The sequence below is a fragment of the Semicossyphus pulcher genome, unplaced genomic scaffold, assembly GCF_022749685.1.
Source record: "Semicossyphus pulcher isolate SPU_LCO1_2020_fin unplaced genomic scaffold, fSemPul1.0.p SCAF_10, whole genome shotgun sequence".
In the NCBI taxonomy this organism is placed as follows: domain Eukaryota; kingdom Metazoa; phylum Chordata; class Actinopteri; order Labriformes; family Labridae; genus Semicossyphus; species Semicossyphus pulcher.
Window position 1 is genome coordinate 14,231,484 of NW_027211604.1, and position 121,896 is coordinate 14,353,379.

The 121,896-nt window shown below is 41.9% G+C and overlaps 2 protein-coding genes across 3 annotated transcripts; one reads left to right on the forward strand and one right to left on the reverse strand.

The window, feature by feature from the left end:
• The first annotated feature begins 35,551 nt into the window (after positions 1-35,551).
• On the forward strand, positions 35,552-44,724 carry LOC138604705 (serine-rich and transmembrane domain-containing protein 1). The gene is made up of 2 exons (XM_069676680.1): positions 35,552-35,637; positions 43,776-44,724. Exon 2 carries the CDS (start codon positions 43,781-43,783, stop codon positions 44,120-44,122), a length of 342 nt encoding a protein of 113 aa, XP_069532781.1. The 5' UTR covers positions 35,552-35,637; positions 43,776-43,780; the 3' UTR covers positions 44,123-44,724.
• A 2,449-nt stretch (positions 44,725-47,173) lies between these two features.
• Positions 47,174-121,667, reverse strand: nbeaa (neurobeachin a). 2 transcript variants are annotated; one of them, XM_069676347.1, is made up of 60 exons: positions 121,463-121,667; positions 117,310-117,410; positions 114,232-114,327; positions 113,272-113,393; positions 110,737-110,863; positions 108,852-108,971; positions 107,569-107,715; positions 101,603-101,800; positions 100,114-100,247; positions 99,414-99,522; positions 96,947-97,099; positions 94,066-94,234; positions 87,665-87,744; positions 87,284-87,346; positions 86,793-86,890; positions 84,776-84,868; positions 82,543-82,651; positions 82,355-82,436; positions 81,983-82,106; positions 81,684-81,876; positions 78,372-79,058; positions 77,789-78,238; positions 76,399-76,616; positions 76,089-76,242; positions 75,545-75,568; positions 75,009-75,092; positions 74,118-74,298; positions 73,026-73,150; positions 72,821-72,889; positions 72,522-72,690; positions 71,821-72,203; positions 70,433-70,569; positions 69,274-69,428; positions 67,555-67,681; positions 66,412-66,531; positions 65,383-65,516; positions 64,679-64,740; positions 62,403-62,467; positions 61,837-61,945; positions 61,493-61,659; positions 60,639-60,763; positions 60,397-60,546; positions 59,823-59,959; positions 59,594-59,711; positions 58,224-58,326; positions 57,997-58,112; positions 56,942-57,054; positions 55,881-56,021; positions 55,647-55,766; positions 55,341-55,493; positions 55,091-55,255; positions 54,651-54,740; positions 53,091-53,283; positions 50,831-50,902; positions 50,339-50,494; positions 49,898-50,068; positions 49,684-49,785; positions 49,121-49,317; positions 48,859-49,010; positions 47,174-48,623 (listed from the first exon to the last, which is right to left on the reverse strand). In XM_069676347.1, the coding sequence occupies exons 1-60, from the start codon at positions 121,665-121,667 to the stop codon at positions 48,533-48,535; spliced, it is 8,808 nt and encodes a 2,935-aa protein (XP_069532448.1). In that variant the 3' UTR covers positions 47,174-48,532. The 2 variants fall into 2 exon arrangements, with proteins under 2 accessions (XP_069532448.1, XP_069532440.1); XM_069676339.1 differs by lacking the exons at positions 66,412-66,531; positions 75,545-75,568; positions 76,089-76,242; ... (21 more) ...; positions 117,310-117,410; positions 121,463-121,667 and having other exon boundaries at positions 75,009-75,069.
• Between the last annotated feature and the right edge of the window lie 229 nt (positions 121,668-121,896).

Below are 121,896 nucleotides of genomic sequence, written 5' to 3' on the forward strand. Positions count from 1 at the left end.
ATAGAGCTCAGTCTGTTACGAGCGAGTTCATGTCGTCTGTCAAAGCAGTCAAGATGATCCTGGAGGAACAGACGAGTAATATTGCTCGCTTTGACGGTGAAGAATTCGACCTGCTTCAGTCCAGATCCTCTCAGGACACAGAACGGACATCGCTTGAGATTGTTGAGATCGTAACAAAGGGCGAGCAAGAGATGGTTGGCACTGCTGATCAGGAAATCAAATCACAGCCTAAACCAATCAAACAATCAATCAGGGAAAGGGTGGCAAGAAAAATCAAGGCCCTCTATTTGCGCAAATTTGCCCGGGAGTCAATCCTGAGCATAATGACAAAATTAAGGAGCAAGCTTCACGGCGACCAACCCTGTAAAGACAAAAAAATAACGAAGGTGTTAATAGAGAGGGTAGACGGCCTGGTGGAAGACATGATTGTGCAGGCAGAAGATCAGGATGTAACAATGTGTACAGATGAGAACTGCCTGTACAAGATAATTGCCGGAGACATTTCCAGCGGCCAGAAAGAAGATTTTGCTCAGCATCTGAGTACTGTACTACTCCGTCACCTGAAACCTAGAAAAGACAAAAAGGTCAAAGTTCGTGTTGAGATTCACACTGAAGTGGACCATTTCATGAAGCTGATGTGGGAATGGCTAAATCAGCAGGCACAACAGCACCAGAGAAGGAGGGACCCTGTGAGCATGGCTCTGGGGCAGATTGAACAAGCTATTGTCCCTCTGCCAGCAGCTTCAAGTCCCCTGGAGTCTGAATTTAAAATCATGTTGTCTGAGCCAGCTGACGAAGCTATTCATGACATTATAGCCCCCCCAGCCCAACAGTTGGATGACATCTTCTGTGAAATGATGGTGTCGGAGCTTGTAGGGCAGGTTATGAAAGATCTGCCGACTGTTCAGTCCCTTGATGCTTACAAAACCACCATAATGACATTGAAGGAGATGCTCTTGAAAGAGATAAGGGGCTCTGACATTGATTTTTATTTAGCTCCCCAAAAAATAAAGAAGATCTGCAAGGCGGTGCGCAAGGACCTGCGCAAGAAGATTGCTGAAGGGGAGCTTTGTTTGGGCATGCTGGCAAAGGATGAGTCAGTGAACAACTGCGTCATCGAGACTCTGAAAGAGCACCTTTCACCAAAGAAGAGCAGCGCCATCAAGAGGTTCTTCAAGTCCCTCTTCAAGCCTCTGACTGCCTGCTTCAAACGTGGCTAAAGGACAAGTCATCGGTGGTCTACGGGTGGTTGGGCGGGACAGGCCCTTTTCACAGCTGTCATGTTGTCTGGTAGTGTGCCTACTGGCTCCTGCTATGACAACACCTCAGCTGTGGAAAAGGTCGTCTGGGGCCTGAAGTCCTTTCTCACATCCTGATCAGAGTCTCTGCGCGACTAGCCAAAGTGAGGCTGGTCGCGCAGAGACTCTGATCTGGATGTGAGGAAGGACTTCAGGTCCCTTCAGGGCCACACAGGTGTACATGTGAGCCCGCGTGTGCTCCTGTGTGGTGTGGGTTTACTCCGAGCGCTTCGGTTTCCTCCCACAGTAAAATAAATTAAAAATAAAAATAAAAAAAGAATTCTATGTCTGAAAAAATCATTTCTGTTTGAATATATGTTCATGTCTTTTCTAAAATGTGCTGCACAGGTTCAAAGATGTAAATCTCACACTTAAGCTCTGCTCTGACACTGTCAAAGGTTCTGATTTATGGTTTCAATCACTGTCGTTAATTTCCCTATCTTTATAAACTGAATATATTTGGGTTTTGGTCTGTAGGTTACAAACACCTTTCACTCTGAGAACTTTCGTCATTAAACAACATTTTCACTCAATAAATTGTATTTTTCTATAAACTGATCGAGTCTTTGGACAAAAAGTTTTTCTAAGATTTTTGAGAACTGTGGAAGGAGAGAAATTGGTCTGTAGTATGAGAAAGAGTGCTTATCTCCAATGTTATAGATAGGAATGACCTTGGCTGTTTTCATTTGGTTGGGAAATATGTTTGTAGTGACTGGTTGAAAATATGGGTCAGCGGTTTCGCTATGCCATCTCTAATATTTTTAACTAATGTCATGTCAATATCATTACAATCAGTAGATTTCTTATTCTTAAACTTGATAACAACATCAACTAACTCCATTTCATCAATTTCTTCAAAAAAGTGGTATTTGGATTTATTTTAATGGAGGTCTTCATTTACATCCTCAGTTATTATGGGTCCACAAATTCTTTTACTAAATTATAGCCAACATTCACAAAATAATCATTGATTTCATGAGCAGCCTCCTTTGTTTGTGTTATAACTGATTGGTTATTTTTATTAAAGTGATCTGGATAGTCCAATTTCCCTGTGGCCTTTTTGATCATGCTGTTAAGCACCTTCCATGTACCCTGTGTATCATTTCTGTGCTGTTGTAATTGTTTGTTGAAATAATCTTTTTTATTTAGTCTCATTATACAAGTCAACTTATTTTTATATTTCTTATATTTATGTTCCGCTTCCTTTGTTCTAGATTTTAAGAACTGCTTGCACAGTGAATTTTTCTTTTTACAAGCATTTTCTAGTCGCCTAGTAATCCAGGGTTTGTCTTCATATTTGTTCTTCCTTAGTGTTCGTATAGGACAGTGTTTGTCGTATAGGGTGGTAAAAGTAGACAGGAAGTCATTATAGGCTATGTTTGGATCATTTGTTGAACAAACCTCTGTCCATCTTTGCTGCCCTAACTCCCCTTTAAGAGCCTCATCAATTTATTTAATATCATAAACGTATCAAATGAAATAATATTACTGCATTATTTGAATTGATTCGTTAATGTGTCTATCACTTAGTAGCAGCTGTTGGAGGTGGAGGTCTGTAGGAGGTCTGTAGCCTGTGAATTCCCCCACAGGGATCAATAGATTCTTATCTCAATGAAATATCATTATGTATTTGCTATCATATTTTTTTCTCTTCTTCTTTTTTCTTCTTCCTTTTCTTCTCATTCCATCTGTGTGCATAGTTGTGGTTACAGTCACATGCACTGTGGCTTTTGGTGGTTTGGGATTTTTCTGTCTGGAACAGTTTGTTTGGAAAATAACGCCAAAATCAAGACTTGTCGTCATACTTCAAAAATAGTCCCAAAATACAAGTTGTGCTTACCATAACAGGCCTTAAGCTGGACGACCTCCCTGGCCATTGTAGTAATGTTGAAACATGTTGCCACAGTGTGCATATATCATACTATACATTTTATGTGCAGATTAACAATTTGATATGCTACAAGTTCTGAAATGTTGTGGCCAACGTCCTGTCTGACCTGGGCATCTGTCGGATGTTTAAACAATGTTTATTTTCCAACATTAAGCTGATAAACACAAATCAATAAATCAATCAACAACACTTTCATCATTTTAAAGTGTATACATCTTAATTACACTGTTTAGACGTCCTGCTGTGACTCCAAGGTCCACTTTAAAATCAGCCTCAAATGATCTGGGTCATTTTCCTAGTCTGAATTTGATGTTTTTACCAAACTGAAACCATAAAATGATTTTATCTGTCTAATAAAAAACTACAACGTCGATAATGACTTAGTTTTGCTTGCTTGCCAACATCCACTTCATCTATAAGAAGTACAAAATGTGAATAAATTAGCATGTATTATTGTCAATCAAACATGTTTTATGAAATACTTTGCACAAATTTGACAATTGTCAATGTCAAAAAAAAAAATGCTTGGATAAATTTTTTGGCTCTTAAGAACACCAAATGATTCAAATGGTGAGATACAAATCTTGAAGATGTACCAAAATAGAATATTTTATTGACATTTTAGAAATAGGCATGGAGTAATAGCACTATTTGTAGCTGGATTGGATGTCCCATGGCCATCTGAACACAACTAACTGTGGTTTCATGATAAAAAATAAACCAAGACGTGCATTTTCTTTCTCATAGCAATATTTTGGTCATTTATTCTTCCTTTATGGGAAAAGGTTGGACTCGAACATTAAAGGATGTAGAAACACCACCATCTAGCCGTTTGCCTCACGTCTGTGGTGTGGTTTTTAGCGTCCAAATGGGACAATTTTTTTTTAACTGTGCAGACATTACACTGCATGAACTCTATTTGAAAGTGTGTATTTTAAGTGTCTACAAGTAAATGAAATACATTTTAACATGACAATAAATCCATGGTAATGTTAATTCATTTACTGTGATGTCACAGTCACCAAATGACCGTGATGTCACGTGATGTCACAGTCACCAAATGACCGTGATGTCATAGTCATATGGTCTCAGGTTCCACAAGCAGGTCTTCAATGTTCTGTGATGTCATGATGACATCATCAGATGAAAGCCATGATCAAAGCCAGACATCCGAGCAAGGTTATAAATAGGACCCAAAAATTTGAATCGTATTTCTGAACAGGACTGAGTTTACAAAGACAAACACAGCGACAACAAACAACCGGAACAATGAATACCACAGGAACAATGAAGAACATGGATCAAGGCTATACACTAGCCACAAGGGAGAGAATTCGTCCAATTGTCCGCATGTTTTTGGACCAACTGACAGCGGTACAATGGGACAATCTGGAGGGAGGGTTTGTGGACGAACAAACCAAAACTATTTTACTGGACATGTGCTTACAGTTAATTGATGTTATGTCTAAATATCTCATGTGTGAGATATTCAAAAGAGACTTAACAGATGAGATTGACGTGCCATCCAAAGCATCCAAAATCTCTTCTGGATCCAAAGGATCACAGAAGAGCTTGGATCTGTCAGAAAAGCAGGTCCAAGAGTGTGTGGGTGACATGGGTGACACCATTGCACAGACCATGGCTGAGGTGGTTGGTGTAGAAGGTAACATCTGCTCCCTCGTGTCAGAGGAGGTGACAGGACTAATGGTCACAGAAATAATGGAGAAAGTTAACAAGGAGCTCTCCCAAAGTGGTGGAAACATCACAAAGAAGAACGAGGGAGGCAAGCCCTTCTCCATTAGACTCTGGAAATTAGTTATACATGTCGGGAAAATCCTTAAAAGCTGTGTGTTAAAGATTTCAGGTTGCTGGGTTCAAAACAAAGCTCAGCAACATGAATCTACCTCGACATCAGGACAGTGCACTGAGCAGGAGAGGGAGGAAGCTGAAAAATGTCAGACCCCCGTCACTCCTCTGCAAGAAGAGGAACCATATAGAGCTCAGTCTGTTACGAGCGAGTTCATGTCGTCTGTCAAAGCAGTCAAGATGATCCTGGAGGAACAGACGAGTAATATTGCTCGCTTTGACGGTGAAGAATTCGACCTGCTTCAGTCCAGATCCTCTCAGGACACAGAACGGACATCGCTTGAGATTGTTGAGATCGTAACAAAGGGCGAGCAAGAGATGGTTGGCACTGCTGATCAGGAAATCAAATCACAGCCTAAACCAATCAAACAATCAATCAGGGAAAGGGTGGCAAGAAAAATCAAGGCCCTCTATTTGCGCAAATTTGCCCGGGAGTCAATCCTGAGCATAATGACAAAATTAAGGAGCAAGCTTCACGGCGACCAACCCTGTAAAGACAAAAAAATAACGAAGGTGTTAATAGAGAGGGTAGACGGCCTGGTGGAAGACATGATTGTGCAGGCAGAAGATCAGGATGTAACAATGTGTACAGATGAGAACTGCCTGTACAAGATAATTGCCGGAGACATTTCCAGCGGCCAGAAAGAAGATTTTGCTCAGCATCTGAGTACTGTACTACTCCATCACCTGAAACCTAGAAAAGACAAAAAGGTCAAAGTTCGTGTTGAGATTCACACTGAAGTGGACCATTTCATGAAGCTGATGTGGGAATGGCTAAATCAGCAGGCACAACAGCACCAGAGAAGGAGGGACCCTGTGAGCATGGCTCTGGGGCAGATTGAACAAGCTATTGTCCCTCTGCCAGCAGCTTCAAGTCCCCTGGAGTCTGAATTTAAAATCCCGTTGTCTGAGCCAGCTGACGAAGCTATTCATGACGTTATAGCCCCCCCAGCCCAACAGTTGGATGACATCTTCTGTGAAATGATGGTGTCGGAGCTTGTAGGGCGGGTTATGAAAGATCTGCCGACTTTTCAGTCCCTTGATGCTTACAAAACCACCATAATGACATTGAAGGAGATGCTCTTGAAAGAGATAAGGGGCTCTGACATTGATTTTTATTTAGCTCCCAAAAAAATAAAGAAGATCTGCAAGGCGGTGCGCAAGGACCTGCGCAAGAAGATTGCTGAAGGGGAGCTTTTTGGGGGCATGCTGGCAAAGGATGAGTCAGTGAACAACTGCGTCATCGAGACTCTGAAGAAGCACCTTTCACCAAAGAAGAGCAGCGCCATCAAGAGGTTCTTCAAGTCCCTCTTCAAGCCTCTGACTGCCTGCTTCAAGCGTGGCTAAAGGACAAGTCATCGGTGGTCTACGGGTGGTTGGGCGGGACAGGCCCTTTTCACAGCTGTCATGTTGTCTGGTAGTGTGCCTACTGGCTCCTGCTATGACAACACCTCAGCTGTGGAAAAGGTCGTCTGGGGCCTGAAGTCCTTTCTCATCCTGATCAGAGTCTCTGCGCGACTAGCCAAAGTGAGGCTGGTCGCGCAGAGACTCTGATCTGGATGTGAGGAAGGACTTCAGGTCCCTTCAGGGCCACACAGGTGTACATGTGAGCCCGCGTGTGCTCCTGTGTGGTGTGGGTTTACTCCGAGCGCTTCGGTTTCCTCCCACAGTAAAATAAATTAAAAATAAAAATAAAAAAAGAATTCTATGTCTGAAAAAATCATTTCTGTTTGAATATATGTTCATGTCTTTTCTAAAATGTGCTGCACAGGTTCAAAGATGTAAATCTCACACTTAAGCTCTGCTCTGACACTGTCAAAGGTTCTGATTTATGGTTTCAATCACTGTCGTTAATTTCCCTATCTTTATAAACTGAATATATTTGGGTTTTGGTCTGTAGGTTACAAACACCTTTCACTCTGAGAACTTTCGTCATTAAACAACATTTTCACTCAATAAATTGTATTTTTCTATAAACTGATCAAGTCTTTGGACAAAAAGTTTTTCTAAGATTTTTGAGAACTGTGGAAGGAGAGAAATTGGTCTGTAGTATGAGAAAGAGTGCTTATCTCCAATGTTATAGATAGGAATGACCTTGGCTGTTTTCATTTGGTTGGGAAATATGTTTGTAGTGACTGGTTGAAAATATGGGTCAGCGGTTTCGCTATGCCATCTCTAATATTTTTAACTAATGTCATGTCAATATCATTACAATCAGTAGATTTCTTATTCTTAAACTTGATAACAACATCAACTAACTCCATTTCATCAATTTCTTCAAAAAAGTGGTATTTGGATTTATTTTAATGGAGGTCTTCATTTACATCCTCAGTTATTATGGGTCCACAAATTCTTTTACTAAATTATAGCCAACATTCACAAAATAATCATTGATTTCATGAGCAGCCTCCTTTGTTTGTGTTATAACTGATTGGTTATTTTTATTAAAGTGATCTGGATAGTCCAATTTCCCTGTGGCCTTTTTGATCATGCTGTTAAGCACCTTCCATGTACCCTGTGTATCATTTCTGTGCTGTTGTAATCGTTTGTTGAAATAATCTTTTTTATTTAGTCTCATTATACAAGTCAACTTATTTTTATATTTCTTATATTTATGTTCCGCTTCCTTTGTTCTAGATTTTAAGAACTGCTTGCACAGTGAATTTTTCTTTTTACAAGCATTTTCTAGTCCCCTAGTAATCCAGGGTTTGTCTTCATATTTGTTCTTCCTTAGTGTTTGTATAGGACAGTGTTTGTCGTATAGGGTGGTAAAAGTAGACAGGAAGTCATTATAGGCTATGTTTGGATCATTTGTTGAACAAACCTCTGTCCATCTTTGCTGCCCTAACTCCCCTTTAAGAGCCTCATCAATTTATTTAATATCATAAACGTATCAAATGAAATAATATTACTGCATTATTTGAATTGATTCGTTAATGTGTCTATCACTTAGTAGCAGCTGTTGGAGGTGGAGGTCTGTAGGAGGTCTGTAGCCTGTGAATTCCCCCACAGGGATCAATAGATTCTTATCTCAATGAAATATCATTATGTATTTGCTATCATATTTTTTTCTCTTCTTCTTTTTTCTTCTTCCTTTTCTTCTCATTCCATCTGTGTGCATAGTTGTGGTTACAGTCACATGCACTGTGGCTTTTGGTGGTTTGGGATTTTTCTGTCTGGAACAGTTTGTTTGGAAAATAACGCCAAAATCAAGACTTGTCGTCATACTTCAAAAATAGTCCCAAAATACAAGTTGTGCTTACCATAACAGGCCTTAAGCTGGACGACCTCCCTGGCCATTGTAGTAATGTTGAAACATGTTGCCACAGTGTGCATATATCATACTATACATTTTATGTGCAGATTAACAATTTGATATGCTACAAGTTCTGAAATGTTGTGGCCAACGTCCTGTCTGACCTGGGCATCTGTCGGATGTTTAAACAATGTTTATTTTCCAACATTAAGCTGATAAACACAAATCAATAAATCAATCAACAACACTTTCATCATTTTAAAGTGTATACATCTTAATTACACTGTTTAGACGTCCTGCTGTGACTCCAAGGTCCACTTTAAAATCAGCCTCAAATGATCTGGGTCATTTTCCTAGTCTGAATTTGATGTTTTTACCAAACTGAAACCATAAAATGATTTTATCTGTCTAATAAAAAACTACAACGTCGATAATGACTTAGTTTTGCTTGCTTGCCAACATCCACTTCATCTATAAGAAGTACAAAATGTGAATAAATTAGCATGTATTATTGTCAATCAAACATGTTTTATGAAATACTTTGCACAAATTTGACAATTGTCAATGTCAAAAAAAAAAATGCTTGGATACATTTTTTGGCTCTTAAGAACACCAAATGATTCAAATGGTGAGATACAAATCTTGAAGATGTACCAAAATAGAATATTTTATTGACATTTTAGAAATAGGCATGGAGTAATAGCACTATTTGTAGCTGGATTGGATGTCCCATGGCCATCTGAACACAACTAACTGTGGTTTCATGATAAAAAATAAACCAAGACGTGCATTTTCTTTCTCATAGCAATATTTTGGTCATTTATTCTTCCTTTATGGGAAAAGGTTGGACTCGAACATTAAAGGATGTAGAAACACCACCATCTAGCCGTTTGCCTCACGTCTGTGGTGTGGTTTTTAGCGTCCAAATGGGACAATTTTTTTTTAACTGTGCAGACATTACACTGCATGAACTCTATTTGAAAGTGTGTATTTTAAGTGTCTACAAGTAAATGAAATACATTTTAACATGACAATAAATCCATGGTAATGTTAATTCATTTACTGTGATGTCACAGTCACCAAATGACCGTGATGTCACGTGATGTCACAGTCACCAAATGACCGTGATGTCATAGTCATATGGTCTCAGGTTCCACAAGCAGGTCTTCAATGTTCTGTGATGTCATGATGACATCATCAGACGAAAGCCATGATCAAAGCCAGACATCCGAGCAAGGTTATAAATAGGACCCAAAAATTTGAATCGTATTTCTGAACAGGACTGAGTTTACAAAGACAAACACAGCGACAACAAACAACCGGAACAATGAATACCACAGGAACAATGAAGAACATGGATCAAGGCTATACACTAGCCACAAGGGAGAGAATTCGTCCAATTGTCCGCATGTTTTTGGACCAACTGACAGCGGTACAATGGGACAATCTGGAGGGAGGGTTTGTGGACGAACAAACCAAAACTATCTTACTGGACATGTGCTTAGAGTTAATTGATGTTATGTCTAAATATCTCATGTGTGAGATATTCAAAAGAGACTTAACAGATGAGATTGACGTGCCATCCAAAGCATCCAAAATCTCTTCTGGATCCAAAGGATCACAGAAGAGCTTGGTTCTGTCAGAAAAGCAGGTCCAAGAGTGTGTGGGTGACATGGGTGACACCATTGCACAGACCATGGCTGAGGTGGTTGGTGTAGAAGGTAACATCTGCTCCCTCGTGTCAGAGGAGGTGACAGGACTAATGGTCACAGAAATAATGGAGAAAGTTAACAAGGAGCTCTCCCAAAGTGGTGGAAACATCACAAAGAAGAACAAGGGAGGCAAGCCCTTCTCCATTAGACTCTGGAAATTAGTTACACATGTCGGGAAAATCCTTAAAAGCTGTGTGTTAAAGATTTCAGGTTGCTGGGTTCAAAACAAAGCTCAGCAACATGAATCTACCTCGACATCAGGACAGTGCACTGAGCAGGAGAGGGAGGAAGCTGAAAAATGTCAGACCCCCGTCACTCCTCTGCAAGAAGAGGAACCATATAGAGCTCAGTCTGTTACGAGCGAGTTCATGTCGTCTGTCAAAGCAGTCAAGATGATCCTGGAGGAACAGACGAGTAATATTGCTCGCTTTGACGGTGAAGAATTCGACCTGCTTCAGTCCAGATCCTCTCAGGACACAGAACGGACATCGCTTGAGATTGTTGAGATCGTAACAAAGGGCGAGCAAGAGATGGTTGGCACTGCTGATCAGGAAATCAAATCACAGCCTAAACCAATCAAACAATCAATCAGGGAAAGGGTGGCAAGAAAAATCAAGGCCCTCTATTTGCGCAAATTTGCCCGGGAGTCAATCCTGAGCATAATGACAAAATTAAGGAGCAAGCTTCACGGCGACCAACCCTGTAAAGACAAAAAAATAACGAAGGTGTTAATAGAGAGGGTAGACGGCCTGGTGGAAGACATGATTGTGCAGGCAGAAGATCAGGATGTAACAATGTGTACAGATGAGAACTGCCTGTACAAGATAATTGCCGGAGACATTTCCAGCGGCCAGAAAGAAGATTTTGCTCAGCATCTGAGTACTGTACTACTCCGTCACCTGAAACCTAGAAAAGACAAAAAGGTCAAAGTTCGTGTTGAGATTCACACTGAAGTGGACCATTTCATGAAGCTGATGTGGGAATGGCTAAATCAGCAGGCACAACAGCACCAGAGAAGGAGGGACCCTGTGAGCATGGCTCTGGGGCAGATTGAACAAGCTATTGTCCCTCTGCCAGCAGCTTCAAGTCCCCTGGAGTCTGAATTTAAAATCATGTTGTCTGAGCCAGCTGACGAAGCTATTCATGACATTATAGCCCCCCCAGCCCAACAGTTGGATGACATCTTCTGTGAAATGATGGTGTCGGAGCTTGTAGGGCAGGTTATGAAAGATCTGCCGACTGTTCAGTCCCTTGATGCTTACAAAACCACCATAATGACATTGAAGGAGATGCTCTTGAAAGAGATAAGGGGCTCTGACATTGATTTTTATTTAGCTCCCCAAAAAATAAAGAAGATCTGCAAGGCGGTGCGCAAGGACCTGCGCAAGAAGATTGCTGAAGGGGAGCTTTGTTTGGGCATGCTGGCAAAGGATGAGTCAGTGAACAACTGCGTCATCGAGACTCTGAAAGAGCACCTTTCACCAAAGAAGAGCAGCGCCATCAAGAGGTTCTTCAAGTCCCTCTTCAAGCCTCTGACTGCCTGCTTCAAACGTGGCTAAAGGACAAGTCATCGGTGGTCTACGGGTGGTTGGGCGGGACAGGCCCTTTTCACAGCTGTCATGTTGTCTGGTAGTGTGCCTACTGGCTCCTGCTATGACAACACCTCAGCTGTGGAAAAGGTCGTCTGGGGCCTGAAGTCCTTTCTCACATCCTGATCAGAGTCTCTGCGCGACTAGCCAAAGTGAGGCTGGTCGCGCAGAGACTCTGATCTGGATGTGAGGAAGGACTTCAGGTCCCTTCAGGGCCACACAGGTGTACATGTGAGCCCGCGTGTGCTCCTGTGTGGTGTGGGTTTACTCCGAGCGCTTCGGTTTCCTCCCACAGTAAAATAAATTAAAAATAAAAATAAAAAAAGAATTCTATGTCTGAAAAAATCATTTCTGTTTGAATATATGTTCATGTCTTTTCTAAAATGTGCTGCACAGGTTCAAAGATGTAAATCTCACACTTAAGCTCTGCTCTGACACTGTCAAAGGTTCTGATTTATGGTTTCAATCACTGTCGTTAATTTCCCTATCTTTATAAACTGAATATATTTGGGTTTTGGTCTGTAGGTTACAAACACCTTTCACTCTGAGAACTTTCGTCATTAAACAACATTTTCACTCAATAAATTGTATTTTTCTATAAACTGATCGAGTCTTTGGACAAAAAGTTTTTCTAAGATTTTTGAGAACTGTGGAAGGAGAGAAATTGGTCTGTAGTATGAGAAAGAGTGCTTATCTCCAATGTTATAGATAGGAATGACCTTGGCTGTTTTCATTTGGTTGGGAAATATGTTTGTAGTGACTGGTTGAAAATATGGGTCAGCGGTTTCGCTATGCCATCTCTAATATTTTTAACTAATGTCATGTCAATATCATTACAATCAGTAGATTTCTTATTCTTAAACTTGATAACAACATCAACTAACTCCATTTCATCAATTTCTTCAAAAAAGTGGTATTTGGATTTATTTTAATGGAGGTCTTCATTTACATCCTCAGTTATTATGGGTCCACAAATTCTTTTACTAAATTATAGCCAACATTCACAAAATAATCATTGATTTCATGAGCAGCCTCCTTTGTTTGTGTTATAACTGATTGGTTATTTTTATTAAAGTGATCTGGATAGTCCAATTTCCCTGTGGCCTTTTTGATCATGCTGTTAAGCACCTTCCATGTACCCTGTGTATCATTTCTGTGCTGTTGTAATCGTTTGTTGAAATAATCTTTTTTATTTAGTCTCATTATACAAGTCAACTTATTTTTATATTTCTTATATTTATGTTCCGCTTCCTTTGTTCTAGATTTTAAGAACTGCTTGCACAGTGAATTTTTCTTTTTACAAGCATTTTCTAGTCCCCTAGTAATCCAGGGTTTGTCTTCATATTTGTTCTTCCTTAGTGTTTGTATAGGACAGTGTTTGTCGTATAGGGTGGTAAAAGTAGACAGGAAGTCATTATAGGCTATGTTTGGATCATTTGTTGAACAAACCTCTGTCCATCTTTGCTGCCCTAACTCCCCTTTAAGAGCCTCATCAATTTATTTAATATCATAAACGTATCAAATGAAATAATATTACTGCATTATTTGAATTGATTCGTTAATGTGTCTATCACTTAGTAGCAGCTGTTGGAGGTGGAGGTCTGTAGGAGGTCTGTAGCCTGTGAATTCCCCCACAGGGATCAATAGATTCTTATCTCAATGAAATATCATTATGTATTTGCTATCATATTTTTTTCTCTTCTTCTTTTTTCTTCTTCCTTTTCTTCTCATTCCATCTGTGTGCATAGTTGTGGTTACAGTCACATGCACTGTGGCTTTTGGTGGTTTGGGATTTTTCTGTCTGGAACAGTTTGTTTGGAAAATAACGCCAAAATCAAGACTTGTCGTCATACTTCAAAAATAGTCCCAAAATACAAGTTGTGCTTACCATAACAGGCCTTAAGCTGGACGACCTCCCTGGCCATTGTAGTAATGTTGAAACATGTTGCCACAGTGTGCATATATCATACTATACATTTTATGTGCAGATTAACAATTTGATATGCTACAAGTTCTGAAATGTTGTGGCCAACGTCCTGTCTGACCTGGGCATCTGTCGGATGTTTAAACAATGTTTATTTTCCAACATTAAGCTGATAAACACAAATCAATAAATCAATCAACAACACTTTCATCATTTTAAAGTGTATACATCTTAATTACACTGTTTAGACGTCCTGCTGTGACTCCAAGGTCCACTTTAAAATCAGCCTCAAATGATCTGGGTCATTTTCCTAGTCTGAATTTGATGTTTTTACCAAACTGAAACCATAAAATGATTTTATCTGTCTAATAAAAAACTACAACGTCGATAATGACTTAGTTTTGCTTGCTTGCCAACATCCACTTCATCTATAAGAAGTACAAAATGTGAATAAATTAGCATGTATTATTGTCAATCAAACATGTTTTATGAAATACTTTGCACAAATTTGACAATTGTCAATGTCAAAAAAAAAAATGCTTGGATAAATTTTTTGGCTCTTAAGAACACCAAATGATTCAAATGGTGAGATACAAATCTTGAAGATGTACCAAAATAGAATATTTTATTGACATTTTAGAAATAGGCATGGAGTAATAGCACTATTTGTAGCTGGATTGGATGTCCCATGGCCATCTGAACACAACTAACTGTGGTTTCATGATAAAAAATAAACCAAGACGTGCATTTTCTTTCTCATAGCAATATTTTGGTCATTTATTCTTCCTTTATGGGAAAAGGTTGGACTCGAACATTAAAGGATGTAGAAACACCACCATCTAGCCGTTTGCCTCACGTCTGTGGTGTGGTTTTTAGCGTCCAAATGGGACAATTTTTTTTTAACTGTGCAGACATTACACTGCATGAACTCTATTTGAAAGTGTGTATTTTAAGTGTCTACAAGTAAATGAAATACATTTTAACATGACAATAAATCCATGGTAATGTTAATTCATTTACTGTGATGTCACAGTCACCAAATGACCGTGATGTCACGTGATGTCACAGTCACCAAATGACCGTGATGTCATAGTCATATGGTCTCAGGTTCCACAAGCAGGTCTTCAATGTTCTGTGATGTCATGATGACATCATCAGATGAAAGCCATGATCAAAGCCAGACATCCGAGCAAGGTTATAAATAGGACCCAAAAATTTGAATCGTATTTCTGAACAGGACTGAGTTTACAAAGACAAACACAGCGACAACAAACAACCGGAACAATGAATACCACAGGAACAATGAAGAACATGGATCAAGGCTATACACTAGCCACAAGGGAGAGAATTCGTCCAATTGTCCGCATGTTTTTGGACCAACTGACAGCGGTACAATGGGACAATCTGGAGGGAGGGTTTGTGGACGAACAAACCAAAACTATTTTACTGGACATGTGCTTACAGTTAATTGATGTTATGTCTAAATATCTCATGTGTGAGATATTCAAAAGAGACTTAACAGATGAGATTGACGTGCCATCCAAAGCATCCAAAATCTCTTCTGGATCCAAAGGATCACAGAAGAGCTTGGATCTGTCAGAAAAGCAGGTCCAAGAGTGTGTGGGTGACATGGGTGACACCATTGCACAGACCATGGCTGAGGTGGTTGGTGTAGAAGGTAACATCTGCTCCCTCGTGTCAGAGGAGGTGACAGGACTAATGGTCACAGAAATAATGGAGAAAGTTAACAAGGAGCTCTCCCAAAGTGGTGGAAACATCACAAAGAAGAACGAGGGAGGCAAGCCCTTCTCCATTAGACTCTGGAAATTAGTTATACATGTCGGGAAAATCCTTAAAAGCTGTGTGTTAAAGATTTCAGGTTGCTGGGTTCAAAACAAAGCTCAGCAACATGAATCTACCTCGACATCAGGACAGTGCACTGAGCAGGAGAGGGAGGAAGCTGAAAAATGTCAGACCCCCGTCACTCCTCTGCAAGAAGAGGAACCATATAGAGCTCAGTCTGTTACGAGCGAGTTCATGTCGTCTGTCAAAGCAGTCAAGATGATCCTGGAGGAACAGACGAGTAATATTGCTCGCTTTGACGGTGAAGAATTCGACCTGCTTCAGTCCAGATCCTCTCAGGACACAGAACGGACATCGCTTGAGATTGTTGAGATCGTAACAAAGGGCGAGCAAGAGATGGTTGGCACTGCTGATCAGGAAATCAAATCACAGCCTAAACCAATCAAACAATCAATCAGGGAAAGGGTGGCAAGCAAAATCAAGGCCCTCTATTTGCGCAAATTTGCCCGGGAGTCAATCCTGAGCATAATGACAAAATTAAGGAGCAAGCTTCACGGCGACCAACCCTGTAAAGACAAAAAAATAACGAAGGTGTTAATAGAGAGGGTAGACGGCCTGGTGGAAGACATGATTGTGCAGGCAGAAGATCAGGATGTAACAATGTGTACAGATGAGAACTGCCTGTACAAGATAATTGCCGGAGACATTTCCAGCGGCCAGAAAGAAGATTTTGCTCAGCATCTGAGTACTGTACTACTCCATCACCTGAAACCTAGAAAAGACAAAAAGGTCAAAGTTCGTGTTGAGATTCACACTGAAGTGGACCATTTCATGAAGCTGATGTGGGAATGGCTAAATCAGCAGGCACAACAGCACCAGAGAAGGAGGGACCCTGTGAGCATGGCTCTGGGGCAGATTGAACAAGCTATTGTCCCTCTGCCAGCAGCTTCAAGTCCCCTGGAGTCTGAATTTAAAATCCCGTTGTCTGAGCCAGCTGACGAAGCTATTCATGACGTTATAGCCCCCCCAGCCCAACAGTTGGATGACATCTTCTGTGAAATGATGGTGTCGGAGCTTGTAGGGCAGGTTATGAAAGATCTGCCGACTTTTCAGTCCCTTGATGCTTACAAAACCACCATAATGACATTGAAGGAGATGCTCTTGAAAGAGATAAGGGGCTCTGACATTGATTTTTATTTAGCTCCCAAAAAAATAAAGAAGATCTGCAAGGCGGTGCGCAAGGACCTGCGCAAGAAGATTGCTGAAGGGGAGCTTTGTTTGGGCATGCTGGCAAAGGATGAGTCAGTGAACAACTGCGTCATCGAGACTCTGAAAGAGCACCTTTCACCAAAGAAGAGCAGCGCCATCAAGAGGTTCTTCAAGTCCCTCTTCAAGCCTCTGACTGCCCGCTTCAAACGTGGCTAAAGGACAAGTCATCGGTGGTCTACGGGTGGTTGGGCGGGACAGGCCCTTTTCACAGCTGTCATGTTGTCTGGTAGTGTGCCTACTGGCTCCTGCTATGACAACACCTCAGCTGTGGAAAAGGTCGTCTGGGGCCTGAAGTCCTTTCTCACATCCTGATCAGAGTCTCTGCGCGACTAGCCAAAGTGAGGCTGGTCGCGCAGAGACTCTGATCTGGATGTGAGGAAGGACTTCAGGTCCCTTCAGGGCCACACAGGTGTACATGTGAGCCCGCGTGTGCTCCTGTGTGGTGTGGGTTTACTCCGAGCGCTTCGGTTTCCTCCCACAGTAAAATAAATTAAAAATAAAAATAAAAAAAGAATTCTATGTCTGAAAAAATCATTTCTGTTTGAATATATGTTCATGTCTTTTCTAAAATGTGCTGCACAGGTTCAAAGATGTAAATCTCACACTTAAGCTCTGCTCTGACACTGTCAAAGGTTCTGATTTATGGTTTCAATCACTGTCGTTAATTTCCCTATCTTTATAAACTGAATATATTTGGGTTTTGGTCTGTAGGTTACAAACACCTTTCACTCTGAGAACTTTCGTCATTAAACAACATTTTCACTCAATAAATTGTATTTTTCTATAAACTGATCGAGTCTTTGGACAAAAAGTTTTTCTAAGATTTTTGAGAACTGTGGAAGGAGAGAAATTGGTCTGTAGTATGAGAAAGAGTGCTTATCTCCAATGTTATAGATAGGAATGACCTTGGCTGTTTTCATTTGGTTGGGAAATATGTTTTTAGTGGCTGGTTGAAAATATGGGTCAGCGGTTTCGCTATGCCATCTCTAATATTTTTAACTAATGTCATGTCAATATCATTACAATCAGTAGATTTCTTATTCTTAAACTTGATAACAACATCAACTAACTCCATTTCATCAATTTCTTCAAAAAAGTGGTATTTGGATTTATTTTAATGGAGGTCTTCATTTACATCCTCAGTTATTATGGGTCCACAAATTCTTTTACTAAATTATAGCCAACATTCACAAAATAATCATTGATTTCATGAGCAGCCTCCTTTGTTTGTGTTATAACTGATTGGTTATTTTTATTAAAGTGATCTGGATAGTCCAATTTCCCTGTGGCCTTTTTGATCATGCTGTTAAGCACCTTCCATGTACCCTGTGTATCATTTCTGTGCTGTTGTAATCGTTTGTTGAAATAATCTTTTTTATTTAGTCTCATTATACAAGTCAACTTATTTTTATATTTCTTATATTTATGTTCCGCTTCCTTTGTTCTAGATTTTAAGAACTGCTTGCACAGTGAATTTTTCTTTTTACAAGCATTTTCTAGTCCCCTAGTAATCCAGGGTTTGTCTTCATATTTGTTCTTCCTTAGTGTTTGTATAGGACAGTGTTTGTCGTATAGGGTGGTAAAAGTAGACAGGAAGTCATTATAGGCTATGTTTGGATCATTTGTTGAACAAACCTCTGTCCATCTTTGCTGCCCTAACTCCCCTTTAAGAGCCTCATCAATTTATTTAATATCATAAACGTATCAAATGAAATAATATTACTGCATTATTTGAATTGATTCGTTAATGTGTCTATCACTTAGTAGCAGCTGTTGGAGGTGGAGGTCTGTAGGAGGTCTGTAGCCTGTGAATTCCCCCACAGGGATCAATAGATTCTTATCTCAATGAAATATCATTATGTATTTGCTATCATATTTTTTTCTCTTCTTCTTTTTTCTTCTTCCTTTTCTTCTCATTCCATCTGTGTGCATAGTTGTGGTTACAGTCACATGCACTGTGGCTTTTGGTGGTTTGGGATTTTTCTGTCTGGAACAGTTTGTTTGGAAAATAACGCCAAAATCAAGACTTGTCGTCATACTTCAAAAATAGTCCCAAAATACAAGTTGTGCTTACCATAACAGGCCTTAAGCTGGACGACCTCCCTGGCCATTGTAGTAATGTTGAAACATGTTGCCACAGTGTGCATATATCATACTATACATTTTATGTGCAGATTAACAATTTGATATGCTACAAGTTCTGAAATGTTGTGGCCAACGTCCTGTCTGACCTGGGCATCTGTCGGATGTTTAAACAATGTTTATTTTCCAACATTAAGCTGATAAACACAAATCAATAAATCAATCAACAACACTTTCATCATTTTAAAGTGTATACATCTTAATTACACTGTTTAGACGTCCTGCTGTGACTCCAAGGTCCACTTTAAAATCAGCCTCAAATGATCTGGGTCATTTTCCTAGTCTGAATTTGATGTTTTTACCAAACTGAAACCATAAAATGATTTTATCTGTCTAATAAAAAACTACAACGTCGATAATGACTTAGTTTTGCTTGCTTGCCAACATCCACTTCATCTATAAGAAGTACAAAATGTGAATAAATTAGCATGTATTATTGTCAATCAAACATGTTTTATGAAATACTTTGCACAAATTTGACAATTGTCAATGTCAAAAAAAAAAATGCTTGGATAAATTTTTTGGCTCTTAAGAACACCAAATGATTCAAATGGTGAGATACAAATCTTGAAGATGTACCAAAATAGAATATTTTATTGACATTTTAGAAATAGGCATGGAGTAATAGCACTATTTGTAGCTGGATTGGATGTCCCATGGCCATCTGAACACAACTAACTGTGGTTTCATGATAAAAAATAAACCAAGACGTGCATTTTCTTTCTCATAGCAATATTTTGTTCATTTATTCTTCCTTTATGGGAAAAGGTTGGACTCGAACATTAAAGGATGTAGAAACACCACCATCTAGCCGTTTGCCTCACGTCTGTGGTGTGGTTTTTAGCGTCCAAATGGGACAATTTTTTTTAAACTGTGCAGACATTACACTGCATGAACTCTATTTGAAAGTGTGTATTTTAAGTGTCTATAAGTAAATGAAATACATTTTAACATGACAATAAATCCATGGTAATGTTAATTCATTTACTGTGATGTCACAGTCACCAAATGACCGTGATGTCACAGTCACCAAATGACCGTGATGTCATAGTCATATGGTCTCAGGTTCCACAAGCAGGTCTTCAATGTTCTGTGATGTCATGATGACATCATCAGATGAAAGCCATGATCAAAGCCAGACATCCGAGCAAGGTTATAAATAGGACCCAAAAATTTGAATCGTATTTCTGAACAGGACTGAGTTTACAAAGACAAACACAGCGACAACAAACAACCGGAACAATGAATACCACAGGAACAATGAAGAACATGGATCAAGGCTATACACTAGCCACAAGGGAGAGAATTCGTCCAATTGTCCGCATGTTTTTGGACCAACTGACAGCGGTACAATGGGACAATCTGGAGGGAGGGTTTGTGGACGAACAAACCAAAACTATCTTACTGGACATGTGCTTAGAGTTAATTGATGTTATGTCTAAATATCTCATGTGTGAGATATTCAAAAGAGACTTAACAGATGAGATTGACGTGCCATCCAAAGCATCCAAAATCTCTTCTGGATCCAAAGGATCACAGAAGAGCTTGGATCTGTCAGAAAAGCAGGTCCAAGAGTGTGTGGGTGACATGGGTGACACCATTGCACAGACCATGGCTGAGGTGGTTGGTGTAGAAGGTAACATCTGCTCCCTCGTGTCAGAGGAGGTGACAGGACTAATGGTCACAGAAATAATGGAGAAAGTTAACAAGGAGCTCTCCCAAAGTGGTGGAAACATCACAAAGAAGAACGAGGGAGGCAAGCCCTTCTCCATTAGACTCTGGAAATTAGTTATACATGTCGGGAAAATCCTTAAAAGCTGTGTGTTAAAGATTTCAGGTTGCTGGGTTCAAAACAAAGCTCAGCAACATGAATCTACCTCGACATCAGGACAGTGCACTGAGCAGGAGAGGGAGGAAGCTGAAAAATGTCAGACCCCCGTCACTCCTCTGCAAGAAGAGGAACCATATAGAGCTCAGTCTGTTACGAGCGAGTTCATGTCGTCTGTCAAAGCAGTCAAGATGATCCTGGAGGAACAGACGAGTAATATTGCTCGCTTTGACGGTGAAGAATTCGACCTGCTTCAGTCCAGATCCTCTCAGGACACAGAACGGACATCGCTTGAGATTGTTGAGATCGTAACAAAGGGCGAGCAAGAGATGGTTGGCACTGCTGATCAGGAAATCAAATCACAGCCTAAACCAATCAAACAATCAATCAGGGAAAGGGTGGCAAGCAAAATCAAGGCCCTCTATTTGCGCAAATTTGCCCGGGAGTCAATCCTGAGCATAATGACAAAATTAAGGAGCAAGCTTCACGGCGACCAACCCTGTAAAGACAAAAAAATAACGAAGGTGTTAATAGAGAGGGTAGACGGCCTGGTGGAAGACATGATTGTGCAGGCAGAAGATCAGGATGTAACAATGTGTACAGATGAGAACTGCCTGTACAAGATAATTGCCGGAGACATTTCCAGCGGCCAGAAAGAAGATTTTGCTCAGCATCTGAGTACTGTACTACTCCATCACCTGAAACCTAGAAAAGACAAAAAGGTCAAAGTTCGTGTTGAGATTCACACTGAAGTGGACCATTTCATGAAGCTGATGTGGGAATGGCTAAATCAGCAGGCACAACAGCACCAGAGAAGGAGGGACCCTGTGAGCATGGCTCTGGGGCAGATTGAACAAGCTATTGTCCCTCTGCCAGCAGCTTCAAGTCCCCTGGAGTCTGAATTTAAAATCCCGTTGTCTGAGCCAGCTGACGAAGCTATTCATGACGTTATAGCCCCCCCAGCCCAACAGTTGGATGACATCTTCTGTGAAATGATGGTGTCGGAGCTTGTAGGGCAGGTTATGAAAGATCTGCCGACTTTTCAGTCCCTTGATGCTTACAAAACCACCATAATGACATTGAAGGAGATGCTCTTGAAAGAGATAAGGGGCTCTGACATTGATTTTTATTTAGCTCCCAAAAAAATAAAGAAGATCTGCAAGGCGGTGCGCAAGGACCTGCGCAAGAAGATTGCTGAAGGGGAGCTTTGTTTGGGCATGCTGGCAAAGGATGAGTCAGTGAACAACTGCGTCATCGAGACTCTGAAAGAGCACCTTTCACCAAAGAAGAGCAGCGCCATCAAGAGGTTCTTCAAGTCCCTCTTCAAGCCTCTGACTGCCCGCTTCAAACGTGGCTAAAGGACAAGTCATCGGTGGTCTACGGGTGGTTGGGCGGGACAGGCCCTTTTCACAGCTGTCATGTTGTCTGGTAGTGTGCCTACTGGCTCCTGCTATGACAACACCTCAGCTGTGGAAAAGGTCGTCTGGGGCCTGAAGTCCTTTCTCACATCCTGATCAGAGTCTCTGCGCGACTAGCCAAAGTGAGGCTGGTCGCGCAGAGACTCTGATCTGGATGTGAGGAAGGACTTCAGGTCCCTTCAGGGCCACACAGGTGTACATGTGAGCCCGCGTGTGCTCCTGTGTGGTGTGGGTTTACTCCGAGCGCTTCGGTTTCCTCCCACAGTAAAATAAATTTAAAATAAAAATAAAAAAAGAATTCTATGTCTGAAAAAATCATTTCTGTTTGAATATATGTTCATGTCTTTTCTAAAATGTGCTGCACAGGTTCAAAGATGTAAATCTCACACTTAAGCTCTGCTCTGACACTGTCAAAGGTTCTGATTTATGGTTTCAATCACTGTCGTTAATTTCCCTATCTTTATAAACTGAATATATTTGGGTTTTGGTCTGTAGGTTACAAACACCTTTCACTCTGAGAACTTTCGTCATTAAACAACATTTTCACTCAATAAATTGTATTTTTCTATAAACTGATCGAGTCTTTGGACAAAAAGTTTTTCTAAGATTTTTGAGAACTGTGGAAGGAGAGAAATTGGTCTGTAGTATGAGAAAGAGTGCTTATCTCCAATGTTATAGATAGGAATGACCTTGGCTGTTTTCATTTGGTTGGGAAATATGTTTTTAGTGGCTGGTTGAAAATATGGGTCAGCGGTTTCGCTATGCCATCTCTAATATTTTTAACTAATGTCATGTCAATATCATTACAATCAGTAGATTTCTTATTCTTAAACTTGATAACAACATCAACTAACTCCATTTCATCAATTTCTTCAAAAAAGTGGTATTTGGATTTATTTTAATGGAGGTCTTCATTTACATCCTCAGTTATTATGGGTCCACAAATTCTTTTACTAAATTATAGCCAACATTCACAAAATAATCATTGATTTCATGAGCAGCCTCCTTTGTTTGTGTTATAACTGATTGGTTATTTTTATTAAAGTGATCTGGATAGTCCAATTTCCCTGTGGCCTTTTTGATCATGCTGTTAAGCACCTTCCATGTACCCTGTGTATCATTTCTGTGCTGTTGTAATCGTTTGTTGAAATAATCTTTTTTATTTAGTCTCATTATACAAGTCAACTTATTTTTATATTTCTTATATTTATGTTCCGCTTCCTTTGTTCTAGATTTTAAGAACTGCTTGCACAGTGAATTTTTCTTTTTACAAGCATTTTCTAGTCCCCTAGTAATCCAGGGTTTGTCTTCATATTTGTTCTTCCTTAGTGTTTGTATAGGACAGTGTTTGTCGTATAGGGTGGTAAAAGTAGACAGGAAGTCATTATAGGCTATGTTTGGATCATTTGTTGAACAAACCTCTGTCCATCTTTGCTGCCCTAACTCCCCTTTAAGAGCCTCATCAATTTATTTAATATCATAAACGTATCAAATGAAATAATATTACTGCATTATTTGAATTGATTCGTTAATGTGTCTATCACTTAGTAGCAGCTGTTGGAGGTGGAGGTCTGTAGGAGGTCTGTAGCCTGTGAATTCCCCCACAGGGATCAATAGATTCTTATCTCAATGAAATATCATTATGTATTTGCTATCATATTTTTTTCTCTTCTTCTTTTTTCTTCTTCCTTTTCTTCTCATTCCATCTGTGTGCATAGTTGTGGTTACAGTCACATGCACTGTGGCTTTTGGTGGTTTGGGATTTTTCTGTCTGGAACAGTTTGTTTGGAAAATAACGCCAAAATCAAGACTTGTCGTCATACTTCAAAAATAGTCCCAAAATACAAGTTGTGCTTACCATAACAGGCCTTAAGCTGGACGACCTCCCTGGCCATTGTAGTAATGTTGAAACATGTTGCCACAGTGTGCATATATCATACTATACATTTTATGTGCAGATTAACAATTTGATATGCTACAAGTTCTGAAATGTTGTGGCCAACGTCCTGTCTGACCTGGGCATCTGTCGGATGTTTAAACAATGTTTATTTTCCAACATTAAGCTGATAAACACAAATCAATAAATCAATCAACAACACTTTCATCATTTTAAAGTGTATACATCTTAATTACACTGTTTAGACGTCCTGCTGTGACTCCAAGGTCCACTTTAAAATCAGCCTCAAATGATCTGGGTCATTTTCCTAGTCTGAATTTGATGTTTTTACCAAACTGAAACCATAAAATGATTTTATCTGTCTAATAAAAAACTACAACGTCGATAATGACTTAGTTTTGCTTGCTTGCCAACATCCACTTCATCTATAAGAAGTACAAAATGTGAATAAATTAGCATGTATTATTGTCAATCAAACATGTTTTATGAAATACTTTGCACAAATTTGACAATTGTCAATGTCAAAAAAAAAAATGCTTGGATAAATTTTTTGGCTCTTAAGAACACCAAATGATTCAAATGGTGAGATACAAATCTTGAAGATGTACCAAAATAGAATATTTTATTGACATTTTAGAAATAGGCATGGAGTAATAGCACTATTTGTAGCTGGATTGGATGTCCCATGGCCATCTGAACACAACTAACTGTGGTTTCATGATAAAAAATAAACCAAGACGTGCATTTTCTTTCTCATAGCAATATTTTGTTCATTTATTCTTCCTTTATGGGAAAAGGTTGGACTCGAACATTAAAGGATGTAGAAACACCACCATCTAGCCGTTTGCCTCACGTCTGTGGTGTGGTTTTTAGCGTCCAAATGGGACAATTTTTTTTAAACTGTGCAGACATTACACTGCATGAACTCTATTTGAAAGTGTGTATTTTAAGTGTCTATAAGTAAATGAAATACATTTTAACATGACAATAAATCCATGGTAATGTTAATTCATTTACTGTGATGTCACAGTCACCAAATGACCGTGATGTCACAGTCACCAAATGACCGTGATGTCACAGTCACCAAATGACCGTGATGTCACAGTCACCAAATGACCGTGATGTCACAGTCACCAAATGACCGTGATGTCACAGTCACCAAATGACCGTGATGTCATAGTCATATGGTCTCAGGTTCCACAAGCAGGTCTTCAATGTTCTGTGATGTCATGATGACATCATCAGATGAAAGCCATGATCAAAGCCAGACATCCGAGCAAGGTTATAAATAGGACCCAAAAATTTGAATCGTATTTCTGAACAGGACTGAGTTTACAAAGACAAACACAGCGACAACAAACAACCGGAACAATGAATACCACAGGAACAATGAAGAACATGGATCAAGGCTATACACTAGCCACAAGGGAGAGAATTCGTCCAATTGTCCGCATGTTTTTGGACCAACTGACAGCGGTACAATGGGACAATCTGGAGGGAGGGTTTGTGGACGAACAAACCAAAACTATCTTACTGGACATGTGCTTACAGTTAATTGATGTTATGTCTAAATATCTCATGTGTGAGATATTCAAAAGAGACTTAACAGATGAGATTGACGTGCCATCCAAAGCATCCAAAATCTCTTCTGGATCCAAAGGATCACAGAAGAGCTTGGTTCTGTCAGAAAAGCAGGTCCAAGAGTGTGTGGGTGACATGGGTGACACCATTGCACAGACCATGGCTGAGGTGGTTGGTGTTGAAGGTAACATCTGCTCCCTCGTGTCAGAGGAGGTGACAGGACTAATGGTCACAGAAATAATGGAGAAAGTTAACAAGGAGCTCTCCCAAAGTGGTGGAAACATCACAAAGAAGAACGAGGGAGGCAAGCCCTTCTCCATTAGACTCTGGAAATTAGTTACACATGTCGGGAAAATCCTTAAAAGCTGTGTGTTAAAGATTTCAGGTTGCTGGGTTCAAAACAAAGCTCAGCAACATGAATCTACCTCGACATCAGGACAGTGCACTGAGCAGGAGAGGGAGGAAGCTGAAAAATGTCAGACCCCCGTCACTCCTCTGCAAGAAGAGGAACCATATAGAGCTCAGTCTGTTACGAGCGAGTTCATGTCGTCTGTCAAAGCAGTCAAGATGATCCTGGAGGAACAGACGAGTAATATTGCTCGCTTTGACGGTGAAGAATTCGACCTGCTTCAGTCCAGATCCTCTCAGGACACAGAACGGACATCGCTTGAGATTGTTGAGATCGTAACAAAGGGCGAGCAAGAGATGGTTGGCACTGCTGATCAGGAAATCAAATCACAGCCTAAACCAATCAAACAATCAATCAGGGAAAGGGTGGCAAGAAAAATCAAGGCCCTCTATTTGCGCAAATTTGCCCGGGAGTCAATCCTGAGCATAATGACAAAATTAAGGAGCAAGCTTCACGGCGACCAACCCTGTAAAGACAAAAAAATAACGAAGGTGTTAATAGATGGGGTAGACGGCCTGGTGGAAGACATGATTGTGCAGGCAGAAGATCAGGATGTAACAATGTGTACAGATGAGAACTGCCTGTACAAGATAATTGCCGGAGACATTTCCAGCGGCCAGAAAGAAGATTTTGCTCAGCATCTGAGTACTGTACTACTCCTTCACCTGAAACCTAGAAAAGACAAAAAGGTCAAAGTTCGTGTTGAGATTCGCACTGAAGTGGACCATTTCATGAAGCTGATGTGGGAATGGCTAAATCAGCAGGCACAACAGCACCAGAGAAGGAGGGACCCTGTGAGCATGGCTCTGGGGCAGATTGAACAAGCTATTGTCCCTCTGCCAGCAGCTTCAAGTCCCCTGGAGTCTGAATTTAAAATCCCGTTGTCTGAGCCAGCTGACGAAGCTATTCATGACGTTATAGCCCCCCCAGCCCAACAGTTGGATGACATCTTCTGTGAAATGATGGTGTCGGAGCTTGTAGGGCAGGTTATGAAAGATCTGCCGACTGTTCAGTCCCTTGATGCTTACAAAACCACCATAATGACATTGAAGGAGATGCTCTTGAAAGAGATAAGGGGCTCTGACATTGATTTTTATTTAGCTCCCAAAAAAATAAAGAAGATCTGCAAGGCGGTGCGCAAGGACCTGCGCAAGAAGATTGCTGAAGGGGAGCTTTGTTTGGGCATGCTGGCAAAGGATGAGTCAGTGAACAACTGCGTCATCGAGACTCTGAAGAAGCACCTTTCACCAAAGAAGAGCAGCGCCATCAAGAGGTTCTTCAAGTCCCTCTTCAAGCCTCTGACTGCCTGCTTCAAACGTGGCTAAAGGACAAGTCATCGGTGGTCTACGGGTGGTTGGGCGGGACAGGCCCTTTTCACAGCTGTCATGTTGTCTGGTAGTGTGCCTACTGGCTCCTGCTATGACAACACCTCAGCTGTGGAAAAGGTCGTCTGGGGCCTGAAGTCCTTTCTCATCCTGATCAGAGTCTCTGCGCGACTAGCCAAAGTGAGGCTGGTCGCGCAGAGACTCTGATCTGGATGTGAGGAAGGACTTCAGGTCCCTTCAGGGCCACACAGGTGTACATGTGAGCCCGCGTGTGCTCCTGTGTGGTGTGGGTTTACTCCGAGCGCTTCGGTTTCCTCCCACAGTAAAATAAATTAAAAATAAAAATAAAAAAAGAATTCTATGTCTGAAAAAATCATTTCTGTTTGAATATATGTTCATGTCTTTTCTAAAATGTGCTGCACAGGTTCAAAGATGTAAATCTCACACTTAAGCTCTGCTCTGACACTGTCAAAGGTTCTGATTTATGGTTTCAATCACTGTCGTTAATTTCCCTATCTTTATAAACTGAATATATTTGGGTTTTGGTCTGTAGGTTACAAACACCTTTCACTCTGAGAACTTTCGTCATTAAACAACATTTTCACTCAATAAATTGTATTTTTCTATAAACTGATCGAGTCTTTGGACAAAAAGTTTTTCTAAGATTTTTGAGAACTGTGGAAGGAGAGAAATTGGTCTGTAGTATGAGAAAGAGTGCTTATCTCCAATGTTATAGATAGGAATGACCTTGGCTGTTTTCATTTGGTTGGGAAATATGTTTGTAGTGACTGGTTGAAAATATGGGTCAGCGGTTTCGCTATGCCATCTCTAATATTTTTAACTAATGTCATGTCAATATCATTACAATCAGTAGATTTCTTATTCTTAAACTTGATAACAACATCAACTAACTCCATTTCATCAATTTCTTCAAAAAAGTGGTATTTGGATTTATTTTAATGGAGGTCTTCATTTACATCCTCAGTTATTATGGGTCCACAAATTCTTTTGCTAAATTATAGCCAACATTCACAAAATAACCATTGATTTCATGAGCAGCCTCCTTTGTTTGTGTTATAACTGATTGGTTATTTTTATTAAAGTGATCTGGATAGTCCAATTTCCCTGTGGCCTTTTTGATCATGCTGTTAAGCACCTTCCATGTACCCTGTGTATCATTTCTGTGCTGTTGTAATTGTTTGTTGAAATAATCTTTTTTATTTAGTCTCATTATACAAGTCAACTTATTTTTATATTTCTTATATTTATGTTCCGCTTCCTTTGTTCTAGATTTTAAGAACTGCTTGTACAGTGAATTTTTCTTTTTATAAGCATTTTCTAGTCCCCTAGTAATCCAGGGTTTGTCTTCATATTTGTTCTTCCTTAGTGTTCGTATAGGACAGTGTCGTGGATGAATGGCACAACAATGGGCCTCAGGATCTCGTCACGGTATCTCTGTGCATTAAAAATGCCATCAATAAAATGCACCAGTGTTCGTTGTCCATAACATACGCTTGCCCATACCATAACCCCACCGCCTTTTACTGCGGCCAGCCTAAGGCACACCTGTGCAATAATCATCCTGTCTAATCAGCATCTTGATATGCCACACCTGTGAGGTGGATGGATTATCTCGGCAAAGGAGAAGTGCTCACTAACACAGATTTAGACAAATTTGTGAACAATATTTGAGAGAAATAGGCCTTTTGCGTACATAGAAAAAGTCTGAGATCTTTGAGTTCAGCTCATGAAAAATGGGAGCAAAAACAAAAGTGTTTATATTTTTGTTCAGTGTATTACACACACAGCCTTACTGTACAGTCGTGCTGTTATTTTCATTTACCAATAACACTCTCCGCTGATCCGCTCCGATCCGCGCTCACTCTCCACTACCCACACTCACACACTCAGCTTTTCCCAAACAGAGCTACGCATCCAGGGGTCCGTTTCAGAAAGGTGTTTCAACAAACCCTCAGACTAACCCCGGACTGTTTAAAAAAAAACAAAAAAAAAACGTATATGGAAGCATTTAAAAACTAAATACCAGAACATCATTCAAAGGTAAGGCTCAGGCAGAACAGGCTCATGGCTGAACCTCACTTCAATCATATTTTAAATATTAAACTAATGAAATATCATTCAGTGGCTGTTTTAATGTGCATTAGCTTTATCCCCAACATGATGCTGATTTCACATACAGTATGTTCTCTCACCTAAATCCTGTTTAGTTGATTAAACTGAATTGTGTTAATTATTGGAAATATTTAATTTTTTTTAAACTAAGGACTGCTTTTGTATTCGTAGGAAATGAAGAGGACCAAATAAATGACTAATTTGTCTTATTTGAGTGCTCTCGCTAGTGGTGGTGGAAAATCTACAAATGATGACTTTGACACAGATTTGTCTTTTGATTATTTTATCATAATTATAAAAGACTTTTGCAAAGGGGTCGGGGCACCACAGAGACGCAACGTTTCTTCTTTTCATTCGGTAACCGCTCAAACATACGCGTGAGACGGGCTGAATGAATGAGGAAGTCGAATGAGGGTTTTATATTCCAGAGGGCGGAGACAGAGCGAAACTCTGAGTTTCCTAAAGAAAACCTGCTCCCAAAACAAAACAATACTGGCTGCAGCATTGTTGTCGGAGAAGCCAATATTTCAATTTAGAATGTTTTCTTAATCTCTGATGACATATAATTGTCCATTTTATGATCATTTCCAGTAAATATATTACATATTGATCCTTTATAAAGTTACAAACATTATTACTATTTTGTTAACAGATCCCAATTTCTAACTATAGTCACAACAAACCCCAAACATATGACTATAACCAATTCTATCACCAGAACCAGAACTTAAAGTGATGATACACGTATCAACTGATACAACATCAACAGACAACATCAATGTTCAATGTTGACTGTACACTTTCATATTGAAAAAGGTCAACATCCTCTGATTTGGAAATGTCAGATCAGCAGCGACCTCTTGTGGTCAACTTACAGAATTACACCACAAATGCTCAGCCCAGCCCAAGTGAATGTGTGGAGAACATCTGTCAGGTAAAAATTATTGAACATTTACTAAAAACACTTTTGAGATGGTTTATTGCCGTGAACTTTGTCAGTGATCAGATTAGTATTAGATAGTTTGAGCTAGCTTAAATCGCGGTCGTACTCGGAGTTGCTACACCGTAGTTGTGACTGGAACAGAGGAGTACAGAGTGCCTTGTTGCCCATAGACCTGTTGCCCTGTGTCTCATCATGTTTGTTGATGTTTACGTTGTCTGTTGATGTAAAAGTTGATCGGTGTATCTCCACCTTAAAGCTTTCCTTCAATCTAAACAACTGAAAGATGTGTCAATGAGCAATTCAGAGATGATGGACCCCGTTCTCAAAAAAAGGGAGGATCATTTTTCGTAAACTGACTTTCATGGCAACTAAGGACAATTAAACTTTAAGCTGTTCCCCTGAGGACTGAATTGTACATGTATCTCTTTCGGCCCCTCTCCCTCCATCTGTTCTGTACTGTATGCGTGTGTAGGCTACACAAAGTAATGCTAGCACCCTGTGGAATGCCAGCAGCCAATTTGCAGCTTTTACTGGCTCTATGTGAGCGTTGGGAATCAGTACTTTGAAATCATAAGTTCATAAAGCAACATGAGACGAAAGAACCAACACAATCAAATAAGTGGAGTAGCGATCATACATCATCAAATATTCTTGCACTGTCTGCTGTCTGTAGGTCAAACTGTTCACACAGTCTTAGCACTATCATAACGCTTCATTTTATCATCCTCATGAGGATCGAAGGACCTTTTGTTGAGGAATATGAAGAGAAAATTTGATGGCAATCTCCTCCATTAAAACGCCCGTCGCTGTAATGAGCCGGGGGCATGAAAGGAAAATGAGCTGTGAGAGAGGAGGGGAGCGTTATGTCAAGACTGAGACAATCTATTTTCCGTTTCTTATGGTGTGGAATAATTAAGCTGCTAAAACCAGGATACCACTACACACGCAGGGAGAGATTGCTTAACCAATCTTAAACCAGCAGGGAACCACTTTAGAGAATATCACAGGATGTGGCAATAACCATAATGATGCAACAAAGCTTTGATGAAAGTTTAATTTGTTGCTTTTTGGCTACTGCTGCTGCACTTTTTTTTTGTCCATTAGCAATTAAGAGAATCAGAGAGGAGGGCGTTTAACGAGAGAGAGGGTAAAGGGATATTAACTGACATAAAAAGACGATAATGCTTCTGCACTTTTATACTATATACATGCTATATGGCCAGTTTGTGCATCAAATACCTCCCTGTCTTTGCATGCCTGAGCCATGGAACGTATGAATTATGAATGTCTGAAAAGTAGGGGATTTTCTTTATGCAATTTAGGCCCCCCAAATCTTTCGGTGCATTAAATTATTCATATATTCAAATGAAACTGACTTTGAGAATGCTTTTCCCTTTCTTCTCCCCTTTCATGAATTTAGAGTGTACCCTTCAGAGGCATCAGGGAAAAAATTGCCAAGGCTATTAGTGGCTGAGATTTTAGTAACACGGGAATTTCAAAAGGTTCCTTTGGTCAGACTCTGTCTGCGCAGGTGTTGTTGTTTTTGCCCGCACTCGTGGCGGATGTTTTTCAGACAGCGCCAGTATCGTCTTCCCATCTGTCTCATTGTTATTCTGGACATGTAGTCGCCTGTCAGGCTGCTGTCCTGAGTGTGTGTGTGTGTGGTGTGTCACTGTTATGCCTCAGTATGTTTCCTCTGCTCCCTGCCCTCAGATCTGTGCAGCTTTTTTGGATTGGCATGACATTGCCATGAGACGAAAAAAGCCGGAGTGTAGTCAGCGCATCATATCATATCAGCTCGTGTGATCTTTAAAATCTTCGAAAACCAAACTAAACATAGAATCTTTCAGGGATTGACAAATTAAATTGTATTGCAACTGTTTTTCTAATTAATCTGGAGGAAATGAAACTGCCTCCTGCAATAAGGGAGGAAATAACTCAGCTTTCATGATTGAATGTTGCCTTTTTTAGCCTCTCTCTCTCTCAGTAGGGAGCTTTGCAAATTGGTTATGATTAGCAGACAGATGTAAAGTATATCTGGTAGTGCATCTGAGATAAACTGCAACTAAAATCTTTCCTTTCTGTTATCTGAAAGTTTTCTTGGGAGTTTGGCAGAACGAGCTTGTCAAATCCCCCCAAACACACACACACACACACACACATTTCTGCCTGAATGCAGTTGCACCCCCCTCGTGGCTGCATGTCTCCGCTTCATTAACATGCAGTGCAGATACTACTGTCCTCACAAGGGCAGTGCGAGGATGGCACGGAGTCAGAAACAGGCTGGGATATCAGGGAATGACATGGAATTGGCGGCCACGCCTTCCGGGATTAGTGACAAAAGCACGCTGAGGCCAAAGCTCTTATCTCCATCCTTCAGTCCTCTCTCTCTCTCTCTCTCACACACGCAGGCAACAAAAGCGCACAAGAATACTTGAGTTTATACTAAACAAGCACACAGACATAATTAGCTTCGCCAAACAAATTCCCTCTTAAAAAATGAGTAGTTGTGAGTGTGATGATTCCCTATGACAGGTTTAGTAAAGGCCTTGCAGAGTGTGATTAGCAGAGTGGAGGTCAGAGGGAATAATAATTAATGGATTCATTAAATGATGTGCGATGTTCCTTTCCTCTCTCCTTGATTTCAGCACGGTCAACTCCAGAGAAACTGCCTAAAGCGTCTCATTCAAAAAATGTTTTTCTTCTTCTGGGGACTCAGATAACAAATATTTGCTCATCAGAGGAATCCAAGACCTCTTCACATAGCTGTCAAATATTTGTCTGAAGTACACATCAACACCAGCCATGTGATGTTTGTGAAAGTTGGACTTGGATGTGAAATCAAGTCATCGCTAACCTCTCTGTTCTCCGACACTGCTCTTCCCCTCTGATGTCGGTGTCAGCGGGCAGATGGAGGCAGGCAGACGCATCTGTGAGAGAGGAGGCGCCTGTTCCCCTTCACAGAGCAGGGACAGGTGTCATCTGCAACACAATTAACATCTCCATGAATAACATTAAGGTGCTAACAAGCTAGTGCTAATAAGCTATCTCTGTATATTCTCAAGAGTAATACAAGCACTGTTTCTTGAAGGAGATCTTACTGTAGAATTTTTAGCAGCATGGTGGTCAAAGTTCGTCGGTCTGTCGCTCAGTCTGCCAATTGTTGGGTCAACTACAGTGCTTTAGTCCACCAATATACCTCTAAAAATATGGGATGGATTGTAATGAAAGTCTATGGAAAAATCCATGGTCCCAAAGGATGCACTCAATATCTGTGGTGGTGATCCTTAAGCTTCCTCTGGTTCCACGAGCAGGTTGGCTTTTGTGGTCTAGAAGGAAGTATCTCAATCAATTATTGGATATTCAAGGTCCCTAAAGGGTACATTCAATTGAATTTGGCGATGCTCTGACTTTCCTCTACTACCAGCAGGTACATGTTTCTCTTTTTCAGTGCAATATCTCAACACCTACTTGATGCGCTGGCAGATTTTTATAGACATTCAAGGTCCCCAGAACCCGATATATAACTTTAGTGATCCTGAACTCTTCACCCAGCATCATCCCCAGCTTTTTTTCCTCAACTATGGTCAAGTCAATTTTTTAATTATGAATCAGAAATTGCCCTCAAAGGTTTTTCCATCTTTAAAGCATACGATACCCTCTACCCTTAGTCCTGTGTAACTGATTTTAATAAAGCATGTTAGCATGATGCCACTGGTGTTAAGATTTAGCTCAAGGCACCGCTGTGCGTACCTAGACAACATAGACTGTATAAAAAGATGGAAGACCTGACAGCACCCTTAAAGTGAAGCCAAAACATCTCTAGCGCCCCCTGCTGACTGGCTGCAGTATAGGTCATAAAGCCCGCCTCTTCCATGTTAACAGATGGGACATGAGTCAAACTATAAAATCAAAATACACGCCAAATAAATGTTTCTCAAACATGGTTTCTGTCATAATAGTTAGTTCTTATCATGCTGATTGATGTCCATGTGTTCATGTTTCTGATTAGTTTAGTTTTTAATTAGTTATTTGATGCTGTCAAAAGGATGATTGACAGCTCTATTGACAAATACGGCTCCTGTAAGTGCTCAGTAAGTGTGTGTTTTGGTCAGCGGAAGAGGCTCGATCTCTACTGCGCAGCTCTGGCTCAAAAAAACGTCACCAGCTCAAGATGGCAGCTCCCGCCTCGGGGGGGAATTTTGGCTTAAATTTTGTACAATGAGAGCAGATGGAGATGCGTCGTCCATCTTTATATACAGACCTTGGTACAGAATCACAGAATGGCAGGTTTAAAAATCCTATAGGGTACGCTGGACAAACCACATATAAATTCAACCTTCACTGTTTTGGGTTAGGGGAGGAGACTGCAGAGGCAAATGTCAAAACCAAAATGACCAGATATGCCTAGCAGCCGTTAACTAACAAACTGTGTAGAGTTGGGATCAGAGAGAGAGAAAGAGAGGGAATTAACAGAACAGACTTCGAGATGAGGACGAGAGAGGGGAGCTGCCAGAGATATTGAGAGGTGTTAAAGGATGTTTCTTCTTCTTCGTCTGTTCTCACTCCTCTGCCGCTTATGGGACTCATCTGAGCAGTTCAGTCAGCCTGTTATTGCTCACCGCTGGATACCGTCTACTGACGCACTTTGCAGAGCGGAGAGCACGGCCACACAAACACCAGACAGATGAGAAGCAAAGCAGAGCGTTGATGGGGTACAGAGCGCGAGGAAGGGTGTGCATGTATTGACAAATATTGATTTATTAGTCAATTACGTAAGCATTTATTTAATTGGATGCAGATTGATCTGGCTATTCGTCTGCCCGGGTTATTGAACAACTATTGAACAGCCTGTTAACTGTGAGGAATGTTTCCTCTATGACAATGAGAGGAATAGATTTAGCTGTTGACTGATGGGGTCGTGATTGAAAAGTGATGAGCAGCAGAGAGAGAAGAGGGAGGGTGAAGACGACAAAGAGAGAGAGGGGTGGGACTACTCCCTCTTTTCTTTCCTCTTCATCACTTTTTAAGTAAAAAAAAATATCACAATCATTCATGAGTTACATCCTCTCAGCTACTGACCTCATATATGCATGCGTTCCCTTTTGAATGCAAGCCCATTCATACAGAGGATCCACGTCTGACAGTGTCTACTCCAGCTGTAGTGCCTCTGTGTGTGTCACTGAATGACAGAGAGAGAGAGAAGGGGGAGAGAGAGTGTGCGGACAGGCTCACGGGGAAGATCTCAGGGGCAACAGATCTGGCTTGCTCAGCTGAAAGACCGAACACAACGGGATGGATTTCCGTGAGATGTAAACTCGAGCAAGGAGCAGCTGCCTCGCACGTTCAAAAGGTCTGTAACTATCCCTTTTATTGGTCAGTAATTTAGTGTCTGCTAAAGTTGCTTCAGGCTGCGTTTGATGACATGTTTCTACATAATTTTTAAAAGGGAGACAAAAAGGGGCAAGTGTTAATGCGATCTGGGAGAGGGGATTCCTGCTCACTGCAAAGAGACATTATTTACCTTAAATTTCAGTTGTCAGCAACTTTTATTCGTGCGTTATAACTACCTGCAGAGCTGTCGTGAGACATAAAACTGTGACATAAATGAAAGCAGAGAAAGATGAATGCTACATGAGACACACAGGAAAGAATAAAGGTAGAGGGTGAAAAAGGAAGTGTGGCTTCATTCACAAACTTGGGAAAAGAGCGGGCGTCCTCAGTGGCGGTTGAGAAAAGGAGGGAAGGAACGTTTGAGCCAGACTGAGGGGGAAAAGCAGGAGGACGTACAAGTGTCCATTCAGGGCAAAGAAAACAAGAGGAGGGTTTTTTGTGTTTGGAATGATGTAGGACTTACCCAGTTCTTCATTACGTGAACGTGAGCTGAAAGAAAGACAAAAGGGAAGAAGGTTTATTGGCATCACACTCAGAAGTGTCAGGAGTAATAACTGAGATGCACACACACACACACACACACATTCAGACATCAAAGCAAAAGAGCTCATTATCTGCACTGGCTGCTGACCAAAATCCAATACGTCCTATTCATAATGATCACTGTTTCACAGGTTTTAACTCGTGTTGCATTTCTGTCAGTTATAGCATCCTCTTTGAAACAGCTCTGACTTAAGAAATCCTCACTTTCATGCCCTGATATCAGACAGAATCAGAGAACAGAGGAACAGCGGTGCTCGACCCCTGCTGGAGCTTCGAGTGCATTCAGGTGCTCCATGAGATTTTGTCATTCAAATGTAAAGGCCATGAATAAAAACATCAGGGTATTGTTTTGTAGAATCAGACAAATCTCCAAATTTAAATGTAATTTATGGGCAAATGTTACGTGTACTAATATCTGTATTAAGTCTCCTAAGGGACATGGATTTAGAGTTAAAACTAAAACAATCCAAAGGGAAAAAAGATTTTGTGGGGTTGAGACGTTGTGGCGCATTTTGTGAAACCACTTTCTCCACACTTTCATCATTCCTGCATATCTCTGACCCTGGGTTATCTGTGGTATTTGGGGCTGCAGAGGCAATTTGGAATTCATGTGCTCGAGCCTCAGGTCTTGTTTTTTTCAGCAGATCCGGCTCAGACTATAAGATATTTAACATGTTTGAAATTCAGGCTACATTCATCCCCCGGCAGTCTGTTGAGTGAATTGACACTGAATGTGTGCTCACGGAACGTGTGAAAATCTTTTTACATTTCACATACGTGCATGCATGTTAAGTGAAAATCCCTGGTGTTACTGCTATTGGCTCAGCTTGTCTTTGTGCAAACATTTGCTATGAATACAGAAGGTATGCACATACACACACCAACACACACACACAAAAGAATACGGCTCAAATGCCATGACATTTTGCCTCACATGGATCTTGTCCATTATTCATGACGTGAAGAGCTAATACCAGAACTGAACAGACGACGTGTCTCTCTGGGAAGTTAAGGTTTTAGTACATATTTGCATTTGCTGCATGCACGGACTGTTACAATGTACAGGCTATCTCCTGTCACTGAAAGAGATCTAAGACTCCAACGCAGCATGTGCTTGGCCCTGAATGGATGAGCCGAACTGAATATAAAAAAGCTTGATGCAAAAATTATACATCTTATAGATTAAAACAAAAAGCAGGCTGATCAATCCTTAAAATAAACACATTATTTAGGTTAAAGCTCTACTAAATAATCCAAATATAATTGCTTAAGACAACAAACTTTTAACACCTTCAGAGCATTGAACAGCAAATGCACATACGGCAGATATAACCAGTTGAACCGACCAAATGTCAAGTAGTTTTAAATCCCACTTCCCACATAATGAACCTTAAAACAGCCTTTAAACTTATATATTAGACAACAGCTGAAAAATATACTTAGGACAGAGAGTGAGAAAGATTACAGGAAGATGACGAGGAAATGATGGGGGTGAGGAACAGATTGAGAAAGTAGAGCAGAGGAAGCTTCACGGTGCAGGGTCTCAGGAGGAGCTTTACCGAACGTGCTCCACCAGCAGAGGATGAGATTGTTTGAGGAGTGCTTTGCAGAGATTGTGCAGCTCAGGAAGGCGTTTGATCAGGACAAAAAGGAGCTTTGGGGGTCATGACTCACTATCTTTAGCTACAGCCTGATGGTGGACAAAACATGTGCTCAAGCCAGAGGTGAAGCAGACAGAGGGAGAGAGAGAGAGACCAAAGCTATGGAGCTGAAATTTGCTCAAGGCTTCCCTGGTCTGAAGGCTGGACAGAATATTAGAAAAGCTCTTGACGTAACCGAGAGGGCAATGCTGACACTGACGAAGCTGAAATACACGATCATAAAAAAGTCATAACTGAGAGTGAAAAGGAGGAGCAGCTCTGCAAGCAGCCATTGGTGAGCTGCAGGCTGGCAGACTCAGGAGGAAAGAGGAGAAGAAGGAGGCTGACAGGCAGAACGGTATAAAAATGTCTGAACTCCACACGGCCCTGCAGGTCTGAAAAACTTTAAAGACGGACAGAAATGTAAGTAAAGTTAAGCAAGTCAAAGTACCTCAGGCTTAGGTGAGGCCCTGTCCTGAGGAATGGAAACAGCTGCTGAACAACCCATTCATCTCAGAGGAGCAGCTTCCAGCAGCTTCCATCATCCTGTGCAGTCCAACAGAGGAGACATATGTGCTTTCAAAAGGCTGTATCTGCACACTGTTAAGTGTAGGAGGAGAGCAACATTCACACAGCATCTGAGCCCTCATAGGACTTTAATGGCAGAGCTGAACACTTCTGTAGATATTAGTGATCCTTTTTCATTGTATGGGACTTTTATTGTATCGGGATGAACAAAACAAAGTTATATATATATATATATATATGAAAGCTGAGTCTCATTTGACCAAAGAACTGGCCAACAACAGACAAGGCATGACTGCAGAAAACGTAACCTTGAAAAAAAAACAATTCACATTCATTATTATCAGCTTTTTAAAACATGTTTTGTGCTGAAGCTGTCTTGTGCAGCTCACAGTGCCAAACACTTCTCACACTCAGCTGGGTGCATCTGTTAAGATGCAGGAATAAATTAGTCACACTGCTGCTGTCAGTTGTCTCAGACTTTTTCCCAAACTTTACAGCGAAGGTTTGTTCGAGGTCAGAGGCTGCAGAATCAAACCATGTCTAAGCGACTGAAGAGACTTTCTTTGGAACAAACTACTTACTGTTTTATGAGCTCTAGTTCAGGTCGCTGCATTAAAATTCTACCAGTGTACAGAGGCACAGGCAGGGTCAAAAGTGGACATAGCCATTGTGACGGCCCCCGCTGGTTTGTGAACTGCTGTAACCTAGAGTTTGGCATAATGGCCATCAGAATGTCATTTTTTAGAGCCATAATTAGATGAAAGGGTGGAGATTGGGAGTAGTTAATCTCTATTTACAGATTCTGCATAAAAATGCAGGAATGCCTCCCAGAGGATAAATCGTAGTCCCGATGGGTTCTGAGATTAGAGAGTAGCAAGGGGTTAGCCAATGCTAAGTTATCAAAGTTGTACAGTCTATGCTTGTGGCTAATTCATTAGCTGGTGAATGAGGCCATTGGGTTTCCCACAGATGAGATTCTGCTTGTGGTGGTAGCTTAAAGGAATTGTTTATCAGACTAAAGAAGCTAAGAGAGCTTGTTGAACTGAGCAAACTTGCCAGTTGCTCGCAAGTTTTCTTTGGGAGAGAAAACTTTGGGTGACGGCATGAAACTTTATGGGACTGGTCTTCCTATCACCACGTCCAAACGTCTCCCCTGACCCCAACACCACAATCACGGCAAGAGCTGAGGTGACACCCAAACAGACTAGGAATGGAATCCCTTTTTGAGTGTGCCTCACGTGGCCATTCAGGGAACTGCAGTTTTTGGCCCATTGGGTTAACTACACTTAAAGTCGAGCTGAAACGGCATTTCGAGAGTATCTAGCTTCCATATCGTGACGTATTTTACGAGTGAAACAGGACGTGCAGGCGGGACATATCATGAGAGGGATTTGATTTGATCGTGGAGAAGTGGGCGTAGACAGACGTTCTCCACAGCGCAGTAGCTAGCTAACTGACCGAGCGTTTTTGGTGCTCTGCGGCTAAATGTTGGAGATTGATTGGTTGAAATTGTGCGGTGCTAACTTACGTAAGCACACATGAAATTTAGTTTTACCGGAAGAAAAAATGATGACGGATTTTGATATAAGAATACAGAGAAATGGATTTTCTGTATTTTTTGGGCCTATATTGTCAAATAGATGCACAATATTACTGGGGATGTGATCTAAAAGGATTAAAATGACATTTTTCATTTCACCTCGACTTAAAACAAAGAGGTTGCTGCTTGGGCTAAAGGTGCAGCAAAGATATCTTCTAACCACTTCCATGCCACCAACACAGGGGAAAAGAAGGAAGCAGAAGATCACAGACTATTTAGAGACGAACACACAATCAGATTCAACATCTCTTACTACCTTAACACTGTAAAAAGCCAAGATATAATCAATATTTAAACAATTTTCCTCAATAAAGACATATAATTTTCCCAATAAGCCCTTAGTGTTCTCTGTATCATGCTTCTAGCTGTTCTAAGGGAAAATTACTACTGGTATTTATTGTGTGTAGGCGGGTGTTTATGTGTGTGTGTGTGTGTGTGTGTGTGTGTGTGTGTGTGTGTGTGTGTGTGTGTGTCTGACCTCTTCAGCCTCAGTGGGACTGCATGGCCTGCCCTCTTAAAGTAGATTAGCTTGAAAAAGAACTGAACGTACCTTGTTGCCTGGATACAAAAAGCATCATTAAGCCCAATTATCAGCCACTTCGCTCACAATGAACGAGCTTCATCACAGATTTGAAAACAACATATCATTAACGACAGCAACCTATACAGAGCAGGAGAGAGTGGGAGGGAACGACAGGAGGAGAACAGGCGATAAGATGAAGAAGAAAAGAAGAAAAAGGTGGCAGACAAGATGAAATTAGAGCTAAGAGATGCAGAATGAGCAGGCGGGGGTGTAGTGTAATGCTCATGTACATTTCTGATGACTGACACATTTTAAGCTGAAATTATAAAACTTGAGGGGAATTTGGGGTTACCAAATCAACAGTTATTACAATTTTAAATGATAATGCTGAATCCAGATTGTCAAATAATCTCAAGAATGTTACAAATTAAGAAAGTCTACTAAAAAGAGACTGAGAATATAACTAGTAAGAAGACATTGGAGGGAAGGGAAACACGCACAGGGAATATCAATACTTTCAATTTGAGAAGTTGCAGAGGAGAAAGACACAACATAAGTCAACAAAAGGGGCAAGACATTGTTTCATTGGGCTGGGAAGACCACTGGGAGTATTTGATAAAGAAAACAGAGTTGGGGGCAAGAGAGCATGCAATCATAAAGAGAGGGAGAGAGCGGCCTAGCTCATCCCTCGCTCGTTATGCTGTGCATCTCCCTGAAGGTACAGTGGGCTGTAAATTAAAGGGAGCTGACAACTGGAGAGACGGGGGAAGAGAATGAAAGGGGCTGAATGAGTGGAAAATAAAAGACTTAGGGCTCAGAGTGGCTTGCTTGAACTTCAAAAGCGACATAAGTCAACAGAGGATTAAGAAAAGTTTGGTTCCAACATTGACATTTGTAGCTCAAGGGCTCAGAATGAAACTCTGGGACCGACTGGAGCAACACATTAAATTGTAAGTTAGTGTGGAGGGCCCTGGGCAAAACATATTTATGACAATAGCAACATTTTTCCTAACGTCTGGAGTCAACTCAGTCTGCACTAGCTCTGATATCGCTCCTGACTGTGTATGGGGCAGTTATAGCAACTCTTTACTATAAACTGTAAACACTATTCAATGACAGCCAACATATAAGCTACCGCATTGTCTTAAAATGGACAGTTATCTTAAATACATGCTCACCCCATGTATTGAATTCTACAATATTAGTGTCAATAAAAAATATTGGATTCTACCATAAAAGTTCATGATATTTTGTTTAAAAAACGTGTTTGTTCTACCAAATAAAACTATTTTTATCACTTAACAGTCTGTGTGTAGCCCTTTCTTAATTACTAGTTCCCTACAAACGTACAAAAACCTTATTAAGCATGTATGCGTCAATTATTTCAGATCTGCATATGCTAAACTGTACGCTTTACATGGTTCTCCTGTCATCTGTTTTACACGCTAAAAAACAAGAAGGCCAACAGCCTCTGTCATGGGGCTACGTTCGCCTTGATTACGTCAAGCTAACTACAATTAGCGATGTTCTTGTAACTCTAACTCAAACAAAGCTGTTTGGAAGTCACGGTAAAAAGCTAAAAAAAAATAACACCAAACATTTATTTCTCATTAGACTGCATTAACTAAACATTTTATAGGGCTTAAGTGCCTCCAAATGACTTTTATCTTGTGAATTGCTTATGCTAATCGCTAATGCTAAACAACAACTTTAACATGCGAGTTGCTAACGCTTCTAGCACATACACGTATCCCAGCCAAGCATGTAAAGTCAAGTTATATTTCTGACCGGAAAACAAATGTTCATAATGATAAGTAAGGTGTATGCTTTATTTTTTCTCGGACACAATCAGCGTGTAGTACTCTTACCTGTGACAAACATATGACAATTACCAGCTCGTAACGTGCACGTGCATGTGATGAACTTTTCGCAGTTGACTGTGAACCGAGCTACAAATGACATACAGCCAGCAGAGAGACACACTTTCGAGTCTTTTATTCGTCTCCTTTTATTGGCACAAATAATTATACGACAAAATGTATTAGTTTTAAAATGGTTTTGAAAGATTAAGGTGCCTTTGTCCTGCTTTTCCCAAGTGTACTGAAATAGTGTATTACTTAGGGCCAAACGTGTCGTTATTGCAGATGATGGAAATTATTTGGTACAATGAGTTGAGATGTTTTACTCCATTTTCTTGGCCATAATGTTTCCAGGCACACATAGGTCTATATGGCCCATGGTGAAATGAAGAACCATGAAATGTGTAGGAAGGAGTGGGGAGCTGGCAGATTACAGTGAAATGAGCACACAACACTGTGAGCTGACCTATTGCTTTCATATAGTCATGGTTAATTTTTCCTCCCTTTGAAGTGTCTTTCTCCACTGTCATATATCAAGTCAAGACACACCAGTGGCCTAACCCAAATACAAAACAGACTGGCTCGCTCTTTTCTACAACACATATTACATCCTCTACTCAGCATTGTGCCGTGCAGTCATTTGCAGTGGAACATTATTAGCTGTTTTAATAAGCATTGGAGGAGGGTTGGCTCTCAGCTGTCTTTGTGAAAGCTGATTACGAGAAGGTTAATTTCATCAGATAAGGATGAGTTCATTTATAAGCATCTGAGCTCAGGGAAACAAGCCTGACAGGCATTCAATGAGACAAGCACTCCCCCTGCTGTTACTCCTCTAGTTAGTATCCTTCAATCTGTCGAGATCCCTGACTTTTCATTATGTGAACAGCTTTTAATAAAAGCTACGCCTGATACATTTGATGACCTCAACAGACCTGCATCAGTAGGAGTTTTTTTATTTTTTTTCTGCAAGTATCTGTTATTTATCTTCAGTTTCTGGTCTCCTTCACCCAAAAAACAAGTGATTTTAGATATTTCAGCCTTTTCTTTAGAAATAATGACATTTATTTTTTTAATATGATGTGTATTATTTTCTATTATCTATTTTCTAGAAGTCTTTTCTGCATTTGAGGCTCTTGAACGTAATTGTCGGCCCTGAATTACAGATTCAGAACTGCTCTCGGTCTTTCTCTTATCAGCCAAAGTTGAGCATGTGGGTGTCAGCAAGCATCTGTCATCCTGAAGTGTCCTAGAGGTAGACACTGAATTCCTGACAGCTCCAGCAGACAAAAAAGAATTTCTCCTACAGGTCATTTAAATTATGAATGTGTCAGACTCTCTCTTGTTTCACATCATATCTCCCTCATCTTCTGTTTTTCTCTCATGCACATCTTTGTTGAATGTCAGCCAGGATGTCGGGGATGGACGTCCCGCTGCTGGACCATAATGACACAGGAATCCCTCCCATAGACAACGGCACCTTCCTCCGTTTCTCCCCGACTTCGTCCTCCACGTCTGCGGCCGCCTCCTCCCCGGGACGTCAGGGCAATGTTTACGTTTACGTGTGGCTCTTCCTCGGCCTGTTGGTGTTCCTGCTGACGCTACTCATCATCTCCCTCCACAGGCTGAAGAACATCATCTCCTCCTCCTCCTCCGTCCCCGACTGCAGTAGCGAGGGAGGGAGCTCCTTCACAAACATGGAGATCTGCAGCATCTCCTCTCAGAGGTCCACCATCTCCACACTATCTACTTGAGGGAGATGTCAGGGAGCACGTACAGACACAAAGACATGCCTTAATGGAGGTACATTTCTGTGTGCATGTATGCAAACAACAGGCAAGCATGACCAGAAATGCTTCACTGTGACGAACAAACACAAAAACACTGTCAGCCACAAAGACAGTGTGGCGTTACACTGCACGCATGCATATTTTAATCCTGATGTTGCAGCAAGCCTGGTGTGTTTGCAAAGACACATGGGAAATATACAGTAGCTCACAATGTGAAGGACAAGTCTTGGACAAAGGAGAGCTTTTCCTCTGCCTTTAAATGAGGCACTATTATCTTTTCTCTTTGTTTTTGTATAATTAATTTCTTGAACTGTTCTTGTCGCATTTACTGTCGAACAAATAACAATTTAAAGCTTTGTACAGCATGTCTTATTATGTCTGTAGGCTACAATGCAAACCAGATTTAAAATAATATTAAAGAACAATACTTTGTACAGAAATGCATGCTGTAATTAATTTTCTTTACCACCAAGGGCTAAAATACTTTCAAAAACACACGCCCACCAAATTGCTTCCTGTTCTCTCAGAGTGTGAGGAAAGAAGACACTCAAGACATTCTGCTGTGGATGTAAAGGTGAGAGAGAAATGAGCATCGTGTCTGACATTACTGAAAGGAAGTCAGCTTCTCATGCAGCCACAGGCAGACCAGGTCAAAGTGGGCACGAACAGCGAGATGAAACTCTGGTTCTGAAAGACAGGTCCGCCAGCGTGACGGATTAGTCTCTCTTTCCTGGCAGCTCATATGGCGTCTGATCGCCGTCTCCATAGTGACTGAAGCATGAAAGCTCTGTGCAGCTGTCAGCCTCGTCTGCATTTCCGGCTTAAGATACAGTAATGGCTGAGGCTGCTCAAAATACATCCTTTTTTTTTTTTCACTACACAGCAAATTATTTAAAATTGGTTCATTCATTAACACAGAGAGGAGCCATGACGGCTATAAGGGCACAAACAGTACAAGGAGCTTTGCGTTACTATTAATGACAAACAAGTTCTTGGCTCATAAAGTCACACACCATTAATAAAAATTGCACTCTGGTCCATGTTTACTTGCAGAATGTTTCGAGGCAGAGTGACGACTATAATTGTGTTTACATTTTGCATTATATTGTCATGGTTGAGTTTCTAAATAAAGCGAAGCACTGTGGATGATTAATGTATTAATAAATTAAAGTAGTAAATATTGTAGCTCAAATCCTGGTTCGGACGTCGTGGGCCTTTCTGTGTGGAGTTTGCATGTTCTCCCTGTGTGACTGTGAAAGGTTGTTTCTCTCTACGTGTCAGCCTTGTGATTGACTGGCGATCAGTCCAGGGTGTCCCCCGCCTCTCACCCAATGACAGGTGGGAGGCTCCAGCCCCCCGCGACCCTGAACAGGATAAGCAGTATAGATAATGGATGGATAAAGCAGTAAATAACTGCATCATACACATGTATGCGTTAGATGGATTCACACAAATAAAAGCACGCAATTAAAGTACATTCATGTTATACCTGAAAATTAAGGAACATAATGATCTTATTATGTTTACAGTGTTAGCACTTGTTCATTCATTCAGCTGTCAGATGAATCTGTGCGCACCAGCCAGGAAGTTTTATCCAGATTTAAAGTTCATGGAAAAGTAAAGGAATTGATTTTTAGTCTGGTGATGGTAAAATAAAAGATACTGTACAGATTCAAACTGTTGATTAGAGCTCTTTTTTTCACTTCTGGTCCTGCAAACACTCTGAAAACATTCAGTGAAGAAACAAAGCACACAATTGTTATCTTTTACAACTTGGGCAATCTGTGTCTTTATGCATACATGGATATAACACCTGGCATCATTTACCGTTCTGTTTACATTGTGACCACAAATCGGACCTTTGTCCATGGGTCATATTAATACTGCACACTCTTTTTTAATGCTATCCCTGCTTTTTCTACTTCTACTCAGTACTGGATCTGCTGCATAAGGTGCTCTAATACAGTATTTTGCTCCCAGCATGTGACACATGCAATTACCCAGATTCACACCTGGCAAAGGCTCAGTTGAAGCACGATTTGACATTGTTTTGCTTTAATTATATTTAAGCAGAGGTCAATGCAGGACCAGACCGTACAAATGGAGAAGACATTAAGCTAGTTCTAGAAATGGAAACTGGAAAAGTACAATTCCTCTGTTTGTCTTAAGAAGAGTCTGTAAGTGCTTCAAAATATAAAGCCTATAATGAAAATCATAGCAAAGCAGGTAGTTCAACAAGATAGTCAAGTGTGTTTGGAGCGCAACTTTACAACTCAAGGGTCTTTTGAAATCTTTTTCAGACCGCTGATTTGTAACTGCTTCAATAAGACGTCCTTGATGTGTCGCTCTCTGTGTGCAGTGCTGCTTTAACAAAGTAAAAACGATCTCTTAAAGCTCCTGTTACGAAACAGACTGAAATTAATTCTGATGACTCTATATGACGTACAAAAGCAAACCAGACCATCAGCGACAAGATTGATTCCATATGGTTATTTTTAATGCCTGCAACTGCTGGCGGGGGGGTAGGTGTCAGACGAAGCGATTAACTGCACGCTGCCTTTGTTTACATTTTCCAGGGCAAAAATTTTAAGTGATACATATGACTGTTAAAGAAAGCAGGATGAGATTTTTTGTTAAGCATGTACAGGACAAAATCAGCAAAGAGAAAAGAGTTACGGCTTTGTCCACAGGGGGCGCAGAAAATCAACACAAACTGAAAGTTCCTCACAGGAGATCTAAGAGGAGCAGAATGTGACCAATGAAACGTCAAGTCATGAAATTCTTTGCATATTTTATTTTTCTTATCATGATTTTTTTTTTCAACTCACACATGTCATATTTTACATCTTTGCAATAAAACATGAATACAATAGTTTTTAGGGTTTCATAGATCCAAAAATATTTAACCTTTTTTTGGATACGTAAGTTGAACCTGTCGATAGAGTATGTGCATGTGCGCGTTTGATCAAGATGGCTTCACACATACAGAACGTCTCACATTTCATCCACCTCGCCGCCACGCCCTCCTCCCCCGCCTCTATCAGCTACAGAATCATGATATTGCTTACAACTGTGAGGTTGTAAAACCTAATAATCACACATGAGCTCAACGCTTTTAAATACAAACATCAATGCACAAATAATCCCGTCGGGGGAAAATGGACCTAAACAAAATGGCAGCCGACCAGAAAGAACCAAGCTAATAAATAATGATATGTGATTGGTGCAAAGTGCAAATACAAAACAAACTTTTACATTGATTTGATTCTCTTTTTTAAATAATCAACAAATGTGGGTAAGTGAAGGTTTCCTTTGCGCTTTCAGTCTTATTCAGCTGATTAAGTCTCCCGCCGAGCCTGAACCAAGACCATATGTACATATTTGACAAAACAATCACCAAATATACAAAGGAAATCATGTCAGTCTCGTGGTCGTCGTCCTCGGTGGCACTGGCAAGATCTCTTTATCGTTACCATCTCCGGCAATATTATCACCATCCTTGACACCGCCGTTTTTACCATCAGTCTTGTCAACATTATAATAATTATTACACAATATTTTACATACAGCAAGTCATTAATAAATTAAAGGTGATAAGCGCAGTTTGTGTAGTGAAAGAACACGTGTCGACTCTGAAGCAGAGCCTTATTTACATTAAAAATCAGATTTAACCCTGCTGCAGGTAAAAGAAAGAAAAGAAAAGTAACATTATAAAATCAAACAATTAAATCAAACAGGATCGGATAAATAAAATCAGAACCCCAGGTATTTTTTAGAGGGTGAATTTAAGATCAAGCCAATAGCACCGGGTTTTGAATAGCGGGTGGTGCTGGTTCATTTCTGACCATTTCTAATCAGATTAGACACATTGAAGGAGTCTTAATTTATAATCCACCCAAATGTATTCCCATGAAGCGAAAAGTACTGAACTAAATCAATAAAGAAGAAAGAGAAAACAAAACTGCGGTTCTTTGTCTGTGAAGCATTAAGCGTACCAGGAGCTGCACCGGTCCTGTGATGGTACGGGTATGATCGACCTCTACAAGGTCTGCTTGACTTGCTCTTTTTTCCATTCTGCAGTCTATGTTATTAGCAGGTTGTGGTGTGTATCTTCAGAGTATAATGCGTCTGCGTTTACTTACGTGTGTACGTACACGTATGCACAGACGAAGTTGTTCCCACCAGCACTGCCGCATCTTCAAATCAAGTAAACTTCACAAGGGAATAGAGCCTAAAGGTCCGGTACTTGTTTTGACTTCCTCTCGGTACCTGTAGTTTCCCCCGCGTAGCACATACGCAGCAGAATGCATCACCTCCTCTCCCTCTTGTTCTTCGTTCCTCTCTCCATCCTCCTTCTTCCTCACGCTGTCCGCCTCAGTACCTGTTCTGGTGCTCGTAGTGCCAGCGGTTGAAGTCTATGTTGAACGCCACGATGCTGCCGGACGCCATGCCAGTGATGAGAGTCCTGAGGGTGGAGCACACAGAGAGTCACACCTGCAAACCAAACCTGCCTACAATTGTGTTTTATTATGGCTGCAGTGCATCAAAGCCGTGGGACATCATCTAAGAGGCCCTATTACCGATCATTAATTATTCCCTAGTGAGGTGACCCATTTTCCCTAACAGCAGTAGCACTTGAGAAACCACAGCCCAAACAGCGACACTGTCTGCATCTAGAGTGGCACCCTTGTCTGTTTTACCTCTGGTCATGTGAGAGGTCCATAGCACGGATGCCTGCGTCACAGCCCGGGTAGATGTAAAGCTGTTTGAAGTCGCACGCCTGCCACACCTCAACAACTCCGTTATCACCTCCTGTCACCAGGTTCTGCCCGTCGCTGCTCAACAGGATGGCCTGCAGAGAGAAAAGGAAGAGAAAGAAAGGTTAAAGGTTAAATAATGATAGTATTCATGTTTAAATATACAGCAGAAAGAGTATTACAGTATTAACCCTGACAGCCTTACCCGTGTGGAATCGTTGACCTCCATCTGTGCCAACAGTTTTCCATTTATGCTAAAGTTGCAGAAGCGGCCTCGCTCATAGTAGATGATGCAGTGGCCCTCGCTGGACACTGAGATGAGGCGGGGTCTCTGGCACAGCTCTGGCCCCTCCAGGGCCCTCAGCAGGTCCCCTGTGATAGTGTGGACTAAGCACGGGCCCTCTGAGGAACAAGAGCAGAACAAGAAAGTTTGTCATACAGCCTTGTTGATGGAAAACATTTATCTGGAAAATATAAGCCCGACCTCTAACACAAGTATAACAAACACCCTTTTTACATCTGCAGGAAAACTCATGTGTTTCCATTTGGAGATGTTTAAGCAGTGAAAGTCCAGTGAGCGTGTTCATCCAATATTTTGCAGAAAAGTTCAGAAAAGCAAAGGAGAGCATCTTTTAATCTCATGTACGTCTTTCTAAAAATGTCTGCCATGAAAAGGGTTTTGATGTTTTTAATGAAATATATTATATGTCCAGAAAATCTGGTTTTTCCTGCAGTAAAATTGGATTATTTTCATGAAGACACACAAACCTTTAGCACCACTGATGACCAGTCCCAGCTCTGCACAGACGGACACACACACCACCTCGTGGTCATGTCCTGTCAGTACTGCCCTCGGAGCAGGGTAGTCACCTGGGAAGGAAATAAAGTTAAAGAACTCAGAGACTGGTTTGAACTCCTGCAGATTCTCAGGGTTTTTTTCTCACAGAGGCAAACATTCACACGTGTTGTTTCCATCACTCACTGTTGTTGGGGTTGTCCCCAATAATGTGGTGTCTTCCACTCCAGTACCACAGAAGCAGAGTGGCGTCTCTGGAGCCGGACACGATGTAGCAGTCTCCTCCGATGTAGGACTCTGACCGGGCCAGACACGTCACAACATCCCAGTGGCCGAAAACGATCTGGGTGAGCTTTCCTGTGGAGAGGGAGGAGGGAGACAGCAGAGTCAGTGTGTACCTTTTACTCATACTTTTGATGGCCATGGCTGCAGGACTTCCAGGGACAAAAACACAAAATCACAAAGGTTAATCAAGCAAGATGAAGACTAGAGTGTCATTATATAGCCGGTGTACATGTAAAAAAGAGGAATCCAAATCTGCCCTGGATCAATATATCTCCACAAAAATCGAATCTCAGTCTGCTGAACTTAAAGCTGATCATGTCTCATAAAAAATAACAAACCTACCAGTTTCAGTGGAGTAGACCCTGAAGCTCTTGTCCCAGAAGCCGCACACCAGGATGTAGCGATTGTCGGCGGTAACCACAAAACAGTGTGTGTTGATTTGGATGCTCTGGTCCACCAGGTCGGTGATCTGACGCTTGTTCACGCCTGAATTGTTTGCTACATGCGAGCACAGAGGCCAGGTTGAAAGGTTAATGAGGGCACACAGATGGAATAAGGTTAACAAGGTATCCAATAGACATTCAGGTCACTGTTTAGAGTGTCAACACAACAGATTCTGCAGCCTGTCTCAGCAATACATGCGTATAAATCCCCAGTGCTTCACAGGAGGTATTGACTTTAAATACACTAGTGACCTGGTTGACCTCATTATGTGCTTACAGAACATTGTGTCCTTAATATCAATATAACTGACTGATAGTGATGTGTTAGATACAGACATATCCATTCTATGGTTGCACACCATTATTGTATTGGAGATGTTCGTGCACTGACCTATGAGAGGGTCCATCTCTATGGGGAGATGATGAGCCTGTTCCAGGGAGTATCCTGGAGCTCCACGCAGGCCTGAAAGGTCAAAGGGTCAAACACACACACACACACACACATCAATACATGGTGCAGGATAAAGGCGGAACTACATCCCCAAGCCGAGTGGTCTCTGGTTAAAGCTGTGATGCAGGCATAGGTTCAAACATAAGCGCCTGATTAATAATAAAAGTGATTTTAGCTGCATCATGACCCTCCATAAACACATTACACGACTAATTACACCCAGCCTGCTGTGCTAATGAGGTCATTAATGAGGTTAACAAAGGCTCTAATTAACAAATATTTCTATGTCAACATCCAGATACAACAAAAATAAAACACTAAGTGCTCAATAACTAGCAAAGAAATGAACTAACATCTTGATTTTTAAGCATCGCAGGTTTCATGAGGTTGTTTTGATGTAAGTAACAAATGTAAAATATGGATGTAACATATGCATAATTAAGTTATTCATATTTTTGATAAATCCTTTAGTCTTTAACTGTAATAAATATGTCTATAAATCCCTAATTGGACATTCGCCATCATATATAACATCCATGCGGCCTTGGGGCGGCTGTGGCTCAGTCGTAGTGTTTCAATCGTAAGGTCGGAGGTTCGATCCCCAGCTACTTCAGGCTACATGTCGAAGTGTCCTTGGGCAAGATACTGAACCCCAAATTGCTCCCGGTGGTATAGCCAACAGGTATGAATGTGATATCTGATTGACAGTTGGGCACTTTATGTAGCAGCCTCTGCCATCAGTCTGTGAATGGGTGAATGTGACATGTTGTGTAAAAGCAGCTTTGAGTGGTCGCAAAGACTAGAAATGCGCTATATAAGTACAGTCCATTTACCATCCATTTACCATGCTGAACTGGACGACTGGACCCGACCAAACTCGATCTCCTAACCGTCTTATGATTCAATCCCTCGGGTTCACTCTGAACTTGGAGCTCTTGTGCTCCAAACATGTGGAATTATTTACAACAGACTCTCAAGATCGACACCCTAATTTCTCTCGGACGAATTAAGGCGATAATCTCAAACCACTGTACGTCAGTATTCATTTGCTCATTTTTGGTTTGTTTTAATTGTGCTTCATGTCTCTCAATATCATTGTGAATGAGGGAAACCTGAATGATTTTTGAGGCTCAAATAAATGTTTAATTGAAAAAAAAAAGAAAATTGAAAAATTCCTGGGGTTCAAGTAATGATTTTATAAAATAGTTTTATTTAAATTAGTTTTTTGTCTCAGCATGTCAAAAAGTGGTTTTATTATATTACTAAATATTTTTGGTAGGATAAAAAATGCCTATATAAATAGGTACAATGCAGTTTTGCACCTTCAGTGTCTGATTTACTAGACAGCAACACTTAATGGGGGGCAATTTTATTTTGTTTAATTAATTGATGTGTTTGTGAATCACGTTGGTAAAGTTTGTTTCCTTTTAAAAATGATTTTTATTCAATTATTCTTCAGAGCCTCTTCATCCTGCTGAAACCAACAAGCCGTTTTGCCATTCAAAGCCACGATTGGCTGACAGTGTTCGGAGTGACCGCGTAGCCCCGCCCTCACATGTGCGATCCCACCTGGGGGAGCGGCCGCACTGCACTGTCACTCCAAAGTTGTAGAAAACATGGCTGCTCTGGGATCGGTTATTCGGCCTTATATGTACAAGACAGAATCGCCAGGAGGTGTCAGAATGGTAAGCTGAAATCTTGACAACGACTTGACTACAAGCTTGTGCGAGAAGGCAGCCTGAGGTGAACGACGGTGAATGACGATTGGTCGATTTCAGCGAAAGCAAGGTTCTACGTAGAAACCTGCAGCGGTTCTGAACCGCCCATTTCAGAGGCGACCTTTTTAAACATGTTATTCTGGAAAACAACATTAATGCAGTTTTCACTTTTTCATTGTGAACAATAAACACCCAAAAATGTGAAACCCATGCAAAATATGAGAATATACATTTAAAAGATATGGTCCCCTTTAAGAACCCGCTGCAGTTCTCTAAAGCACCTCTTGGGGCACTGTTACCCCTATTTGAGAAACACTGATTTATTAGAAGACACAAGCAGCACATTTGTGGTATATTGTAGGTCTGAACAGAGTGCAGAGCAGAATGAAAAGCAGATGATGGCTAAAATAATAAAACTGTTTGATACAAAGATGATTTAACCTCATGCTCCATTCTTCACAGTCATGTAACCATGTACTCACCGACTGTGTTGTGCCAGCGGTTGACGGCAAACAGCCGGCTACATGTGACGGTGACGGCTGCTGGTATACTGAGGTGGGGGAGCGTGTTGGCTGCGACGTGGGTGACGGGGGAGTTGGAGGGGAACTTGAGCACCATGATGACGTCCTGCTGCATCTGATCCTTAAACATCAGGGGGCTCTGGGGAAGGAAACACTGGTGAGACAGACAGAGAAAGAGAGAGAGGGACAGAGAGGAAGAGGAGAGAAGGGCAGAGAGCGAGTAGGGGAGGTTGGGAGGAGAGAGCAGGAGGAGGAGGAGGAGGAGGGGAGGGAATGGAGGGAGAGACAGAACAGATGGGACAGAGGGAGGGAGGGAAAAGGTCTATTAGTGGGAGCACAGGGTCAGAGCAGGTACACACACTGAGGGCGGCTCTAGGCCGAGGAGAGGAGGTGGAGGCGCTGGCTGGTCGGGGGGTCAGGACTGACGGGTTTGAAATGGATGGCTCTGATGTGGAGACACTGAGGCCTCGAGCTGCTGAGGGGGAGCAGGAGGGAGGGAGGGGCTAAAACCAGGGCAGAACTTGCTTTGGAAAAAAGCAAGATGTGTAATAAAACCTCACAAATCCACACACTTGGAAATGAAGCTATTCACATCAGTGGACCATGTAGACCAAAATTACTTTGGGTATTGGGTTGAAATATGTTAAAATGTGCAAAAAAAGAGTGCATACATGTAGAATCTAATGTCACAAAACTCCTTCAAAATAAGTTTAATGCTGATAACTTTAATCCTGGGAAAACTCTCTTCCTGTTTCTAACATAAACATTGACTTAAAGGAGCAATCCGCCCCTGGAAAAAAGCCACTGTCAGTCAAAGCTGGTGTTCTCTGTAATCGATAGAAGCAATAATATTTGAAATTGGCGCCATAGCTGTGGAGAAAGTTGTACAAACAGCTTGTGGTTTCGCCCATTCTACATTCCTACAACACCCAGAGTGCATTGCGCCCCTCCCTCTGAAAGGAACGGCCCAGCGAGAGACGCCTGAGTGAAATACTACCGTTTTCCAGTCAAGGACATTGATCGTTGCAGGCAACGGCTCAGAGCGGTACAGAATTTGAAATACAACGAGAATATGCCGGTGGATCGTCTAAAAAATCTTCAGGTCTGCAGTCTACATTTCAAACCTGATGATTTTGAATGAGAGATCGGAGGCGGGCGTCCTAGATTAAAAAAGTGTAGTTTAGCGAGCTCCCTGGCCTCCGCCAGATGGCAAATTTTAACGTAGTCTGTCGGAGGTTTTCCACGGCCCATTGGAGAAGCGGACAGCGTCCTCCAAAGGCACAGAGCCGAATTGCATATTTTTTCTACCATATTGGCATTAGCTCCCCATAATAGCAAATGGGGATATGATAGGACTGAAGATGAAAATTGGCGAACTGGCCCTTTAAGGAATTTAGATTTATGTATGAGTCTGGTTGACTTGGTGTTTTTCGTATGAGTGTTACGTAAGCATACTGCATTTACAAGCATACCGCTATAAAACCTAAGTGAGACTTGCTAATATAGTCTTGTCATTCTCACCAGGTGCATGGCGGAGGAGCGAGGTGGATGTGGCTCGATCAGCAGCTGGGAGGGGACCTGACCACACGCCTGGATCTGCATCTCAATAACCTACAGATGGAGAGACAGAGACGAGGTTAAGGACACAGGAGAGACACATAATTCTCTTTCAATGTCTGTATTTTACTTCCCCTAAATATGCAAGCCTGTCTTTGGTGCGTGCTCCCTGAACATACATACACACATGCACGCTGGGGAGAAGCATTTATTGAAATATTTTCCCAGCAATAAGGAGAAATAATATAACTATTTATAAACACGGCATCCAGCTAGTGCTAGCTTATTATCTTGAAGAAAGCACTCACTAACACAGCATGAGAGACTCACGAGGGGGACATTTCTGCACTGCGATAATCAATCTATGAGTCAAACAGGAATGATTTGTTGCCATAGAAACTGACCTCACGCTGCGCAACATCCAGATTGTCCAGGTTGACTGCTCCCTCATAAGACATGAAGTCGAACACGTTGAGCGCTCGCACTGCCTCCGGCCCTCGCTGCTTGTAGCCGAATATGAGATCAATCCACTGGTGAAGCTGGCACGACACAAACTCGCTCTCCAACGCCTGTAAGGAAGAGGGAGATGAGTTCGGACATAACTCTAATTTATACTTTTATTTGAGCTTTTTAAAGTGTGTGTGTGTCGCTCACCATCCGGTTAATTCGCACGAAGTCTTCAGGCTTCTTGGCCCAGGCAGGAAGCTCGACGTCACACACAGGGACTCCGTCATCACGCACCCCGAGCTCGTACTCGTTGCTGTTAACGAACATCTCAGGCAGGTAGTAGAACTCAGGGATCAGCTCCTAATGAACACGACAGAAAAATGTTGCATTAGTAATTCAAGTTTTTAGCTATATCTTATTTATCAACTCCAGAACTTGCTAATCTTTCAGCTTTACTGAAAACTTCCAGGGATTTAGATCATTTATAGATGTCTCCTTGTCAGACAAAGTTACCTTGACATCAGCCGTGTCCCTCTGACAGTTCCTCCACGAGCAGCCGATGCCAGAGAAAGATCTCTCCGGATGGTCGAACTTGTTTTCGTTGGCGTTGAGGAAAAACGTGGTGAAGGGCTCCTGCAGGCGCGAGAACAGAGAGATTCATTTCAAAAGGAGCCTCGGGGCTTTTAAGCGCGCGCTCAAATGGCTGCTGAAGGTTAGGGTTTGTCAGCGTGTGAAGCAGGTACTTACTATTCTGAGCATCCACATTAGTGTTGAATGAGCCGTGGAGTACAGGGTTGTGTAGTGGTGAGGAGGCGTGCTGTCGTCGTCCCATGTCTCGTAGCGTTCTGCATAAAACGCCGCTCGTTTGGGATTCAGTGCACCGATTGGCTGGAAGAAACAGGAAGAAAAACATCGGCTTAAGTCAAAGGTTACAGGAGAAACAACACGTGCAGTTTTCCTCTTTAAAACGGTCAACGCCTGAGGGAAAAAAATTCTGTCCATTCTGATCCTCTGTAGGAGGAAGAAACATATGTGTGGATAACTGGTACATAATTCTAAGCCTTTCTAAAAGATATATAGACGACATGACAGCTCCCTACAAGTGAAGCCAAAACATTTGGAGCGCCCCCTGCTGACTGGCTGCATAAAGCCCGCCTCCTTCATGTTAACAGACATGAGTCAAACTATAAAATCAAAATACATTTTTCTCAAACATGGTTTCTGTTATTATAGTTAGTTCTTATCATGCTGATTTACATCCAAGTGTTCTGACAAGTTTATTTTTAATGAGTTATTTGATGCTGTAAAAAGGATGATTGACAGCTCTGTTGACAAATACGGCTCCTGCAGCTGATCTGTTCTGGATTAGCAGAGGGTAGAGAGTAGAGGAGGAAGGGCGAGAGGAGACGTAACTAAAACAATCACTACAGTCATTGAAGTTTACATATCTGTGAACGTCTGCTTCAGACCAACACAAGAAGCTGTTCTGCTGTTAAATACGCTGATGTGCGGGATCCTTGCCATTTTTTTTTTGTGGTAAGTTAAGTGCGTGTTTTGGTTAGCAGAAGTGGCTACGCCAGCGTCGCCCGCCGATCTCTACTGCGCAACTCTGGCTCCAAAAAACGTCACCAGTGCAAGATGGCAGCCCCCGCCTTGAAGCTACTTTGGCCTCAATTTTGTATAATGAGAGCAGATGGAGGCGGGTCGTCCATCTTTATACACAGTCACTGGTGGTACTGCTTGACCTGTATTCTACCATTCTGGTACCCAAACACAGTCATTGGTGTTGTGTGTATAACCGCTCTTACCTTGGAGAGGTCTCTGAAGTTTCCAGGTAGAGTGAGATCGAGTTCCTCTGAGTCATAGTTGGTCAAAACCCAGGGGAAGATGGGATACTGGTTCAAATCATTGTAGGTCCTCCCTGCAGGGACGGAAGATAAATGAGAGATGAACAAATGACAGAGGATGTATGTGTCACGTCATGTCACGGGATAGTCCCATACTGTTACAACATGCCTGTGTGGGTCTCTTTCTGAGTTAAAACAGATGCTTTTATACATCTCTGTGACTTTTATATTCAGATGAATGCATGTTGTTATGTGTTTATTCAAAGTGAGAGAAAAGAAGCACTGTTGTGACCAGTTCAAAACGGGGGTTGTATGTAACTCAATTAAATAGAGGAGCTGTTACAGCTGCCACATGTCAGCATGTATTAATTTCTATTAGCTGTCATTTATGTAGACCTTCTTCTATTAAAAACACATTAATAGATATGAGAGTTCTGTTTTATCTAAAGTTATCTTTGAATATCTAAAACAAAATGCAAATGTTCTCGTTAATATAAAAAACACCATAAAACAGCAGTTCATTACCTGCTTACTCCATAATCAGCTGTCACTGAAGCTGCGTTATTCATATATTTTAGTATGAATATGTATTTAAAGGTCACACCGGTGGCTGTCATTATGCAAACTGCAGCTTTATCTTATTAAAATCCTTAAGGTTCATTTATCTGATTATCTCTTCAATAAGATCTCATCACACATTAGCTTCTTTATCCAAGCACAGCGAGAGAAGCACAAACAAGGTGATTCGGCACTTTCTGGCTGTGGAGTTATTTTTGAACAAGCCAGCACAAAAGGAACCAAAAAAGATCACACGAGAAAATCTTCACAGAAAATGTCGATGAAAGAGAGCAGATGAAGGACACGGGAGGAGCGGGAGGAATCCTTTCAGCTTTTTAAATTGTTTGAGAGTCGTGAGCACAAACAGGGCTGAAAGCAAACATGTCCTTAAATCATTTACAGGATCCACAGATTTAGCAGAATAAGTGGAATGAAATGTGATTAGAAGTGGACTTCACCTGCAATAGTGTTGAGGAACATGAGGTACTCAAAGTTGGAGATCTCTCTCCTCTGCCAGCGCTGGGTCATGTTGGACGACTTGAACAGCTGACGAGGGGTGGCCAAGGAAATACGCCTGAGGCACACACACACACAAACACACATTTTATCAGATTAGATTTCCTTCTTATAGCACCAGGGGAAAAAAAGAACAGTGGGTTACCAGCTGAATACACCCTGCACTCACCTGGCCTGTGGCAGACCGTAGCTCGTTCCTACCCCCACCCGTGGGAGACTGTACACCACCCTTTTGACTGTGGCCTGGTCAGGGAAGTTAAACATCACAGACGCTGGAGAGGAAGAGACAAGATAAAATGTAAATCACTTATTATAACAAGTAACATTAAACTGGTACCAAACAGAAAACACATCTGCAGACACTGTATAGTGGTCCTATTAGTATGAATGACTGTAAAGGGATGTTAAATAGATGATCTTCACTGTGGTCTAACCGGATATTTAACACTATCTAAAAGTTCTCCTCCTAAATATGTTTTTAATGTCATATTTTGCTGATTAAATACTGCTAAGATTTATATTTTAAACTTTTTATTTTTATTTTTTTTTGTCCACAAAAGAACCAAAAGCATTTACAAAGCTGACACCGTCTTAAACTTTAAATTTGAATCAGTCAGCTGTTTTGTATCAGCCTGTTTAACAAGTAGATGGCCCCTCTTCTTTTTGATTATGTTGCAAACCAGTAATCAAAAGAATTTAATTAATGAGCAAAAAAGTCAAAGAAAGATACATGTATGAGGTATTTTTTTCTAACCAGCTATGCCGCTCATTATGTATTGATAGGCTTGAGGAGGTGACTAAATAAATGGTAAATTATCAATGTATAATAGGGCCGCACGATATTGGAAAAAAGTGACGCTGCGCCAATTTTTTATTTAAAAAAAATACAGGTAATTTTACCAGATACACGCAGTGTTTTTATATGCATACAGGCTACAATTAACAATCATAGTTTTTATTATTCTGGACTTTTAAGTCTATTTTTCTCTAACAGAACAAACACTCAGTTTAGTGACTCTGACAGCTGCATGAAAAAGTAAAGAGAGTACCGGAGGAGCAACACGTTTCCTTATAAAATAAATACAAACAGACTTGTTGCAGTTGCGTTATTTATACGGTATGTCATCCAGCATCTCTAAATGTGTTCAGATGTATGTCCAATCAGTGTCATCAGCCCCTTTTTGAAACGAAAGCTTACTGCATTCTACTTCCTGTCGGCACACACAACCTCACGCCGTGTGTGCGCTGCAGGTGTAGCCGCTAAAAGTAAACATTCGCCCGTATATGTAGCCACAGCGCTAACGAGCACCGGGACAAGGTGCCAATGGGAATACACACACTGAAAAGCTGCAACGCGTAACTAAAAGCCTGCCTCGATCAGCCCGCTAACATGATCTGTGATGGCAGCAACAGCGTGCATGTTCACAGTTTACAGGCAGGAGACACACAGACTCTGCAGAATTGGCTGGGATTTTATTTTGGTCGCCAATGAATACAATGTTGAGAAATCAAAAGGTATTAAGTAATCTGCAGACTCACTCCTGTTTGCCATGAAGACCTCTAGACCGGTGTTCTGCAGCAGGTACCGCCTGGAGAACACGGCTCGGATCTCACTGAACATCCATTTTCCGTGCAGACCCTCTGAGTACGCCAGCACCTGGTGAGGATGATCAACCAGCGAGATAAACATTTCAACATGAATACAAATAGATTTGATCAGTTCAGGAGGATTCCCTGCATCGAAAAATAATAAAGAGCTTGTTCTCACTTTAGCGTCGGTCTTCGTGAATGCAGGATCCTCTTCATCCACCTCGAAGTAGATCTCAGTCGTAGTGATGGACAGAGTTCCTCGAGCTACAACCACCGGAGCGACCAACTGAGCCGGAGTGCTCAGAACCACGGGGCCTGGAGGGACATATGTGTTACTCATGTACTCAAGGTATTCATACAACAGACAGGCTTACTTACACAACCTTTATTAGCAATCATCACACACAACAGAAAATCAAAGAGCAGAAATACTGTAAAAAATGTTATGTTAGTTAAGATTGATCATTTATTTGCTTCTTCTGCTCCGATTTTAAAAGACTCATCAGGGGCGTCAATCAGAGAGGATTCATTAAGGTCAAATTTGCATTAGTTTTTAGTAGATTGTGATTTAATCGTCATAAGTTGGATGAATCAGCCGGATGGTTAGTGCAGCTGCAAAATGACAAACTTGCCTTTGGAGGTAAAAAGTCTTGGACGGAAACGTACTAAAAACAAGAGTCATAAAGAGTTTACTGTTCAGCTGTTCCATAGCATTGTGTGTGTGCGTGCGCGTGTGTGTGTGTGCTTCTTACCAGCGAGGTTATCGATCTCCTTTTCCTGCAGCAGACTGACGGCGTCATCGTCTCCCTCCAGCATTAACTCCGCCTCCGGGTTCTGGGCGACCACTGATTGGCTGCGGAAATTCTTCTTCGACTTAACCCCCTCCTCCTCTTCTTCCGTACCTGTCCGGGGATTATTGTAAACGTCCAAATTAGGGTTGTTTGCATGCAAAAAAAGCAGGTTCTGACAACATTATTAAGCACACATCACTGACCGTATTCCTCCAGGGCTTTGAGTGACACGTCGGCGTGAGTGGATCCGAAGGCATTTCGCACAAATCTCCGTCTCCTCCTGAGGTCGTCCTCCCAGTAGTCGAGACGCCAGAAGTCGTGTAATTGGCTGGAGACGGTAAAAGGGACGAGCAAAGATAGAGTAATTTTGAGTGGTCTTTTTCATCAGGGTCAATAAAGCTGAAGGGAGAGGAGGCAATGGGTGACATTTACGCTAGCAACTTTCAAAACTGATTTCCTACATTTAAAAGGTTCATTTTTATTGGGATAAAGGGCAAGCTTAGACTCTCAGGGTGGTTTTGAGTTGAGACCTTTACCGACTCTGTAATGGCTTTAAAATGGAAGAGACAACATTAAATTGACTACATTTCCAACATCAGGGCATTCCAGACGCAGCCTAACCTTAATTAATTCTTCATCTCAGTTAAAAATCTGTTTATTAACAGCTCTCATGTTGTGTTGTACTAATCAGCGGCGACATGAGGGAGACAAGCTTCAGATGTCGCGTGTCACAGGTTCTCAAATTACATCGCATGTCCTGAAAGCAGCTGCCAGCCTGGAGGCAGATCTAGATAACCAGCACTCATTGATTTAATGTGTGTTTGTGAGCGAGCTAAATGAGGACACAAGTCTCACACAGCTAGCAGGCAGCTATAATGTGAGGATTAAGCCTCGAGTGTGTGCTATTGTTTGTTACTTTACTGTATTTACACATACACAACTATAATGTGCCATAAAATACGACGTGTGCCGGTGATATGGAGCGCAGATAATGGAGGGTGTTGTGCAGGAAGTGTTCCATGTGAGCGCTCAACACCTCCGTGTGTCTTTGGCTCACCTCTGCGACATGGTCCCCCACGCTCCGTGCTTATTGGTCAGGATGTTGAGGATCTTCTGTTTCAGCTGGTTGGCAGTCACGTGATCTCTGTGTTTAGCCGCACTGATGAGGTGGTCGCACATCTTCTCCTCCTCTCTCCGGTCTGCAGCGTACTGGGCGCAGTTGGACTGCAGGAGGGACGGAGGTGAAGAGATACAGAGGGGAGAGAAACAGATGAGCGGAGGAACATTACAGACGACAGTTTCTGTAAAGTGTGTTTGTTTGACAAGACGATAAAGCCCTGAAAAAGACAGGCAGAGCGGTTTAGTTTGTCCTGAAACAGTTTCAGATCTCTGTGTGTTTACCTCAAATTCAGCGTGTTTGTGTACATCCTCCGCCCTCTGTCTGTTCAGGATGAACTCTGCCTCATTGGCAACACGCACAATATGATCCTTCATGGCGTGGCACAGAAGCCTGAGCGAAAAACATGGACAACAAAAAGTACAGGCTTAGCAACAGCTCCATTTAGACTAAATCTGCATAACCAAAATCAAGGAACAAAATCAGGTATCAGTAAAATTGGTCCGTGATTTGCGGCTGAAGCTTTGGCATCCTCTCTTTCTAAGTTCTGCCTTTTTTTTGTTGTACTTTAATTAACTTTTGTCCTCCACTAAACAGTCACGGCAAAAAAACAACAACAAAATTACAGGCACTGATAATAAACCAGCCGCAAATTAACTGTAAACTTAATTGCGCTTTAATGATCGGACTTCCTACCGAACACACATGGCACCATGCACTTATCCTAGTGAGCTCCTCATTAGGGCTCCATCAGAGCCATTAACCGTGCTGCACTGATAACAGTGCTGGCGCTAATGTGTGAATCACAGGGAATCATGAGGGGTGATTATCAGTCGGTGTGATAGATTACCTTCCCTCATTGATGAGCTCGATGAAGGCCAGCCCGGCGTTCTTCTGAATGGAGTTTTGCCACTCCTGAAAGTGGAGAAAACATCAAGATTAAAGTGGTTGAACTTATCATTGTGTATGTTGTTTTATAAGGGTGGAGGACGGTTTCTTAAACGTTAATTAAAAACCTGTTTAAACTTCTGTTTTGGAAAATCTAAAACTCAAAATCCTGCAAATTCTAAATTCCCATGAAGGAGTCTTACTTATCAATTTGCAAAATGATCCACAGTGGCCTGATGTACGTTGCGTGTGGTTAACCAGCAACCAATTTGTGTGTAGCATCATCTTGTATAGCCGCCGTTACTGGTTGGTAATGATTACATGCAGCTCTTACTTGATTCTGCTAGTTAGCGAGTAGAGGAACGTTAGAGATCATTTCAGTAATCACCTGCTGTACAGGTCACTCAGAAAGGACTAAGATTACTGTAATAATAATATAACACTTAAAATATTCTTGATCCACTTCTAAAGAACATCTTCGGATGTTCTCTGTGTGGCCAGTGGATCTATTTAGAGTGTCCGGTCTCATACAGAGCGACTCTTTATGACGTAAAGGCTTTCCAATTGTGCACCGAAGTTGTCATGACTGTCCGAGCAGCTGATGACTCTTCATGATGTCATTTACATGGTTGTCAAAAGTTAAGCTACATAGACAGTAATGGTAAAAGTAAAAACTTCTTCGGACAGCTTGCATTCCGGTAGGTAGGGAGACGCCACCTCGGCTATGGCGGCTTGTCAACTTCCAGTAATTCCCCCGATAAGTGTATACACGATATAGTTTAATACCCCACTTATTTCTGTGGTTTAACTGTATATGCTGTCATTCCAACCTGGATGAAAGAGCTATTTTGTGTGCCTCTTTATTTACAGGAAAGCTGAAAAGAGACAGGAAACATTGGGAGGAGACAAGGACTCTAGCCTCTGTATATGGGACGCCTGAAGACATACACGGGTTTGTTTCATCTTGTGAAGGGTTCATCGCTAAGGTAGAATGTGATGTCAATATCACATTCAAGCCTCCTTCATAATGATCCAGAACAGAAGGATGTGGACCAGGCTATAGATCGAGGTTATGTGCAGCCTATATAGTGTCCCCCATTCCTCTCTTTCTCTCCCCACACATCTACTTATGATGTTTCACTTCCTTGTTTTTGACCAATAGGCTTGCACATTCATATAGAAATAACCTCCAGCTGAACCCATTAGTGAAACACAATATATATATTATTTTCATGTAAAATGAAGGTATCGCAAGTTTGTACAAACCTCTTTCTGAGGAGATACACAGCACATTAGGGACAAAGAAACGTCTTGTGAGCCTTCAAAGGAAACGTCTAACAGCACATGAGTGTTTTTTGTGTTTGTGCATATTTAAGTAAAGAGTGCTGCTGAAAGCCTCAAACTATCAGAGCTCCATTAGCTCTTAGGGCTGTTAAGGACACGTGGGAGCTTCTCCTGTTACATCCCCCTCCATCCATAGGATCGATATCCAGGCTAGGGTTCTCTCTCCTGGGCCTCTAATGGCAGACAAGGCCGGAGCCAGGGGTAATACTATACATGCTGACGAGCAGCCAGCCAGGAGAGAGTGGAGGGCAGGGGGAAAGGAGAGGGGAGTGGTGAGAGGACGGGGCAGTGTGGAGAGCGGCGGAAGATGAAAGCAGATGCCAGTGGAGTTAAAAAGGAGCAGAAAGGCTGAGGTGGCTGAGGATGAAGCAGGAGAAAAAGAAAGTGGAGATCGCAGTAGAAGAGGAAGAGGAAAGAGCTGAGGGGCTTCTCCAAGGACAAGAGCTCTTACAGGCAGACACAATCCAACTGAAGAGAGAGTAAATGGGAGAAAAACTTCATACAAAGAAATAAAAGAACATTGGACATCTACGCCTTGAGGGTGAGTGCCTCTCTGCTGTCACTTTGGAGTCTTATTCAGGAAAACACCGGCTTTGAAGTTGATTACTGCGATTGGCATGATCGTTCCTCCTGCGCTCTTGACATTGATGGTGTGATGATGCACGTAAGTTGATATTATATTACATCTGCAATGCGCTCATTACATAGTGAACCCTGCCTCACAGGGCCGATCAATAACTCGACAACTTACTCAACAGCGTCAGACCTAGCCACTTATCAGGGGTCTCGGAAAAGAAAGACACGCTCAGAGCGGGTTTAAGTGACGAATTGAGGTCGACTTTTTTTTTTCTTCTTATGTGTGAGGACAGTAAAGAGGACAGAGGAGATACCAACCTGAGAACAGAGCAGCATTACCAGCTCCACCACAGACGTGCTAGACTTCATGCACACCAGACCTGCAGCACAAAGACACACAGCACAGTCAGAGGCCTCTTGAGCTTCTCCTCTGACACACGCACACACACACACACACACACACACAGCTGCAAGATACAAAAATATCATCAAAGGCGACACAGTAGTGTCAGTTGTTTCTGCTGTTGTATACAGCCATCATAGTCAGGTTTATAAAAAGCATGCCACAGAGAAGACAGGAACAAACAGTAGAGAGAAAGAGGAGGGAGGAGGGAGGAGGGGGGAGGAAGGAGAGAGAGAGACATTGAGACAGTGGATCACGAAACAGGACGCAAGGAAGCAGGTGGGCAGAGGGAGGAGTGCAGAACATTTAGTACAAGCTACAACAATAGTAGTTTAAATGTTAAAACTGATCATAATCTAACTTTAAAATGTTTAAACTTTCTAGCTAGCTGTTTGAAAAAGGTGCAAAATACTGACTTCATACCTGTTTGACGAATGAGTGAAGCAGCCAGCTCAAAGACTCATACACTCTCAACCAGTCACACACACACACACACACACACACACACACTTTCATTTCTCCTCAGTCGCTCTCGCACCCACACGTCGCGGTGAGGGACAGTGAATGGGGAGACTCCACAGAGAGACGCCAGTTAGAGAAAAGGAGCCGTGTACAGCACCTGTACCTTCTATGAGCAGCTCCTGCCCATGGCTACCCAGCAGCGTCCTGGACAGGAAGGGAGCGAAGTCGACGAAAATCTCCCTCAGCAGGGGCGCCACCTTCTCCAGAGCGCGCTCCAGCTTAGTGGTGATGCTGTGGGGGGTAAATGAGAGAGAGACAGATAAGGACAATGGGAATGAAGATAAGATAGGCAACATACAGATGAGGGCAGAGGAGGATGTGAGGAAAAGGGAGCAAGAAGAGCATGCAAGAAAGAAATGAGGAGGTGGAGAGGAAAAGCACACAAATTAGACACGAGAGGACGAGGGAAAAGGTGAGCTAAGAGACGCTAAAGATGAAGAAAAAATGTGTGAAATGGACGAACGAGACACAGAAAATGTACAGAATAAAGATGGTTTGGTGTCAAAGCACTGTGCCTGGGTTAGTACTGGTAAGGAAAGGTTGATGGTTTCATGGTTTTTAGGCTAATTGTTGAGCTAATCAAGCTAGCATTGTAGGATGAGTGGCACTAGAAGTGCTGTAAAAGTGCTTATTTAATCTCTTGTGAATACTTATATTATTGCCTTTTCTGTGTTTCTGTGTGTGTGTTTAAGTGTATGTCCTGTGCAGAGTTTCTATGGAGAAACTAAGGCAGGAAAAGCAGAGTAAACTATGGAGCCATGAGGGCAGTGAAGTGCATATTGTCAGCCTTATAAGCGTGTGATTACTGACACAGACCTGGGTCACAAGTGTTTACAGAATAAGTAGCAGATGAGTTGACTCAGGTCTGATCTTGAGTTCGGGGTTAGTGTGAGAAGAAGGCCATGCCAGAAGAACATAAAAGAATATGAGCCGCTGGCCTGAAACAAAAGTGTTGCAAACTGTTTAAGCAAAGTGATGTCTGTCCTTTCTGCCATGGCATTCAGGGAACATTTAGTGGTGTCTGGGCGTAGCAGAGGGTGTGTGTGGTGGAGGTGGGGCAGAGAAGAGGGGTGGGGGGGGGGTTGGAGGGGTTGGGGGCATGGGGACAGGACGAGTATCTCCTTGCCTAAAACACTGTCCTGCATCTCGGGGAGCTGCCTGGAAGCCTGCCAGAGAGCTAAAAGACTTGAGCTCAGGGGGCGTCTGACCGCTGCGCAGCGCACACTGCGCCACCTCACAATAGGCACTGCAATACAAACCACACACACACACACACACACACACACGTACAAACACACATGTACAGACAAGCACGCTGATTAAGGAACACATGCACACGCACGCACGCACCCACTCACATGCGTGCGCACACATCACTGCATATGTCATCACAAGCTGTCTAACATGCCTAAGGAGATAGTACATAGATTATTTCTTAATAATGAACAGTCTTGTATCGCACATCATTATATATTGTATTAGTGAGTGTCAGGTACCTACACAGAGAATGGAAACACAAGTAAAAACAGGTTTATGACAGTTTTATTGATGGGTTTTACTCAAAAGAAGGACTGTTGATATCTTTATACACTACAGTATATTGTAATTGTGACATTAAAACACAGTTGCCATGTCAGGGATGAAAGCACCATAGTGTAGACTGAGTGGGATGCGTGGGGGGTATGCGTGCATGTGAGCTCAAAATATGTGCATGTGAGTTACCTCAGACTAAGTACCAGTTTTACCAGCTCTCAGACTATGACTGTAAGTTGATGGCCAAGTTATTAGTTGAACTTTAAAACCACATTATAACTCAAGGTGGATCTGGCATTTTGGTGACATTTGTCTTTTGTAACCTGGTATTACTGTTAATTTAGCATGAAAGGTTTGCTCTTTGTTCAACATTAGGTTTATCATTTTAACACGTCAGAACATTATTTGCATTGATTTAGCTCCTGACATTCAGAAATTATCAGACTAATATCAGGTTTTATTACAAAGGCCTCAAATAAGCGTGTGGGTGCACCTCAGTGTTAGCTAACCCAGCTAATATAAGTAATGCCTGAGTGAGAGCTAGTTAGGCTTCTTTGCGAAGGACAAAGACCTAAGTGTGAAGTGAAAGAGGGACAGGAATGAAGTGGAAAAAACCCCAGAAAAACAGACAAATCAACAGAAAAACAAAAAAGCCAAAAGGAGGGAGAAAAGAACGAGCGGGAGGAAGGCGAATGGTTGAAGCGATAAAGAGCTACGTGGTGTTCGGAGCTCTGACCTCATATTCTCCATCGTGTCTTCCGGCATGGGCGCCACCGTCTGCACCGCCGGCAGATTCTTACTGGTCGCACCGTTGACAAAAGATGAAGAGGAGGAGGAGGACGAGGAGGCCGAGTCTGTGGCACCTGGACAGGACAGAGAGAGAGAGTGATGAAAAATAAGAGGAGCATTATAGTAACATGAATTAAGCATGACCAATATTAGCAAACAGGATAGTGATTATATCTAATGTATTAATGGCTGCATCATTTGCGGCCAAATTCAATTTGGATGGTATTTCAGCGGACATGCTGCCGCTTGTCTGCTGCTAATGGCTCCTGTTTGTGAAAATTGCTTTGCAATCAATATAGAGAATCAATTCCAGGGAGTAAATCCGCTCCTCGTCCATTATGCATGTATGATACGCTGCAATATGCCTGACAGGCTTACGAATGCAAATCCACTCTGCTACAATGGACCTGCTGAGTATGTCAGCGGATGTGTTTTTTTTATTCCTATTTATTATCATTAGTTTATTCCTATTTAAAGTGCAGTGAAAATCAAGTCTTGTAAACATCTCCATGTGGTGTTCTTCATGTGCTACAAGACATATCAGGGACAACATAAGCAGTCATCTCCATGTCTGCTTTTAAACTGTAGTGTACCAAGGACAGGCTGAACAACACGTTTTCAGATTGGCAGGTTTAAGACGTCACAAACCTAAGGAGCCAATCCTGTTAATGGACGGGGTGACGCTATGCATATCATTATGTGCAACCTATGGCAACCACTTTGGCGATGCGCTAGCCAGCTGTAACCATCATTTCTGCAAACTCACTGCTGACCTTAACTTTACTACTAATTACTACATTTCAATCTAGCTAACTTTCAACAAGTTGCCACTGAAAGATGGCAAAGACGTGTTTTGTTTTAGCGACGGCGGGTGGGGTTGGAAATGTGCACAGCGGGCGGGGACTATGCAGATTCATGGATATTTAATGAGGGAGAAGGAGGAGATGCCTTGGGAAGATTTTACAACGTCATTAAAAGTATTTTGCAGACAGGGTACTCACAACTCTCAGTGATACGAGGTCAACTAATGACCTACAGAGGCTTATTTTTTAATTTATTATTATATTTCTAGCTCTGTCCACCAATCAGCTAGAACTGAAGAAGCCTTTCAGATGAGAGGTGAAACATCTTTAAGAACTTCAACCAAGTCCAGTTGCTTTTTGGATTAAGCTTAGCATGCTTACCATGACCTGGATGACTGAGAACCTTGCAGACATATCAGACACAATTTATTATTTCAAGCAGAGCATTTTATATTTCCTAAAACATGACTGGAGCTGATGTGGGTCAAAGAATATCTGATACATGATTTTCTTTTTAGTCTTTCTCTGGTATCAAATGTAAGATGTGTAAAAGATACATGGCTCGGCGGAGAAGACGCCAGTCAAACTCATTGATCTGTGTCCTTGAACTCGGCTTAAACTATTGACAAAAAGATCTGCTGGTTTAGTTCAGTGAGTCTTTATTGTAGCTTGTTCAGGCTGTTAAAGTAGAGCAGTTTAATTTCTGCATTTGTGGAGGCCTTTGTCATACTGCAGGTGTCTCTATTAATATGCACACTGAAGAGATGCAGTAAAATGTTCATGTAAAAATATCCAAAGTAAAATTAACAGTGTCACAAAGATGTGAAGAACATCTGTGTTTGTACCGTACAGTTATGTCTCACCTGTAGTGTTGATCATGCTCTTGGGAGTGGCTGTCGCAGCTGCAAAAATGTTGGGCGTGCTGCCAGGGGTGGCTGCTCCACCAGTGGTGGGCGTGCCTACCGTGTTGACTGACAGGCTGCCAGGTGGAGGCTTTTTCACCGGAACCACAACACTCCTGTGAGAGATGAGACACAAATGAATCAGACAAACCAACACAAACACAATACCTTGTTGATGGACAGAAGTAGTTCTAATTACAGGGTTTCAATCAGTCAAGTTACGGTGTGTTAAAGGTTTTTAAGAAATATATGGTGACAAGGTTCTGCAATATTTATTTATATATGCATTTATCAAAATGAAGCATAGTAAAAGAAAGTTACTCTCTCTCTCTGAAGGCATAAAAGGCCAAAAAAAATGTATTAAACAAAACAAAACAAAACAAAACAAAACCCTGCTAAAAATACTGTTTGTTAGTTATTGTGTATTGATTAATCACACACATCTGACCAGACATCAGGTGGACAGGTCATGACATCAGGTGGACATCTATATAAAGCCGTCCGTGATCTATTATGCATATTGTGTAAATCAATATATACACTTTCAAGGACTGCCACAGAGCAGGATGAAGCAGACTAAGTGATGCAGAGGAGATATAAGCAGGTCATCACACAGTGACCTGACACTGAGAGTGTGTATGTAAACTGTTTGGAGAAGTTTATGTCCTGGCATCTCCAACTTATTTATTATTCAGCCACAATATCTATGTTACTGTTTGGCAGAGTCGGAGAGAAAAAACTTCCTCTTGTCATATTTTGTCATCCAAATATCACTGCTCTTAAAAAACTATCACTGTGTTTCTTATTCTAATATTGAAATCAGAGGTTCAATTTTTCATAAAAACATACTGTTCGAGTTTTATTACAGAAACAGTCCAGGAAAGCAAATGTTTGCAAATGTTATCCTCCATAAAGAGCTGAGTGATCTTATCAATTAATCAATGTCTACGCACGTCGTTTTTCCAGAACTGATGTTTAGCACTTTGACTAACAGCAGTGGACAAACATCTTCAAAGGATCGGTATTGGCTGGAAAAATCGATTCATTGATGGAAGCGTCGGGCTGTACTGACTCTGATGTCTCTGTCTGCTGTAGGTCAAACAGTGTGAGTGTGACCGACCTGTCGAAGGAGTGGAACTGCATGGGCAGCATGGGGTGAGTCTTCAGCGCGGGGTCCGGGTGGTACGGCGTCGGCCCGGACTCCTGTCCCAGATCCCCGCCGTCAAGCGGAGCCGCCACCAAACTCTTCAAGATCTCCTGCAATTCAAAGAGAGACGTATGTGGTAACACAAGGCCAACGAGCCGCACATGCTGATTTATTCTTTATATTTTTTATAATTCTCATTATTGTTGCTGTTTTTTAAATTTTTTTAAAGGGTTAAAGTTCCAGCCAGACGTTTTTTTTTCTATACGGGAGTTAATATTTCCTATATTGCTGATCATTGTTAATGCCACCAACTAAACTAAACTACAATCTTCTCAGTGGTAAACCGTGGATGTCTCATTAATAAACAGACGTACATAACCTCAAATAAAAGAGCAAACATTCAAAACACTTAACCCAAAACTGACCTGAACGTAAAAACAACCACACAGCTAAAAATAATGACGTGGCTTCATTAATAAAAACATATTTGAAAGTGCTCAAGGATGTCTGAGAAAGGGCAGTGGCAGGAAGCAGTTACAATGGGCCACATGTGTTATCTCTATGACTGGTAATTAAAGGTGGGAATCACAGAGTAACTCAAGTTGCCCACGATAATGATAATATCACAATACAGCGATTCTGCGATAATTGATATATTGCGAGACAATCACATAACGATAGATCACGATATCTGATTAACTGAAGAATACAAAACGCCTCTAAAAAGGTACAGCGCAGGATTAATGTATTTATTCACTGCAATTTGGTGAAGAATTTGACACAAAACTGAGATGAAACAATGTTTCAGTCTGTAAATTTAACTCACAGAACTAAAGAACGACTGTGAAAACAAATGAGGAAAAAGTGGCTTTTTTTACTTCTTTTTACCGCTGCTCAACATTATCCCTCTGTCTTCCTCTTTTATCCTGCTGTCAACTTCTTCCTCGGCCAATTCATTTCCGTTCTTGTTACCCTCATTCATGTCGTAAGTGTCACCATGAGGAGTCATGAAGTAGTGACGCAGGGAAAGCTACATTTAAATATCCATATCTGGTGCCAGCCTATCAAGAATTGTATTGCACGAGGCAGGATGACGATATATTGCCGTATTGATATTTAGTACTACTAGTAATACATATATATTCACATATTAAAAAATATTATAGTTTTAATGCAGAAAGCTATACCTATAGATCCCCCTTATCCTCTGTTTTGTTTTGTCCTTCCTGGTTTTGCATGATTGCCTTTTTCTATTTTGTCTTATGTCTGTCGCTAAAAAATCATAAGTGGTCACTGGAGAGAGATTCTAAGATTATGTGGATACCAGAAGCCGGCTCTGACAGGCAGTCACACTGACCCACCTTGACATTGATGCCTTTGTTTGTTTGGCTGATGCTGGAGATGGACGAGGGCGGGGCTTGGCTGGAGTTGGGGTTGGAGCCGGGGTTGTGAGGAGAATCCAGAAGGCTCTCTTGTGACCTCCTGACATCAGACAGACTACACAACAGATCTGTGCCTCCTCCCCCACCTCCTCCTCCCATGTCTCTGTCTCTGTCCCTGTCCGTCTCTCTCCCCACCAGGCCGAGGCCGAGCCCCAGACCCATCTCCGAGCCGTTCAGGGACCCGGCCACGTGGCCCTCCTCTCCGATGCCTGAGTCCGTGTGGGGGAGGCCGGCCCTGGGGGAGTCATCCACGGGGGTGGGGGTCTGCTTGTCGCGGTCGGAGAAGGCTGTGGATGGGTGTTCTGGAGGAAATAAAGCAGGAAATGTGATATAATGACACATTTTCTTTTGTTAAATAACATATTGTCTGTTTTTAACACATCATTCTTAGACATTTCATGTGGCTTGTAAGCTTTTATTTCTCTGTCGAGTAATACCCTTCTTTCTTCCTGCGTCTCGCTTTCTTCCTCTAATTGTCTCATATCCTTGGCAGAGGTTTTGTTGTTTGCCTGCAGCCTGCATTCACTCTACCAACGCTACAATGATGAGTCACCACTGACACATCCAAGATTATCCTGTAATATCGAGGAGATTGCAGCGAAAGAAAAACAAAGAATCACCTGTACTTGTCGGGGAGTTGATCTCGTGGCGAATGCTTCTCCCCGATAGGCTGGTGGACCTGCCGATCTCCCGCTGGGGTTCTAAAATGTCCCGGTACTTAGACACCATGAGAACGGAGATGAAGTAGACGACTGCCAGCGCCAGAAACTGGGCCTGCTTGCTGTCATCCTGCAGCAAAAACATACATATTAATATTCAGGAGAGAAGCACGCTGAAACAGATATACAGGTGTTTTTGTTCTGCACTTTACCCACACACATACTGTACGCACTGGAAATAAACAAACACACATGCTTACCACATCTCTGAAAACCACAGCTCGAAGACGATTGATGTCTACATCCTGCAGCAGTCTGTCGGGGTCCTGCTAAATATGGAAAACAGAATGTCAGATGTGTTTTGTTGTACATATGAATATTTCTCTTTCAGCTTCTGAGTGCAGGATGTGCATTTGATTTCTGTGTGTGTGTGTGTGTGTGTGTGTGTTCGTGTGTGTGTGGTACCTTGCTGGTGGTGGAGGCACTGTGGAGGCTGTCCTGCGACTTGCTGCTGGTTAAGGAGGACTTGCAGCTCCGATCTCTCTGTCTCTGCCTGCATTCAAGACAGTTCCTCACTGCCACGCAGCAAACTGGTGACACAGAGAGGGGGAGAGGAAACATGTAAGTGTTTTATACTGGAGAGGAACTTTAACATGTCGAGACACACTTTTAAAAAACAACGGAAGTGGGCTTTTGTTATGAGAGTAACCTGATATTAAGGGTAATAGATTTAATACCCACAGTTTAAACTTGGAATATAAATCAAGTACAAAATCAACATCTTGAATAAGCCCTTTCTACACTGCCGGTTCAAGGCCGGATCATTACGCCTCTGTTACGCTCCGTCTTCTTTGTAAAACACACGGAGGCGGAATGATGGGGCGAAGTCGTTCCGCCTCCGAGCCGGCATCGGAGGAAGTAACAGAGGCGAAACGCCATCAGTGGAAACGGTGGAGCCGGCAGGGTGGAACAGCGCCTGTGTACTTGAAGCACACTCCCGCACATTTTGCTTCTGCGACACCGGACCGCTGTGTAGAAACACGCCGGCAGCGCTCGGTCTAATGTATAATTTGTTACGATACTGTGGCGGAATTTAAATGTAAAAGACCGACAACCTGGACAGGGTGTCACTGCTGAGCACCTCATTAAAACCAGGTAGGTACAAAATGTTAATGAATAAAATTAATGATCACAACACAATAGATGCAAAACAAATACATTTTCAGTCACTTTGTGCACATGTGTTAACAGTGCTGAATCAAATTATTAAAGTCCGTTCAAATCAATAAGATGAAAGAAATAACCAACAACAATTTCTTTTATGAAGAAAACTTCTTTTCTTTGGGTTTGAACTGCTTGACAACAAAATATAACTATTGGAAGACCTTTGAAGGCTGTTGGACACAGTGATGGTCCTGTCGGCTAACCAACTGATTGAAATAACAAACAAGTTAATAGTAACGGGAATGGTTGTTAGCAGTAACTCTACACAACGAGCTCATAAGGCTCTGTGAGTGCAGTTTTGTATAAGACTGAATACATGAAACCAGCACACACCCAGGCGGAGGCATTGCCTCATCAGTCCCCCTGACGACATGTTCTTCTCTGCTTCAATCTCACTGAAGTTGAGAGAGCTAGCAAACACCAGCACGTCCACCATGGCCATGAGACGGGACAGGAAGGTGACCGCCGTCTCCGAGGACATGCCCTGCGTCGCCTCGATGTTCTCCAACTCCGTCTGGGAATGGGAGGGAGGAACACACAATAGCCTTCCTGTTATTCAGTGAAAAACTAAGCTGTTAACACAATGAAACTGATGCTCGTGCTGGTTTTAGAAGGGTGGTGAATCAATCAATGTTTAATCAATAGAAGTAACCTTTAGGAAATGTTTGAGCATGACTAGAACAGCAGTCATGGCTGATTGTTCCAGCACACAGGAAAAGCAACCTTCAGTGTCATGCTGGTTGAGTGAAATACATACTTATATGATGAAATCTGGCAACATGAGGTGTTGTACACAACACAGAGGAAGTACAGCCAGATGACACACATGTAATGATAACAGTGGGAGTGTGACAGTAGCAGTGTGACATATTGGCAGTAACAGTAGCAGTGCAGAGACAGGTAAAGCCTTATGTTCACACCAACCAGAGGATAGAATCACCAAATTTTCAGTCTATCTACATTTGAAATGAATTTGAAGGCAGCACATCAGGGGTTAAAACTTGAACTCAAACCAAGTGAGTGGTTTGCTGTGCCTCTGCTTTCAGTGAGCAGGGTGTGCAGGGGCTGTGGAGAGTCGACACAGTGCAAGCATCTGGGGGCTCGTCTGAGCACGTGAGCACGGACATTTGGGGAAGAACAGACACACAAGGTGAGGACAGAAGGGCTCAGGTTGGTGCTCTTAGCTCTTCTGGTGATGGTGGGAGTCTTAGGCTCATTACGCACCTCTCCCCCTGCGCCTCCTCCCCCAGGAACAGGGGTCACCTCCTCTCCCTTTGACCCCCTCTGGGGTCCGGCTCCTCCTGCCTTCTTTAGTGTTGATACAAATGGGACAGGCTTAGCAGATGCAACCCCCAAGGACTCTTGGAAAACTCTCATGCTTTTTATCTCACAAAATAGATCGTTTACACCTTTATATATATATATATATCTGTGATTTCTCCTTATTATTGATCAAGTCCTGACCTTTACTCTACCCCCCTTCATTTGTATCATATTCTAACACTGTTAGAATATTATACAAAGTGTATCTAGTTCAGGGCTATTAAGTTAAAGAACTAGATACACCGAGGCACGGATCAATGCATACCCACAATAGATACAAACAGTAAAAGGGGGAATATTGATTAGCAGCAAAGGAGCACAACAAATAGAAACACTATGGATGTCAGACAAGCAGGGTTTAGTGTCAGTCACAATGGTAAATAAACCAGAAACAAAGTATTAGTAGAATAGAAAGAGAGAAAGAAACTGCAACTTACAGTGTTGGCACTACTCTTAGAACTCTGCACATGCAAAACACAGACGAAAAGGACAATTCACAGAATACATGTAACACAGAGAGGAAAAGAAAGAAAGGAAGGATTAAAGTAAATAGATTGTCTATTAAACTATTAAAATAAACTGATTGTTAATTAAAAGGTTAGAACAAAGATCAAATAAAGGGTAAAATACTGTGTGAGAAGTGTTAGACTGACGGCTAAATACACAGAGAGAGGTGGAAGGGGTTTTTTAATGTTTAATCAGGTTACCCAGTTTTTAAATTCAAGGCCAAACTTTTAGTATAAAATTTAAATTTTGATCAATCCTGATTTTATAGGGAAAAAAGGACACAAGACACAAATCTTATAACCTATTAAATCACTCAGGATCAATGCCGCCCTGATAATGACGGCGAGCCAGGTTTAAGTAGGTTCTCCAAAGTCCTTTGCTTCCTTAACACCTGAGTTTGGGCCTACAGCGCGAAGCAGCTGACGACCTGCAGTTTTCCCTCCCACCACAGAGGGGCAGAGTGGAGCCACTTACAGAAGGGGAAGTGGCAGCAGACAGGAGAGGCAGGATGCCTCCACAGGCGATGATGATGTTGTCCACCATCTGAGAAATGAGGTGGATCGTGTTGTGGACGAAGATGATGTTCTCGTTGCTGTTGACAAAATCCATCACGGACTTAGTGGAGTGGCTGAAATAGAGAGTGAGACATCACAGGTATCACTTCAGTCGTTTTGATCCAATTTAATATTTATTTAAGGTGATAGTATTATGAGCTTCTGGAACACATACGTTTGATTAGAGTACATCTTTTGTAGTCTAAAGTTGAAAGAGACACACAGCTCACCTCCTCCACACGTGCACGTCAGTCTCCAGGGCGAACAGCAGGTCAGTGAGCAGCCTCTGGTGCATCGGAGACCACTTGAATTCTGGGATGCGGAACATGGTCGTGCGGGGGCCGGGGCTGAACTGCCGGCGCTGCTCCTCTGTCATGGGCATGCCCCTGAAACCCAGATCGACGCGTAGGTCTCGCTCCAGCTGGGCTGCGGTGCGACCGTGGAGGGCCTGCAACATGCCGGGGGCGAGCACAGAGTTTATTTCACACATTTATACATACTGTTATAAAATTCAATCTCATTACAGAAACCACAGAAGACTCTTAAGGACTTTTCTGCACCGACAAACTGTCTGTGGTTTTACCATTTAGCCAATTATGTTGAGGCAACTGGGGTCTTCAGGTGGGAGGAGGAGACGGCTCATGACTAAAGCTTCACCTGATCAGTCACTGAACTGGCACAACTAATCTAGGAGGGGATTCAGTGCCTTGCTGAAGGGCACCTCGACAGTGTGCAGGAAATGAACTGGCACCTCTCCAGGGTCTGTAACGGGACTTGAACAGACAACCCTCCGGTTCCCAAACCAAGTCCCTACAGACTGAGCTACTGTCGTCCCCGCTGTTGTTGTACTCGGCAGTTTCCTGGCTGGCGTGTTCAAACCTCTAGATAATAGAAGCCTCCAAGTTGTGTCTGGGTTTATGCAACAGGAAAAAAAAGATTCTTTTTATTTGCTTTTTGCCTTTATTTGACGGGACAGCTGTAGAGGAAATGTGGGGAGTAGGGAGCAGGGGATGACATGCACCAAACAGTGACGCCACATCTCCGCATTCAACTGTTTCCGGGTCCAAGCCGCTACAACGTCTCCTACTTACAATATGCCTCGGTGCTGTTTTAAGCGAGGAAAACTAACCTGATTGTTGCTAATGCTTCGTCACGGACATGCACCGTCATGATCGCCATTGCAGCCGCCGACCTCACAACAATCAACGCTACCGTAGGCTGCCAGCTACCGCTAGCTACAGCACCGGTAGCTGGCAGGATTACAAACTCAACCTGGTGAAAACAGATGGTGGGCTGTAATTTGTGTGTTTTGAACGTGTTTTAGATGAAAATAAATGTGTTGAAATAACTTGTATACATGTCTTTATTCATTAATAACTATAGAAAACGATTTTCGCTCTGGGATGCCCCCAAAAACAGACTGCGTCTTATATTCTGGAGCAACTATACCTCTATAAATTATGATGAAAAACTAGAGGAAAATAAGAAATGTCCTTATCCAAAATCCAGCATGTACTGTGGCTGTATGAGGCCATGCAGAAGGTAAAGCTGCAGAGGCTTGTGCGGCCCACAGAGTCCAATTAAAGTGACCCAGCAACAACATCAGACGCAGAAACACACCTGAGTGGTTGCAGTAGTTTGGATCTTCTTTGTGTCCTTGTCTTTCCCATCATCCGACCTCTCCGTGTCAGAGGTGGTGCTGGCTGTGTCTCCCCCAGTCTTTAACCCCGCAGCCTCTCCCTCTGCCCCGGATGTGCCCTCTCCCTCTGGGAAATCTGGTCTGGAGGCTCCCTGGATCTGCGCTTGGCTCTCAGCCTCGGCGATGGAGCTGATGTCAGCAAGAGGGCTCTGGATCTTGAAGGGCCCGTCCTCTGGAAGCTCCGCAGCTGTGTGGCTCTGGGTCTGCGTTAAATCGGAGCCGCAGCTCGTCATGTGGGCCAGCAGGCTGAGGTCGTCGCTGGCGCTGGTGGAGGAGAGAGCTGGGACGGGGCCGGACGGAGGGGGCTGGTCTGGGCTCGGGAGAACGAGGGGGTCTGTGGCTGCCAGAGCTGGAAGCAGCTTCTCGTCAACCTGGAAGACAAAAACAATTAGTGTGATGATTTGTATAAAAAAAGCTTTGGGTTTGTTGTTTGTTATTTTTTCTGGTTTAGTTGGGAATTCTCCAGCTCTTCTTAAAAATCTTGGAAAAATCTTTCCTTCCTACCTTGCTGAAAAGAAATCCGTTGTTGCTCGGGACACTGTCCTTCTCGTCAGCCAACGTAATAAGCGGCCCCATGTTTCCATCATCCTCCAGGTTGACTCCAGAAAGCCCCAAGCTTGTCCCCATCCCCACCCCTGAGCCTGGCGTCTCATCTTTAGGCGCCAGATTCCCATTTAGGTTTTGTACTACCGCACAGTAAGCACTGTCCAGGAGAGAATCCACCTCCACCAGGGGACCGTTCTCTATTCCTCCCCCACCTCCTCCACCTACACCTCCACTGAGTCCTTCTGGAGACAAGTCCAAGTCATCCAGCTTCACCTCCGTGGCCTCTACTTTCTCTGCTTTAATGTCTACTAACAGGTCGTGCACCTCCACCCTCACCCCTGGACCAGCGCTCTGCTCCCCGGGCGTCAGCGCTTCTCCGTTGGGTCGTTTCACTGCCCCTTCGGCGAGGAGGTTGCGTGAGTCGGCGCCGGCCCCCTCGCTGTACTCCGCCTCGCTCTCGGGCGTCTGTGTCTGGGAGTTGTCGTCGATTTCCAGGTTGCCGTTGACAACAGGGGCTGGCGTAGCGGAAAGGCCAGAGATGGTGGACACGGAGCCTTTCTTCCCCTTCTTCATGTTTTCCTCCTCCTGACGCTGGTACTCTTCGTACATCTTTGCCAGGTACTCTTTGTGGGCCTCGTAGGTCACCTGTGGGAGAAAGCGGGGGATAATTGGTCATGTGATCAGAACACGAGTTAACCTTTCCATCAATATCTTCTCCACCAGGCAGACCTTATGGGGCCCATCGATCATCATCAGGGATAAAACTAGGACACCAGCCTAACGGGGCTATTACACCATCATCCATAATGTTCCCTCACTTTTAGCACCAACATGAGAAAATGGGTTAAATTTCCAGCACTGAACAGTCAAAAGGAAAATTATATTAATGATGAATCAACAATAGTCAGTATGAACAAATGTTATTTTCAGCCTTCACTCAAAATATCAACAACTAAAAATCAATAGCATCAGCTTTATGTCTTCATTCGTGCAACAGATTATAAATAAAGCGATCAGCTGTCATGGTTAGAAAATATTCAACAGGACCTCCCATAATGTAAAGATATTAAAAAAAGAATCTACTTTTGTCAATATTTTTAATGTCAGACAAAAAGAGAATTATGACTGAGCAGTTACTTAAATTAAAATCGATCCCTCGACCCACCTTTACCAGCTTGTTATACACTATATCATTGATTAATTCATCTGCGATCATCGGCTAATTAAGTAGGTATTGACCTTGTTGTTGTGTCAACCTGTTGTTTCTTTTTTGCTGGTTATGAAACAGACTGAAATTAATTCTGATGCCTCTATATGACCTACAAAAGCAAACCAGACCATCAGCGACAAGATTGATTATTTCGATAAAGTTATTTTCAGAGATGTGAACAGACTAACTACATTTACTCACGTTACTGTAATTGAGTAGTGTTTTTGTGTACTTGTCATCTGCATCTGCCTTTTTTTAAATCCGACGGCCGATAAGAGATCAATTTAAAACTGGGTTATTTTGGCTCTGATGCAGCCGCGCCTCTCTGTCTGCAGTTACTACTCTGTCTCCAGCATTGTCCCACCCACAGCACTGATTGGTTACACGCAGAGCCATGGCACAGGTAACAGCCAATCAGCAGTGAAAGCTGTGCATGCAGAGTGCTCACACACACGGCGGAGAGGAGAAAAAGTTCATTTCTTTGCAAATTTTATTTAACTTTGTTTTATTTACTTTATAAAACTTCAGGAAGTTATTTATTTATTTAAATTTTCAGTTAACTTTATAAGAGATGCTGCTGACCCTGGGAACTCCCTGCGCTTTTTGTTTGTTTGTTTAATAAACATATGCTTAAAGGCATTTAAACAAAGTTAAGTGTTGGAGTTTGTATTATTCAAAATTTTGACGCCAATATTTTCACTTTTACTGCAAATGAATATCGGCTCCACATATCGGTTATCGGCCTCCTTGACTACTAATAATCGGTATCGGTATCGGCCCTGAAAAAAACATATCGGTCTATCTCTAATATCGTTACTGAGTAAAAAAAAATGTAGGCCTAAATAAAAAACAAAAGGGGAAAAAATCACGCCGTGTAAACAACTGCAGTGAATGATTGGCAGGAGAACAAACACGGTGCTAAATCACAAGGAAGACGGAGACGGACAGTCAGACGACAGCGGTGCAGACCCAGCTGAAGGACATTAAGGGAAAGTCACAACACGTGACCTCGACCTGATTAATAGATGTGCAGTATGACTGTTGTTGGTGTTTGTTGGTGAAGAAAAGAAGGAGGGTCTACAGAACTTTATGCCACCTTCACTGGCTGCATTGTTTGAAAATGTTTTCTGGGATGGTCTGAACTAAAATGACACATCATACCTCCCTCAGGGTTTTAAATGTCGTGTGCCGATTTTCCTTTAATTAAAAACAACTAGTTTGAGATTTACATCCCCTTGACCTTTTTGCACTATGCAGGAGAGACCCCCCTCCTGCTGTTAAAAAAAATAAAAATAAAAATAAGTCTTACATTAAATAAACAAGCTCCTTCTCACTTTTCCTTGAGTACATTTTAAGACTGGTAATTTGACTTGTACACAAGTTAAATTTCATCAGAGTAATGGTGCTTTTACTTGAGTAGAATATTTTTGTACTCTTTCCACCTCTGGGTTTTTAACGCCCGACACTGCTGGGGGGGGGAAGGTGTCAGACGAAGCAATTAACTGCACGCTGCCTTTCTTTACATTTTCCAGGGCAAAAATTTTAAGTGATTGATACATTTGACTGTTAAAGAAAGCAGGAGGAGATTTTATATTAAACCACCGCTTTGTCCACAGGGGTGCTAAATCAACACAAACCAAAACTTCAACAAATATTCCAAATTTCAATTCAACCGCCTCCAAAAACAGGCGGAAATTTTGCTTTGCAATTTTGTTTTTCAGTAATAATGACTGCAGCAGTGAGAATCTGGTGGTATTGTGGTGAAGAGAAAATGATCGTCCGGGAAAATGTCAAATGTAATGGGGCTGCATGGCACTCCTGCGACGAGGCTCCTGGTGATGGTGAAGTTCAACTTTCTGGTTCCTCCTTAATAGATATATTCATTCATCATTCATTCGAGCAAAAATTAGACTTCCTGGGAATTTACCAGGAAAAATAAGCTTTGCATGTATTTTAAAAACCTTAACATAAAGATGAATCCAGATCTCTAAACCATAAAGAGATTTTATTAACAGTGTAATAAAGTCAGTTTTCCTGAAAAGAGAATATCCCGGTCTCACCTTTGAGTGTGCGATGGACAGGGTATCAACCCAGACCCTCCACCCTCCCCATTCGTATTTAATAGCGTGGTAGAGCAGGATCCTAAAGATGTTGTAGACCATCTCGGTTATTTTCTGCTCCTCTGGGTTCTTGGGGTTGATGTATCCGAGGGAGAACATCCAGTCCTGCCACACAGAGCACTGCAGCAGGCAGCTGGTACAAAACACAACAACAACATGAGCCTTATATTATCCAAATACAACAACTATTCTAAGAATGACATGACATGTCTTTGAATGAGGCATTTGTGTGCTCTTACCGCCGGTTTTCACGGCTGTTACTGAAGAGTTTTATCATGTCGGAGAGAAAGAGTCTCCTGACTTCCATCAGCTCGGCGCTGGGAGAGGAGTTCTTCAGCAGGGTGGCCACTACCTTTAAAATCACTGGGTGGGAGGTAATGGGGAGAGGAAGGGGAAGAAGAAGAAGCAAATATATTACAAGTATTTTGAATGAGAGTGAGAGAGTGAGGGAGAGGAGAGAGCCAGGCATATCAATAAGTGTGAGATGGCAGCAGCTTCTGAATTCAGGCTTTGTTGTTTGTTTACTCGCATTAAAACAACACAGCATTATTGGCAGAGCAAAGAACACAAAGAGACAGACAGAAAAAGGCTACTGTTGTTGTTGCACTTACTGGGATTCTGGATCTTGACAGTGGAGTCGGGCTCTGGGTGGGGTTTGTGAACCACCTGAGTGCAGACCTGCTCCGTCAGAATCTGCACACACAGAAGATTAACAGCCGTCAATTAAATGCCCCGACAGTCGCTTGAATCCTGACACCTCAAAAGAGACTAAAAAGGGCATCACTTCACAGTCACCTACCTCATAGAGGGTGTTGTAGGTGGTGATGGAGACGGTGTTGGTGTGCATCATCAGCCTCTCCCCCAGCAGCGTGAACAGGCTGTGTGTGTGCATGATCTCCACCTTCCTCCTGCAGGGAAACACACAGCTTGCCATTCAGCACAGAATTTATGACAGCTGAAATTGACAGTGATTGTCACCAGCCGGATGACGGGCTGATATTGGCACCATGCGGCCCTGTCAGTTATGACGGGACCAAAGAGGACGAGGAATGAATACCAACAAGAGAAATTAACAAGAGGCATTAACAGAGCAGCAACACTGCAGGAGTCACTGAGGTAATGCTCACATAGCTGCAAATGAGGAGCCTTGCAAGTGGGCGACCTGTGGCTTTAAGAGGCTTTGAACTTGAAGGGCTCAGAAATCAGGGTTGAGGAAGTTTTATTTAACAAATAATAATAATTAAACTAAAAATACTTAAAGATTCAGTTTATCATCGACTGTTATCAGGTAAAGTTTCTAATATACTTAATCACAGATAAACTGTATCGGGGCTGCATGGCGCAGTGGTTAGCACTGTCGCCTCACAGCTAGAAGGTTCCTGGTTCGAATACCGGTTCATACATAGTGAGCCTTTCTGTGTGGAGTTTGCATGTTCTCCCTGGCATGTGTGGATTCCCTTCGGGTACTCCGGCTTCCTCCCACAGTCCAAAGACATGCTCGTCATGTTCATTGGTGACTCTAAATTGCCCGTAGGTGTGAATGTGAGTGTAAAAGCTTCTGTCTCTGTGTGTCAGTCCTGTGATTGACTGGCGACCAGTCCAGGGTGTACCCCACCTATCGCCCAATGACAGCTTGGATCGGCTCCCCGGCGACCCTGAACAGGATAATGGATGGATGGATGTACTGTATACAATCTGATATATCTGATAAATATCATATACTTAAATTCCATTATCATCATTTTTAATTAGTTTCTCAGTCGATTTAATGACACGACTGTCTTTTAACAGAATTACTAGATTCAACTGAAATAATTTATTGTTTTCATAAGTAAAGGCAGGATGGCATACTTTACTTAAAGTAAACGCAGGCCTGCACAATCTGTTAAAATCTGCTCACCTATGTAACCACTGATTTTATACCCTGCCACTTGAGCAACATATTTTCTTTGCTGGTGTGTGTGGGTGGTTGTAAGAAAGAAAGTGGGTGTGAGAGTGTTTGTGTGTGTGTGTGTGTGTGTGTGTGTGTGTGTGTGTGTGTGTGTGTGTTTGGATTGACTGCTCTGCATCATTCTGTATTATGTGTTGTAGCCTTGTAACTTGGTGCTGTGTTATAACTACCTGATGTTTTAATTGTGACCTGCTGAGGGACTGTGGATGAAAATAGCTTTAAGATAACTAAATCAAATGCTAACAATCATGTTTAATTTTGTACATGGTCCCTTTTAAAATAGGTAAAATAAATAAACAGTGCAATTAAATGTTACTATCTTAATCATGACTGGTATAAAAAGCCATTAACCTTAGATAAGCGGGGACGGGGAGCAGTGTCTTATAGCACAACAACAAAACATTTGTTTATAGGACATGTAGAAATCTAGTGTATCTAAACTAGTCTTATTTTAATCTATGAGATCAATAATACCATACAACAGAGTCAGCGGCTTGGAAATCATCCTATTTTCTAGGACTATAACAGGTATGTTCAATGGATTTCAGCGTTATTGTGCTCTCATATTTCCAAACGTGTTGAAGTGGCACATTAACTTAAAGAGGCGTTTGGTTGGAGCAGATGTTAAGCAGGTGGGGGTCTGAAGGTGCAGGGCTCAGGTGCTGCTGGCAGCCTGCTCCCGTGTTGTGCAGCAAGAGGCGTGTACGTCACATGGGAGGAATAAATCCCCCAGCATTCATTGCTGCTCATCAAAAGTCCCTCCTCCCTGGCAGCGCTCGCTGTCGAGACAATTATTCCGCCTGGACGTGATGATGAGGACATTATCTTCGCGAACACACAAACAAGCAGTCCTTCTGAGGCTCAGTGGAAGCAGCGCGGCTGTGCTTTATCAATTTGACTGCAGTGTTTTCTTACTTTCAGACATAAATAGGATTTGTGTTTTAGCTGTGACAGGAAAGTAAGAAGAAATGCTTTGAGTGCTTCCGTTTTTTCAGTGACTCAACATTAAACTGAGCGGCACACAAAGGAATACAGCAGAGAGAGAGAGAGAGGGAGAGCACACAGGCAAAGAGGTACTGACTTGTGGCCGAGGTGCTTGAGGAAGTAGCCCAGGACTTTGAGGGCTTGGACCCGGATGCTCTCGCTTTTAGAGGCCAGGAGCTTGCAGATCACCCTGTAACATGACAAACACACATACAACATTGATTACAAGTAAATACAGGATTAATATTACCTTAGAGGTAGGATTCTTCTGTGTGTAGGAAACACCTGCAGCCTGATAATCTGTATCAAATACCTTTAAAGTGAACAACACAAGTGCTGATTGAAAGATGTTTTTCAAAGGCGTGTACACATAGGACGTCAAAATAATAAAAGATGTGAGAAAAATACCCAGTTTTCAGACGAGCGCTCCAGCAATAGAAGATTTCACCATGGCAACAGAAAAGAAGTTCATGTGTAGTTGTGCTTTTGGGGATTTCCCAGCATCGTTCGAGTCTCTGCGAAATTACACGTCTTGTTTGAAGCTACTCTTTTAAATGGGATATCAGTATTGCAATTATACACAACGGCTTATCCATACAGTAAAGCTTTTATGTTATTATTTGTGCACAAAAACATCCTTGAAGAAACTGCAGATTTGGTTTTTTGCTCATCAGAAAAATAATATTGTAACAGAAGCTGAAGAAGACCAGAGAAGTCTCACTCTGCCCCTGCGTCTACAATCACACTTTGAGTCTCATATCACAAAATCTTATTAATGCCACTGCTTTCAGACTTTAAAAGATATTTCAACCTTTAAAGTAATAATCTTGAAGATTTTCATGTAAATAAATGTCTGTTCAGTCAGTGGTTCCGAACCTTTTTTCCTTGGAGCCCCCACTGCTTGTATCAAAGAAAGCCCCCGAGCCCGCACACACTTATACCAAAACAATAAAGCGATTCTTTCCAAATCTTTATTGGCAAAAATGAACACCAATCAGCCTGTAGCTCTTTGTCCTTTAAGTTCATCAAAGTTATCTTTAGTTATTATAAAATACACTCCTTCTATTTAAATCTAAATATGTGGATGCAGGCATTTCTGCGTGCATGTATGAATGTATGTAAAAAAATATATCTGTGAGCATGCATGTGTGTATGTAGTCAAAGTAAACATTCAAGTAGAAAAATATACAGAGAGCTCATGTTGTATCCACACCCTGTAGTTCTGCTGCTGCAGGACGGTCAAATGTGATTCTTCCTGCTTAAATTAGAATATATTTAGAGAAAGTTGAAATTGTGTGCTTCATATATTATGTATGGGAGGCCAGGGTGCTTGTTACAGCCGGCCCAGTTCATCATATTGATATCAAATATTAGACATATTTTCATGCTGATCTCTATCTGGACATTTTGTGTGAGTAATGATCGGGCATTTTCATAATCAAAAACCTATACCTAGTAATAATCTCAAAGAGTTTCATGTAAATAAATGTCTGTTCAGTCACTATCTATCGCCGAATGAGGTAACACAATGGTGATTGAGCCTATGGCCCACTGATGAAAGCCTTTGCATTCGCAGTATTATTACAGACTGGGTGTCTGTGGCGACATTTGCGAAAAGAATCACAAGCGGCGTCCAGTTAATAACGCATTTTCCATCACCAGCAGTGGTTGGTCTGCCAGAGAGGGTAGGCGGAGCTAAGCGGCTGCTATTCCGCTCTCTGCAAGTGTTGCGAGTAAACAGTAATCTACTATGGCTGAACAAACAAAGAAAAGATCGATGACTACAGATACAACTTCAAAAATAGGTGAAAATCCAAAGAAAAACAAACAAATCGACGCTCAGATGAAGGCAAACAGTCTAAAAAGGAAAGCGACCGTCAGCGAGGAAAATCTGGGATATCTGGGAAGTGTGCTCGCGGGAATTACCGTTTATCGCCATAGGTGCCGCCAAAGAGAACGAAGCTGAGATCTTCACGTTACCACTTTAAAGTATTGGTCTTTAATTTATTGAGACATTTGTGGCTCAACTTATTGTGTTTTTCAAAATGAAATATTATAATATTATAATAATAATAATAATATAATAATTGTTTATTAGTGTAGACAACAGTCACCTTATTCCATTCCTCTGGTCAAACGCAGGGATCATAGACGCCGGGTGTTCAGACATCAGAGCCACCAGCAGCTGGAGCACATCGTGGATGTTCTCATCCTGCAGAGAAAAAGACAGCGAACGGCGAACATGTGAATAGAAGAGAAAGATGAAGCCTGAATGGACGGATCAATCGAGGGGTTAAGAGGACAAAGAGAGAGTTGTAAGATGGACGAGGAGTGGGGGTTGTGGAGGAGCAGGTGGTATATCAGAGCAGGAATAGATATAATAGTTATAGAAGAGTACATTCTGTTCAGTCCATTGTTGCACCATTCTTCATGCTGTCACAGCACCCAAGCTGACTCACACTCTCCCTCCTTTAAGTGGACCGTAACTCCAGCCCACAAATTATAATGCACATTTTGCCACCAGCTCCTCTCGGCTGCTCTCACTGTCTCTCTGTGCTGCTCTCTTTCTCTCACAGTCTATTTCCACTCAGAGCTTAGCGTTTACCTCGTGCATGGTGAGCAGGTAGTTGAGGATGCTCTGTAGCTCGTCCTCCTTCACGCCCCGATCCTGTAAAAAAAAAACACAAGATGTTTTGCTGCTTTTACATGTCTTTAACTTTAACTAATCAATTCTGTTCTTGGTTGATCTCTCACACACACACACACACACACACACACACACACACACACACACACACGTAATCGCAGCCTAAATCAACACAAGCACACACACAGAAAGAAAGCTACAAAGCTCATTCTCCACACGCACATTTTAGACGAAGCCAGCGGCCCCCAGCAGGGAGGAAAACAACAAAGGACACACTGTAGCAAAGTGATTTCTTCCTTCTGAAACTACGTGTTGAAGATCATCTTAATCTCACTGTACCTTTAGTATGAGCTGTTTGAGGAAGAGGAGCATGAAGGCTCGGAGCGAGATGATCTCCTTCTGGGATGGCCTTGGTCCGTCTAAACAAAACAAAACAAAAGAATAATTTCCTGTTAAGAATCAATGTTTTTAAAGCACGATAATGATCCGTCTGTGGCTCCGTCTGAGTGAGCTCCACTGCTGACTGATATTAGGTTTTATGAGGCTTCCTGGAGAGCAGAGAGAAACATGTGAACACAAACACGCACACACACACACTATGTTAAAAGTGTAAACTGTAAATCAACTCCAGAGGCAACTTGGCAATCTGCACTTTTTATAGTTGTACTAATCTAACTGATTACAGCAAAGGCATGGCAATTTACAAAAACGTGATTGATGGTGAAAATGATCCAAACCAAACAAGCAGTGTGTAATCCACTGTATAAACTTTGAAGCTCTGGCACTCCATCAGCTGTTTGCCGTGCCGGGCTACAAAGAAATAATCAAGCTAAAAACACAAAAGCATCTGAGGCAGAACACGAGCAATTTCTCATGTGGGTGTGATGTCACTGCCTCTTTCTCATGGCTGCGACAGCTCATGCCAACGTTGAAGCATGAGGCTCCTCTATTGTGAGTCATAACTGCCGTAGTTCTCCATTACCTTTATATATGTGCCGACTGGTTCATGAAATATGATGAGATACGATACAGTCAGATACAATACAAGACAATACAGTGATACAATACAGCAAAATACGAAACAATACGGTACGACAATGGCGTATGAAACAGAACAAGATCATATAAGATATGATGGGATACAATACGATAAGATACAGTACAATATGATCCAAAACAATACACTACAAGATGGTACAATACGGTACTACAATACTGTACAAGATGCGAAGACATGATCCGATACGATATGGTATAATCTCGAAGATTTTCATGTAAAAAAAAGTCTGTTCAGTCACTATTTATCATCGAATGAGGTAACACAATGGTGATTGAGCCTATGGCCCACTGATGAAAGCCTTTGCATTTGCAGTATTATTACAGTCTGGGTGTCTGTGGCGACTTTCGTGGAAGAAGTCAAAAGCGGCGCCCACTTAGTGACACGTTTTCCATCAGCCAGCAGTGGTTGGTCTGCCAGAGAGGGTAGGCGGAGCTAAGCGGCTGCTTTTCCGGTCTCTGCAAGTGTTGGGGGTAAACAGTAATTTACTATGGCTGAACAAACAAAGAAAAGATCGATGACTACAGATACAACTTCAAAAATAAGTGAAAATCCAAAGAAAAAGAAACAAATTCAACGCTCAGATGAAGGCAAACAGTCTTAAAAGGAAAGTGACCGTCAGCGAGGAAAATCTGGGATATCTGGGAAGTTTGCTCGCGGGAATTACCGTTTATCACCATAGGTGCCGCCAAAGAGAACAAAGCTGAGATCTTCACGATTACCACTTTAAAGTATGGTAATACTTAATTTATTGAGACATTTGTGGCTCAACTTATTGTGTTTTTCAAAATTAAATAATAAAAATAATATAGGTTTTATTCACTATTGAACTTGCGTTTGTTATATTTGTTCTTGCTGTAATAAAAATACTAACAAAAAAAACGATGTGTTCCGACAGACCATTATAAGACAAATATTTTATTAAGGCAGTAAGATCTGAGTAAACAGTAATCTACTATGGCTGAACAAACAAAGAAAAGGTCGATGACTACAGATACAACTTCAAACATAAGTGAAAAGCCAAAGAAAAAGAAACAAATTCAACGCTCAGATGAAGACAAACAGTCTAAAAAGGAAAGCGACCGTCAGCGAGGAAAATCAAGAGCTACAACCGCAGCCAACCGTGGACGTCTGGTTATATAGGATGAATGCGCACGCAGTTGTCTTCATTCAGTGCTATCTTATATCTCTATATTAACCAATGTTGTGTTTGTTAATTCTCAAATAGAGTTAAGTTTTATAGCCGTGGATGAAGCTGAACCTGTGAAACTGAAGCACAGCAGCACTCATAAAACCAAAAAAAGAAAAGGGACAACTCAGATTTTGGCACTGCCTTTTTGGTGTTGTTATGGCACTTCATTCTTTTTAAAAGGTAGAAATGTGCACGCCAGATAAACAAGTAGCTGAAGGCTGTGATGAAATTGCTCAAAACAAGAGCCAAGTAAAGCACTAATAGAAAACAGAGCCAAGAAGTCTAACAAACTAAATAAATTCAGATCAAGACAGGTGTTAAAAGATGCGCCCATTTTACCTTTAATGGCCACTGCATCCACTTAAAGTTGACTTTCACTGCCCTGCTTAAAGTACTCCTCTGCAGATATCAATACCAAACAGTCACGGTCAGTACACCATAAACTTCACAAGCTACCTGTTCTCATCAGCACTCTACAATCCAAACAGAGTTTTTTTTAGGTTTATAAGGACACAATAAACATTTATAATGTCCGTCATTATTGTTTGCTTTTTGCCACTGCACACTCTGCTGTGTCAGGATGTTTGGAATCAGCCAGATTTTATGCGAGCAACAAAGAAGAAAGCACTGCAACTGCAAAACAGTGTTTATTGTAAGCTCGATGAGACGCGCCTCAGCCTCTCAGAACATTTAAACGGATATCCGACCCGTAGCTGCTTAGCCAGCGGAAGTGAGCAAAGAGAAACATCAAAGACCGAGAGTGTGAAGGGAAGAAGATATGAGGCTTCTCCCTGCGTTTCTTTGTCGTGCTCGGCTGCCCTTAAATCATATGAGTGTGTCGGTGTTTCAGCGCGCTCACCGGCCCTTCACAGAAGCCCAAACATGAATCTGAAGCAATCCCCCTGTGATCCATCTTTCTTTTATCCGTCAGGCTGGTACATGTTGGAGGAACGGGGACACACACCGTCCATCATAGTTACGCAGCAGCTTCGTGTCAAACGAGTGCACGGATGAACCAGGCGAACGTGTGCGAGTGCGACCTCCGATTTAGAGTCTCTTTTGTCAACAGAGGATTTGAATAAAGCTTATATTCATCCAAACCGCTTCTCAGGGGCAGCTTTAATTATCCTCCTTTCCTTCTTGAAATTAATTTTCTTCCTCTTTTGCTCCTTTTATCCTAATCTGACTCAACGGTTTTATGCAGTCAGTGTGAAAAAAAAACAGCCCTGTATGCCAGATAATGACAACCTGTGAGGAGTCAAAGGGGTTGTTTTTAATGAACCCATTCAGATTGTGTGTGTGTGTGTGTGTGTGTGTATGCAGGTACACACGTGCCTGAGGCTTTGGGCCCGCTTTGAACATCTACACATGTTGAATTTACCTAAAAATACAGTGAATTTTTCTGATTTGTTTCTGAATTATTCTTTGTGCTCAAGATTTTCCATCAAATTTAACAGCAGTCAAATCGCATTCTAATGAAATACATTGCAGGATATTACATATAAGTAAAACTAAATACATAACACAAGGTAAGATTTAAGTAATTCAATAATTAAAATAAAAAAATTGAGCACATACAGAATAATAATGTCACAATTTTATTGTTTTAGTAGAATTTTTAGTTTTACGTAGTCGAGGCAATTTAATGTCTCTTTCCACTAGTTTATAATGTAGCTGCAGAGTTCAAAAGCAATGTACCTGAACAGTTTAAAAAGCAAGAGGTGTATTTATTTATTATTTGCAGTGCACTTCCTTTTTTTGTCAATAACATTAAATGCATTTAGATGTAAAATACGAGGAAAGCCAAGTGTGTTTCCAACCACATTCAGAGCAGGTGCGAGGTAAATACACTTATAAAAACCCTGTCTATCTGCAGCTTGGATTCATCTCATTACTTCCGAAGCCCTGTTAAATACATGTTTTATCTACCAACCCCTTCATATGTTCATAAGTTCTGTCCACAATTAATTCCATCAATGCATATCACCCTCTCACAGCACAGTGAAGTGCACACAAATGCAGACTTCCAAAGCGCATCATCCTTTAGCTTTGAACAGCCATTACTACGTGTCTGAGGCTAATTGCTACTGTTATCAGCGCTTCTTTATGGAGCCAAATCCCAGCAGTCAAACAGCAATATCGCCAAACAGAAAGGAAACCAGACAGACACTTGATTAGAAATTCCAAAAGCTCCGCTGGATCTGCCAATCAAATCCGTCTGTTGCCACGGCAACATCGGATGCGTACTCATCGTCTGTGGAGGGTCGCGGGCGAAAGAGGAGGTTGATTAAAGTGAAAGGCCCGCTCCGACCTTTCTGCAGCTCGGGCTGTGCAGCTAACGCCGTCCTCTGCTGAATTACAAAGGCAGAGAAAATATCAAATGTGATTTCATCTCCGTGTTGTGTTTGGAGTAAGATGTGTTTTTATATTTGCTGTTCTTTTTCAAATATGGACTCGTCTCTTACAGTTTTGTTTCCAGATGCACTGCATTCACAGGAAGCACAAAAAGGTGTGCATGAATCTCACTTCAAAATAAAACTTTTAATAGATTTCTGTTACACAGGCTTCTCAAACAAACGACTTCTTTTCTAAAGAAACCAATTTATTTCTACAAGGGAAAAAAAGCACGCTTTCTATTTGTCTGCGAAAGTCTGGCTCACTCATCTGCAAAGCCCTCATAAGCATCCAGACAGCGGCTGTTAAGGGTCTATATGCGCCTGTGTGTGGCAAAGATTATCATATATTTCTTCTTATTATCTACACATTGAAACAATGATCAGAAAGAGACCCTTATTTATGCAATATTTCGAGGCTGGTATTATTTTAGCACGAGAGCCATTCAAAGCCATCAAACATCCAGACAGCTATTCAAGTCTCATTGAGTATCGACTTCAAGTGGTTGTTTCGGCTGTTAGCTAAAACTAATTTGTCACATTGAAAAACCTCTTTAGCTGCTACTCATCTTAATAACCTGCAGTCTTCACAAGATATACTGCTCAAAGTGCAACTCCATACAATCAAAGCGATTCTCATTTTTGGCATGTAACTAGGCTAACTAAAGATTCTAATTAAAAATGATGAATAGAAAGTCTTGAGTTAAACTTTCTCAAAACAGCAAAAATAAAAAAATAAAAAAGCTAAATCTTGTGAAAGCAAAAATTCTTCCACTCAAAAACACTGAAAAAGCACATCGAATAAATGAAAGTTGCACAATAAAACGTTAGCCACTCTGTAATGACGTAAATTTCCCGCTTCTCTGGAAGCGTAAAGGTTATTGTTACTGTGTGGAGTCTGAAATAAACACATTTCAGTCCTAGTATTTAGCTTGTTGTGAGTAAGGATACTCTTCTTGACCTTTTTAGTGCTATGGAATAGTGTAAAAAAAATGAATCAACAGAAGCCTTTATCTAGAAATGTCTTGGTTTCAGACAGTTCAGTTGCACTAACAGAGAGGGAGACAAACTCCTCTAAAGCCGGTTTCCCACTGGTTAAAAAACCCAATATCACCCGGCTTTTTGACCCAGACCCGGGTCAAATGACTCTGCAGTAGACCCGGGTAATTATCGCCTCTGTTCCGATCAGCATTGATGGGAACATGAAACCCGGGTCGACATGCTTATCTCTGCCCCCTGTACAGCGCTATGCTATGCTCTGTTGGTAACTTCTGCGACTCCTTGTCATGTCAGCTACAAATTCCACCCGTCTCTGTCCAAGCAGCGCTCGAACATCGTTCCAAATTTGTCTGTGCCGAGTTTGATACACAGACTGAACTGACTGAGTAATAGATACAATAAAGACCCAACCACCGTGACATCTTCACTGTTTACTAACCCTGTTTCAGGAGCGTTTGTGACGTCAGACGGTGACGCAGCAGAAAAGAGACCGACAGGAGTATACTTCACTGGCAATGGGAACAGAGACAATCGGCATCTATAAGCAGGTCTTCCTGGGTCTATAAAACCTGCATCAACGTGCTAAATTTACGTGGGAAATGGCTATAAGAGAGCTGCTGTTGGTCGTGTATGTGCTGACCCTGCACACCGAGCAAACTCTGTTTCAGAAGGTTACAGTCACAGTCTGACACAGCTGCCTCAATACTGATGTCAGAGAGGCGGGAGGGGAGGAGGGTTTCAGACATTGTTCAGCCATCTAACAAGCACTTTGGTTGGATCTTTTGACACCCTAAATTGCACACAGGTGTGTGAATGTGTCATTGTGTGGAAGCCGTGTAATGGAACAGCCTTCAGCCCTTTGTAACCTTTTACAGTATAACACAAGAGGATGGATAAAGGACAAAGTGACAGGGACACTGCGAATGAATATTCAGCACTAGCTGTATAGATACATGTAGATATTTTAAGACTAACTTGATATGAAGATGTTGTAAAAGTATAATTTGGGAGTTTAAAGTCTCTAGTGGAGTGTGACAGGGACTGTGTGTTTTTTCTTTCTCTACAGTGATGATGTGTTTGTGTTTACGTGTCAACATACCAAGACCTTTGGGGCTGATCCCACTGCACTCCAGCGGGTTGATGGCCCAGTAGTAGTACTTCAGAGTGTGCATCAGCTGCAGGACGGTGCCGACCCGGCGGATGGTGGTGTAGATGGTGGCTGTGCCGATGAACTCCGATGACAGGTATGTGTAGAGGGAAAGCTGGACCTGCATACACACACATTGGTTTAAACATAAAGGTACACACACACACACACACACACATAAAGGTCAACGGACAAATAGAAGTTGTCAGGTTCCTGCTGAGGAGAAACAAATCTTCTCAGTGTTTCTTGTGTTCAAACAAAAGGCACTTTTATTTTGAAAAGACAGCCACAGGGGAACAAGAGGAAACTTCCCTCCAGCAAGAGCACAGACGACTTTTTTGTCCCGCTTTGTGTTATTTTTGATGTTTCTGTGCCTGAAGCCGTCAAGCATCTAAGAGCTCCTTACGCGGCGCTGACATTTAAGGAGGGCGCTTTCCGATTGCTCATTTCCTTCTTCCCTCCTGCTGCTCCCTTTCTCCCTCTCGCAATATTCCTCCTAACCAATCCTCGCCGTCGCCTGCGCACAGATTCGAGTCTGCCGCACGCTCACAAATCTCTGAGCTCATTACAGTGACCGCGGTGCTAAGGAGCGGCCCTAACGAGGTGGCTCTGTTTAAGCGGATGAAAATTAGCGGAGCGCCACAGCCTGACTAACCTGCATCACAGCTCATCTAGAGTGGAGAGCACACTTAAACGGCATTTATTACATTAACTTTCACACATTGAGCTGATGTGTTGATCTGCTGCAGGTTTGGCTAGCCTTGTATGCAACAGTAGCTCGCGACACATGCCACCTTTCTTTCTTTTTTTACTTCTTCCTTTTAGGGTTTTCAAAGTAAAATAAAGATAGGAATATTAAAATAAAAATTCAAATTCAGTCACGTATTCGCAACATGAAGATATATCATGAAAAAACTGAATGGAAAAATGAAAATAATTAACAAATGAACATAAAATAAAGTAAATAAATAAAATAAAAAGAAGCTGTATAATGATAGGGGCCGCACGGTGGTGCAGTGGTTAGTGCTGTTGGCTCCTGGTTCGAATTCCGGTTTGGATGAAGTGGGCCTTTCTGTGCATGTGTGGGTTTCCTCCTGGTATGCTGGCTTCCTCCTACAGTCTAAAGACATGCTCTGTAGGTTCATTGGTGATTCTAAATTGCCTGTATGCGTGAGTGCGAGCATGAAAGGTTGTCTGTCTCAATAGCCCTTTTTACACTGCGGTTCCGCCTCAGTGTCGTAATGAAGCTCTGCCGTCATGCAGCCTTTGCCATTTTACATTGGGCCATGCAACGCCGGCGTAAAGCCGCCCCAGTGTTCCGGTGTTGTGGAAGCAAAACGTGTGCGAGCTGAAAACAAACAGCGCATGCTTCAAATACACACACAGCACTGTTCCGACCTGCCGGCTCTGCTGTTTACACAGACACTGTTTCGCCTCTGTTACTACCTCCGATGCCGGCTCAGAGGCGGAACGACTTCGCCCCATCATTCCGCCTCCTTGTGTTCTACATAGAAGACGGAACGTAACAGCGGCGTAATAATCCCGCCTTGAACTGGCAGTGTATAAAGGGTCCTGTGATTGACAGCCGATCAGTCCAGGGTGTACCCTGCCTCTCACCCAATGACAGCTGGGATAGGCTCCATCCCCCCGTGACCCTGAACAGGATAAGCAGTATAGATAATGGATGGATGGATGTATAACAACAAAAAGTTCATCGGCACAATTGGATGTCAAATAGGTCAATTGAACTTTTGATTTAGTTGTTTAACCCAAGCTGGTGCAAAGCGGTTGATAAAGGGTTGCCAGGTCAAAACGTTATCCCTCCTTTGAAAGGAAAAGGAGGGATAACAGAAAGGATAGCGTATCAGGAGTGCTAGAAAACAGGCTTTTTATTTTCAGTGTGAAGCAGTGAAGAGATGACATTTAGATGAGATTCCTTCAAATGTTTCATTAAGTCTTGAGTATGACCAAGGCTATTCCTGCAAATAACAGTGGAACATACTTAAGCTCAGAGAGAGGCTGAATGGTAAAGTGAAAGTAAGATTCAAAGAGTTTTTGTGTGAGCTGTTTACCGCATTTATTATGCATGCCTTGTTCTCGCTGTGTCCCTGTTGAATCGTGGTAATGTTTAGAAGCAATTCATTGTATTTAAAGGTAAAAACCCCCAATAGGCAATCACACAGTCTAGCCGCTTTGAACTGATGTGTTAAGGCTGCGTTGGATTCTGGCTCTAGTGAGCAGCAGCAGCAGCAGCAGCAGCTCTGTCGCATGTCTTCCTTTTTAACTCCAGCACGCCCTGGAGAGCGGTGCTGCTTTACCCAGGAGCCAATCACATCGCAGGGTCAAAGGGAAGAAGACAGGGAGTCAGGAAGTCCTGAAAATAATGGAGGAGGAGAGCTGACTGGCCCCGCGGGAATGCCAGGAACACTCACATCAAGTTCAGAGAGAAGAGGAGGAGAAGAGGAACTACACCTCCCGCTCCTGTCCCGGGGTCTCTTCAAATGTCACTTTTTCTCTTTTGTTTCCGTCACTTGCGTGTGCTGTCCTTTCCCTGCATGATGCGCCAGCTCCTCCCTCTGTGTCCTGCACCCTCCTCTGTTATATTACCGCAAAGGGCGACGACCACTAAGATGTCTGCTTCACCTTTGTTTTATGTTTCTTTGTTGTCTCAGTTCTTCATGTTTTCAGAAAAATTGTCATACGTGTTTTGAGACCATCCCACCATTACTTCCCTTATTCAGACCATCCTCTGCTGTTTTTACTTTGCAGCAAGGTCATGAAAACACACACACCCACACACACATTTTCAGTGAACGCACACAAGTAAACAGACCTTGGCAGGGGTGTGGATCCAGATGGCAGCGTTGAAGAGGACATGGTCACAGAGCTGTTTGAGGAGTGGCGCTCCGTGAGGTAAACCATCCAGATACTTGGCGAAGGACAAGAACTGTTCAAGTACCGCCCGGGTGATGTGGACTCGAGACGACTGGACAAAACAGGAAGGAAAGGAAATAAACAGTGAGATTTAACCAAACTGAATGTACATACAAACCTCGTTTTTTGTCAGTGAAGTTGTTGGTTCAGAGGTTTACACCAAACTGTTGAAGCCAATCTCCCTTAAAGTAGCAAATTCAAGGATCTGAGTTTCATTCTCTGAGGTAGCATCGCTGGCGATAACTGCGTATGTGTTTGTGAACCTCTCTCTAACAGTGACGGACAGGTTCCTCTCTGATGGATTTAACTGTTTGTATTCATCTGAATGTTTGTTTTTTCCTTTTTCCTTGTGTTTTGATTGAGATGTTTTATTTTCTCTGGTCATCAAACGTAAATTAGTTTGTTTGTCCACAGCAGACGTGGAAGTAAGGAATTACAGGTCCTCGAGTTATTGTAATTGAGTAGCTTTTTTGAGTATTTTTCAGTCATTTGACTTTCACTTAAGTCTGTTTTTAATGAAGTAAAATACATTTGTACATCCATCCGTTACTGAGTAAAATATTTATCTACGAATCGGATATTGCGAGCTGGAAAGAAAAACTGGCTTGGACCAGACACCAATCAAATGCATCGCTTCAAAAACAGGCCAATCAGTTAACAGCGTCATGTAGCGCGACAAAACAGTGTAGCCAGCTGATTACACCGAGTGCAGAAGAAGAGCTAGGCTGCAACTACCTGGGCCTGACGCATAACGTGAGTGAACCACGAATGGGACAGAAGAGAGTTCGGAGGAAACACCACCTTTGACACAGACTGAAGGAAGTTTTTGTTTAACCAGAAACAGCCGTTAGATCGCTCTCTTCAAAGCCACCAGACTCCATTAACAAAACAGTCACTTTACCACGCAGAACACGGGAGTTGCTGGTTTACCGCTACCTCACTACACATCGTAACACACCGAACCAAACTAACCCTTTAAAACACCACACAATTACACAAACTGACCGATCGAGGCAGCGGTAGACCATCAGCGACTCCCGTGTTCTGTGAGGTAAAATTACTGTTTTTGTCAATGGAGTCTGGTGGCTGTGAAGAGAGCTGCTGTTTGTGGTTAAACAAAGGATCTTACTGTTTGACATGAGGTCCATCTCTCGTCATTTTGACACCGAAACATGTTTCATTTTATTTAATTTGCTTAGGATGTGTAAGGTAACCATGGCAACATTAGTTTATTATAAAAATCAGCGGGGTGGGAAAGTAACTGAGTAACTACTAGCTACTTTTTCCTTTTATTTGAGAACATTTTTAGTTAAGGAACAGTACTTCTACTTGAGGAGAGTATTTCAGTACCTACTCTTTACACCTCTGGACAATAGTATGTGTTTACTGGCAAATAAGCAGAGACATCGGAGACAGCAGTACACTGTGTCCGCCTACTTTCTCTGGTGGACACTGCCGGTTGAAGGAGCCCATTTGTGATTTTTCCTGGGAATGCAGCTGGACACATAGATCATTATACCAAGGAATACTGCAAATACAAGGCCTTCCATTGACAGCCCATTGTGTGAACTAGCTTATCAAATGAAAGTCACTTAACAGACATTTATTCAGCAGAAATCTTCCAGAGTTTAACTTTAACTGTTTGAAGAGATGGTTGCCATGGTTACTGATTGACATTTAAATGACACAGGAAACGCATTTCGAGTGAGAACATTTCTTAATTCAGATGTGTTGTCTAGAAAAAGCTGTTTTAAATGATATTTAATGTACTGTGTCAGGAAGCTGAGTTTAATCAATTCAATCACCTTCTGCATTATGTGTTTTGTAGCATGATCTCAGGTGCCTGTGTTCACAGTTAACAAAAGATGTCAAGTCATTCATTTACACCTGCATCTAAATCTGATCTGCGTCTCTCTCTCCCCACGTCTTCTTTTTGCGCTTTTGTTACACTCTGTCACTTCCTGCTGCAGTCGCAAGAAACTAAACTGAAAGACTAACTCAATCTAAAAAAAGATCTCGTCAACGTTGTTGCTTTAAAGGGGTGTTGATTCAAATGCGTGATAATTACAGAGGCTGCTGTTTGCAATGCTGCTGAGCTGCATTAGATTATACAGGGAGACATGTCTGTTACCTTGCCTCATATAAACGTGGTGGACTAAATAATAGAGACACCACAAGCTACAGCCTCCAAAATAAGGCCGATAAACACGAGTATAAGAGCCATTTAAATATAAAAAGGGGGGTAGTTACATAAGCAAACGCCTTGAAAGAACTTAGTGGAGGTTATCGTCTAAATGAAGGTTTCTCTCCAAATAAACAAATAAACATGTGACACACACTTCTCATTTTGATGGCCTTGTACTGACCTTCTCCAAGAGGTATCCAATCACCAGAAAGCCCTTTCCTCCCAGCATCTGCTCCTGCATGGCCACTGAGCTCTTCAACAGCTCCACCAGGAACGCCAGCAGAGTGGCACTGCAACACACACATTGTACGCACAAGTTTAATTAGCGCTGGGTGGGAAATCATGTTTTTGTTATCATGTTCCTTGCGTCATGATATTTGACAAATAGTCTGTCTGTAGCTAACATAATGTGCGGCCTCGTATGTAAGTGCGTTAGTGCTCATGTGATGTAGCGGTATCAGCAGAATCTTGGAGGAAAAAGAACACGCACACACACACACACACACACACGCACACACTCTGACTTTCTAAAAGCTGCTCATCGCTCCAGGGAAAACCACATAACTCTTCTTGCTTTCACACTTACATTCCCTGCTCTCTATAATCAGTTATTTCTAGCCTGCAGCATAATTGTCTTCAGATGGAAAATAATCCTCAGACACAGAAGATTCATCTTCATCAGAGTCGTTCTTCTTCACTTCTTCTTTTCCCTTTTGGTCGTTTGACTGCGAGTCCGTTCTGGTATCAGCTGCAGTGTATGTCGCACATTTACCAAATAATAACCTGCATCCTTTTATTTACTCTCCTATGAATCCTCCATGCAGTCTCAAATGTTGCATTTAAGGTCGTTTAAGTTCAATATATTTTGGAAGATGACTCACCAGACTGTGGTGTCAACGCTGCTGTCGTTGAGCTGTTTGTAGTCCAGCTGGGCGAACAGAGGGAACAGGACCTGGATGCCTCCTATAGAGTGGATGGCACTGTGGATGGAGTGGGTAACAATGGCCTTCACATCCTGTTGGAAGGAAATGGGCTGTTAGTGCTGACAGAGACACAAACTATACTGTATAAACACAGACACACAGATTAAATCCCACTCAAAAATCCAGTTAAACATTGATTCTTTGCTGTATACTAACCAATTGCCAACTTTCTTGTATCTGGATTCATTAGTCTATTTTAAGGTTTAGTAAAAACAATACATTTCCTTCAAGAGGGGGTATCATGCTGTTTCACATTTTAAGACATATATATTATGTTACAATGTTGGATGTCCACAGTAAACGTGGGTGAAGTTTCAAATCTGTAGCTAAAAGTATGTTGGAGTAATCCCCAGGCTTTTCAGCTCAGTCTGCAGGCTGCTGTGAACGCCAGGTTTTACACAGTTACTTCTACACGCTGCACTTTGTGACCTCACAACAGGCTTCTGAGAGCTGGCCAATCAGAAGAAGGTGGGCTTGTAGGAGCGGGGTTTCTTAAAAGGACAGAGCTGACTGATTTGTTCCAGGCTGTATGAGGGCCTGCACAGAGCACCAGTGTGGGAAAAATATATTTTTTTTAATGTAAATTATGCTAAGCTACTCCACACTTATCACAGAGTGAAATATGAAGCTTGAAATTAGCATAATACCCCCCTTTAATGCTGTGGTGCAAGAAAGGCTGTTTTGTGTATTTCAGAGAGAAAAATTAACTTATTGCGTTTGTAAATTATTCAAATTATAACAAAACTAAAATTTTTCCATTGCTCTCAATGGCCCAATAAGCCTTTTCATCCTGTTATCTACTAATGGTACTGACCTCATTGAAAAAAAAAAAGATGGTTTAACTCACAAAAATATTACTAGAACACCACTCGACTCACTCGCTGCCTTTGTAATAGAGAATTACAGTCATTTTAGCCAGAATTGCTGGTGCAATTTTCACACAATAGGAAAAGGAGGGAATCTTTTAAAAAAAATCAATTTAAGATCCAAAGAAAAACATTACAAAAGCAGAGCATGACCATCATTGAATGATGAAGCCTTATATACAACTATTGTGCGAGCAACATCATTTAAAGCGAGTTTAACTGACAGCTGAGTCGCAACAAAAGATACAAATTGTGAGCTGTAAGGGAGCGACTTTTTGTTTTTTAAGAACGTCTGTATTGTCCTTGTGTAGGAAACCTAACATACATCTGACGGACCGTAAGCAGGATATACTTCAGATTTGTTACATATAAAATACAGTAGCTCAGGTGTGACGAAGTAGCCAGATAATCTCACTGAACTGCTTTTAAATTCACTCAAGTCATTCACATATTAACTATTGAACAAATGCAGAGATGTGGCGGTGATTCAGAGCTCTGCAACGAGAATCCACCAGACTGACCTGCAGCATGAGCGCGTGCGGCGAGTGGACGAAGATGGAGGGGTTTTCCCTGGGCGACGACTCCAGGCAGAGCTGTGCGTCTGTCGCCTTGGCGTTGTAGGTGAAGGAGATGGAGCTGGCCAGCTTGCCATCGTACAGCACCTGCTTGTGGTGCTCCGCCAGGTGGATGTCGCTCTCAGACTTAAACTTGAAGGTGCTCTGTGGGGATGGAGAAAGAAGAAGTCAGAGGTCGTGTGAGAAAAAACTTTTATTCAGGAAAACAAGTGTCCAGAGAAGTGTGTGAGTGCTTGTCTCTGTGTACAGGTTCAACACCCAAAATGGAGTCTGCTTAATTGCAGCATGGTCTGTGTGTAAACAACACGGCATTAGCTTAATGAACACAGAGCTAACCCAGGCGCTAATTCAATTAGCCCAGAATAAGAGAGGGAGAGGGGGGAGCGGATGTGTGGGAGAGAGGCACCCGGAGATCCAAATTTATCCTCTCTCTTTGTAGTCTACCAACAGAGAGCTCACAAAAGAGTACGCACACATATGCCTTGGTCAATTTCTAGATGTTGAGCTACATTTCTGCTGCATTTACACCAACGTAAACCTTTTCAGTGAGCTGCTGAGCCTTTATCTGGCTGATATGGAAAATATCTTTAGCATCAATCTTCTTTTGAATCATTTTCTTAGTAAGAGGCTGTTACGGCATGTTTAAATAAGGATACACCAACATGATGAACAAAAATGAATGTGTCTTATCCGTGCAGATATCAGAGGAAGAGTAGTTTGTGTGTGTGTGTGAGCGTCTATGTCTATATCTGTCTGTCTGCACAGGTCTTTGGGTCCATATATCCTGCAGCGCTGCTGCTAGATTAGAGGCCAGCGAGCTGCTCTGCCACCCTTTGCCACAGCTCCAGGCGAGGGGCGCTCTCTCCTCCAAGCGGCCCGGTCCCCAGGTGCCTTGCTCAGCCCAACTGCACAGGAAAGCCGCGAGCTGCTCACAGACCTGCAGGCCCGTCTCGTTCTGAACCTTTCATCTGAGGTCTGCTGTAGAAAAGGTGCCCTGAGCGGTTTTAACCATGCAGCACAAAATTTTGCACTGAAGCAAAGAGAGCAGTGCACAATAGAGACGTCTGAAGATAACAGCCCATCACAGTGTAACATCCTTATCTCTGTCCAGAGGCTGAATATAAATCCACTGTTTTCTACTGCGGCCTTTGCCACAACTTCCTCCTTCTTTCCAATTATCAGAATCCCCTCTGACACAAAAGCTTTAATTGTAAAAACCTGTAATCTGAATGAGAGCATACTCTCCACACACACTTTTTCATACACCTACATCACACAAGAGGTGATTACCCAGTGTGAAGTAACCTACAACACTGCAGCCAAGTGCGCGGATAATCAATCACCAACACAAATAAATTGCTCTTCGCTTTATTTCGAAGGTTGGAGGGCCCTCAGCACACAAAAACTACTGAATAGCCTGAATGCGAAATTAATACACTTATTAAGATGCACATTTTTTGCAAATGTAAGCCCATTTATTGTGGTGCATTCATGAAGCGTGTGTGTACTTGTGCATATTAATAGATGTAGCTGCGTAAACGTGGGCTTGTGATGTTGCTAAACGATGCACGGAGGTAGCTTAAAGTGTAAAAGGGCTTTGCTGACTCTTAAAAGTTTTAAGGGATGTACGGAGGCATTCGTCAGGCAGCAGAAGATAAACGCAAGAGTGAAGAGAAGCAAAATTTAAGCTTTAACACATATGTGTCCCTCACCTGGTCACACAAGAGCTCAGAGAGGAATAAAAGGGACAAGCCTCGCCTGTGTCACACCTGGCAGCTGCAGATACGACACTGGCCAGCAGCGATAGCAGCACAAACATCTATAAACATCCATTCATTGCATCCTGGGCTTCCCTGAGTCTCTACACCAGTCCTCCAAAATGCATCTCCAGCAGAAGACAAAAAGGACGCCAAGTCTTCATGTTATCAGATTCTTAAACACCTTTATACAAACAAATCTAGGGCTAGGTATTACTTGGAATTGTAGACACTTGATAGCATACAGATGCATAACTTGGGAGGTGATACCAAACAGCCGTGCAATAACTTTGTAAATGAAATCATTGATATAAGGCGCAAAGGACACACATCATTCGGTACCAATAGCACCAAGTAATGAGCCCTGTACAAGATGTTTTTTAGGGATCATATTTTCCTGAAGATTTATAAAGCAAAAAGACTTTTCTATAATACTCTTATGAAACTCGTCAAATACACACAAGACTAATGTGCACAAGGAAACCCACACAGACACATACAATACAGGTGTCCAGATCAACTCACACGGTCCATTAATTACGTGGTGGCCAGATTGTTGGCAGTGCCCTGCAATGAGGACATCTGGACTCCTGATGAACCAGCGACACACATAACAGGTGAGTGACCGGACATGCGCAGATAACACACACACACACACACACACACACACACACACACACACACACACGAAAAGAAAAAAACCCACTGGAGCTTTCTTTTATCTACTCTGAAAAACAAGATGTAATGTTCAGTCTTCTTCCGTCATTAGGAGAGCATGGAAGTGCTGAAGCGCACACGCATGCAGACATTCAGTACACGCAGCGTGTCGGCCATCATGAGGAGCTTCGAGCGAGAAGACCTTGAACACTCTCGCTGTGCTGAGGGCTCGATTAGCAGAGCGGGCAGAGTGTCTGTCTGCTTCATGCTCCTCGTTACTGAACGGTTACGCAGACAGAGGCTGAGACCGAGAGGCTACGAGCAGCTACACACACATTCATATACACTGTTCTATATACAGATACAGTTCTGCTTCACCACCGATCAGGCAATGCTCCAGGAGCTTCTTGTCATATACACACATCGGCCTCTGTGTGAAGTCATAAGAACAAGGACCGGCCTATACCCGCTTTAAGACAGGAAGCAGTGTGACACAAGCCGAGTCCCTCTGGCGTTCTCCTTTAGCCGACCGAAAAACCAGCGCACTCATCATTACAATACCCACGCCGAGGCCTGCGGCTTTGAAACAACTGAGCCATTTAATGGTCTCTTCTGGGCATCTGAGAAGCCCATTCTGCGGCATGCAGAGAGGCAATCATCTGACTGATCAGCCCCGGGAAACTGCGAGCTGTGACCGAGACAGAAATCAGTAATCGTGGCTGAGAAACTGCAAACCACAGGCATGTGATTGTTAGGAGTGCCATGTGAGAAGAGGAAAGAGTAAGGTGCGAGACTTGCATGTTTCATTCATGGATTCTGTTTGAGAAAAACCTCTTCCCCGTGCAATCTGTGTGCACTCTGCATGTTGTCAAGATGTTTTTCCATCAGTGTAGCAGAGTAACAAAAGCATACTTCTGATTCAGTATGTACCCTCTCTAAAGGAGCTGTTGAAATACCAGCATCTGTTCGCACACATCGGCAGCCTCAGATAAGCGTGCAGTCTCGCGGTGCAGAAATCTTGACAGCTTTGGACACCTTCATAAACAAGCTGTAAGTGGCCTGAGGCGTGCAAGTCTGCCAAAACAACAAGAGGCAGACAGCTGGCAAGGTGTTGCGACATCTCAGCTGTCACCGATAGCCAGGCCAAAAGGCAGAGATGGTGATTTCTGAAGCTATCAGCGCTCAACACTCAACGTTATGAAGCCTCATTTGAATAATTTTTATTATCACAGGAACCCAAAGTTCTGTGTCGAGACTTTGGGTTTCGAGGCAAAATCCACCCTCGCGTACTTCAGAACGGCACACTTTAAACATCACTTTGACATCTCCCTGGTGGTGTTTACTTACGGTGTCGTAATTCCCTCTATCATTGTAGCCCTTAAATCTCAACCTGCGCCGTCTTTTTTAACTTTATAAAGACATTCATGTTCAGTTCAGGGATACGTTTCTGTAACTTTAAATTTGTTTTAGAACTTTTAATGAAAAAAGTTTGAGTGTGGGCATTAAAGTCTGTGTAGCGAATAGGTTCTCAGAAAATGTGACTGTAATTGTAGCTATGCTCCGTCTCGCAACATTTCTTTTAACTGCATGACAAATAACAACATATCTTTTAGCAGAACGATGTTATGATCCACTGTTGACAATTTGGAATATCTGCTTCATTTTCTGAAACTGAATAAGATGTGTATAGCGTTCACGTCTATGCTGACAGGAGCAGAATTAATCAATTTGAAAAATGGTCCCAACATGATGACTGTTCTGCTATCAAGGGCTTGGTTTTGGACAATAAGGTTTGTTCCATCAAGATTATGAATGTGTTTTTATTTTAAATACTTCTGCCTTCTTTAAAGTGTAGTGGTAGTTCTCTCCATGTTGACAAAGTGGTCAACTCATGTAATAATATCTTCTTTTTAGTCAGCCAGAAGTGCTCCGAAGCAGCAAAACTCCTAAAAAGCAACAATCTAATTCTTGCTTTCTCCCAACTATAGGTACTTGTAACTAGGGCTAGACCGATTATTGGCGCCGATAGTCGTCATTTTGACGCATATCGGCAGTGAAAGCTGTGCATGCAGAGTGCTCACACACACGGTGGAGAGGAGAAAAGGTTCATTTCTTTGCGAATTTTATTTAACTTTGTTTTATTTACTTTATAAAACTTCAGGAAGTTATTTATTTATTTATTTACATTTTCATTTAACTTTATAAGAGATGCTGCTGACCCTGGGAACTCCCTGCACCTTTTGTTTGTTTGTTTAATAAACATATGCTTAAAGGCATTTAAACAAAGTTAAGTGTTGGAGTTTGTATTATTCAAAATTTTGACGCCAATATTTTCACTTTTACTACTAATAATCGGTATCTGTATCGGCCCTGAAAAAACCATATCGGTCTATCTCTACTTGTAACCCCAAAAGGTACTTCTCCATTTGCCAGCATTAACTCAACTAATAAAGCAATTAGATGTTGTTTTAAAGATATATTTCCAGCTACTAAATCAGCTGAAACAACTCAACACCACATGCGGTAGGGTAATGGCTACATGGTAAAAAGAAGTTAGCTAACAGTAACAGTTAGCCAACAGTTAAGTATGAATGGCTAACAAATGTTGACATTAATTGACAGTTCACTAATAGTAATGAATACATGGTTAAAAGAAGTTAGTTAAAAGTAGCAGTTAGCTAAAAGTAATGTATAGACGGTTAAACAAATGTTAGCCAAAGGTAACAGTTAGCCAAAAGTAAAGGATGAATGACTAACAAATGTCAGCTTAAATTAACAGTTAGCCGATAGTAATGGATACGTGGTTAAACAAATGTTAGCTAAAAGTAACAGTTAGTTGAAAGTAAAGGACGAATGGTTGAAAAATGTCAGCTTAAATTAACTGTTGGCAAAAAGGAATGTATAAATAGTTAAAAGAATAAGCTAATATGGGGTAGAAAGCTGAATCAGTAATCAGTTACAGGGTGAAATAGCTATAAGTACTGGATAAACCCATGACCCATGAATAGCTAATTTTAAAAGTTATATTAGTTTTCTAAAAGTCTTGATAAAAGGTTGTTATACTTAGTCAAAAGTGATGAATAGATGATTGACAGTCCAGCTTATGCCACTCCTAATGGTAGTAGTACTGTATGGATGAACAACTTTAACACTGATAATCTAACAGTGTAAGCATATTATACAAATATCAATTCCCCAGAAATAATGCACTAAAATAAAACGGATATGAAACCTAGTACATTCATTTACTCTCTGCCAACCTACACGGCACCCTGGCACCAATGTAGATGCTATATCTGAGATTGACAGCCAGCCGAAGAATGATGGATGGCATAACTACTTAGAGCTGACAATGTTAATGGGAAAAGACAGCATTAAATGTAATCCTCAAGTTGCCAGGATATTCTGCCTGCCAGATGGTCCATGGCATTGATGCTTTATAAGGTGTACACAGAATAAACAGTACAGAGATAAGGTAGCACGTGGGTGCTGTCTCACCTTGTATCCTGGGCCAAGTTGGTGGATGGCAAAGATCTGAGCTGGGTTGAGAGCTTCGCTGAATACATAAATGGCTCCCAGCTGACCACAAAACACCCTGTTAGCATCCGCTGTTTCTGATGAACCCAAGAAACACTTGTCATAGCTCTGAAAGAAAAAAGATAAAACAAGAAAAATCAGCGATAATTTCAAATATTGTAATTTTCAGAGCTGTCATGGTTTAACTTGATTTTGTGCAAACAAATAAGGCCCCAGTTTCCTTTTCTGCTTCGTGTAATTTTGGAAGGTGGACATGTTTTATTTAGCATGTTACATCGTCTATTTTAAGTTCAACTCTAATTCTGGCTTTGTTGAACCTCCAGTGCACCAGAAACCACTTCTTCTGAATGTTTTGATCTTCACATTTTAAGACATCGTATTCAATTATTCATTTTCAATCTCTGGTCATAAGTTCAGGGGTTTCTGCTGTGATTAACACAGTGAACGCTGAATTACAGACAACTTTTGATAGCTGCTCGTTTCTAATCGCTTTTTGACCAACACCTGATATTAGATTCTCTCTGTCCACTCGCCTTTCATCTTCTCCATCCCTCTGACACCCTTTATCACAATGAGATCTTCACTCTCATGCTTCTTCAAAATGATGGAACAAGTTTTTTCTTAAGCCTCTGGGACAAAACAAACACCGATAGCATCAACACATTTTGACACCTGTTTTTTTTTTAAAAACTCGTTTAAGGTGTGTTCCTTTTCTCACGCGCCTTTCGCTGAACCGTGTGAACTTTAAGACATTTTACCCAGAGGCCATTTCTTACAGAGAATAACACCAGCCCTGGGTAATTGCTGAAATGCCAAGAGCCAACCCGGAAGGAAGTGTAATGAAGGCTCTGCTGCCTGAGAGGTCAGGCTACCTGTCCCCTGCTAAATGGAAAAGTTTGAAGTTGGAGTTTGGGGGCGAGCTGTGCTGGAACGCGGCCCAAGGGCAACTCTGCCTCAGCTGACGATTGCAGAGGGCGAACCTCAAACGTTTGCCAATATCACGGCAGGAGGGGAGCGAAAGTGGAGCCAGACCAATACTGGAGTTCTGAGGCTGTAGAGGTGGCATTATTGGGGGCAAAACTTCAAACAGCAACATGTGATTTCCAGCATTTATTTATTTTTTGGCAAGAAAAATGTCCTCTGCTCCGGCATTTCCTGTGTCTGTGTATTGTCTGAAACATCCGTGTAATTGTTCTTCATAAAGGTCAGTACATATAACCACACTCTCTCTGTCTCCATCTTACATCATTGGTGTTGACGTGCCAGGCCATGTCCCCGTATGAGACCAGCTGACCGTTGACATAGCAGCGGATCTCTGAGTTCCTCCAGCGGTTGTAGATGTGGACGATGCTGATCATGTACCACTGGAAAATACACAAGCAGAAAGAGACGACATGATAAATTACAACAAAAGGCGAATTCATATAAAACAATGCACTAAATTAAAGATTGGGACAGCATATTATGTTTGTTTTCCTCTCAGCTCTTCTATCGGGACAGCACAAATTGTTTCTCTTCAAAACGGTCGTGTTTTGTGTTGATTCAGACATATTTTTATGTTGTTCTGACATAAAAAGGGTTGTATTTTAATTTCCCTTTATCTTATATTTTATTGTGTTGATTTCCTGCATTTTAAGCCTTTTGTAAAAAACTTATCGTTACCTCTTTGATGTCTTTTTATATTATTTGTTATGCAATGTTGATGAACATATTCTTTAAATGCAAAGCTGTCAGGATCTTTGCCGCAACCCTCCAGCTATGTAATGATTCATTTAATATTTCTGATTCACTGCCTGATTTAAAGGGGCAGTTGGCCCCTGGAAAAAGCCACTGTCAGTCAAAGCTGGTGTTCTCTGTAATCGATAGAAGCAATAATATTTGAAATTGGCGCCATAGCTGTGGAGAAAGTTGTACAAACAGCTCGTGGTTTCTCCCATTCTGCATTCCTACAACACCCAGCGTGCATTGTGCCCCTGCCTCTGAAAGGAACGGCCCAGCGAGAGACACTGGAGTGAAATACTTCCGTTTTCGCTGCAGGCAATGGCTCAGAGCGGTACAGAATCCGAATACGATACCGGTGGATCGTCTAACAAATCTTCAGGGCTGCAGCCTACATTTCAAACCTCACAATTTTGAACGAGACATCGGAGGCGGGCGTCCTAGCTTGAGGAAGTGTAGTTTAGGGAGCTCCCTGGCCTCCGCCAGATGATGCGTTTTATGTGGTCAGGTGGAGGTTTTCCAGGGAACATTGGCGAAGCGGATAGCGTCTTCCATAGACACAGGGTGAAATTGCATTTTTTTTCCTACCATAATGGCATCAGCTCCCCATAATAGAGAGATAGGACTGAGGTTGAAAATCAGCGAACTGGCCCTTTAATGCCTCTAAAAGCATGAGCTCTCTATAAGAGGGGAAGAAGATATAGAAGATTACAATGTGTTAACATCATTCTCTCACAAGAACTAGCATCCAAACGAGCCCCTCTCTCACCTTTCTATACCATTTTAAGTGCGCATGCATGAGTCTGTGTGTATGTGTTGATTAGGAAGCTTCTTCCCTGGTGACAACGAGCGCAGGTTCCCAGGAGGAAAGACGTAAAATGGGGAGGAGGGCTGCAGGAGGAGGAGTGGATGCTGGGATTTTTTGCTGGTGTATGCAGAGCTGCAGAGTGGACAATACCACACGTGCAGGAAAGCTCACACACGCACACACACGGTGGACAAAATACTGTGAGACATGGTGACTTATAAACTGATCAAATGGAACCACTGGGAACTTTGTTAGCGGTGCAGTGATTCTACTGGGTCAGCAAAAACTGCAGAAGGCCATCTCATCAAGTGAGTGTGTGTGTGTGTGTGTGTGTGTGTGTGTGTGTGTGTGTGTGTATGTGTGTGCAGGACAGAGGCAGAATGCTGACAGTGCGGTAAAAGGGCAGTGTGCAGGTCTTAATTGACAGACCTTATCAACACTCCAAGTGCAAGGATGGATACACGAGAGCAGCATGCTGTCTCATGTAACAAGTGGGCACAGGATTACCAAACACTGCACTAAATTGAATTATTTGGCAGCATATGTGCTTGTGTGTGTGTGTGTGTGTGTGTGTGTGTGTGTGTGTGTGTGTGTTTTCTTACCTTGCGGGGCTGGAAATCGTATTTCACACAGTGCTGAAAGCCTTTTCCTTTTGACTTCAACGATGTCACGATGAGACAGTTTCCCACGAAGTGAGCGGAGTAACCGATTCCTTTACTGGTGCGAAAACTGCAGGAAAAACAAATATTGAGATATTTGAAAATATCTCTTTCAGTTCAAATATAAAAGCTCTAAATTAAAACTAATTATGTACTTCTTAATGAATGATGCAACATTTGAGTTCCTAGCGACTTAATTACATCTTCAGCTTTGAGTTTCATTAGATTTTAGTGAGTGCCACTTTTTAATGCATATACCTTCATTAAATTAAAAGCAAACCTTTGTTAAATAAATTACACTTCAATTATGTTGTGTTTATTGTAAATAATACAATGCTTGTTCTTTTGAAAAGTACCACAACAACTGCAAAAACAACCTCAAAAGAATTTTTCATGATAAAACAGGACAAAAAAATAATCCTGCCAACCAAAACACCTGAGGGACACTCACATACTGCATTATTTAAGCAATACCAGTCATAAAAAGCCGGATTTTCATAGGCAGAAGTATTTATTTTCTTTGCAGCAGCACCAGAGGTCCCAGATCACAGGTTGGTGGAAAACATAACTAATCCCCTTCCTTCCATTTTTCCCCATAATGTTTCTCTTCCCGCACTCGTAACCTTCACGTAAAACCCCAGTCTCACAGCTAAGCTTCTTCACGAAACGAGACACATTTCACTTCTAAAATAGGCCCGGAAGGATCACACACACACAGCAGAGGCAGGAAGCAGAGATAAATCCCTCTCAAGTGAATCCCTGCTACATGTTAGGAGTGCATATAGTGTGTTATCGTGGCCCTCATTCAGCTGTGAAGGCCTGTATCAGACAGGCGGCTGGAGTAGCAGCAGCGTCTGGGGGAAGATGATAAGACCTGGGCCAGATGAGAGGAGGGCACCCCTCCCTCTCTTGCTTCTCATGTACCATGACAACCTGACAAACGGTAACTAAGGGAACCAGATAACATTTATCACGATCTGAGCCCATCTTTGAGATGGTATCGTTCGACTCTGTGAGGGGGGAGAGGTAAGGAGAGGACGCTGCTGGTTAGCATCACCGACTGAAGAGTTGGAGGGAGAAGCCGAGCAGAGGAGTAAAGGAGTTCAATTAAATAAAAGGTCAAAGCTAATGAAGCTTCATAGTGGCTAACGGCTCGCTCTTACATCGCTAACATCGAGGCCAGCGAGGTCTGGAGATGCACGACGAGCGGAGGCATCCACCCGGCAGCACACTCCTAATGGACTGCCTGACATTTAAAATTATGTTCTAATTCATTATCTGTTTATCTATTAGCTTCCTGTCCGTGTCATTCAGTCTGATGAGCTACATTTTTATCATCTGGTGTTCGTCAGTAGAAGGAGAAAGAATTGTTACCTGATTAATTAGGAGTATTTTTTAGGCATTTTGGTCTTTTATAGGAAGAAACAAGAGAAACAGGAAGTGTGGGGAACATGTGGGAATCGCACCAACGCTGCTGCAGCGAGGACTTTAAGCCTCTATACATGGGCAACCAGGTGAGCTACTGGGGGGCTGTATCCTGCTGAAATTCTGATTTCTAATTAAGTGCATTCAGCCCAACAAACCTCGAGAAATAGAGAGAAAAAATCATTTGCTGGTGCTACTACAAATTGACAACAAAAATGCTACACATTATCTGGTTACAGCTTTCCAACGCGAGAATCTGTTGCTTTTCTTTGTATTTAAAATATTGTTTAATTCTCGGACAGTTGGTTAAAAAAATTATAAATAATACTGCAATTATAAATTGTGCTGATCCCATAAATGAGCTCTTATCTTGAAACATCGTTAAAACAAACTGCTGTACACTTTCATGCTCCGACAACAAACAGATCTGTTGTGAATAAAAAGCCTATTAAACATCCTCCAATCCACCAGCAGGCAAAACTACCTGCACATAGGTATTCAATCACCTCCCCTGTACCCTGCTGACAGCTAATGTGGAAGATTATTAGACCAGAGCAAAAGTCTGCAGTCCAATGAGTGCATTCTCATACTGTGATTAAGTGCAGTGCACTCTCCCACAACCTGCGTCACTTCTGTTCACTCCAGTTAGTTTCTTCTTACTTTAACCAGAATGCCTTTTGACAGGCAGAAGGAGCAGAGCTGCACCCGTGTTATTCGGCTGTGCGCTTTCCCTTTGCTCGGATCAATAGTAGTAGCAGAGACACAGTTTGTACCGTCAACAAGAAGTAAATCTCACATCTGAGTGAACGTTCTTGCTGTTGAAGGGACTACTTTCAGCAGTGAAGCAGGTACTTCTGCATCTTTTACTATCTATATTTCCAAAAAACATTCACACAGAAACCTGATGTTTACCATTGACGTTTTTGGTTTTGTTTACTTTTACTGTAGAAGAAAGTAGTTCAAGGTGATTTCAGTCCCAGCATCCCCTTACAAGGACGTCATGTTTGTTATGTGGGAGACCATGTAATAGGCCATGAATGGTGCGCTACTTACCAATAGAGGTACGGTTTGTCTTTGTCCACGTTGATGTTGTTTAGTGGATCCTGTCTGAACCAGGTGTTGATAGTGAATCCGTTCTGGTAAGGCCATTTGGCTATTGGCGGCAATGCTATGGCCTGGGGGACAACACACACACACACACACATCAGATCAGCATGCCACTGTTTACAGCGATCAATATGTCACTCAGTCAATCATTACTTCATTTAAACTATTCCTTGCATTGATGTAGCCATAGGCTGTGTTCAAAATGCTGTACTATATACTATATACAGCATACTGCGTTCGGTAGTAAGTAGTATGGAGGAGCTTTTCAAATTCATCTTGCAGTATGCTACGCCAGGCGGAAGTAAACAATAACCGCCGCTTCTTTAGCTACAGCGCCCCCTTCTGCTGGAATGCTGCTGCTGTCCGTCATTTCAACTGCCGCTGTGACGTTCCAGCGCTTTGCATTGTGGGATACAGTAGGTGAGGTAGACTGGCCCGATGCATACTGGAGATTTTTTCCCAATCAGTACGACATCCGGGCATTTTTGGCAAACTGCACATTTTGCTTTTGTTCGCATACTGCATACAACATGTTGGCCAAATCAGTACGTACTGCTAGTATAGTATGGCATTTCGAACACAGCAGTTGACTGTATAAAAAGATGGACGACATGACAGCTCCCTGAAAGTGAAGGCAAAACATGTCAGGCGCCCCCTGCTGACTGGCTGCAGTATAGGTCGTAAAGCCCGCCTCCTCCATGTTAACAGATGAGACATGAGTCAAACTATAAGATCAAAATGAGAGCAGATGGAGACGTGTCGTCCATCTTTATATACACTCATTGGTTGTAGTCGAGTGCCATTTAAAAAGGAACACCATGAAGGACTCTAAAGCAAAATGTATGCACAAAGAGCAAATTTGTAACAAGGCTTAGATGTGTGTGTTTGTATATCGATCAGTCTCACCGCCGCACTGCGTCCTGGAAAGTTGAAGAAGGTATCAGGACCGTGTCTCTGTGGCATCTGGTTCAACACCGACAAGAGCTTGATGGCATGTCTCGGCTAGAGGAGAGGAGAAGGAAGCAGAGCAGAGAGTGATTGTTATTATTGTGTGACAGATGCCGACTATTAGTCGCACAGGGGGGAGAGACTATTAAAAAAAACATGGTGTGACTTCACATCTCTACCACAACCCCGCTGGATCAATAACTCCTCAATCACCTCCGCCCTCCCCCGACAACACCTCATCAATACCATGGCAACCCTTAATCGATCTGTCTCTGGAGAGGGCTGCCGGGGGAGGAGAAATTAGAGAAGACAGCGCGATCGGGGCGAGGTGGACGAGGTGGTGATACTTATTGGTCGGGGGAGGCAGTGAGAGAGGGCCGGGGGGATGGATCATGGGCCTGCTGCGGACCACTGACCAGGGATTGTTGATGGCGGTCATCCTGGAGGCTGAGTAGAGGGGAGATTGACGAGTAGAGACGAGGGTATATTGACTGAGCTCACAGCTGCCGAGGTATCGCACAGTCTGCACACTTCGCTAATGCTACATTCAGCGTGGATGGGGAAGGATTAGCTCAACAACACCATCTACATGTCCACATTTAAGTTTAAAAACCAAGTAACAGGAAGCTGGGCCAATCAGGAGACTACCGGGAGCAGTTAGGGTGAGGAGAACGAGTAGCACTGTAAGTGGAATTTGTACTAAGTGCTCCCAACTCTCAAATCCTGAATTAACCTCATTAACATGCACTTGAAGGAAACTTGGCATTTTAGCTCTAAAAGTAAGCATGAATCAGCAACTGCAGAGTGAACTTCTCACCTTGTTCTCTCTCAGAAACCAGTTTCATCACATATTTTAGGCAGAATATCTACAATAAACAGTGTAACATTATGTATTAAACAGCCTGTCAGGTGAAAGAGTGAATTCATGCTGATGTTAAAGTGAAGGAGGAAATATACTAATCAATTTAAATTAAAGGCATTATATTGTGCACAATCCTTACAGTGTTTCTTTTGGTCGTTTTTGAAGACAACTTGCATTTTACATTTTTTAACTAATATTCTCCCCGTGCAATGAGCCCGTCACAGGATGGTTTAATATAAATTCAGCTCCTTTTTAAATCAATTGCCTCCACCCACTGACAATAAACACATCCAAAGAAATTGTTTATTACACTTGGCACGATAGGAAACATTTCTTGGCTGGCTCTGCGAGGGAAGATGAGGAGATATTGTGGCTGACTGTAACCTCCTGCCCGCTCGGTATAAAAAATCTTAAAAGGTAAGAAGAGGGAAAAGAAGCCCTTGAGCAAGGCCTTTACTCCAGTGGAGCTGCTGTGTGGTTAGTAATAGAAGATGGTGTCACATGTAGAGTGTGAGTACTGTACATGGCAGGGAGTTGCTTAACAAGGGTCATCCTGGAGAAAAGCTGAGTTCATAGAGTTTTCACCTTCACAGGTGATTAAGTTGTTGCTGTTTTTTGTCGATCTTGGTTCCATCGCTCAAGCAAAAATAACAAAGTTAAACCTCTGTTGCATTAATAACTCTGATTACAAGAGGGGAAAAAACATTAAACATAAGCTTAATTGCCCTTGTCTTGACATACACTCACAAATCAATCTAAACATAGACACACACACACGCAGATAACACACACCCATCCTCTATTATTCTTGTCTATTAGCACAAGCATCCCATTAAGTCACATCCAGACTAATGACACACAAACAAACTCGAGCTGTATAATTAATCTGGAGCAACACAAATTTAGCTTCCATAGCTATTAATATTAGAGTACTGCCATATCAGTAATGCATTTTTATATAGTGAAATGTTGCCTTAAATTTAACTGTAACATGGCATTGTGTTTTTAGAGAAACTTTATGAATAATTTAACAGAAACAAAACATAACAGAGAACATGTTTTATGTATGTTCCTCTGCTACATGAGAAGGAGGCTTACATTAAAGCTCCTTCAGCCATTGGACTGGATGATTTTAATGTGTTGAACCATAAGCACATTTCAAAATGAGATGGAAGGATGTCTGTCAGTCTGTTCTACAAGGCTCTAAGTTCTGCACCCTTCATTACTTTTACAGGGGCTTCAGGGCACATGGGAGAAGGAGCTATCTGTCGCAATTGATGATAAAAAGTGGACAGATATTTGGAGACATGCTAAACTTATTTCAGTCTGGAATTGTACCATAGTAATGCAGTTTAAGATCATACACAGAATGCATATATCTCCCAACCATAGACATCATTTTAATCCCGCTCTTTCACCCACGTGCCTCAAATGCAAGACGGAAATTGGTACTCTTACTCATTGTCTTTGGTCATGCTGTAAGCTGCAAAGGTACTTGTTCCATCTGCTACTTGAAATTGAAAAAGTATTGGGTTTGGAGCTGGAGATGGACCCAGTGTCCTTCATCCCGGGCCTTTCCAAGCAGATATGTAACATCAAAAAACCGTAAGAGACTGTACTGTATTCTTACTTATGCTGCGAGGAAGAACATTTTATTACAGTGGGTAAATGAAAAGAAGCAACTGTTAAAGTGCTCTTTGATTTGGTGCCATTAGAGTACCTTACATGCATACTACACAACATTTAACATTTGGGAACCCTACCTGAACTACTTAGAGCCTGGTGTCTCTGCCATCATGCTGAAGGTATTTCCATGATTGTCCTTATTGCACGTTATCAATGTAACCCCTGGTATTGCCAGTGGGAATCTGAGCTGCTGTCCCATTTTGTTTTTTTATTTCTATTGTTTACTCTTTTGTGTTTGTTTCCTCTCCTGTGGATTTCATAATGTATCCATCTTTTACTTGAAAACAATAAATACATTGTTTGATACAATCAGTTATACAATCAAGAATTAACTATAATATAAAATGCAAAGCACCAGTAGATGTGCATGTCTTCTTTAAGCAACCATATCAAGGTGGTCTTAATGCCAACAACACTATCAAATACACACACAATCTAAAACTCTAACCATGTAAGTCAAAAGTTTTTTAAAGTCTCCGCCAACTCACCCAGATGCCATTGTCTCCCCTCAGCATACTGAAGAGCAGCTTCAGCTCCTTGACTGTGATGCTGTAACTGGCCATGACTCCCAGCATGTCCACCAGGAGGTCTGAGGAAACGCACAGAGAAGGAAGAAAGTGAGCACAAGAGAGCAGTGTGTGTCTGTGCGTTTGTGAGTCAGCGTTTGGCAGGTCATCTACTGACGAGATATGGTGAGGTAATGAGACACACTTTTTATATGGCGTGTGTGTTGTGTAATCTATGATTCAGTGCAGGCAACATCCAAGTCAATTCCGTCCAAGTACTCAGAGCTCCTCCGCTGTGTACAAAATACACCCAGCCTTGAATCTAGAGCAGAGCTGCTGTGCAGAGCATTACTTAATACCTTGAGCACATACACCACACTTTAATTTTGTGGCACGTTAGTATGTATTGATCCTAATACATCATGTAATAAGAGGCTAAACACAAAGAGAAAGTATAAAGCACTCTGGGCTGCTAGCTTAACAAGCAAAAATCCATATAATATGTTTTCTATTGACTAAATAAGTGGCACTGTGGCATATTGTGCACATGGGGCTTTTATGAATGTTGATTTGTTATTGCGCACTGTCAGTTAAGTCCCACATACCCATTAAATAGATTATGGAAAACAATGCTGTGGTAATTGTGGTCCTGTATGAACTTCAAATTAACATCGCTTGACCAGTTTATTTCAAAGACTAAAGAGCTGTATATTACTTGTTTCTTTATACGTGTATTCGAAGGAAATGTTTGACATATTAAGAAAAATACTTCACTGAAAAGATCAGTACTTTCCTCATGTTTGTACATTAAATATGGGGCTACAGTAGCAGGTGATTAACTTAGCTTAGCACAGGAGCAGAGGGAAATAACCTGGCTCAGTCCAAAAGTAAAAAACAAATCTACCTACTAACACTCAAACAAACATATTTAAATATACATTTATATACATATAATGATTTTATTTTGGCTATTTTAGTGACTTTTCTCCCCAAGCTAGGCTAGCTAAGCTAAACTAAACTAATCGACTCTTAGCCCTAGTTTTATATTTAGTATACAGACATCAAGAGTGGTATCAATCTTCTCATCTAACTCTTTGCAAGACAACAAATAAGTGCATTTCCCAAAATGTCACATTAGTTCACATTTTAACAAGCTTTGGTCACTCATTGTAACAACCTCAACAGCCTCATTAAAGCTGAAAATTGCCCTCTTTTAATGACCTCAAGTCATAAAAATGACATAAACAAGGCTTCAAAAATATTTCCCTCTGAATATTTAAGCAGATAATTAAAAAGCACATTGTGTTAAAAGGCGTTTGTTCAGTGAAAATGACCTTCCTGCCTCATTGACTTTCACTTCACACAGCCACAACAGATCAGAGTGGATATGGCGGAGCTACAGCGCAGCCCTCTCAGAGAGAGGCAATCTGCTTACAAAGGCTCTTCTTTCCCATTAGGCCTGCTGGATATGAATAGAGTCTTCCCACAATATTTCATTAGCCAGAGCCCAGCGACAGGGAATACAGCAGCCGGCTAGCTCACCGAGGTGCTTGGTGTGAGAGGAAAGCCGCAATACACAATGTCCTAGATTCAAAACCCCTAAGCCCTGTTTTCAGTGCGATCAATCCATGTAGGTCATTTTAAATAGTTTTTAAAAAGAGTTGGAATTGTGGTTCAGAATGGGAGTCTGTGAAAATTGGCATTAAATTGATCTGAGCGGCGTATACTCTGCTGTGGTGAGCAGTAATAAGTCATTGAAGTTATAAAGCACATTATCCTGCGGCGGCAGGTAGGACGGAGAGGACACCGGTCGGGGGGAGGGAAGGAGAGGACACGTACTCCGAGGCATCATTAAGGGGAAGTCAAGGTCAGTAAGATCATGTAAAGAGACGGTTGTGTGTGCTGTTTTGCAATCAAGCCCTCAGTACAAATAGCAGCACACACACGAACACACTGAGGTCACTGCTATGCACCAACAATGTAGAACTGCAGGGCAAACTTAAAACTTAAAAGGTTCTCTTATGTTGGAAAATTCAGAGCTCAGTGAAATTAAAAAATACATTTTAAAAGGTTTTTTAATTCACAAACATAAGTTCCACGCCATCAGCTTTAATAAAACATTTCTCCATCTATCAGCTACTAAAAAGACAACCATTAAACGATAACATCCTATCAAGCATTAGGGTACGTCAGAAATTTAAACCTTTCCTATCACATCATAACATTATAATTGTCATGTCAGCTTTCAGCCTATTCCTAGCTAGCATTACGGTAAGCCAGCATTACTGTTAGCTAGAAATTTAAGCCTTTTCTATCATATCATATAACATTTTCAAATGGTAATGTTAGCATTTAGCCTCTTCCTAGCTTGTATTAAAGTAAGCTAGGGATGAAACCTTTCCTATTATATCATATAACATTATCAAATGTTAATGTAAGCCTTCAGCTTCTTCCTAGCTAACTAGCTTTAACGTAAGCTTGAAATTTAAACCTTCATATCATATAATGTTATCAAATGGTAATGCTTGCGTTTAACATCTTCCTTGCTAGCATTACCTTAAGCTAGCAATTAAGCCTTCTATCATATCAAATAAGGTTTTCAAATGGTAACGTTGCATTTAGCCTCTTCCTGGCTAGCATTAAGGTACGCTAGGAATTGAAACCTTCCCTATCATATCATATAACATTATCAAATGTTAATGTTAGGTTTCAGCCACTTCCTAGCTTGAATTACGGTAAGCTAGGAATTTAAGCCTTTTTTATCATATCGTATAATGTTATCAAACAGTAATGTGAGCATTCAGTCACTTCCAAGCTGATTTTAGCTGCTAATGTTAGCCTTCAGTCAAATCATGGCTGACAGCAATTTAAGATGACGGCTGGCTGAACTCGAACATTAGCAGATGTCCGATGGAAGCTAATCAGCCAACAAATATGTTGTTTAACCTTAACGCTCGATGTTCCTCCGGATTTAAATGTAAATTGTCTCTTTAATTGCTGGACGCTCCGTTGAAGCCATTAAATGAGAACAATTTTCCCTACAGATTCCCTGCTTTCATGTGATATGCAACCTAGAATACAGCAGTACGGAGCTATGACTGCATTCGAGCTTCCCACCCTGAGAGTGACGTCACAGAAAATGGCCGCTGTGTGAATGAGGTCAATAATCTTAATTAATGCTTCCCCAACACTTCTGCACCAAAAAGACCGTCTTACACTGTATGGCAGAGGAATTAAAGATCATTCTTTCTCCACCAAAAACAGCTTTAACACACGAGCATCCAGTCTCAAGATCTGCTTTGCTTCCAGCATGGCATGTGGCTTTCACCGCTCTGTCCTTTCTTTGCTATTGCAATTGTTCTTCCACCTACACATACAACCCACGGCTGAACGCAGGAGCTCTTTGTGCGATCGTGAAAATCACTAGAACTCCTGCATATTACATGTTGAGGATACGTGTGAAAAGCTTCATTAATTAACCAACCTTCACAACACAACAACAGTCTTTTTACTCACTTAACATCATAAATTGATAATAGAAGACATGAGGTGTCACAGTGCTAAGGGGAGTGGGAAAGAGTCTCTGTGTTTCCAAACATGCAAGTTTTTTGCACTTAAATAGGTACAATTACCAGTGTAGAAAAAGTGTAAACAATGTTCTATTTTTACTCAATAATGTATTAAAATGCTACATAAAATAATATTATGAGAGTAATTAACATTTAACTAATAGTAAAGATTTCTCAGAATGTGTGGGTATGTCTTGCCAGGAATCTTTGTTTATCAAATTTCAGGAGGGTTATGTTGTGATGTTATGATCATATTGTATCATTGCATTGCCAAAATGAATGATTCACTGGATACACAGCACCTTGTATAAATCATTTTATCCCCCTTTGAGCTTTTCCATATGTTGTCATGTTACAATTGAAATTGATTTTATTGGGGTCGAACGAAATGGACAAACAAATATTGTCCATGATTTTGATATGGAAGGGGGGAATATTGCATTTAAAATAAGACTGTGGCATTCCACTAAACGAGATGCAACTAATTGCCCTCGAGTTCATGTATTCATCCAACAGATGAATCAAACTTTTGTGGTACTGATAACAACATTTCAGTATGCTCGTACCTGCGATCATGTCGTCCACCGTGCTCATCTTGAGCAGCACCTGCTGGATGAGGCCCACCTCGGTGCTGGTCTGCAGGTTGCGCACGCTCTTGCGGAGGATGGCGGTGAACATGCTCCAGATCTCCGCCTGGCAAGTCACTTCGCAGTGGGACAGAAGCTCCACCATGCAGCCGATGCTCTCCGCCTCCTGGATGATGAAGTTCATCTCCAGGTCAAACTCGCCGCCCACCAGCTGGAGGAGGAGGAGGAGGAGATGGAGGATGTTTTGGGAGGCAGGAAAATGACAGGGAGCCAAAGTTAAGGATGGCGAAAAGTGAAAGCGGAGGGATATTGGGGTGAAGAAAAAGGGGGGAGGAGGGAGAGAAGAAAAAGAGAGAATGATTTAGTGAAGCATTTAACCTCGTGTCTGTAGGAGAGGTAAGCCCAGCTTCTGA

Bases quoted from the DNA above. Each gene is read 5' to 3' on its own strand.
- LOC138604705 (XM_069676680.1), top strand. From the start codon at position 43,781: ATGTCGGGGATGGACGTCCCGCTGCTGGACCATAATGACACAGGAATC.
- nbeaa (XM_069676347.1), bottom strand. From the start codon at position 121,667: ATGAACTTCATCATCCAGGAGGCGGAGAGCATCGGCTGCATGGTGGAG. The intron at 87,347-87,664 runs GTACAGTGAGAT...TTTTTTTTACAG, and splicing joins TCAAACAGCTCATACTAAAG to GATCGGGGCGTGAAGGAGGA. The intron at 50,069-50,338 runs GTAGGTTTGTTA...CCCTCTCCACAG, and splicing joins GGTCTACTCCACTGAAACTG to GAAAGCTCACCCAGATCGTT.